Genomic DNA, 144,179 nt, shown 5'->3' with positions numbered 1-144,179 from the left:
ACCAACTAATAAAATCCTTCAAGACTGGACCATGGCTGGATTCGTTATTGTGTAACAAACTCACAATAACCGTATCGTCTGCAAATTTTAAAATGTGCCTATCCTCATAAACACTCTGGCACATGTTTGTGTAAAGTATAAAAAGCAATGGTGAAAGAACACATCCCTGGGGTGAGCCAGTACAGGAGCAAAGGGACTCGGATAAAATGCCATTCACTTTGACTCTCTGTGTTCTCTCTGTTAAAAAAGTTAGGGCTCAGCTGAAACTGCTCAATGAGCCTTGTAGCTAAAACATGAGGCTGGATGGAGTTAAAAGCTGATGAGAAATCAATAAAAGTCAGTCTAGCATGGGTTTTGTTCCCCTCCAGATGTTTAAATAAAAGGTTTAACAGAGTGAGTGTGGCATCTTCAACACCTCTGTGGGCCCTGTAAGCAAACTGCATGGGGTCGAGTGCATGTGCTATCCTCCCTAGGAGCTCTGACTTGACCATTTTTTCAAATGTTTTCATTAGAAGAGAGGTAAGGGCAACTGGTCTAAAGTCATTCAGGATTTTAGGTCTGTTGACCTTAGGAACAGGGATAATTTCAGCCTGTTTCCACAGCCTGGGCACCTTTTGCTGACTCAGTGACACAATAAAGATGTGATGAACGATAGAACTTACCGTATTGATCTGAATATAAGACGATATTTTTTCCATTGAAAATGCCCTGAAAAAACGCCCTCGTCTTATATTGGGGGTCTAAGCAAATACACATGTATTGTACTTGCATATGTTCCATGCTTGAATACAGTACACTTCCCCCGCTCTGGCACGGTTGGAAGGGGTGTGCTCCAGCACGGTACGGGCGTTCATGCACGAGCACATGAACGGTCACGCACGCAGCGCGCGAACGTGGATACAACGTAAATCATACAACTTTCCTCCTGCCTCCGCAAAATCGTTTAATGCGAAGCGCGATTACCCGGTTGAATGTAGCAGCCAGCTGACATGCCGCTCCGGCTGTCAGTTGGACGCTTTCTGAAGTTACCTCCGAAACTGTCAAGGTAAATAAACATCCCTTAACCCTGGCTCTGAGTGCAATGTGAGACGGTGGCGGTCTCAGAAAGAAGAGCTAAAAAAAAAAAAAAATGCCCACAGCCAGAGAAGGGCTTTTCGTGGTCCAAAAACTGGTTGATTCAACGAGACTGACAGGAGGGTGTGCGATTTTGTGAATGAGAAACGTAGTGAAGGACTGCCCGTTACGAGGGCTGTGATGCAGCAGAAAGCACTTGAAGCTGCCACAGAGCTCAACATACCCCGCACTGAGTTTAAAGCTAGCATGGGCTGGTGTTGCAGAATGCAATGGCGGATTTAAGAAATTTGGGGCCCAGGGCAAAGGCAGGCATGGGGCCCTCTGAGATGAGAGGACAACACACAAAACAGGGGCCCCGAGATACACATAATACGATAAGCATTCTTCTGGCATTTTAGCAAAAGTATTTTAATCAAAAACATAATTAATGTGCGCAAATAAGTAATAACTGTATTAACCATAAGTGTATGAGGAGTTTTATGGGGCCCTCAGGAACTTGGGGCCCTAGGCCACCGCCTAGTTTTGCCTAATGGTAAGTCCGCTCCTGGCAGAATGTCCATATAAAAAGCATTTTTCCAAAAAAGGGTCTTGAAAAAGAGGGGTCGTCTTATAATCAGGGTCGTCTTTTATTCGGGTCAATACGGTAATTGTTTTGCACATGACTTAAGCAAAATGCCACTGATTTTGTCAGGACCAGGGCTTTTGTTTGCTTTGAGAGAGAGGAGAAACTTTTCCACTTCTCTCTGTTCTAGTGCAAAGTGTCGATCATCTTTAAGATTATTTCTCAACCCCCTAACTTCCTCACTGAAATCAAACTGGTCAAATCGCATGTAGAATTTATTAAGAGCACTGGCTAATTCACAGTTTGACCTGTAGCCATCAATAGTGACATAAGTGCTCTTTGTCTGCTGTATGCCTGCCATTGTCTTAATACCAGACCAGGCAGCAGAAAGGTTCTTCTCTGCTAGTTTGCTCTCTACTTTGGATTTGTATTTTTGTTTAGCCCTTAGAATTTCAGTTCTTAACTCTGTTTTCGCAGTATTTAGTTCAGAATGTCCCCCCTGATTAAAGGACAGCTTCTTCCTCTGAAGATAAGCCCTGACCTCCTTGGACATCCAGGGTTTATTATTGGGGTACACCTTGATCGTTTTGGTGGGAATGATCAGTGCAGTCAAAGCACCCCTGGAGACAAGCAGTGGATTCCTCAGACCAGATTTTGACCTCTTTGGTCTGCATTTTCTCTCTTTTAAGTACAGTTTTATATGTAGGGAGAAGGAGCACACAGTTGTGATCGGCAGAACCTAATGGAGGCAGCCTAATTGATTTATAAGCTCCCTTAACTGTACCATAGCAGAGATCTAATGTCTTGTCCTTCCTGGTTGTGCAAGAAACATACTGATAAAAGTTCTTTAAAGTCTTTTTCAATGACACATGATTGAAGTCTCCCAATACAAAATGTGGTGCTTCAGGTGACAAGGACTGTAATTTCTGCACTACATCAAAGATAGTGCTAGTTGCAGTAGCTGGGTTTGCTTTGGGAGGAATATACACAGTTGTGATGAATATCTGAGGGAATTCACAGGGCAGGTAAAAAGGGGCGGAGCGACACTGACAGGAGTTCTACGTCAGGCGAACAGAGGCTTTCCCTCACTGTCACAGAGCTACAGTAGCGCTTGTTGACGTACATGCACACGCCCCCTCCCCGTGATTTCCCTGTCATCTCTGCATTCTGATCCTGACGGAATGGGGCTCCAAATCCATCAATAGAAAGGTCAGTATCCGAGTTCTGCTCCGTAAACCAGGACTCTGTGAAGGCCATAACACAGCAGTCCTTGTAGTTGCGTAGGAAATGAACATTTCCTTGAAGCTCGTCAAGTTTATTCCGCAGAGACTGTGCGTTCCCCAGGATCAGGGAGGGCAGGGGAAGGCGAGTGAGCTGCCGCTTCTTTAGGCGCAGCCTGACACCTCCCCTTTTCCCCCACTTCCTTATTTTAGTTCCCCTCGTATAATCGCTGCTAAAATTCACACTGACATCACGTCGAATCTCGTCTGGTAACTCGGGCAGATGAAAGTCTGATGTTAACCCAGCGATTCGATTCTGTGTGTTCCACTGCAGCAGAAAATCCCGGTCATATTGAATCCTCGGGCAAGGAAGTGCAACTCCGCTGAACCCCCATGGCAGGTTAATCAGAGTCCACAATGCGACGAGGAAAAACAGCTCCATCACAGCAGATCAGAGCAGATCAGATCAGCAGATCAATAGAAAACATCCAGAAGCACTTGTCCATGACGATCAAAGGCATACAATACTCTTAAAATCACTTAAAACACAAAACAAAGAATGCCGAGAAACTCTCTGCCGGTCGCAGCGTGCGCATGCGCCCAAGATTCAGCTTGGCGCAGTGACATTTTCATGCCAAAAGGCTTCGCCGAGGTGCGCCAAAAGCTCGCCATCTGAAACCACGTCTACTTTCGGTGCAAGGCGCAGCGGGGCCGGCGCAGTGGAATTTTGGCTGACAGGCGGGCAGTGCGCACACGTCACCACAACCTCAGACTGTCAGACACATTAACAATGCAATAAATAAACACAAAAAACACAATTCAATGCTATAATCTCAATCAGCACATAAATGTATCCCCATATCGACTGTCCCGTCACAACTGATGTCAGATCAAAGGAGATTGGCACCGTTTGGCAGCATCATGGAAACCCAACCTGATCACCTGTCAGTCAAACAATGTGTCCAGTAGAGTGATGTCTTTTTTCCAGTCATGGTGTCTGGCACTGCTCCTGTTAACTACACAGTTCTTCTTCCATATATATAAATATTCCACACTGGGTTTCCGTTATCCGGTAATCACCGGGCTATGACTGGTAGCCTAAAATCAGCCAAAGTCCGGTAATTTTTAAATGTCCGGTGAAAATATTCCCTCTAAGCACAATTTGAATTTTATTAAAACAGTCAATTTTCACGTAATTTTATTTATTTATTTGAAAAAAAAAAAATCCTGCGTGATCCCTGTCTCCAGTGTACCAGAGAGAGAGAGAGAGGTTTTTTTCTGCAGAACGGGATCAAAACAGCGCAGCGAAGTCACCTGGGGGAGAACAAGGTCACAAGACTGATGCGCATTGCAAGTTGCGGAGAGACACTTGAGACTTTCGATTTTAATTCAGCTGCTGAATTAAGTTTTTATTGCATCAATTTGATTTCAAGTTGGCAGCACGCAGCGTTATTAAAATGGTATGAGCCAGTTTTTTTGTTTGCAAATTGTAGTTGCAATTGTTTGCAATTGTATGCAATGTTCATGTTAAAAGAGCACAGGCTTGTGCAATATTTATTTATTTTAGACGTTACGCGCGTGAGTCAATTGACGGCACTCATTTTATTTGATACAGCCTACTTTTCAATAAAAAGATTACGCTATAAACTGACATGCCTTGATATCATTCTTATGTAGCCTGCATATAATTTTAAGCTCAATAAATTCAGATAATATTTGACCGGAATTTCAAACATTTGTCCGGTAAATTGAAAACCTGTCGGTCACGTTGTCCGGTGCCAATTTTTTTTTCTAGGGGAAACCCTGATTCCACACATATCGAAAATGTAAAATGCATCAATTCCTTGTCAGACACTGGGCGTTTAAAACAGCAAATGTAAAAGCTTTCATGAACCAGATTTTGTTTTAATCTCTAGTGTGTTGTTGCATCAGTAAGTGATGGAGTCGAAAGTTGCAAAACAAACATGTATTTATATGAATATGGCGAGGATTATCCTTTGAGGTAAAAACATTCATCAAAAATGGGGGCTTCACAGTTAAATTTATATTTGCTCGTAAAAATCAATAACTTTAACAGACGGTGACAGAGCTGGAAAAAGAGATGCGAGGCAGGTAGGTAATGGAAAGACAGGGGAATGAAGAAGACGAATGTAAGGATAGATGGATGGATGGATGGACAGATGGATGGCAGGTAGCTCCAGCAACATTCCAGCAGCCAAGACTGGCCTCTTTGTCCTGAGTGTGTGTTGCGGCTGATCTCTTTCTCCATGCCAATTGTGTGAACGTTCATTACGCCTTCGCGCAGTGCATTTTAAAGGCGAGGACAGGGGCTCATTTGATTGGTTCAAAGTGAATCGGCTGTGTCAAACCCACTCCACGCCTTCTCTCCTCCCTTGCGCCGGTTGGAGGAACGGCGCAGTAGTTGCGCCAAGGCGCACGGCGTGCCAAAATAGCAAAATCCACTTGGCCATACCCAGTTGGCGCAGCACAGCTGCGCTGCGCCTCCACCTCGCCTGGTCTGCGAAAATAGAGCCCTTAATGTTAAAAAATCCAATTTTATCATATTTACATCAAAAAACAAAAAATACTGTAAATTTAATTCTCGCATCTTTATTGGAAGAGACCCAATTATCCAGGTCTCAACCGCAAGTTTTCTTGGTGTGCATACTGATGAGACTTTAAGCTGAAAGAAACATATTAATGTTGTGTACAATAAAAGTTCAAAGTCCATTGGTATCACTGGCAAATTCAGAAGTTTGGTTCATCAGAAATGTTTACTAACTCTTTACCACAGCTTAATCTACCCACACCTCACATATTGCAATATCATTTGGGGAGCTACTTATCCTACTCATCTTAACAAGCTCTATACTTTGCAGAAAAGGTTTTGTAGAATTGCCACATCTAGCAACAGGACTGATCATTCAGCCCCTCTGTTCATTCAGCTCAACATCTTGTCAATTTTCAACATACATAAATACCTAACTTGTGTTTTCATTTATAAAATCCTCCATCACCCGGCTTCTCCTCCCCAGCCTTGTAGTTCATTTTTCCAGTTGAATACAAATGTACATAATTATAATACAAGACGTTCTAAATGTCTACACCTTCCAATGTTTCGCACTGGATTATGTCAGTTCTCTATTAGATATGAAGGAGCACAACTGTGGAACAGTTACATCCAAGTTGCACTCCAATCTACCGCTCTAAGAAACTATAAATGTCGACTAAGGACATGTCTGATGAACCAAACTTTAACTTAACTTTAACTTACTACTTTGGTAGTTGGGGTTTGGTCTTCTTGTTTCGTATTTTGCCTTAAGGCTGGATCAAGTCTGACAGTTCCTGAATTCCCAGTACCGGGCGTCAGGTTCTGTCGACGGTCTTGGTCTCATGGTTTCACACTAACTCTGAACCTCGGTCGGAGCGTGTGTTCCTCAGGTTAGGTTATTTTCCACTGCTGTTTAAACTGTTAATACTTCTGTTTAATTGTTCATATTTCTATCTTTTTATAATCCTTGTTTATAGTGTTTATATTGCTTATTGCTATTTATCATGTGTATACTGTATATTTCTTCTAAATTTGCACATTGACCTACCTCTATGCACATTTTATGCACCCATGCACACGTTTTTTTCTGTTTTCTTTGTTGCACATTGCTTTTTGCACACTGGGTTGTACTTAGGTTATTCTTAGGTTAGGTTATTCTGTTGTACTCAGATCTTATTCTGTTGTACTTAGATCTTATTCTTTATTTTTATTTTTTTATTTACTTAATCTGTAATCTGTGGATACTGCTGAAAAAATGTGAATTTCCTGCGGGATGAATAAAGTATCTATCTATCTATCTATCTATCTATCTATCTATCTATCTTCACACACTCGTATTCATATTCACATTCATACATAAACATGTACACTCACACATGTACACATACTCACATGGGTCTATTCACTCTTTCTTACACACCTTTACACACATTTACTGCATTGATTTAATGTATATTTGCATTGACTTAATGTATATTTGCTCTTTTTTGTTGGTTTGTTGACATTTTTTCTTTTTTTTATGTAATCAAATTTTGAGGTGGGATTCTCTTATAAGCCCCTAGGGGTTTTCTGTATCTCACCTGCACATTGTTATTGTTATTTCATTCTTGTACTGATGTTTTGCTTTTATTGTGCAAAAAAAAAAAAAAAAAATAATAATAATAATAATAAAATAAGCAGCTCTACACTGTTTGTATAATGTTGATTTCACATCAGGACTAACCGAGCCTTCCTGCAGTTCCTCACAGCTGGGATCAGTCTCCGTCGTCCCTCCTTTGATGTTCTGTACGCCTTCAGGTCCAACACATCCAGAACCTCCTCTGACATTTGCAGCATGTAGGCCAGAGCTGAGCACTGGATCTCAGAGAGCCACTCCTTTGATCTGTTCTCTGACTTCAGGAACTCTTGGATGTCCCGATGCACTGAGCGGTCGTTCATCTCCATCAAACAGTGGAAGATGTTGATGCTTCTGTCAGGAGAGAAACTGCTGGCGTTCATCCCCTTCAGGTTGTTGATGGCTGTCTGGATGTCTTCTGGCCTGCTCTCTGTCTGACCCAGCAGGCCTCCATAGAGCCACTGGTTGGATCCCAGCAGGCCTCCTAAGAGCCTCTGGTTGGACTCCAGTGAGAGGCCATGAAGGAAACGGACAAAGAGGTCCAGGTGACCATTTTTGCTCCGCAGGGCTTCAGACATGACTGTCTTCAGGAAGATATCCAACGATGGCTTTTTGTCATCACATTCACTCCTCATGACTCTGGCCAGTACCTCTGTGTTGCTGTTGGTGTAGCAGTGGAAGATGTAGACTGCAGCGAGAAACTCCTGAATGCTCAGATGAACAAAGCAGTAGACTTTTCTCTGGAAGAGCACACACTCGGTTCTGAAGATCTCTGTGCACACTCCTGAGTACACCGAGGCCTCTGTGACATCAAGACCACACTCCTCCAGGTCTTCTTGGTAGAACATCAGGTTGCCTTTCTCCAGATGTTCAAACGCCAGCCCACCCAGCTTCAGAAGAACTTCCCTGTCAGTCTCCATCAGCTCCTGCTGACTCCTGTCATGTCTCTCATCGTACTTGTGCTTCTTCCTCTGTGTCTGAACCAGCAGGAAGTGTGAGTACATCTCAGTCAGGCTCTTGGGCAGCTCTCCTCTCTGGTCTGTAGTCAACATGTGCTCCAGAACTGTAGCAGTGATCCAGCAGAAGACTGGGATGTGGCACATGATGTGGAGGCTCCTGGACGCCTTGATGTGTGAGATGATTCTGCTGCACAGCTTCTTATCCCTGGATCTCCTCCTGAAGTACTCCTCCTTCTGGAGATCAGTGAACCCTCGCACTTCTGTTACCCTGTCGACACATGTAGGAGGGATCTGATTGGCCGCTGCAGGTCTGGAAGTTATCCAGAGGAGAGCCGAGGGAAGCAGATTCCCCTTGATGAGGTTTGTCAACAGCACGTCTACTGATGATGTCTGTGTGACATCAGACACGACCTCATTGTTCTGGAAATCCAATGAAAACCTGCTTTCATCCAGGCCGTCAAAGATGAACACGACTTTACAGACGGCGAGCTGCTCTGCTGTGACCGTCTGTAATGTTGGATGGAAAACACGGAGCAGCTGGAGAAGACTGTAGCGCTCATCTTTGATCAAGTTCAGCTCCCGGAACGAAAGCAGAACCACAAGACTGACATGTTGGTTTTCCAAGCCCTCTGCCCAGTCCAGAGTGAACTTCTGCACTGAGAAGGTTTTTCCAATGCCAGCAACGCCCTGCGTCACAACTACTCTGATGTGTGTGTCTTGGCCAGGTAAGGGTTTAAAGATGTCCTGGCACTTGATTGGAGTGTCGCTGAGGGTCTCCATCTTGGATGTTGTCTCCAGCTGCCACACCTCATGTTGGGTATTAACCTCTTCCCTCCGTCCCTGTGTGATGTAGAGCTCAGTGTAGATCCTGTTGAGGGGGGTTCCAGTTCCTGCTGCAGCAGTTCCTTCTGTCACAAATTCACATCTCCTCCTCAGACTGATCTTATGCTCGTCTAAAACCTCCTGCAGACCGCCGTCCACTGGGCTGGTTTGACTGGGTGTCTGCAGTCCAGGTCTTGTTCTGGATCTTTCTCCACACTGGGGACAGGCAGGATCTCCTGATGGATCAGACTGGTCCCAGTATGAGGTGATGCACCTTCTGCAGAACCAGTGTCCACAGCTGGTGGAGACTGGATCCCTCAGGACCTCCTGACACAAAGCACAGCAGGACAGCTGCTCCTTCACATCACCTCGACTCCTCTTCCTGTCCCTGTGGAGATGAAAGCAGTTTGTCTATGTTTAGACAACATTATGTTTTAACTGAAATCTTAAAATCTAAAAAAACATGTAAAGTAAAAAACAAACAAACATGACGATGGGACACTTGACATTTAGCCATGGTTATTACAATTGTCATAAGCACACTGTTATGTCACTTTCTGTGACGACATTTACATGGACTACAATATTTTAATATTGATGCAATTAAGATAGTATTTAAAAGAAATGTCCATGTAAACAGCATGACATCCACTTTGACTTTTTGCAGCAGATTATGACAAATACAGCTCATGTTTTTTTTTTTGTGATTTTTATTGTGAATCCATAAAAGAAAAGTTGACCAACAACAAAAGCAAATCATCTGAACAGTTTCTGGGTGAGGAGGAAACTCGCTGCAACAAGCTTTCAACAAACAAAAGAGCACAACAGCCCCTTGACTTAATCCCCTCCACATCCAGGTGGGTCTTCATGCTGGGTTCCAGTGCTCCTGTCTGGTTCCAGGATCAGAAGTCAGGTATTACAACACTCAGGCTGGGACAATATGCTGATCTCCTGATCGATACTATCATGACACCTGGGAGCTGATCAATACATATTGTGATTCTTACGTATCTATATTCTCTTAACCTTGTTGTGGAAATGTGTCAGAAACTGGCCCTCACTGTCAGTCCAGCTGGAGAAGCAGAGCTCCTCTGAACGGCCTCGCTCTCTAGTTTGTGTGTGTAAAGTTTGATGAGGCTGTGATTCCCCTAGAGGTCACTAGAGGTCATTTTCTCCAGCGACGTCCAGTTGGACAAAAGTCTCTGCCTGCAGTGAAATGGCTGCTATGGGGGCCAACATCATCACACAGGAATCAAATGTGGCTCATTGAATCCACAAGAGTCTCAGCTTTCCAGTCAAAGCAACTGATGCAGCTCCAAGACTGTTTAGGCCCCAGTCTGCACACACACACCACAGGTTAAAATAAACAAATAAATAAATTTATTTAAATTAAAAAAATTTAGCCAAAGTTAGAAACAATATTTTTTCCAGAGTTCTCAGGTTCTCTAAATGCATTGGGCAAAGTGATACAGCAATGTGTTGAACCTTGAGTTTTTTTTTTTTTTTTTACCTTGAACCTTGATGTTGAAATGAAAATGTACTTTTGCATAAAACAGATAAACCATCAAACAGCATCATAGTTTGTGGAAAACAGCACAGAGCCAGATGTGTTTTGGTTGAACAGCTGGATTGCAGAGCAGGGAGCAGTCATTTCTCTCTTTGCACTCTCTTCTCTTGATCTCCTCACTTCTTGCTCTGCTATATAATCTCAGTAGGCCTGTCATGATATGTGATAAGTCGCTTAATTGCATGGTCAATTTGAATGAAGTCAGTAACTTTTCTGGCCGTGATGAATGGCCACATTCATGCGTGTTTGTTTTCCTCGTCTCTCTGCCAAAGAGAGCAGAGGACAAGAGCGTTCAGTGCCGAGCCTCGTCTTCAGCGAGGTGAGCTGCTTCATCAACCCTAACCCAGTGTCCTGGACGAGCCGCTGAGCCGCGTTTGTTTTCAAACTCTCCAAACTAAAAGAGGGACGAGCAACTAAAGCACAACCAGCCCACCCAGTGTTCCCAGTTAGGAAAAAAACAACAAGCCAAGACGCAAAGAGAAGTGTTGGAAGTGTTGACTGTTCAGGAATGTTAGTCTCTATGCCTCTCCACTTAAACATTTTTTTTTTTTTTTTTTTTTTTATAACAGTGAACTTTTTGTTATCAGGGCCAGTTGGTCAATTTTTTTGTATTCATAAGGTCTTCATTTATTTATTTTGGTATTTTTATGTGTTATTTATTTTGGATATTTAAATTTTCTTGTTTACAATTTAAATATTCTTGTTGAATACATGTTTATTTCTGCCTTCATTATCATAATGTAAGTTTAAAGAATGGTCTGAAAATGTCAAAATTACAACAATAATAAAAATGGTCTTAAAAGCACAATATTACACAATATTATCGCTTATCGCAATAATTTCCTACGCAATTCATCGCACAGCAAAACTTGTTATTGTGACGGGCCTAAACCTCATGTCATCATATTCCATCAGGCTCACAGTCTGACAGCTGTCTTACTTTGTGTCTGGAGCTCCAGGTTCAGCACTGAAGTTTGGAATTCGTCCTTTAGACCGGTCACTCTTCATGGACAGACGGCTGGACACTGCAGACTCTGCTCTGTGGCAGGAACCTCTGGAAACACAAATGTTTGAAACATGTTATTAGTTCTTGTAAATCAGGGCTCCAGACTAACTTTTCCACTGGCAGCACTGGTGCTCCCAGCTTTCCCAGTCGCTCCCAGCAGCTCATGGTTTGGTCGCACCATTTTTTTTTTTGTGAGGGGGGGTGATGTGGAAAACTTCGGTCCAAATCAGGCCAGATTGACTTCAAAAACTTCTTAGACTTGGTACCAAAAACACCAATAAAATAAGTGTTGGAGGCTTCAAAATGAAGACTGAAGCGAGGCAGAGTCTCAAGCAGGCAGGTTTATTTTCATTCGAGATCTCAAATGGAAACAAACAGCGAGTCGATCACAAAGGAAGACCACTGACGTTCTTAGTTTGTGCACTTGATCTTATATCCTCCCAACCACCGTGTCATCGATTCTGTTCATAACAAAGAGATCATACATGATCATAAGAGTAGCAGTGCCAGTGTTAGGCTTGCTGGTGAGATAACAGGATTTAATTGGGCCAGATGTACCTTAGGTTTGCAGATCTTGGACTCTGGCCGATGATTAGTGGTCTTTTTTTCTAAATGAGAAAAAGCTGACTGGATTCATTCAAACTAGGTCAGACCTTGATGTGCCTTTAGGCAAGGCAGTTGTGGTCAGTGCAGGTGGAGGTTTGTTCCCTTACAGAATGTTACTTGACCCATGTGAGCCTTGATGTCAACGCAGTGAAAAAGCATCACCTAAGCGTTTATGTTCCCGCTACAAAGCATTGCTTAAGCCCTAATGTTTCTAGACTAATGCTGATTCATGTCCTTCACTATGAGCTCTCTCTCCTCTTTAATAACCTCTACAGTGTTGATTTTTTTCAGGCTCAGAATGACCTCTACAGGGCTCCAGCTGAAAGAGCGGATGTGGCTCATGATCTGAAGCATCAGTTTTGGGGTCACGTCTACTTTCTCCATGCAACACAAACAGATTTCACAAGAAAACAGTGAACACACACTGCTCTCTGACAGCTGTCTTACTTTGTGTCTGGAGCTCCAGGTTCAGCACTGAAGTTTGGAATTCGTCCTTTAGACCGGTCACTCTTCATGGACAGACGGCTGGACACTGCAGACGCTGCTCTGCCCTCCTCTTCCTCCACACAGTCACTCATCTTCTGCTTTAAGTCAGTCTAAGAGATGCACACACACACACACACACACACACACACACCAAAGGGATGATATATGGGTTGATGTTCTAGTTTCCTAATGGACAACAGGCATTAACTGTATTAAATGGAGTCAGTCACATAAATAATGTGTGTTTCAACACATCACAGTTATTTTGTTGCTATTTTATATTTAGTGTATATTTATAATATTTTGCAAATGTATATTTTATTTTATTTTTAAATTAACGTCTTGCTAATTATTTGTTGTATTTTTTTTTCGCTGATTTGCACATTATTTTTTTCCCATGTCTCAGAAAGGAATAAAGTTAATTTACGCAGGTGATAGAGGGTTAATAATTCACACACTGAAACACACACACGCACACACACACACACACACACACAGTTACAGCTACAGTCACAGAAAAATAAAGATATCAAAAAAGAAAAAAGAAACAGTACAAAAACAATAGGCCCTCTCTCCGATGGAGGGCGAGGGCCTAATTATCTAAAATCTCAGTGTCTGAATATTTTCCCAGAGCAACAGCAGTAAAGTCATCCCTGCATTAACCATATTGATGGATTTGGTCAAAAAATATCTCAATATTTGATTTAGTCTCTATCACCCAGCCCCAACCTCACAGTGAAATTTTACATTTTAATTTGAATTTGTCATGGCGACCAGTTTCATGCATGCAGCGTTTGGTCTTTGTAAAGGAGCCGGGAGCCGCTGATGATCTGCACAAATAAATGCAGATTCACAAATAATTTGTGAAGCACAATTTCCCTTTAGGAATGCTCAAATGAAAGAGTGTGAATGCAGCAGAGCTCATGGACATGTTTCCCTGTTTCTGTCCAATCCAGAGGCTGCGTTCCAGACGCTGCGCTCACCAGCAAATCCTGGTGACGTCATGAAACCTGCAAATGTTTCTTTCAGTAGTTTTGGTGGCGCACCGTGTTCCCTTCATGTCTTTTTCTTGTTGTTGTTCTCAGAGAACAGAGCCTCAGCACAAAAACACAAACTCCTTTCCATCAAAGCTTCAAAGCAGATGATTCTTTCTTGTTAAGGAGCCACAGGTTTGGCCCTTATTCTCTTTTCTGTGTTGAGGGACCAGAGGCCTGTTCTCACCCTGACAAACAGGAAACACTTTGCTTCCTGTTCAGGCTGCAAAAAGAAAAAGCCTCAGGCCTGTTCAGGGCCCTGGGAACACAGGGGGCCCTGCCCAGTTTGCAAACTATTAAGACATTTGCATTTCTATTATTTAATTTATTAATTTTTCCATTTTCCAGTGTCGGGTTTCATGCATACAGATCAGTCTGTATTTCCTGTGGAATAAACGGAATTAAACGGCTTTAAAAACGTGCTGTCTGACGTATAGACCTGGGTAACATTTGTTTTTACCGCCTGATGAGATTTTTTTTCATCACCACAAAGAAAATGATCACTGCTTTACTTTTTATATTTATTTCTAACAGATGAACTCAACAGTGAAAAATGCAGCTCGAAAATGGCGTCGGACAAAAGTAGTGACTCACAGCAGAAACGGAAATTTCTCTCTTTCTTTCATTCATTCTTTCTTCTTAGACTTGAACTCAAAGCTCAAACAGAAATCCCCTCCTGCCGTCCGGACGTGTGCAGCTCTTCTACATCAGGACAGTGGGACAGTCCAACATTAATGATGATGATGAGCCTCCTGGTCGCGGCTCGTCCAAACCTTCAAACTTTCACTTTCACTTGTGCTGCGTTCACGTCCTCATCGGACTCATGGGACATTTCAGCAGCTCCAACCTGCATCCCTGCGCTTTGGGACTCTGGACAGGGCAGCCCTATGAAGGAAGATTTGTGTCTTTATTATTCAGTCCAAAAAAAAGATGCTTCAATCAAAAGTAAATAAATAAATAAATATTTTGAATAAAAAACTTCAAAAAACTTCACTTCAATCCAAAAAGAAAATTGCATGTATACCAGCATACCATATCATTTGTATGCTGCTCGTATGTATTTTTTATTATTATTATTTATTTATCTATTTATTATTAAATGTTATATGTTTGTGTTTTTTGAGCTGCTGGATACCTGAATTTCCCCGTGGGATGAATAAAGTGTCTTCTGTTATTCTATTCTATTCTAAAGTATAAATCCTCAAAAAACTTTTAAAAAAGTGTCTGGCATTTTTCATGTCACGTGGGGGGCGGCAGGAGCTCTAAAAAGAAAAAAAAAAATCATGAGCGCCGTGAAGCTGTTTTCTATTATCTATGCAGCTGCAGGCGCCCCTGCGTGCTGAAAAGGTGCCGTGCACAGCGTGGCCGGCTCTGGGAGGGGCGCCTCTAGCGGCCGGAGGGGCGCCGCGCCGGTAGCGGCCGTTACCGTCTGGGAATTGTCAAGATTCAAGATTCAAGATTCAACAGATTTATTGGCATGTCAACAAGTTGATAGGAATTTGTCTTGGTAGACTCTCCGACATAAATATCATAAACAAGGACAGAACAGCAGCACATCACGTACAAAAAGACGAGCAAAAACACAAACAGACAGTAAACAATAAGCAATACGCAATACCCAGCGGCACTGAAAGTGCATGCAGTTTTGTTAAAGTGCTACTTACAGTGTAACCTGTATATACATAACCATTAAAGTCAGTGCAGGTTCAGCTGTCTAACAGCTGTGACGACCCCTCCGCTCTACTAGTTGTCCCTGTTGCTGGTGGCTGTTGGGCTTCCCTTTGTTTCTTTGCAGGGCAGGGCGGAGGGCGTCGCCTGTTGATCGGAGCTGCTGATGAGCCACACCTGGGCCCGGTGTGGTCTCTCCTATAAAGCTCACCCTCCTCCCCCATGGAGCTCTCTCCACTCTTTTGCTCTCGCCGTCCAGAGCGGACGCGGCTGCTGTTTAGTTGTTTTCTGACACTTCCACACATCCACACATGCCTACACTACTGACCACTGACTTCCACATTTTTCCTCAGTTTTAGGGGTTATTTTGGGGTAAATAAATATTCTTTTACTTTTGCGAAACTCGTCTCGTCTCCCATTTTTGTTGCAGCCTACGAGCCGGGCTGTGACAAATGGGGGCTCGTCCGATTCTTGTTAACCCGGTGTCGGCGTGACGTCATGGATCAGCTGTAGCATAGTAAACGTGCGGCTCATTTTATGAATTAGTTGTGCTGTTTGGTTGTTTGGGGGACATTGACGAGTGTGGTAAGTCTGTGTTGCTGTTGTTTTTGGTTAGTTTAAGTCGCTGTAGTATTACCAAAACGCTGGTTTGTTGTTTTGGTCACCGAGCTGTATGCGCTGTTTTTGTGGCACTGAGTTTATGGTCCTGTTGCACGGTCGCAGTAAATTACCGTTGTTCTGTCCCTGGATAGGCCTAAGAGCGTGTTCCCTTTTGGAGCTCGCTGGGGGGTTGTTAGTGTGGTCGTGAAAGTGGCTAGAGCGAATTGTCTCGGGAGCACATCCAGAGCTGAAGGTGAGTCGCCATTTGTATGGTTGCTTTGCCGGGCTGCTGGGCTTTAGTGCGTAAGTACCCACCACGAGTAACACCTGAAGACCAGGGGGGAGCTTAGCCAGATTCTGGATAGGCAGTTAGAGGGACGGGGTTGCGGTGATGTTTTGGCTGTGTGGGGGCTATAGAGCTCAGAGTGCTGCAGGTAAATTGCAATTTGGTTGTTGCATCAGCGTGGTGTGGTTTGTGTGTTTTGGGCAATTGGTGTTAAATTGAGCTGTGTTTAAGTCATGGCGAATGTGGAGGATTTTTTGAGAGCTCTGTCACTGGAGTCTTTGGAGCGATGCTCTCGGGAGCAGTTGGTAAAAATCGCCGAGCATTTCGAGTTGGAGATCGGTGATAAGAGGCTGAAAGAGAACATTAATAACCCAGCCGCACATCTCCGTGGAAAATCTGACAGGTACTGTCCGTGGTGCTGAACCTGCCTCAGCAGGTACTGTCCGTGGTGCTGAACCTGCCTCAGCAGGTACTGTCCGTGGTGCTGAATCTGCCTCAGCAGGTACTGTCCGTGGTGCTGAATCAGCCTGTAAAGCTAACCTGATTGAGTTGGGGGTTGTCGGACCTGGTGAACTGGCTGCTGCGGGTCCTGTGCTGGAAGCCGCTGATGTGCCTGGCTCTGGGGAATCTGGGTTAACTTTTGAGCAGAGAAAGGAGTTGTTGCAGCTGCAGTTAGAAGTTAAAAAACTTGAACTGGAGGAGCGTAGGTTAAGTTTAAGTGGCTCTGGTGTGGGCCGGGCTTCTCTGGCTGCTCCGGGTAGACCTTGTGGTTCTTTTGATGTTGCCAGTAATCTCCGGTTGGTTCCGCAGTTTTGTGAACGGGACCCGGACACCTTTTTCTCACTTTTTGAGCGGGTTGCTGAGAGTAGAGAGTGGTCGGACTCAGACCGCACATTGCTTTTGCAATGCGTGCTAACAGGTAAAGCACAGGAAGCCTATTCTGCTCTCACTGTGGCTGAAAGTAAGGTGTATGCAACGGTTAAGGATGCTGTGTTACGGGCTTACGAGTTGGTGCCGGAGGCGTATCGACAGAGGTTCAGGACATGGGAGAAGTCGGGTAAGCAGACACATGTTGAGTTCGCCAGGGAGCTGGTGACTCATTTCAATCGGTGGTGTGCTGCGTTGGATGTTGACACTTATGACTCTCTGTGTGACCTGATCGTTTTGGAGCAGTTTAAGAACTCCGTTCCGAGCCACATTGCTGTTTATATTAGTGAAAAGAAGGTGAAAACTGCCGCAGAGGCCGCTAAACTGGCAGATGAATACACTATATTACCAAAAGTATTCGCTCACCTGCCTTTACTCATACTATGAACTGAAGTGCCATCCCATTCCTAACCCATAGAGTTCAATATGATGTCGGTCCACCTTTTGCAGCTATTACAGCTTCAACTCTTCTGGGAAGACTGTCCACAAGGTTGAGGAGAGTGTTTATAGGAATTTTTGACCATTCTTCCAAAAGCGCATTGGTGAGGTCACACACTGATGTTGGTCGAGAAGGCCTGGCTCTCAGTCTCCGCTCTAATTCATCCCAAAGGTGTTCTATCGGGTTCAGGTCAGGACTCTGTGCAGGCCAGTCAAGTTCATCCACACCAGACTCTGTCATCCATGTCTTTATGGACCTTGCTTTGTGCACTGGTGCACAGTCATGTTGGAAGAGGAAGGGGCCCGCTCCAAACTGTTCCCACAAGGTTGGGAGCATGGAATTGTCCAAAATGTTTTGGTATCCTGAAGCATTCAAAGTTCCTTTCACTGGAACTAAGGGGCCAAGCCCAGCTCCTGAAAAACAACCCCACACCATAATTCCTCCTCCACCAAATTTCACAGTCGGCACAATGCAGTCTGAAATGTACCGTTCTCCTGGCAACCTCCAAACCCAGACTCGTCCATCAGATTGCCAGATGGAAAAGCGTGATTCATCACTCCAGAGAACGCGTCTCCACTGCTCTAGAGGCCAGTGGCGGCGTGCTTTACACCATTGCATCCGACGCTTTGCATTGCACTTGGTGATGTGTGGCTTGGCTGCAGCTGCTCGGCCATGGAAACCCATTCCATGAAGCTCTCTGCGTACTGTACTTGGGCTAATCTGAAGGTCACATGAAGTTTGTAGCTCTGTAGCAATTGACTGTGCAGAAAGTCGGCGACCTCTTTGCACTATGCGCTTCAGCATCCGCTGACCCCTCTCCGTCACTTTACGTGGCCTACCACTTCGTGGCTGAGTTGCTGTTGTTCCCAAACGCTTCCATTTTGTTATAATAGAGCTGACAGTTGACTGTGGAATATTTAGGAGCGAGGAAATTTCACGACTGGATTTGTTGCACAGGTGGCATCCTATGACAGTTCCACGCTGGAATTCACTGAGCTCCTGAGAGCGGCCCATTCTTTCACAAATGTCTTGTTTCACAGTCTGCATGCCTGAGTGCTTGATTTTATACACCTGTGGCCAGGCCAAGTGATTAGGACACCTGATTCTGATCATTTGAATGGGTGAGCGAATACTTTTGGTAATATAGTGTATGTGCTTCTACACAGGGGTGGCCGGGAGCAGCGGGCTCGGGATGATTTTGGTTACAGAGGCGATGGCAGTAAGTTTCCTGCGGGCAGTCCTCGCCTGGGTAACGTTAAGCCAGAACGTGCTGCACGGGGTCAGACACAGTTTGACTCGACCAAAGTTTGTAACTATTGCAAAGGCAGGGGACATTGGAAGGCTGACTGTACTAGACGTGGGAATAATGGGGGGCAGGTAAAATCTGCTGCGTTTGCTGCTACTGTTACACAGGTAAGGCCTGTTATTTCTCCCTGTCAGCAGGTGGAAGCTGGAGCGAAGTGCAGCTTGGAGGAGGCAGACTTCTCCGCCTTCGTGTCTGACGGCTGTGTGTCGCTAGTGGGGAGCGATGTCACTGTGCCGGTAAAAAATTCTGAGAGACACTGGGGCTTTCAATTCCTACATTCGTAGCTCTGTGTTGCCTTTTTCACAGGAAACTAATACTGGAGACCATGTTCTGATGCGAGGGATGGGTTTGATGGTGTTACCTGTTCCGCTGCATAGACTGGTGTTGAGCTGTGGTTTGGTGCATGGTGAGGTTGCCATGGGCGTGCGTCCTGCACTGCCAATTGAAGGCGTGGACATCATTTTGGGTAATGATCTTGCTGGTAGCCGTGTGTGGGCTGACGGTCCACCACCTCCCATAGTAACGTCTTCACCTTCTGTTACAGGAAATCCAGATGAGAGTGCACAGTGTTTTCCTGATGTGTTTGCAGCTTGTGCGGTGACACGGGCTATGTGCCGTGCAGAGGCGGAGTCTGAGCCTGCACCTGAGCAGGATGGAGCAGAGGAGAGTGGAGCCTTCTCTGTGGCTATTCCTGATTCTCTTTTGTCTGTTTCTCGCAGTGACCTGGTGGCGGAGCAGAGAGCTGATCCCTCTCTGAGCCAGCTGTTCAACAGTGTTCGCACTGCTGAGGAGGCAGAGAGCACTGCAAATGGTTACCTCCTGCAGGATGAGCTGTTGGTGAGGAAGTGGATGCCACATGGGGAAAACTTTGTTGGTAACCCAGTTTTTCAGATTGTTGTTCCTTCTAAGTTTCGTGATGAAGTGTTGAGGACTTCTCATGATCAGTCGGGGCATTTGGGAGTCCGTAAGACTTAAGACTACATTCTGCGATACTTCTTCTGGCCGCGTGTAAAGAGGGATGTGTCCAGGTACATTAAAACGTGTCATACATGTCAGATGACAGGAAAGCCAAATCAGAGTATTAAGCCAGTGCCTCTGTGTCCGATTCCTGTAAGTGCACAGCCATTTGAACATCTGATCATTGACTGTGTTGGTCCTTTACCATGTTCAAAGTCTGGTAGCAACTACTTGCTTACAGTAATGTGTCAAAGCACAAGGTATCCGGCTGCATATCCGTTGCGCACCATTACTGCTAAGTCTGTGATAAAAGCGCTAACACAGTTCATTTCCATCTTTGGAATTCCAAAAATAATTCAGAGTGACCAAGGCTCAAATTTTTCATCCCATCTGTTTGCTCAAGTGCTGAAACAGCTACATGTTAAACATAGCCAGTCTTCCGCATACCATGCTCAGAGTCAAGGGGCTCTGGAAAGGTTTCATCAGACCCTGAAGTCTCTGTTGCGTGGATATTGTGTTGAATTGAATCGGGACTGGGAGGAAGGCCTGCCCTGGCTACTGTTAGCAGCCAGAGAGGTTGTGCAGGAGAGCACCGGGTTTAGCCCAAATGAGCTTGTTTTTGGACATACTGTGCGTGGGCCGCTCACTCTGTTGCATGATGCTGTGGGGCAGTCAGAACCTCCTAAGAACTTGGCTGATTATGTTAATGGGTTTCGACAGCGGTTGTATGCAGCTGGAGAGTTGGCTAAAGAGAAATTAACCTCTTCACAGGAGAAAATGAAGCGCCTTTACGACCGTAAAGCTGAGCAGCGGCGGTTTAGTCCTGGTGATCAGGTTCTGGCTTTGTTGCCGATTGTCAGCTCTCCTTTCCAGGCGAAGTTTACTGGTCCATTTACAGTGCTGCGTCAGATGTCAGAACAAAACTATCTGCTGTCAACGCCGAAGCGTAGGAAATCCACCCAGCTCTGCCATGTTAATCTTCTGAAGCCTTATTACTCACGTGTGTCAGGTTTCTGCCTGTAGTGGAGAGGTCCAGGAGGACGCTAAAGTGGTTTCAGTGGTTGCAGCAGTGGGGAGTCCTGTTAATTTTTTGTCTGCACATGAGGATGATGGGGTTACACCACCTGATGAGAGTTTGTTGCGGGGCAGGCTAAAGAACTCTGAAACCCTGGAACATCTGGAGTCCCTGTTTGGTCATCTGTCTGAGGAGAGGTGCGCTGAGCTGTCTGCTCTTATTCACAGTTATCTTTGTTTGTTTGGTGATGTACCAAGTCGAACACATTTGATAGAGCATGACATTGATGTAGGTGAGGCGCAGCCAATCCGTCAGCGTTTCTATTGTGTGTCAGAGAAGAAGCGGGAAGTGATGGACAGAGAAATAAATTATATGCTTGAGAATCGTATTGCAGAACCCTCATTATCTAGCTGGGCGTCACCTTGTTTATTGGTTGACAAGTCTGACAAGAGTCCTAGGTTTTGTACAGACTATCGGAAGGTGAATGGGGTCACCAAACCTGATGCTTATCCACTGCCACGAATTGAAGATTGCGTTGATCAGGTTGGCTCAGCTCAGTACGTCAGTAAATTTGATTTACTAAAGAGTTACTGGCAAGTACCACTGTCTAAAAGAGCAAGAGAAATCTCAGCATTTATAACACCTTCTGGTCTTTTCTCTTATACAGTGATGAGCTTTGGGTTGCGAAATGCGCCTGCAACATTCCAGCGCCTGATGAATACGGTTGTGTCTGGTCTGAAGGGTTGTGCTGTGTATCTGGACGATGTTGTCATCTACAGCGATACGTGGGAGGACTATCTGGTTCGTATCAGAAAGCTGTTTGATCGTCTAGCGGATGCACGCCTGACCATTAATTTGGCAAAGTGAGTTTGCTAAGGCCACTGTCACCTACTTGGGTAAAGTAGTCGGGCAGGGGGGGGGGGGGGGGGGGGGGGGGGGGGGGGGGTGACGACCCCTCCGCTCTACTAGTTGTCCCTGTTGCTGGTGGCTGTTGGGCTTCCCTTTGTTTCTTTGCAGGGCAGGGCGGAGGGCGTCGCCTGTTGATCGGAGCTGCTGATGAGCCACACCTGGGCCCGGTGTGGTCTCTCCTATAAAGCTCACCCTCCTCCCCATGGAGCTCTCTCCACTCTTTTGCTCTTGCCGTCCAGAGCGGACGCGGCTGCTGTTTTGTTGTTTTCTGACACTTCCACACATCCACACATGCCTACACTACTGACCACTGACTTCCACATTTTTCCTCAGTTTTATGGGTTATTTTGGGGTAAATAAATTCTTTTACTTTTGCGAAACTCGTCTCGTCTCCCATTTTTGTTGCAGCCTACGAGCCGGGCTGTGACACAGCCAGAGGGTATGTGCCATCTCTGAAGCGGGATGTTGAGCACCTAATGCTTCTACATCTCCTGCCTGATGGGAGGAGACTGAAGAGGGAGTGTGCTGGGTGAGAGTGGTCAGCTGTGACTTTTTTTAGCCTTCCTGTCGGGGGGTGGGAGGGGTGGGCGTGGGGGGATTGGAGATGGAAGGGAGCAAGGCAGTAATTTCAACTAGGGTGGCAGCATAGGCAGAACCGCCCCTGCACACACACACTCAGTGTCCACTCTATCAGGTCCACTTTTAGCGTAAAGTCCTGGGGAACACAGGGGCCCCATCACTCCCCATGCAGGTCGGCCGACTCCAAACTCCAAACGGGTCGCTGTCGGGGAACAAACACAGAGGCTGAAAACCTGGAGGCCGTCCGGACAAACCTGAGGCTCCGAGGTTCATTTTTCAAACTGCTATTAGTTTGCATGCATGTCTGCAAACAAAATGTTTCTATTTAGGCTATGCTTGTATATGATACAGTTATTAGAAATTTCCCCACATTCCCAAATAATTCCCATAAATTTATGTTAATTCCCATATATTCCTGTTAATTCTTATGGAAAGTTTCTGGAAATGTTGTTCTTTGCAGCCCTACAGGTGGGCAGACCACAGCACTGAGTGTCCGTCTCCTCACGTCCACTTTCTCTTTGATCAGTTCAGAAACCAAAGTGCTCCTTTTCGTCTTCAGCAGGAACAAAAAAGGTTCTTATCCTACTATTATATAATAAAAGTATCATTCTGATTGTAGGGTGTGCCTGCTCAGCGGGGCTGTCAGTCAGCTGCAGGCCTGCCTCCATGGTGTGAGAGCAGCTGCTTTACCTCACAATGACCACAAGGTGGAGCCACTGAATCGCTGTAATATCCTACAAAGAGCAGCGAGGCCTGCTGTCTGTCTGTCTGTCTGTCTCTCTTTGTTTGATCCTCTGCATTTTATATAGATTATTTTGGTATTTCTGCTTTATTTGTTAGTGACGAGAGAGAGAGAGAGAGAGAGAGAGAGAGAGACAGGAGAGGCAGGAGAGGCAGGAGAGAGAGAGACGGGAGAGAGAGAGGAGAGAGGCAGGAGAGAGAGACAGGAGAGAGAGAGAGACAGGAGAGGCAGGAGAGAGAGACAGGAGAGAGAGAGAGAGAGGAGAGAGGCAGGAGAGAGAGACAGGAGAGAGAGAGACAGGAGAGGCAGGAGAGTGAGACAGGAGAGGCAGGAGAGAGAGACAGGAGACAGGAGAGAGAGAGAGGAGAGAGGCAGGAGAGAGAGACAAGAGAGGCAGGAGACAGGAGAGAGTGAGACAGGAGAGGCAGGAGAGAGAGACAGGACTTGACCTGCAGCAAAGGGCCTGAGGTCGGATTCGAACCCGGGCTGCCGTGCTCAGGCCTCAGGGCACGCGGGTACGAGCTCCACCTGCAGTCGCTTCAGCAAAGCTTTGATCTTCACTTTTCCAAACTCATGTTGGGAGAAAATCTGCATCAGCAACGAGTTTCATGAACTGAAGCAGCAACAGAGACACATTTTTGTAATAAATGAGAGACAGTAGAAGAAATATGAGACAACAGTCCTGCAGAGCTTCCCATCTAAATATGCCTTTTCACATGTAAAAATGAGTATTTCACATGTGAATTCATAATTTTCACACGTGCCTGGCACATTGTTAGTTTTTGTGTCACAAAAACGTTCAGATTCATAACAGAGTGCGCACACATGTCCTACGCCTGCTTCCATTTATAAATCACAGTCAATCCTAAAGTTGTCTCAGGTGAGGAAGCGCTTTGCCCCGCCCACATGGTGCCCATATAAGGTCAGGGGAACGCCCTCGATGAATATGCAAATAAAGCACGGACACGATGGAGCGAGAGAGGAGAGCGAGGAAAAGAAAGTTCCCAGTGTGAAGAAGAGATTTTAGTGGGTGAGGTGGAAAAACACTAAACAGTGTTTGGTGGGCATCACTAACGCCAGGAAGGCCCGAGAGCGGCCCGCCGGGAGAAACCGCTGCCGAGCGGCGCCCCTCCAGCAGATGGCGCCCTTAGCGTCTGCCGATACCGCCTACGTCACGGGCCGGCCCTGCCTCAAGGCCGGGTTAGAGAGGGTCAGAGGTCAGAGGTCAAAAAGAAGTGGTCTGACATCAAAGTGGAGGCGGAAAAGCGCATGGTGCTCCACAGGAGAAGTGTGTGTGGGACAGGAGGAGGAGAGGGCCACCGGAGCCCCACAGATGGAGAGCTGGTGGGGATGACTGGAGAATCTCTCCTGAGTGGGAACATGGTGACTGTGTGCCTCAGTGTTTAGGCTGTGAATGGACTTCATACATGCACTTTAGTTTCACAATGCACGTGCACTCCCGGGATTATCTATATCAATTATGCCTCGTTCTTCCTTTTCTGGGTAATATTTGATTATTTCACTCAAATGTATCTATTCCACATATTTTCGGTGGTCATCCCTCTGCCTTGGCGTCGCAGTTTCCCGTTTCTCCAGATTTTGTGCGTACGGCAGGTCAGAGCGTGGAGCTGTGCACATTCTCCCGTCAAGTTTGTTTTGTAGAAATCCCAAACGTTGCTTCCAAAGTGGCGTACGCCCTCTTTTGTGCGTACGCAGCGTTTAGAAATGAGGCCCCTGGCCAAGGGGCTGCAGGTGAGAAAAGCCTCTGACACATTTCCAGTCATGTGTTTATTAATGTGCACCGTCCAACATGAAATACAAATGTGTTGACAGTAAAACATCAGGTACAGAGCGTTAAACATGTTAATGTGACTTGGAGGTCAACAGGTGAAGGGAGGGGCCCAAAAGGAGAGGGGCTCCAGTCACAGCTCTGCAGTGAGCAATGTGCTGTCATTCTCACGTCTGTGTTTATTAGAGAAATACAAAAAAAAAAAAAAAAAAATCAGTGGAGGAGGAGGTTTAAATGACACTTTTGTACAACATTAAGATTTGAATATACAAACATTATAATGACTCATTATTTTTACAAACCTGTCCAATCAATCAATTAACAATTATCCACCAAGATGCCTGATACAATAAAAAAAAAACCATCAACAATAAACCACAAATCATCCAAACATGTTCTAAACTCTTTCAGGTCAGAGTTTGTTTCTGACAAACTGGCAGCTCAACGTCAATAGAAGAACCAGGTGACCACAAATTAAACGCAGGGAGGAGCGGCTCAGTGAAGGTGGAGCTGAAGGTGTGCAGGAGTCTCAGTCTGTCAGAAGAGACTCTGTAGAAGGACAGAGTCCCAGCAGAGCAGTCCAGATACACTGCTACTCTGTGAGACCAACTGGGACGGACAGAGAGTCTGGTGTCCTCACGGTTGTGACTGGCAGTGTAGCTGTGATCACGGCACCACAGAATCCAGGACTGTTTATTGAATCCAAGCACAGATACAAGACCTCTTCTTGTGATTCCTCTGTAAGTCACTGCTATAGAAACGTCTCCTCTCCACTGGACCTCCCAGTAACATCGCCCAGTCAGACCTTCTCTACACAGAACCTGAGACCACTCGTCAAATCTGTCTGGGTGATCAGGATACGACTGCTGCTCTCTCCCCCACGTCACCTTCCTGTTGTCCTCAGACAGACGGAGGTCTCTGTTCACTGTGTTTGGATCCAGTGTGAGATCACAGGCATCTGATGGGGAGAAGACACACAACACACCTCAGAAAGCCTCATTCACTCACACTCTCTTGGCTCTTATGAGGTTATTATAGTTTGGCATTTTTCATTACAAATAAAAACTAATGTCATTTTACACTTTTAGTTTGGGTTTAATTCATTTTTAAAGAGCATTTGCTTGTTTAGTTTATTGTTTTTAATGGGTTTAATGGGATTTAAACCTCCTCCTCCACTGCTTTTGGAAACACACACACATTTAGTTTCAGCTCGCTCCCATTTGTGTGTGTGTGTGTGTGTGTGTGTGTGTGTGTGTGTGTGTGTGTGTGTGTGTGTGTGTGTACTCACATCCTCTCAGGCTGTCAGCTGGAATCCAGTCTTTTACATGTTCCAGCCTGTAGGGATGAACACAAAACCATCATCCTCTTCATCATCATCATCATCACCTGCAGGTCACATGACCCCAACACACTGTGGCTGCTCTGATTGGCTGATCTCTCTCTGTCTGACTCCACCCCTCTACTGACCTGAGAGGACTGACTCCACCCCTCTGCTGACCTCAGAGGACTGACTCCACCCCTCTACTGACCTCAGAAGACTGACTCCACCCCTCTACTGACCTCAGAAGACTGACTCCACCCCTCTAGGACTGACTCCACCCCTCTGCTGACCTCAGGGGACTGACTCCACCCCTCTACTGACCTCAGAGGTCTGACTCCACCCCTCTACTGACCTCAGGGGACTGACTCCACCCCTCTACTGACCTGAGAGTCTTCAGGCTGCAGTTTGGACTCTCCAGTCCAGCAGACAGCAGCTCCACTCCTGAATCCAGCAGGTGGTTCTCACTCAGTTCCAGCTCTGTCAGATGGGGGTTGGACTTCAGAGCCGAGGCCAGAGAAGCACAGCTGCTCTCTGACAACCTGCAGCTCCTCAATCTGAATGAAGAATAAAATATGGAGCTATAATTTCCAGTGTTTTGGATATTTATCAGACATTTATCAATGAAACAATTATTATAACAATTGCATTAATAATAATACTGAGAATACTAATTTATATTTATATTACACCTGTGAAGGTAAGTTCCAAAGTGCTTTACAAACCCATCAGAGTGAATGAAAGTGTCAGTCCTCAGTGAACTGGCTCCTTGAGCTCTGAGAGCTTTTTCTACTTCACTATCTAGTTATTATTATGGATCTGCCATGTTTTCCAGCAGCCTGCTCACACTGATACAGGTCTCTCTCTCTCTCTCTGTCTCTCTCTCTTTCTCTCTGTCTCTCTCTCTCTCTCTCTCTCTCTCTCTCTCTGCCCCTCTCTCTCTCTCTCTCTCTCTCCCTCTCCCTCTCCCTCTCCCTCTCCGTCTCTCTCTCTGTCTCTCTCTCTGTCTCTCTGTCTCTCTGTCTCTCTCTCTCTCTCTCTCTCTCTCTCTCTCTCTCTCTCTCTCTCTCTCTCTCTCTCTCTCTCTCTCTCTCTCTCTCTCTCTCTCTCTCTCTCTCTCTGTAAAAGGGAAGGCTGTTGTAGATTACATAATTACTCCCCACAGCAAAATTTCTGAGAGTAATTGTTGGGTGGGACATGAAAAAATTGCTGTCTGGCACATCTGTACCTCCCTCTTTCTCTCTTATGCTCCTTTGAATTTTGCAGTACAGTGTTGAGCGCTCAGCATGTTCATATGTTTTAAATAATGCTATTAAAAACAATAATCCTCTGACCAAATTTCTTTGCTCACTGTTCTATTTCCACTACAGTCCATCAAAGAAGCTTTACAAGAACTAGAAACTCAAAATAAGCTCTAAAACTAGAGGAAATACCTTGAACAATCCAACTACATCAAACTATTCTTCAAAAAACAGATTTATTGTAGTGTCAACAAAAAACAAAGCAAGATATGGCATCAAATAGTGACATACAGTAGGCCTATATGTTTGAGCTGCACACTGTCCCTTTTAGATCAAATAAGAAAATGAAATGAAACTATGCCACAAAATAATGCAGTTTAAAATGCAAAAAAGTAGATATCTATCTAGAGACAAACTCAAAATATCAGTCAAATATGAACTATTTCTGACATTAATATCCTGACAGACTTTTTGAAAGAATAAAAAGCTCAGTATTTGCTCCTCCTGTGGTCTGTCCTCTCTCTCCCTCACTGTCTCATTAGCTGTTAACTTAAACAGTGAGCTGAAAGAGGCAGGTTTTGGACCAAGCAGGGAAAATATCACTTTTCATATTACAGCCTTGTGCTTGGTGAACAGGTGGTGTGATAAATGACTCACTGGCTTTCACTTGAGGAGGTTTCTTGCTAGTTCTCATCAGGCTGCTGCCTCTCAGACTGACGGACTGAAAGTTACCGAGCTGCCGGCAGCAGGATGAGGACCAAACCACTGTGAGGCATGGGGGGAGGTCATAACATTTTAACACTAAAAAACACACTGTTTTACATTTATAATTAGCACCGCTTGCATTGTGCTTTCATTGAATATTACAATATTATTCAAAATTTATGGATGGAGGGGTCTTGTCCCCCCCGACCCCCCCGGGATTTCCGCCTATGTTTCCACCTACCCCCTGCAATGTGCTCCCGGTTGGGAAACGCTGAAGTAAAACATCAAAAAGAAATTGATAAATGGTTTGGTGAGTTCTGTAAATATTTCTGTAAGGTTGCTGAAGTCCATAGACATCCACATTCCATTAGGACAGGTGGATTCTCTAGAAAGCCTGAGTCTCAAAATAATGATCCTAGAGTTCCTCTGAGCTATAGGGGGAGAAGTCTTCTGAGGTGTGTCTACAGACTCTATTCTAGTAAACTTAATGAACGACTATATTGTTAATTGGAAACATCTGATCTGCTGGCAGACCAACAGAATGGTTTTGGTAAGAATAGAGCTTGTACTGACCACATATATTCACTAACTACTATAGTTCATGCTAGAATACAAGAAGGGAAGCATACTTTTTGTGAAACTAAATGTGATGCAGTTCAGAACAGAGCCATGTGTTGTTTTCTTGGTGGACATAAAATGGCCCCCAAACTTGCTGTATGTGGTGATTTGGGTTGGGAGCCATGCCAAGTGCAGCACCAGGGTGACATGGTGCCACTGTGGAACAGATTAATTAACATGCCTGATAATAGACTTACTAAACCAATTCTCTTTTGGGATCTTCCAATAACTGTTCTTGGACCAGAGTACTGTCCAAAATATTTGATGAGGCAGGTCTGCAATACATATACAGAAATAAATGATCCTGTAGAGTTAGTCAAGTTAAATCAATATTACTTGAAAATTAGAAACAGAAATGGTCCAATGAAATTCTGTATAAAGCTAAACTGAGAAGGTACAGTCTAATAAAGTGTATTTCCCAACCAGAGCACAGAGGTCTGTCTGTGCCCAGCTGAGATGTGGCTTCCTGCCTCTGGCAGATGAAACCGGACGTTTCCATTCAACACCAGAAGAAAATAGAAAATGTCATCTGTGTGATCTGAATGAGGTTGAAAATGAATTGCACTTTTTGTTTTTCTGTCCATTTGATCATAATCTCAGATAGAAGCTGTTCCTGAAAATGTCTGTATACCATCCTGATTTGTCTGATGAGTGCAGACTTAAATACTTGTTTAGTGCCAAAGTATTTCATGTAGCTCAGTTTGTGTTAAATGCTTATCAGCAGCGTATGAGGGCGCTTTATGTTTGATGTGTTTGCCTCTGACTTAAACTGAAGTTGTTGTTCTTGCTGTACTGCCCAAGTTAACTGACTGAGCCTATATTTGCTTGACAGTGAGTGACACATATGGAGGAGTTCTCTTCTTGCTCACTTTGTTTATTGCTCTTTATTGTATTTCTTGGTGTGTCTTGTAAGCCCATGTGGGCTGGGCACCTTTTCTGGTGTATGACACGTGAAATAAAAATGACCTTACCTTAACGTACCTTACCTTGCCTTACCTCTCTCTCTCCTGACACATGAGACGGTTGTTAGTTACTTGTCAAACGTCACAAAGCACGCATGCATCCATGATACAGAACCTGACCAACCATCCTCACAAAAACTAAAAGAACCAGCAGCCCCGACTTTAAAAAAGCACAACATATACTTCACAGCAATATCAGCCTCATAGACATTTAGTGCTGCTATATGATTCAAACAATATCCATATATTTATGTCATCATTAAAAAGTGCAGTCTGACCTGAGAGTCTTCAGTCTGCAGTTTGGACTCTCCAGTCCAGCAGACAGCAGCTTCACTCCTGAATCCTGCAGCTGGTTCTCACTCAGGTCCAGCTCTGTCAGATGGGGGTTGGACTTCAGAGCCGAGGCCAGAGAAGCACAGCTGCTCTCTGACAACCTGCAGCTCCTCAATCTGAATAAAGAATAAAATATGGAGCTATAATTTCCAGTGTTTTGGATATTTATCAGACATTTATCAATGAAATAATTATTATAACAATTGCATTAATAATAATACTGAGAATACTAATTTATATTTATATTACACCTGTGAAGGTAAGTTCCAAAGTGCTTTACAAACCCATCAGAGTGAATGAAAGTGTCAGTCCTCAGTGAACTGGCTCCTTGAGCTCACTTCACTATCTAGTTATTATTATGGATCTGCCATGTTTTCTAGCAGCCTGCTCACACTGATACAGGTATCTCTCTCTCTCTCTCTCTCTCTCTCTCTCTCTCTCTCTCTCTCTCTCTGAGTGGATGCTGAGAGTGGCTGGGAGCGCGTTTTGGAGAGCGACTGACAAAGTTTGTTGTTTTTTCAAACCTTTCTGCTCTTTTTCTTCCATGGGGTGGTGGTTAAGGTGTTTGTGCACAACTTCTCTTTCATCGATTTTAGTTTCTGTATCTATTTGGGGGTTTTCTATTGTTTGTTCGGCGGCTGTCATTGTGGCCATGCCGCCGAACACGGCGTGCGGCTTGGAGAAGCTGACTCGCCGGCACGCTGTCAAACTGTCTCCAGGGGTCGGTGTGTCGGTGGAGGAGTGTGGTCTGGCAGTGGGAGAGATTGTGGGCTATGAAAGTGTGAAATCTGCCTCCCGCATGAACAGTGCGGTGGTTATTTTCTTGGATGACATTGATAAGGCGAATCAGGTGATTGAGAGCGGAGTGGTAATTCAGGGGACGCTGACTCCGGTTTTTTCTCTTGTTAAGCCCGCTAAGAAAGTTATCATTTCAAATGTTCCCCCTTTCTTAAGAAATGAACTGTTAGCCAGAGAGCTGGCCCGTCACGGGCAGCTGATGTCCCCGATTAAACTGATCCCCCTCGGTTGCAAATCACCTTGTCTTAAGCATGTGATGTCCTTCAGAAGACAGGTGTTTATGGTGTTTAAAAATAATAATGAAGAGCTGAACCTAGCCTTGCGTTTCCGTATAGATGACTTTGATTACACTGTACACGTTTCCTCTGATACACTAAAATGTTTTGGATGTGGAGCAGAGGGACATTTGGTCCGTTCATGCCCAGAGCGGGAGGGGGATGGGCGGCCCGCTGCCGCTGCGGCCGGACCTCCCGTCAGAGCTGACGGGCAGTCTGCAGCGCACAGTGACACACACACTGATACGCATAGCGGCATACACATTGAAACAAGCACACAGAGCAACATAGTAAACACACTGAGCAGTGAGGACGGGGCAGGCAGTGCTCATGGTGATGCTGGTGATGTTCAGACCGCTGAAGCTGACTTCTGTCAGAGTCAGACGGTTGAACTGAAAGAGCCCACAGGACAGACTGCAACCAGAGTGGCTGAGTCTGTTCTGGATGAAAATGATGTAATGGATGATGATGATGTTCTGCTAAAGTCATCTGTTAAACGAAAAAATCCAGAAACAAAAATCCAGTTCATAATGCAAAAACTAAAAAAACCTCAAAGGAAGATTCACTGTGTGTTTCCTCTCAGTCTGAGGAAAACACTCAGTGCACACAGGAGAGTGGGGAAGGGGAGGATAGCATGCAGGTGGAAATACAGAGTGGCTACTCTTTTCAGAGAATAAGGTCTTTTCTTAATGTAGCCCGGTGTAAAATACACAGGCCTTAAAATATGTTATTTTCATAAAATAAATATGTTACCCTCTTAAAGTAATATGAGTAGAAATTTCAGCAAATAATTAAACTAAAAGTGATGCAGTCTAATAGAAGAAAACACAAATGGTTCACTGAAAGGTAAAATAACTCAGTCATAAATATGATTGGATGTTACAATGTGAATGTTGTTTTTCTCTGTAAGTAGCTGTATAATATGTTTAAGGTAAATTGTGAGTGTAATTTAGTGAAAAAACACAGGTTAAGTCCTTATTTTATGATATTGTGTTTGTGATTGGTTCCCGGAGTCAGTCAGTCAATTTCACCTGTGATGATTGGTTGTAGTACGGAAGAGAACAGAAGGGGCGGAGAGAGAAAAGTCGGGAAGGAGTTGCTGTGAAGAGAACGAGAGAACGAAAAAACGGGTACAGACGCAGTAAGAGAGAGAAATACAGAGAGGGGAGAAAAGTTAAGAAATCGCTGGGATGTTTTAGCCTAGCGCAGTGGTTCTCAACCTTTTTCGGGTCAGCGCCCCCCTGTACATCATCCAGGTTGCCTACCGCCCCCCTGTAAATATCATGTAGTTTGGTCATCTTTCCTTAATATTAATGTTGATTATTATCTTGTTTTGTAGCTATAATTAGTATTCTTTCTGATTTAAAAAAAAACCTGCTCTTTACAAATTGACAATTTTAACAAACAATCTTAATTGAGGTGTCGCTTAATTACCATCCACAGCCAATCAGAAACTGGATATAACAGCAGCCAATCAGAATTATGGGGGAAAAAGGGTTTATTTCAGAACGGAGAACAAGAACAGCATTACAACATTTACTAGACTAGAACAGCCTATGACAGCCCAATTTTCATTTATGGAAAAAGCAAAAGAAAAAACTGCCAAATTTTGTGAGCCCTAGTAGAGGGTTTTCTTGACGCCTCATCATGACGCGCCATGGCACCGTTAGTGAGAGCCCTGCGCTTGGTGGTTATATGCCAGCTTCTTCACATCGAGATGTAAGAGGGTGACCCAAAACCACAGTGCGCCAGAAGTACACAAGTACAAATGGATACAGTGTTCACTGCTTTGGCCACAAGGTTATGGCACTGAGTGACACAGTAATCCGTAAGGACCTGCGGAGCCCGCTCTTGTAGCAGAGAGGTGAATCCGCAGTACCGGCCCACCATGGCTGAGATAACATCAGAGGCGCAAGCGCGGCTGTTGGTGATGGGGACGGTCCTCCCTTACAAGTACGCATTCACTGCATTAAAAATTGACTGACCCCGGGTGTCGGTTACCAAATACCTGGCAAACATAAATTCTTCAGCCATCTCCTGAGTGTTGAGGTTTTTATAGCGGACATATGCCATAAGGAGAGCGCAGGAGCGCCAGATTCCCTTAAGAAGTTGGGGCCAAAAAGTGCCATGTTGTGTGTTCGGCTCATTCATAGTGCCTCTATTCTGTGCACCTCATCCATGCCCCTAGATTGCAACATGTACGGTATAAAAACTGTTAACTCAGACACACATGCCCAAATCCATCACCTCGATTGAGGTGTCTTTAAAATTAATGCTTTGGACTTATCGTTTCAATGTATGTCATGAATTAACACGCAGTGAGGTCCGTGGCTGGGTAGGCAGGATCAGCCAGAGCTTAAATTGCATACATACACATGCATACAAAAATATATTAAGTAGTCAAAACTAGGGATGTCCCGATCACGTTTTTTTGCCCCCGAGTCCGAGTCCGAGTCATTTGATTTTGAGTATCTGCCGATACCGAGTCCCGATCCGATACTTCTATAAAACCAGGAAATGATATGTTATTAATGATTGCCAAGAAACAACCGCGGTTCCAGATAGGTCAATATGGAAATGAAATGCACTCTTTGAGACAAATGAAGAAGCTAGTATAACAATTTAAGTGTTTAACAAACTGCATTTTGATAAAAGGCAGTTAATTGGCAAACGCAGATATTGATTAACCAATTTATTTGGACATTAGATTAACATTTTATAATTTAATTATTTTTAATTATTTTCTCAAATGTCTCCACACACAAACATAAATGGTAAGATCTAAGATACTGACAAAATATGTACAAACACAAACAGTAGCAGGAAATAAAATAAAGTACAGAAATTAATACAAAAACCAAGCGGTTGGAAACTAGTATACAGCTGATAGTTTACTGCGCGGGGGGGCTGGGTGCTTGTGTGTGAAAAGCGAAGCGAACAGCAAGTGGAACGAAGGAGAGATGGGAAGGCAGCCAGCGCACGGCATAGCAGCATAAAAACGAACACAATAATTACACAAATCCGTCTCTGATTAACGTTAGGGGGTTTAGTCACTTGGGGGAGTTTGGAAAGTCGCTAAGTTGTCATTGTATCAGCAAGTGGAACGAGGGAGAGATGGGCGGCCAGCGCACGGCATATCGGCACAAAAACAAACACAACAAACGTTACATAAATAAGTTTCTGACTAACGTTAGGTTATTAAGTCACTTGGGGGGAGTTTGGAAAGTCGCTATGTTGTCATTGTATCACTGGTATTTGCGATCGCTTGTGTTTTTCGCGCTAGGCGATTCATACATTCCCCCTCCGCCTAGCCTACAGCGGCTATGTCGCGGCTGAAAGCCATCCTCTCAGCGTGCACGCAGAAACTATTCACTGCAGTGATTGGTTAATTCCGTTGTCAGTATTTCATGACGTATGGCCCAGTGCCCGCCTAACCCCCCCCGGACAATCCAAGCTAGCATCATCAACAGATTCCTAAAGGAGCCGCAGATTGAATATGTCGATGTGCGTTTTTTCCCCTTTCCTCGTTCCTTTGATCTCGGCGGTCGGTGAAAACGTCTAGGCGGTGCGCCTAAGAAATTATAAGGCAGGGAAAACCCTGACAATAAATATACATATGTATATATATTATTTATCCGATACCTGATCGGGACATAACGTCCGAGTCCCGATCGAGTCTTCAGTCGTGTGATCGGCCCCGATTTCCGATCACACGATCGGATCGGGACAACCCTAGTCAAAACAAGGCCATAACACCCATATACACTGAGAGGTACAAGTCCCCCCCAATGTTCAGGCACTCCAAAAATGTCCCCCAAAAATATTGCTGGAATATATTGGCAATTCAATGTTCAGGCATATCTGTCTCCCCCAGTGCTGAAATGGTGGTTTCGGCCCTGACTCAAAATATTAAAACCACTGCAAAGTCAATCAAGCTGCCGCTGTCAAAAATGTAGTTATTGACATCGGCGAATTATAGTGCGCACGTAATTACTGCCACTTAATTTTCTGAGACAAACATTCACCTGCATTTCTGCAGGATTTACAGCCCAGGGGTCCGTTTCACAAAGCAGGTTTAGTGAAAACTCTGAGTCTGTTCACCCTGAAATGAGGGAAACTCTGAGTTTTCCGTTTCACAAAGGGAGGTAAGTCAAAGCAGAGACAGAGGGGTAACTCTAGCCTGTTTCACAAAGGGAGGTAAGTCAAAGCAGAGACAGAGGGGTAACTCTAGCCTGTTTCACAGAGGGAGGGAACATAAGCTCTCGGTCAGTTACTGCAATAACAGACTCCATGAAACTAACCTGGTCTGGACCAGGTTTTTCCCATGAAACCTCGAGTTTGTCTCTGTGTCCGCCCTCTTTCAGACACACACCGTATTTAACTTCCTCATTCATTCAGTCAGCAGGCCAGTTTTGGCGTGGCATATTAGTTCTGCCGTCTGTTATTTAAAATAATAATAATTAGGGATGGCTCGATACCACTTTTTCACATCCGATACCGATACCGATGCTGCAGCCTTGAGGATCGGCCGATACCGATACCGATCCGATTCTTTTTGTCACTTTAAAAGTTGTTAATAATACGTGGATGTAATTTGCTTGATACTGACATCTAAAAACACCACATTCACCTTACAACAACTATTCTGGTCCCCTAAAGAAAGAAGGAAAATATGTGACAACAACTAAAGTCATGTGTAACACTAAATAAAAGTGCAACTTGGTGCAAATTTTTCATTTGAGTTAGTTTTATCAACTCGGAGTAGTTTCACCTGGAGTTAAGCACGTGCACAACAGCTATAAGTTATAAGCTATAAGCTATAAGCTATAAGCTGTAAGAGTCACCAAGGCAACAGGGAAGCGTCGGGCGTTTTTCACCCCAATTGAATTGGAAATCTTAATGCATTCATACAGCAGTTTGAACATGTTATTTTTTATTTATTTATTTAGCAGCGGCAAAGGAGAGGGAGACGGCGTGGGACGGTCAATGCGTAAGTTTAAATGTAGTCCGTTGCAATCAATAATATTACAGGGGAAAACTGCTTGAATTACTGCTGGCCTATTAATTTATTTCATTTAGGTGACGTGGAACGGTAACGCTCAAAAAGATAATTGTCTGGAAATGCTAAAACATCTATGCGCGGTCTGATAACCATCTCCCGACGAATATTTAATTCTCTGCGCAGTAACACTGCACCTTCATCCACGGGATCGTTGTCGAAAGGACATGCCATGTTCGTGAAAAAAAAGACGCCATCTAACTACTAATGGACTTCTAATAAAGGTCTACTGACTGTTTTTAAAAATCATTTATTTATTTTTATTTTTTTTTTTTTTTAAAGTAACAGACGGCAGAACTAATACGCCACGCCAAAACACGCCTGCTGACTGAATGAATGAGGAAGTTAAATACGGTGTGTGGCTGAAAGAGGGCGGACACAGGGAGAAACTGGAGGTTTCATGAGAAAAACCTGGTCCCGACCAGGTTAGTTTCATGGAGTCTGTTACCGCGGTAACTGACCGAGAGCTTAAGTTACCTCCCCCTGTGAAACAGACTAGAGTTACCCCTCTTTCTCTGCTTTGTGTTACCTCCCTTTGTGAAACGGAAAACCTGCTTTGGGAAACGAACCCAAGATTGGCTGCACCAAAACAAAAACGGTTCGCTTTTCTTTGTACTCGCCTGTAAAAAGTCTCCGTACTCCTTTCCATGATGCTTCTTCAGATGCTTTATTAAGTCCGTTGTGTTAAAACGTCCGGTTTTGCTACCACCCCTTGAGACACTCATATAGTTAACGGAGGACATGACTACAGCTCTGCAGGCTTCTGCTCACGTGATGAAAACACAGGCACATGGCAACCATGGCAACAGCTCGTCTGTGTTACGGCATGTCGCGCAAAGTGAAGTTGAGGATATATGAGATAGCTTGGGCTTATGGATCGGATCGGACGGGTTCTAATAAAAAATCCGATACCCGATCCAGTCATTTTGGCCTGGATCGGACCCGATACCGATCCAGTGGATCGGATCGGACCATCCCTAATAATAATAATAATAATAATAATAATAAAACAGTCAGTAGGCCTTTATTAGAAGTCCATTAGTAGTTAGGTGGCGACTTTTTTCTCGAACATGGCATGTCCTTTCGACAACGATCCCGTGGATGAAGGTGCAGTGTTACTGCGCAGAGAATTAAATTTTCATCGGGAGATGGTGACCGCGCATAGATGTTTATGCCGAGGTCTTACCTGTTTGAACAATGTTTTTATATTTCATCTTAAGCTGCTGCCAAGTGCGCTTCTCCCCCGCGGGATTGCACCTAAATGAAATAAATTAATAGGCTACCATTCAAGCAGTTTTCCCCAGAAATACTAGGGAATTTAAGCATGGGCTGCTACGGCAGTCCACTACGGTAACCGGAAACGGATCGGCGCTCGACATATAAACCTGCCTGCCGTAGCAGAGCAGTCCATTCTACTACGGCACAAAGCACACTTCGACGTAGCCACACAACACCGCGAACAGCTGAGTGATTTTTTGCACTTTGGGCGCGTTGTTTGCATGAACAAGCAGACAATACTCTGAAATAAATACGAGGAATATAAATCCACTGGCTGCACAAATTAATGGTATAACATAAAGTAGATCTGTAACAAGTTTTGAAGCATTTTGTTGTTGAATCAACTTTTTTTTGTTTTTTCAACTTAGGCGGCAGGCCTATCCAAAGTAGGCTATGCCAAGTTCAAATGAAACACACTCACAGGCCAACAGTGGCTCAATTTTAAACCAATTCTGTCTGTGTTTATGTTTGACACGTGCTGCATAGACGCGTCACCATGGGAACCAAGAGTTCAGTGAAAGGGGTGGGTACCCGTTGCCGACGGCTGTTTGCTTAACGATTGCTACGGCGATTGCGTCATAGCAGCCGCACTTCCGCCTAGCGGAGCCGTCCTGGAAACCGTTCTGCTTAAATTCCCTATTATTGTGATTGCAACGGACTCCATTTAAACTTACGCACTGACCCAAGCAGCAATGTTCTTCCACGCCGTCTCCCTCTCCTTTGCCGCTGCAGCGGTGTTGCACTTTTTTTCAAACTCGCTGTATGAATGCATTCAGATTTCCAATTCAGCTGGGGTGAAAAACGCAGCCCGACGCTTCCCCATTGCCATGGTGACTCTTCAAATCGGGGCTCCATTGACGCTGTCTTTTTATAGCTGTGGTACACACGCTACAGGTGAAACTACTCTGAGTTGATCAAACTAACTCAAATCAGCTGTTCTGGCACCGAAAACTCAGTTTCCTGTCTCAGAGTAGATCAACTCAGAGTTCGGGGTAAGACTCGGAGTTTGTTGAACCTGCTTCGTGAAACGGACCCCAGGAGATCCCAAAGACAAGCTCACAACAAGAAATCAGCTGAATCTCAACACAGGACTTCCAGCTGCAGTGCAGTCTATAAGACCAACAACAATACATTGTTCGATCACACTCCGATCACACACCATTAAACCTCCAAGTACAACTAAGTCTGAAAAGCCTAAAAAGCTACTGAGTCACTCACATATGAGCACAACCAGGAGAGAAAGACTTTTAAATCCCTGTTAGCTTTTACCTTTTCGTTGTGTGCAGTGATGTTAGGGTTAGCCTGAGCTGCTAATCCAGCGCTGTGTCTGTCCGGCTCTTCCCAAAGCTGTTCAGGTTGATCAGAGAGCGGAGGGCTGTCCTCTGAAGGAGGCTCAATATAGCCAGGCTTTGTGTTCACTATCAGGCTCAACAAAACCTAAAGCTCCAGTCAAAGTTAAGTGGTATCATGACGGTGGTTATCATCAAGGTTTGTTCAGTCCGGCTGTCAGCTTTGTGCTCTGTGCGCCTTCACAGAAAAGGGGGCGTTTTGGCCTCACATGATTCTACTTCCGTGAAAAATGGACCGTTTACGGGCTGCAGATTTCACGCAAGAGGAGCAGCTTGTCTTCATGGAAAGCTATGAAAATTTCAAAAATAAAATTAATGCTAAGAGCAACACTGTGGCCGCAAATAAGGCGAGAGAGGAGAGCTGGCGATTAATTTCAAAGGAAGCACAAAGGGGGATTCTGTCACTGTTATAGCCATTTTAAATAATTGCTGCAATATTCATTCAGTATTATGAATTTTAGTTTAGAAATATGTAACTTCAGTAGCCTTATGGGAGTGTTGCCTAGGAATTGGAGGTAAAGCCTGAGGTTAAGTCAGGTGACTGAAGGTGTGTGTGGGTGAGTCTAGCAGTGTCGGACGGAGCAGGCGGTGGTTACCATGGTTACATGACAATTTTGACCACTATTGACGCTGCTTAGAGCCACTTGTCAGTAGTTTCAGATAATTGTTCGTTACATTTGAAGTTTAACTTGAATTATGGAGCCATTTCGGTTGATGTTTGTTGGCTCCTTTTTTGTTAAATCTTTTTTTCTAAATCGAAATAAGTGGCGTTTGGAGTGCGTTTGAATCACCACTGGCTGCTCCCGTCCAATCATCATGCCGTGACAGTCACCGTTATAAGGGGTTTCCTTTAAAAAAAAAAAAAAGTAGCCTACTATAACAAACGTGAAGTCTGTGCACCACTAATAGTATACCTGCATTGTGCATATGTGCCACCAAACACCGGACAAAAATTACTTTTCGTGATTTCACCTGGGTGAGATAGCGCCGCTTTTATATCCGGACGGGGTTAAACTTAACTCATAACCTGGTCAGGACCAGGTTATGAGTTCAGCATAAGTTACCATGGTGATTAAAAGAGAGCCACCTTCGTGATACAGGAAAGCCTGGCTTTAGACTCAACATACCTCGCTAACCCACTGAACCTGCTTCGTAGTACACCCCTCGGATGTGGGCTGTAGTGGTTTGGTGCTTCGGCAGAGCTTCGGCAAAGCCTCGGCAGGCTGTGCAGGTCGCAGTCAGCCTCTGTCAGCCAGACGCTGCCGCGACCCGCCGAGAAAAGGAGACTCGGAAAGCACAACAACCTGCTAGCTTGACTACATCCACACAACCCGCTCTTTCTTTTGTACCATTCCGTTTGAAAAGACCTCACTTCCTTTGGATTTGAGGCCTGGTGTTGATTTCCCAGTTAATAATACGTTTTTGTTCCTCAAATATCAAGTTAGAAAGTCTTTTCATAGGAAACCTCCACTTTCGCTGCTAGCCAAAAGCACTGCGCGCCGGTGACAACAGCATCGCGAGACCTTGTGGGGGATTCAGGGCCTGTCGGGAATCCAGAAAGGCCCCGAACCCCCCAATTCCGCTGCTATTGGAGAAGAGCCATACTGGTGGTGACATTTAATACAGGATGCTCCGATGTCCCATTCTTATAAATGCAGCATGAAGTATGAAACAGAAATCATCAACTGCTGGAAACTCAGAGGTAAAGAGACTCCTGTAAACTGGCAGGTTTTTGCAAGTACGCCTAATTCTGTATTTCAACCCATGTATGAATCTTGAGGTGTTATATAATAAAGGCTTTTATATTAAATATTTACATATATATTTTTATATTTTTTTCAAAGATCCCCAACGCCCCTCAACGCCCCCCTGTCAAAAGAATTGTTTCCAACGCCCCCCGACCTTCTTTGAACGCCCCCTGGGGGCGGTACCGCCCCCGTTGAGAAACCCTAGCGTATGTCCAGTTAATGTAGCTGTAGACAAGCACGTTTTCCAGCTTTTATCACGGTGGATTGAGCTGAAAGTTCGATGTGAACTGTGTTTGTGCTAACTGCTAATAAGTCGCTAGCTGAAGTGTAGCGGGCGCCATTACGGACTAGACAGACTGCTGTTTGCTTCGTGTGCAAGGACTGTGTTTGCTTCGTGTGAAGACTGCTGTTTGCTTCGTGTGAAGAGTGCTGTTTGCTTCGTGGGAAGACTGCTGTTTGCTTCGTGTGCAAGGACTGTGTTTGCTTCGTGTGAAGACTGCTGTTTGCTTCGTGTATAAAGAGCAAGTACGACTGTTTTCTGAAGAGGATTTCATCTCCGCTGCTGCTGGTTTCGTCTCTCGGCTGTGGACTGCTCATCCCTGTTTTCCCCGGACTGCGCGCTGTGGACTGTTATTCCCTGTTTTCCCCGGACTGCTACTGAAACGTGGTAGGACGTCAAACTGTAAATTCAGACTTTTCCTCATCTTTGTTCGGATTATTCTACTATTCTACCGGCCGCACCGAACCCGAGCAACTACAGGCCTGCAACGTTTGTTATTTTGTGTGAGGGTGTGTGTGTGTGTGGGCCCACTGCTGTAGTATTAAGCTATAACTATTTTGGTTAAGGTTTTGATCCGACTTTGATTATCTGCTATATAGGCATAGTGGTGCATATAAGAGAAGATTTGCATATTTTCTTGTATTTGGTTGTTTGTTGGCAAACGGGTTTTTGCATATTTTCAAGTAATTAGCCTAGACAAGGATTTTTTCTATTTGGCTCTTACTTAAGGTGAATTTTGTGTAAAAGGCAATTCAGCCAGGTAATTACAGTGTTTTACATTGCCATAGTCGATTCTTTTGAAATTTTAAAGAGGCAGTAAGTGTGTCCTTTGAGTTTTGTTTTCTTATTCATTTTCTTTTCTTACACCAAAACATAAATATTATTTGTACATTGCAAAGAAAAACCTCGGTAAAGTCATTTACTATCATTTACAGAAGTTGTCTGGGATCAGTTATTTAAAGTACATTTCATGTGTGTAAATATTGGTGGATACATAGAGTACTTAAAGTTCTACTCAAAACAGGTAAACCTGCGTGGTAGCTACCTTTACAAACCGAACCCAACACCCCATCATCTTAGTTTGCAAGTGTTTAAGGCTACTATAGAGTGCTGGGGTGCTACATTAAGGACACAAAAGGGATGAGAGCAGTCAAAGTGGAAGAGTTTTTTCCAGATCTAGAACTCTTTCAGGACTCAGTTAAGTTTTTTATGAAAAATGCTAGTAATCTAGGGCAGCCCTCTTTCACTGATCCAGAAATCTTTCGGTTGAAGAAGTTGCTGCTGAAGGTCCGAGCACAATTAATGAATAGGTGTATGCTTTTTCTTTTTTCTTTTTTTTGTCATGTGTAATGTAAAGTTGGGCTCTTTAAACATCAATGGTGCTCGAGATGATGCTAAAAGAGCTTCTTTGTTCACTTTGTTTAAAAATAAACAGCTGAATGTTGTTTTCCTCCAAGAGACTCACAGCACCTCAGACATTGAGTGTGACTGGATGAGGGAGTGGTCTGGGGAGGTTTTTCTCAGCCATAAGAGCAATGTTAGTGGGGGAGTTGGGATTCTCTTTTCTAGAGATTTCCTACCTTGTTCTGTTTTAGTTGAGGAAATAGTTCCAGGTCGGTTGCTAAAGCTGAGTGCTAAATTTGAGGAAATAAGAATGGTTTTTCTAAATGTTTATGTTCCTACTGTGAGTTCAGAGAGACTGTTGTTTTTTGACACATTGAAAACTGTTCTTGGTAATTGTAACACTGATGATTATCTGTTTCTGGGCGGTGATTTCAATTGCACAGAAGATCCTGCTCTAGATAGAAACCATCAGGAACCACACACTGCATCGAAGAGCTGCCTCATCAAACTTTTGGAAACTTTTGATCTTTGTGATGTTTGGAGACAGATGCACAGGAACCAGAGACAGTACACCTGGACTCACTCCAAAGATAATTTACTGTCCTTGGCAAGACTGGATCGGGTATACTGTTTCAGACATCACTTTAATGTTTTTATATTATTTATAATTTTTAATTTTTCAAAAAAAAAAAACAAAAAACAAAAAGGACAATGACAGCACCACATTTCACATAACACACACACACAAAAAAAGAGCAGAAATTATAAAGATGAACATCCTACCCAGATTATCCTTTGTCATATCAGCCATACCATTAAAGTTTCCACAGCAATGGTTCAAAGAAATTGACACACTCTTTTCAAACTTTCTCTGGGGTGGCAAGAAGCCCAGAATCAACCGTAAAAAATTGTCTATGCCTAGAAATAAGGGAAGGTTAGCCGTACCTGATGTATATCTTTATTATCTAGCGTACAATGTAAGGTTTCCACTGTCATGGGCATATAAAAACAAAAATCAATACATCGAGGGTAGCTGGGAGTGGTTGGAGGAGAAGACCATATCAGCATATAATAAATCAATTTCTAGATCATCTTTATGATGCCATCCCAATCCTAATGTCAAAATAAATAATTCACTTATCGATTTTTCATGCGAAATTGTAAAGGCAGTACACAAACAAATGTCAATACATGGATTGTCTTTACCATCTTGCCCTATCTGGAGTAACCCACTGTTAACAGCAGGTGGCAGAACATTGACCGAGAATACCTGGCAACAACACAATATTACACAGCTGGGGCAGGTTGTAAGAGATGGTGATATTATACCATTTAAGGAGATTAAAATGCAGTTTGGCCTGAATGATTTTGCATATCTTCAATATTTTCAGTTGAAATCTATTTTCAAAAGCTTTAAATCTAAAGGAATCATGTTGGGATCTAAAACTGTCCTTGATGGCAAACTAAGAGCTGCTGCTACTGGACGGGGAACAGTTTCAGTTATTTATAAATTATTAAGTTTATCCCAGCCTGACAGCACTACTTCCACCAAGTTACAATGGGAACGGGACATTGGTAAATCTCTCACTGTAGATCAGTGGGATTCAAACATTCAACTTCTGTTTCCAGTTGTGTGAGATATAAAATAATTCAAATTCAAATTATACACAGAGTTTATATCACACCACATAAGTTAAAAAAAAATGGACCCAAATGTCTCTGAACTGTGCTGGCATGGCTGTGGTGAGCTTGGTACTTTCATGCATTTATTATGGTTCTGCCCAGTGGTAAAACAATTTTGGTTTGAAGTAATTGACATTCTAAAAGTGATATTAAATATTCACATTCCCCAATGTCCTGTTGTATGTGTATTGGGAAGTAGAGTGGAAAATATACATGCAAGAAGGACTCAAAGTACCACTGCTCTAGCTTTTCTGTCTGTGAAGAGGACAATACTTATGAACTGGAAGATACGCAAGCCAGACTGCTACAATATACACAGTTGGCTGAAGGACTTTTTAGACCTGCTGTCAATGGAAAAGGCAACCTCAGTGCTTAAAGATAATGAAAATGAGCAAGGTGCTCCATGGACTGTCATTAGAGAACACTTAAACAATAGAACAATAACTTGATCTGAAGTGTCTGACACATGTTTCTGTTGAACTGAACTGATGTAAAAGAAAACATTGAAGGATCTGCCTAATGCGATGAAGCTCTGGCACCATCATTTCTTAAGCTTATCTGTACCAACTCCACCCCCCTCCCCCCCTTTTTTTTTTTTTTGTCTTGACTTTAATGTTTTTAAAAATTGCCTGATTAGTCCTGTAGGCATATCAGATCATTCTCTTGTGCAGGTTCTAGTCTCCATTAAAAATGTAAAATGTAAAAGTGCTTACTGGCATTTTAATGTTGCACTTTTAACAGATAATGTGTTCCAGAAAGTATTCAAATGCTTTTGGAACAATCATAAGCAAAGAAAGGCAGAGTTCAGCTCTCTACAGCAGTGGTGGGATGTAGGTAAAGTTGGAATTAAACAACTTTGCCTACAGTACACTCTCAATGTTACAAAGGACATGGCCAGGTCTATGAGAGATCTGGAGAGAGATGTGGAGGAGATGCAGAGCTTAGCAGACTCCACAGGAGATCGAGAACATATTAAAGTTCTCACAAGAAAAAAGTCAGCTCTGTCTGACCTGCTGGGTATTTCCGCTCAGGGTGCTCTGGTTAGATTGTGGTTTCAGTATGTTGTGAAAATGGATGCTCCCTCTCACTTTTTCTTTGATCTTGAACGAAAGCATGGTCAGAGAAGACTGATGCACTCTCTCCGGTCCGACACGGGGCAGCTACTTCAGGAGTCAGCAGACATCCGGATGTGTGCTGTTGAGTTCTATCGACAACTCTACACGTCAGAGCTCAAGGAAGAACCAGAGGTGGAGCAGTCGTTTTATGAAGGCCTTCCTCAGGTCTCTGAGGAGGCCAATGCAGAGCTGGAGGCTCAGCTCTCTGCTCAGGAGCTACAAGAGGCCCTGCAGAGCCTGCAGAGTGGTAAGGCTCCTGGAATAGATGGGCTCCCTGCTGACTTTTATAAGACTTTCTGGTCTGTTATTGGAGCTGATGTGTTGTGTGTTCTGAGAGACAGTTTGAACAAAGGACTATTACCTTTGAGCTGCAGGAGAGCTGTCCTCACTCTCCTCCCAAAGAAGGGGGATCTGCAAGTCATTAAGAACTGGCGTCCTGTGTCTCTTTTGTGCACTGACTATAAACTTTTGTCCAAAGTGTTGGCAACAAGGCTAAGGAAAGTGATGGAGCATGTCATTCATGTCGACCAAACGTACTGTGTACCCAGCAGGTTGATAACTGATAACATAGCTCTAATTCGGGACTTTTTGGACCTCTCTGGTTCATTGGGCTGCGAGCTTGGTCTGATTTCTCTGGACCAAGAAAAGGCTTTTGACCGGGTTGAACACCGGTACTTGTGGCGCACACTGAAAGCTTTTGGGTTCAGCTCTGGTCTCATAGCCATGACTCGGGTCTTGTACAGTAACATTGAGAGTGTGCTAAAGATTAATGGTGTTTTGAGTGCGCCGTTTAAGGTTCAGAGAGGAATTAGACAGGGCTGCTCTCTATCAGGCATGTTGTACTCCTTGGCTATAGAACCTTTACTTCACAAACTAAGGCAGAAGTTAGCTGGTTTCTCTCCTCCTGGGAGCAATGATTGTTTTAAACTGTCTGCTTATGCTGACGATGTTATTGTTGTTGTTAAAAGCCAACATGAAATCAATGTTTTAAATGAAACTGTTACAGACTTTGGTAAATTTTCCTCTGCTAAGGTAAACTGGGGAAAAAGTGAAGCCTTAGCTGTAGGAGATGGACTGCGCAGGAGGACAGTGTTACCTGGAGGCCTAATGTGGTCGACAGGTGGTTTTAAATACCTTGGAGTTTACCTCGGTGAGAATACCTTCTCTTCAAAGAACTGGGACAATGTTCTTGAGAGGGTTGAAGGACGTCTCAAAAGATGGAAATGGATTCTACCCAAATTGTCTTTTAAAGGCAGAACCTTAATCATCAATAACTTGGTGTCCTCCATGCTGTGGCATCGGCTAGCAGTTTCAGACCCTCCAGTGAATTTACTGTCTAGAATCCAGTCCCTCATGGTTGATTTTTTTTGGGATCGCTTGCATTGGATCCCTCAAAGCGTTCTTTTTCTGCCAAAGGAGGAAAGAGGACATGGGCTCATCCACCTGGCGAGCAGAGGGGCTGCCTTCAGGCTCCAGTTTATCCAACGCTTCCTGACTGGACCCCCTGATTTAGCCTGTAGGCCTGTAGGCCGCAGCTTACTGGAACGGTGTAGTGGGCTGGGTCTGGCTGAGTCTCTGTTTTTAATGGATTTGAATAGTTATAAGTTGGACCATCTGCCTTGTTACTATAAAGGATTGTTGAAAGTGTGGAGTTTATTCCGTAAAGAAAGACTAAAGAGTGAGGATTCCTTGTTCTGGCTTCTCAGGGAGCCGGTGGTGCATGGGACCCGTTTCTCCTGCGAGGTTGGGCCGTCTCTGCTTCAGAAACTCTGTGAGGCTCAAATCTACACAGTGGGCCGTGTGGTGGAGGTGTGCGGCCCTCACCTGGATAATGCTGCTGGTCTGGCCTCATGTTTGGGGGTCAGGTCGGTCAGAGTGAGCAGCCTCCTGCTGAGAGGCTGGAAACAACAGCTGTCCAGCTCTGAGCTGGCACTTATCGCTGCTCACTATGATGGACAGGTTAAAATGGACAGCACTGACTCTTTTCCTGGTTTAAAAATTGTTCCTGTGTTTAAGTGTGATGATGGTTGTTTGTTGAAACTAAATGTTATTAATCAAACACTGACCAATTTAAAAGGTAAAATCATGTACTATTTTTTGGTGAAAATGCTTAATCAGGTCAAACTACAGAGGCGCACAGATACCCCATGGAGGGCTCATCTGGGCCTAACAGAGGCTCAGAGGCCTGAGTGGAGAGGGTTGTACAAACCACCACTAACAAAGAGAGTAGGTGACCTCCAGTGGAGAGTCTTACATGGGGCGGTTGCAGTTAATGCGTTTGTTTGTGTGATAAATCCTGGTGTAAGTGATACCTGTCCCTTCTGTACACAACGGGAAACAATTTTTCATTGTTTTCTTGAGTGTGTTCGACTGTTTTCTCTGTTTCAAATGTTGGCAGACATGTTTTGTTGGTTTGAAGAAATTTTTTCGCACCAGGTATTTATTCTGGGTTACAGGTATTGTGGAAAGGAGAGATCAAAGTGCCAGTTTTTCAACTTCCTGTTAGGCCAGGCAAAAATGGCCATCTACCTTAGCAGGAAAAACGAAGTAGCAGGCTCCTCAGACACTGATGTAAAAATTATTTTTGTTCGTATGCTGAAGTCCAGGCTGAGAGCTGATTTTAGTTTTTATAGCCTAACCAATAACTTGGAGGAGTTCAAGAGCATTTGGTGCCTTAAGCAACTTTTGTGTTTTGTGAAAGACAATCACTTGTTTTTTGGTCGTATTCTAAATTAAGCATGGTCTGTATTTGTTCTCATTTATTTTTGTCTGTTTAGTCATTTGTTTATTATTTGAAACCGGTTTGAACAAATAAAAGAGGTTTGAAAAATCAATCTCTCTCTCTCTCTCTCTCTGTAAAAGGGAAGGCTGTTGTAGATTACATAATTACCCCCCACAGTTGTTGAAGAACTTGCACTGAGTTGAACATTCACAGCCTAATGAGTTCATTGAGAGGATCAGCTGTTTGAACCTGATAGGTGATCGCTGTAAAGAACCTGATCACTCAGTGTTAGTCCGAAGTCTTCAAGCAGGTGGGGGCTCTGCTGTTGATTATATGGGTTCAGATAATACTCAATCTAGACAGTACCCTCAGAAGAAGATTAAAATGGTCTCTCCTCATTTTCTTTCCTCCAGTGAGTGCCAAATTATGTTTACTGAATTCTCAGATAAGCTCTCTCAAGAACAACATCAAAAAGAAATTGATAAATGGTTTGGTGAGTTCTGTAAATATTTCTGTAAGGTTGCTGAAGTCCATAGACATCCACATTCCATTAGGACAGGTGGATTCTCTAGAAAACCTAAACCTGACTGGAATGGAGAGTTGAATGTACTGTGGAAGGAGATGAGGATGGCAGAGAAATCATTTTTAAAGTGTGATGGTAATGATATGAGGAGGCAACAGCTAAAGAATGAATTTAAGGTCAAACAACAGAATTTTGACAGAAAACTGAGAGCTTGTAAAAGAAAATATGAGAGCGGTCAGGCATTAAAAATGGAGCATCTGTAAACTAATAATCCTCAGTTGTTTTGGAATTTAAAAAATAATTTGGGCCCAGAAAGAGTTCAACCTATCCCTGTGGAAGTGGGACTGGAAAATGGATCTTGTGTTTTTGCTGTGGACAAGGTTTTGAAAAAATGGGAAACAGACTTTGGTTCTTTATTTTCTGGAGGTTCCTGCTCTGCTGAGTGGGAGAACTGTTTTCTTGCAGGGACAGTTGATCTTAAAAATGTTCTGGAGGCTAATATGCAGCAGGATTCTTATTTCTTTAATCAGTATGTGAATAACAGTAAATTGCTTCCTCTGTGTTCTGTCTGGACTCCCTTTTTCTTTTTTTTTTACTCAAGTGCTTATCAAACACCAGTAAATGATCTCTGACTTGTACTTTTTGACATTCATACCCAACTACACAAAGCCAAAGAACAACGGACCATCTCCTTCAGAAACATCAAACATCGAGAGGTCGAGAGGTCTGTGTCTGTCTGTATTATCTTTATATCGATTAGGTTGCTGCAGTCTGTTTAACTTTGTTTTATTGTTAGTAGAAGGCAGATGGTTCCCCAGACGGCACCTTCGGCATTATAGATGATTAGCTCCCTTGGTAAAGTGGAACGAGGTATGTGGACCTCAATTTCTGGCCTATTACCTTTTAATCCTCGGGATGTCTGGATTTATTTTATTTTGAAGGATGCCGCCCACACTATATTGATATGCTTTGATCGAGTTTTAATGATGACTGTGAACACTAATTAATGTATCTTTTTAAATTTCTATTGAATGGGGATAAGTGTATTGATGGTTTGGAATGTGTACTATGAAATTGTTGATGAAATGTTTCACTCATGTTTTAATCTAATCCCCTATTTTTCTTTTTTTTCTTTCTGTATTTCCTTTCCATAGTTTTCATGGTGCTGTGTCAGACAATAATAGTTAAGCATCCGTATGAATCTCTCCGCTTCATTCATTGAAACCAAGGGTCCGCCACACAGTACCTAAATGCTAGTATTACTGAAGGGGAAGTTAAAAAGGCAGTAGACACACTTAAACTAAGAAAGGCTACTGACATTGATAACCTGCCTAACGATCTACTGAAATTACCCTGCTTATCTCTAATTTTAGCTCATCTTTTTTCTATCTCTTTGGAGTATAGCTCGGTCCCCTCTGTTTGGTGTAAATCTATAGTGAAAACTATCCCTGAGTCTCAAAATAATGATCCTAGAGTTCCTCTGAGCTATAGGGGGATAAGTCTTCTGAGTTGTGTCTACAGACTCTATTCTAGTAAACTTAATGAACGACTATATTGTTAATTGGAAACATCTGATCTGCTGGCAGACCAACAGAATGGTTTTGGGAAGAATAGAGCTTGTACTGACCACATATATTCACTAACTACTATAGTTCATGCTAGAATACAAGAAGGGAAGCATACTTTTTGTTGTTTCAGTGATTTTCAGAACGCGTTTGACTGCAGAAATCATGACCTTCTCAGTTTCAAACTACTGAAAACTGGTATAGATGGAAAATTGTATAATGCTTTAAAAGTTCTTTACCAGGCCCCAGTTGCATGTGTGCAGGTCAGTGATGATAGAACAGGGTGGTTTCCTACCCCATTTGGTGTTAAACAGGGGGACGTGCTCTCTCCTACTCTGTTCACCATCTATAGAAATGATTTGGTTTTGGAGATGAAGCAGCAGCTTGTGGCGTTAGACTGGCTGATTGTACGGTTGGCACTTTTCTAGACGTGGATGATATAGTCCTCCTTGCAGAGACTGGAACTGATCTCTATAATCTGTTGGGTATTGTGTGCTGCTGGTGTAGTAAATGGAGACTAAAGATAAATAAAGATAAAACTCAGATTATGCATGTCAGGAAAAAGGGTGAGTTACACACTATGTTTAAGTTTCATTTGGGCCAACACTTTTGTCATTTACTGAGTATTATAAATATTTAGGACTTACTCTAGATGCCCATTTTACTTTTGAAAGAGGAATAAAAATCTGATCTGACTGTGCAGGTCGGGCTCTGGGTGCTATCCTGAATAAGGTCAAGTTATGTAGAGATCTTGCTTATAAAACCTTTACACAGCTGTTTAAATCTTGTGTCTGTCCTATTGTAGACTACAGTGCAGGGTTTGGGGTTACTGTGAGCAAACACAATGTGATGCAGTTCAGAACAGAGCCATGTGTTGTTTTCTTGGTGGACATAAAATGGCCCCCAAACTTGCTGTATGTGGTGATTTGGGTTGGGAGCCATGCCAAGTGCAGCACCAGGGTGACATGGTGCCACTGTGGAATAGATTAATTAACATGCCTGATAATAGACTTACTAAACCAATTCTCTTTTGGGATCTTCCAATAACTGTTCTTGGACCAGAGTACTGTCCAAAATATTTGATGAGGCAGGTCTGCAATACATATACAGAAATAAATGATCCTGTAGAGTTAGTCAAGTTAAATCAATATTACTTGAAAATTAGAAACAGAAATGGTCCAATGAAATTCTGTATAAAGCTAAACTGAGAAGGTACAGTCTAATAAAGTGTATTTCCCAACCAGAGCACAGAGGTCTGTCTGTGCCCAGCTGAGATGTGGCTTCCTGCCTCTGGCAGATGAAACCCGACGTTTCCATTCAACACCAGAAGAAAATAGAAAATGTCATCTGTGTGATCTGAATGAGGTTGAAAATGAAATGACTTTTTGTGATCATAATCTCAGATAGAAGCTTTTCCTGAAAATGTCTGTATACCATCCTGATTTGTCTGATGAGTGCAGACTTAAATACTTGTTTAGTGCCAAAGTATTTCATTTAGCTCAGTTTGTGTTAAATGCTTATCAGCAGCGTATGAGGGCGCTTTATGTTTGATGTGTTTGCCTGTGAGGGGCAAACACATGTGCGGAGTGAGTGTGGAGTGAACTGCGAGCATGAGTGTGGCCTCTTTGGCCTTTTTCAATTTTCCATCTTTTTATGTGTTTTTTATATATGTTTTGCATTTTGTTTTGTTGTCTTTGGTTGTTAATAAGTTTTTTTTCATTGTGGATTTTTTCAGTTGGAGTTATTTGTGTAGTTTCTTTCTCCCGCGAAGTCAGCACCAGCCCTGGCTGGTGGCGTGGCTGCTGCGGGAACAATGGATTTTGATTTTGAGGATCTTACAAGACGACATGGTGTTAAAGTTCAGTGCTCTTTAAGTGTTGAAGAGTGCAGTTTGGCGATTGGTGATGTAGTTGGTCAAGAACATATTAAATCAGCCTCACGCATGAATAATGCGATTGTGGTTTTCCTTGGTACAGTTGAGAAGGCTAGAGAGATAATTGCATCAGGTATCATTATCAATGATACGCTCACACCTGTTCTTCCACTTAGTACCCCTGCCACGAAAGTTATCATCTCTAATGCCCCCCCTTTCATTAGCGACGACATGATTGAGAGTAATCTACTGCGGTATGGCAGAGTGGTCTCCTCTATGAGGAAGATTAATCTGGGGTGTAAATCACCGTTACTGAAGCATGTTGCCTCCTTCAGGAGGCAGGTGTATATGGTGCTGGATAATAATGGTGAAGACCTTGATCTGACTATGAAACTTAAAGTTGGTGGTTTTGAGTATACGGTTTATGCAACATCTGATTCTGAACTGCGGTGCTTCTTTTGCCATATGTCAGGTCACGTTGTTCGTGACTGTGTACGGAAAAATCAAAGTGAGGCTCAGCCGCCCGAGCGCCTGGCTGAGCAGACGGAGGGCGGTACCTCCGCAGCCGGCTCCTCTGTAACTAACATCCCTCCTGCTTCCTCAACAGAGTCTGCCCCAGTGCCGTCACATGAACCCCCTACACCAGCCCCCTCAAATGGTTCGCCATCAGCAGCCCCTAATGATCCCCGCTCCCCGAATGAAGCTGGGAGCGATGCTGCCCGCTCCGAGGCTGAACTGGTTAAATCTCTCAGCGGAGGAAAGTACCGCTGAAGCCGCAGAGGGCAGCCCGCCTCTAGCGGAGCCTACAATGGATGATGCAGCAGTGAATAACATGGTCACGAAAGAGTTGGCTGCTCTAAGTGAGACTATAACACACAGTGGACATGATGATACTGATAACTTTGGTTCACAACCAGAAACAGGAGAGGTTGTTGAAATGGAAGCGGAAGGTGGTTTCAAGGCGCCTAAAAGGAAAGAGACTGATTCAGCTGACTGTACCCCTAGTAAAGCTAAAAAAGTTGGAGCCGCGAGTGCGCCAGGTGACAGTGATAATCAATCAATCATCAATCAGAATCAGTGTGTTCCAGTATGTCTGATGTCTCACTGGGGGATCTCGGTTTGTCTGGGGGAGAAAGAGCGGTGCTGTATAAAGTGGAAGATATAAGCCGCTTCTTAGATGAAACAAAGGGGCAACGCTGTGTGAAGTGGAGCATTATTTTCCTGACAGGCGGCAATTTATTAATGATGCTGCCCGCTTGATAAGAGAACAGGCTTTCACCACAAAGGAGACTGCGTGTCTCCGTAAACATTTGACTAAGTTGCGGAAAAAAGTGCGGGAGGAGGCGCCACTCTCCCACTAAGTATAATTTATGGCAAATACGCTTAGGGTTGCCACTCTAAACTTGAATGGTGCTCGGGATAAAAAGAAAAGACTTATGTTAATGGATTATGTTAATTTAAAACGTATCAATGTTTTGATGCTACAGGAAACGCATAGTGATAACACAAACGTAGTGGAGTGGCAAACTGAGTGGGATGGTCAGATTTTTTTCAGTCACGGCTCTTCTGTAAGCGGGGGTGTGGCAATTTTGTTTTCTAAAGATTCGCTCCCACTTTCTTGTCATGTACAAGATTTAGTGGAAGGAAGACTCCTTGTGGTAAAAGCCTATTTTGAAAATAATACCATTGTTTTTGTTAATGTGTATGCACCAACTAGTGGTTCTGAGAGAGTGACATTTTTTAGTAAAATTAATGAAGTACTTAAGGATTTTGATTCCGAGCCTCTGCTTTTTCTGGGAGGGGATTTTAATTGCACAGAGGACAAGATAGATAGGAATCATTTGGAGCCTCACATCCCCTCTCAGAAAGCTGTGATTCAACTAGTTAGAGCTCATGATTTGCTTGATATATGGAGGGTCATGCATCAAGGTGTCAGACAATACACATGGTCTCATAGCAGAGCTAATTATTTATCCTTTGCACGTTTGGATAGGATATATTTTTTTAAGCATCAACAGAACACGGTTAAATCTTGTGATATTTTGCCAACTGGTTTTTCTGATCATTGTGCTGTGATTTGTAATGTATCTGTCAAGGCCTTTAAACCTGGTAGTGCCTATTGGTGTCTTAATACATCACTCCTGGAGGATGAACACTTTAGGAATACTTTTGTTTTCTTTTGGAAGATTTTTAAGAGGCAAAAGGACTCTTTTTCCACTCTTCGAAGTTGGTGGGATTATGGCAAAGTTCAAATAAAGTTGCTTTGCCAACAGTACACTTCCTGTGTTACTAAAGAGATAATCTCCTCACTTAAAGCTTTAGAAAATGATATATTGGAGATTCAAAGGTCTGTTTCTCTAGATGATAAGGGGTATGGTGAACTCCTAGAGGGGAAACAGAATAGATTAACAGAATTATTAGGTGTTAGGGCACAGGGAGCGCTAGTGCGCTCCAGGTTTCAAAATGTTACTTTGATGGATGCACCTTCTAAGTTTTTTTTTTAACCTAGAAAAGAAAACTGGTCAAAGTAGGTTGATGCACACACTGAAGTCTGAGTCTGGTCAGGAGCTGGCTGACTCAGCACAAATACGCAACTATGCAAGAATGTTTTATTCTAAACTGTATGATAGTGATATGTTAATTAACAACTTAGAGTCTAACACTTTCTTTAATGGGTTGCCCAGAGTGCCAGATGAATGTCACTTTGAGACTGATAAACTTCTAACACTCCATGAAATCGAACAGGCACTAATGAGTATGGAAAATGGAAGGTCTCCTGGAATTGATGGGTTACCTGTGGAGTTTTATAAAGTGTTCTGGGGATGTATTGGGGCAGATCTCCTGGCAGTGCTCCGTGAAAGTTTGGTGGAGGGTTGTCTTCCTCTGAGCTGCCGCAGGGCAGTCATTACACTCCTGCCCAAGAAGGGTAATTTACAGGACATAGGTAACTGGCGACCTGTTTCACTGCTTTGCTCTGATATTAAGATATTAGCTAAGGCTCTGGCTACCCGACTGAAGGAAGTAATAGGTCAGGTGGTGCATTCTGATCAGTCATACTGTGTACCTGATCGGTCCATTTTTGATAACATAGCAGTGATTAGAGATTTGTGGACTGTGTCAAAAAAATTGGGTGTTAATGTGGGACTGGTCTCTCTAGACCAGCAGAAAGCATTTGACCGTGTCGAACATATGTATTTGTAGTCAACCTTGGAATCTTTTGGATTTAGCCCGTGTTTTATACAAATGGTCAAAGTTCTTTATTGTAACATTGAAAGTGTATTGAAAATCAATGGGGGCCTGAGTGCTCCGTTTAGGGTTAAAAGGGGAGTCAGACAGGGTTGCCCAATGTCTGGAATATTGCAACTGAACCCTTTTTGCAGAAGTTGCGCCCTGTTATGAGGGGCATTTCTTTACCTTTTGTGAATGAATCTTTTTATTTGTCTGCTTATGCTGATGATATCACCATTTTTGTTAGTGGGGAAGATGATGTTAATTTGTTAAAGAATGGTGTCAGTGATTTTCAGATGGTCTCCTCTGCCAAAGTAAACTGGGGCAAAAGTGAAGCTATCTGGGTGGGGGAATGGGAAAAGAGGTGCACTGGTTTACCAGGTGGATTGCTGTGGAAAAAAGAGGGTTTTAAATATCTTGGTGTGTATTTGGGAGATGATGCTTATGTTCAAAAGAATTGGGAAGGGGTGCTGGAAAAGGTTAAAGGTCGTTTGGGGAAATGGAAGTGGTTGCTCCCCCAGTTATCCTATAGGGGGCGTGCACTCAGTAGCGGTTTTAGGCACGGGCGAAGCGGGCAGCCGCCCGGGGCGGCATATTTTCATGTCACGTGGGGGGCGGCATGAGCGAAAAAAAAAAAAAAAAAAAAAAAAAAATCATCCTCGCTGCAAAGCAGTTTTCTATTACCGTATTCATCTGAATATAAGACAATATTTTTTCCATTGAAAATGCCCTGAAAAAACGCCCTCGTCTAATATTGGGGTCTACACATGTATTGTGCTTGCATATAAACCAGTAGGTAGGCTCGCCTGATGCCGCAATTACCGGCGAATGGCCGCATTGCGCAGTCAATAATCAACCATGTTGTCTGTGTCATTGTCCGTTGTGCTGCTGCAACCGCGTATGAACAAAAGTTGATTTATAATGAGAGGATGGCAGTATGTGTGTGCTGCTCACCTGTCAGATCCGGCAGACCTGACCGGGTGGGCGCGGCACCTGTAAGCATCAAGCCGGTGCCGCGGCCGGCCCGCCTAATGCTGACTGGTGGCTTTTTTTTTATGCAAACAAGATTTTGTCCATATAAAAAGTATTTTTCCAAAAAAGGTATTTGTGCAGGTGTTGGCGCTCCTGCTCTGGGAGGGGCGCGTGTAGCCGCCAGAGGGGCACCGGTAACGGCCGTTATCGCTTGGAAGTTCTCGCTGCGCGCGCGCACGGCTAGAACAGAAGGGCGCAAAGCAGTAATTTCGCCCAGGGCGGCAACATGGGCAGAACCGCCACTGCGTGCACTTATTATCAACAACTTGGTGGCTTCAGCACTGTGGCACAAGATTGCTTGCTTTGAACCTCCTGGTGAACTACTCAGGAGCATTCAGAAAGAGATGGTGGACTTTTTCTGGGACAAGCTTCATTGGGTGCCTCAAGCAGTGCTTTTTTTGTCAAAGGATGATGGAGGACAAGGACTCATAAACCTAGCCAGCAGAAGAGACACTTACAGACTACAATTTGTTCAGAGGCTGCTCACAGCTTCGAACACTCTGGCTTGGAGACCACTGGCTCACAGCATTTTGCGTGGAGCTAGTAAGCTGGGTCTGGACATTGCACTGTTTCAAATGGACTCTAAGAGATTGGACTTTGATGGACTGACGCCTTTTTACCAAAGTCTTTTCAAGGTTTGGGGACTTTTTAAGCGTCAGTGGGCGGGGGAATTGTCATCCATTCACTGGCTGCTTGAGGAGCCTATTGTGATGGGGTCACGTTTTGATATGTCATGTGATGATTTGCCTGGTCTTACAACACTGTTATGTGAAAAACATGTTTTACAATTACGTCATGTTGTTGAAAGAGCAGGGTGCAGCCTACAAAATGTTCGAGCTGTCACCTCTCTTTTGGGTATAAGGTCTGAAAGATATGTGAAAAAATTTCTTGAAAAACTCAGTGGGGTTCTTAGTTTTCAGGAGAAAAACCTGCTTGAAGAATATGGTAATGGAAATATTCATTGTAATAATAATGATTTGTTTCCTAATATGCTTCTCTCACCTGATTTGAAGGAATGCAGTTATGCTAGCCCTCTGTTAAATCTTGGTGTATGTGATCGAATGTACTTGCATTCTGTAACAGGGAAGGTGGTGTATAAAAACATGGTGAAGGTGCTAAATAAGGACACTCTGAAAGGTAGAATAGACACTGTTTGGAGAGCGAAGCTAGGTATTGCTGATAAGGTTAAGCCTGTATGGAGAGTTCTATATAAACCTCCTTTAACAAAGAGAAATGGCGATCTTCAATGGAGGATCTTGCATGGTGCTATTGCAGTGAATGCACTAATGTCTGTGATCAGTCCTGAACTGAATGATATTCGTCTTTTCTGTTCTGCTAAAGAGACCATTTATCACTGTTTTATGGAATGTAGTAGGCTTGCTCCTTTATTTTGTGTATTGAGTTTGCTGCTTTTTTCTTTTGGGATTATTTTCTCAAAGCAAGGTTTCATACTTGGGTTTTTTTTATAACCAAAAACAGAAAACAAAATGTGAATTGATTAACTTTATAGTTGGAGAGGCTAAGTTGGCAATCTATTTGAGTAGAAAACATAAGGTGCAGCAGAAAGCTGGGAGTGATGTTGTTGCAGTCTTTAAGAATTTAGTTAAGGCGAGGGTTACTACTGATTTTTATTTTTACAAATTGACAAAGGCACTTGATGACTTTAAGAAGAAATGGTGTTGTGTTGGATCTATTTGCTCTGTGACAAGAGATGAGATCTTATTTGCTCCCTTCTTGAATAATTGATTGTTTGTGATTTGTTTTGTATTTTGATGGTTTTTGCCAGTGATATCCTTTTTTGTTGTAAATAAAGTTTTTGTTAAAATTCACAAAAAAAAATTTCTCTCTCTCTCTCTGTCTCTCTCTCTCTCTCTCTCTCTCCTGACACATGAGATGGTTGTTAGTTACCTGTCAAACCTCACAAAGCACAAATGCATCCATGATACAGAACCTGACCAACCATCCTCACAAAAACTAAAAGAACCAGCAGCCCCGACTTTAAAAAGCACAACATATACTTCACAGTAATATCAGCCTTATAGACATTTAGTGCTACGATATGATTCAAACAATATCCATATATTTATGTCATCATTAAAAAGTGCAGTCTGACCTGAGAGTCTTCAGTCTGCAGTTTGGACTCTCCAGTCCAGCAGACAGCAGCTCCACTTCTGAATCCTGCAGCTGGTTCTCACTCAGGTCCAGCTCTGTCAGATGGGGGTTGGACTTCAGAGCCGAGGCCAGAGAAGCACAGCTGCTCTCTGACAACCCGCAGCTCCTCAATCTGAATGAAGAATAAAATATGGAGCTATAATTTCCAGTGTTTTGGATATTTATCAGACATTTATCAATGAAATAATTATTATAACAATTGCATTAATAATAATACTGAGAATACTAATTTATATTTATATTACACCTGTGAAGGTAAGTTCCAAAGTGCTTTACAAACCCATCAGAGTGAATGAAAGTGTCAGTCCTCAGTGAACTGGCTCCTTGAGCTCTGAGAGCTTTTTCTACTTCACTATCTAGTTATGATTATGGATTTCAAATCCCTAACCCGCAAAAACGGGGTAAAGATCACGGCCACTTTCCCCTGCAGCGTGGAGGAAATCAGCCTCACTGTGGGGGAGAAGGTCGGACACATCGGCATCAAATCGGCCGCTCGGATGAACAGTGCTGTGGTTATTTTCCTGGACCGGGTGGAGAAGGTGAACCGACTCGTCGAGACAGGAATCACCGTGAAGGACAGCTTCGTCCAGCTGCTGCCTTTGTCACAGCGACAACGGGAGTCCTGTCAAATGTCCCCCCCCTTCATTTCTGATGAGTTTCTCAGCAGAGAGCTGTCCAGACACGGGAAGGTAGTGTCCCCGATCCGCAAGATCCCGTCTGGATGTAAGTCTCCGTTGCTGAAGCACGTCGTGTCTCACAGGAGGCAGCTCTATATGATACTGAACAGACGGGATGAGGAGCTTAACCTCCGATTCCTTGTTAAAGTAGATGATTATGAGGACGTGATTTTTGCCACTTCATCAGTGATGAAGTGTTTCGGTTGTGGAGGGGAGGGACACACGGTGAAGTCTTGTCCGAGGAGCGGGGACCCGGCTCCGCCCGGTCCGGGGGAATCTGTGGCCGCTGTGGCCGCTGGAGCGCCCCACCGGTGCCGCCACTTGGCGGTCGGCCCTGGCAGCGGAGGAGCCCCCCGCGGGGCCGCCTGCTGCCGCGGGGCCGGTCGCCTCATCCGAGCGGCCGATTGCGGCTCCGCGGAGCCCAAAGAAGAAACGTGCCGATGTGTCCGACCTACAGCACGGGGTGAGCAGCACAGATGCACCGGGTGTCAGTGTGAATGATGTGTGTGAGAGGGATGGAAACGGTGTGAATGAGACCGTGCAGAAGGAGGGGGAAGGAGAAAAAATGGATGAAAGTGTGTGTGAACAGAATGGAAGTGGTGTGAGTGAGCAGGAGATGGAAAGTGGTGTGAGTGAGCAGGGGAAGGAGAGTGGTGTGTGTGGAGCTAAACAGATGAATGAAAGTGGTGTGAGTGAGAACAGTGAACAGGTGAAGGAGAAGGCAGGTGAGGAAGAAAGACAGGCAGGTTTAGAAAAGGAGGGTCAACCAGGGTTTTTCCTGGCTCAAATTGAGGCAGAGGTGGTGGTACCATCCAGATCATGCGCACACGCGCATGTATACCTCGTCTTCAACTGGCTCAAGCAAACACTTTTTACAAGCAACGTATTTTGTGTTTTAGGAGTCTAATATATAATTAAGAAAATGACAATTATCATGTTAAAGCATATTTTATTAAAAAATAAATACAAATAAGAAGGTGCCCTGTTCAACATTAAATTCACTGCAAAAAATTGAAATCTTACCAAGAATAGTTATTTCTAGTCCAAAAAAAACCCTCATTACACTTAAGATAAGACAGTAGCCTAAAAAGTAACTTGTTTTAGCCCACTTTCACTTGTTTTAAGATAATTTTTCCTTGTTCCATTGTTCCATTTTTTTTTTTTTTAACTTACTAGGCCTACAAGTTGTTTTTTGCTTGTTATAAGTTTTAAAAAAAAATCTGCCAATAGAACAAGTGAAAATTGTGGCTGTTCAAACAGGTAAATATTGTTTATTTTACAGCCACGTCCCGTTTCTTAAACGTTTCCAGTGTAGCGTTAATGTTTTAGCGTTGCAGATATGCGTGGTACAATCAGCCACTACTTTAAAAAGCGACCTCGCGACGAGGAGAGTCAACTGTGCAGGTGAAATAGTGCACACAGTTACCGTTACAGGCAGTTAAAAGGTAATCATTCATGTTACTGAAGAGATGTGATCATTTTGTCAGGTGTGACAGCAGTGCACAAGAGCAAGTAGAAGGGACCGGTAACGTTTGAACAGCCACGGAAAACCTGGGGTCCGTTTCACAAAACAGGTTTAGTGAAAACTCTAAGTCTGTTAACCCTGAAATGATGGAAACTCTGACTTTTCCGTCATTTCAGGGAGGTAACTCAAAGCAGAGAAAGAGGGGTAACTCCAGCCTGTTTCACAGAGGGAGGTAAGTCAAAGCAGAGAAAGAGGGGTAACTCCAGCCTGTTTCACAGAGGGAGGTAAGTCAAAGCAGAGAAAGAGGGGTAACTCCAGCCTGTTTCACAAAGGGAGGTAACTTCAGCTCTCGGTCAGTTACCGCAGTAACAGACTCCATGAAACTAACCTGGTCGGGACCATGTGTGGCTGAAAGAGTGTCCGCCCTCTTTCAGCCACACATGGTATTTAATTTCCTCATTCATTCAGTCAGCAGGTGGGTTTTGGCGTGGCATATTAGTTCTGCCGTCTGTTATTTAAAAAATAAAAAAATAAAACAGTCAGTAGGCCTTTATTAGAAGTCCATTAGTAGTTAGGTGGCGACATTTTTTCACGAACATGGCATGTCCTTTCGACAGCGATCCCGTGGATGAAGGTGCAGTGTTACTGCACAGAGAATTACATATTCGTTGGGAGATGGTTATAAGACCGCTCATAGATGTTTATGCCGAGGTCTTACCTGTTTGAACAATGTTTTTATATTTCATCTTAAGCTGCTGCCAAGTGCGCCCCTCCCCCGCGGGATTGTATCTAAATGAAATAAATTAATAGGCTGCCATTCAAGCAGTTTTCCCCTGTAATATTATTGTGATTGCAACAGACTACATTTAAACTTACGCATTGACCTGAGCAGCAGTGTTTTCCCACGCCGTCTCCCAGCGGCGGTGTTGCACTTTTTAAAAAAAAACATGTTCAAACTCGCTGTATGAATGCACTAAGATTTCCAATTCAGCTGGGGTGAAAAACGCAGCCCGACGCTTCCCCGTTGCCATGGTGACTCGTCAAATCGGGGCTCCATTGACGCTGTCTTTTTCCAGCTGTGGTGCACGCGCTTAACTCCAGGTGAAACTACTCCGAGGTGATCAAACTAACTCAGATCAGCTGTTCTGGAACCCAAAACTCAGAGTTTCCTGTCTCAGAGTAGATCAGCTCAGACTCGGAGTTTGTTGAAGCTGCTTCGTGAAACGGACCCCAGGATGCCGATTACCACACACACTAGCGAAGAAACCGAAACACAAAAGAAAATCCTCCAGGAAGGGAATTTCGCGGCCCTTTTCTTCCTCTTTGGCAGTTTTGGCAGCGACTTCCAGTGCACTCTTGTTGATACAGCGCCACCACATCGGCACAATGCTGCAACTGCAGTTAAAATGACATCCATCTACCACAACGCTTGTCAGAAAATAACAGTTTTCCCGACGTCAGAGTTTTGAGAGCCAGGGGCGGCACGAAATTAGGCAGAGGCGGCCGCCTCGTAATGTTATATGCAGGAAAAACCCTGTGAACAGTGTGCAGGAGGCAGTGGAGGACAAGGGTAAAAGCAGTGGGCTATGGAGTGAGCAGGTGGAGGAGGAAACAGAAATGTTTGTAAAACCAAAAGCAGCAAAAAGAAGAAAAAAGAGCAGAAACACAAATGATGCAAAAAACAGTAAAATGGTAGAGGAGAGACAAAGTAAAAAGATTTCAGATGACAGTGAGAGTGATGAGTGTGTCTGACAGCAGTGACATCCCAAATATGAGTAAGAGTCAAGAAACAAAATTGTACAGTCCTGAAAAAATTAAATGTTTTCTACAGCAAACAAAAAACCAACATGGTGTCAAGATAGAGGATTATTTTCCAGATACTGGATGTTTTTATTTATCAGCAAAAACAAGTATGAGCAAAAAGGAAGAAGCTGGGCTGCAAGAGATTTACAGACTAAAGAAACTGGTGTTTTTATCATGGATGTTTTTAAACTAGGGGTTTTAAATGTAAATGGTGCAAGAGATGCAAGGAAACGAGCTTTTATATTTGAAACGACCTTAACAAAAAAAAATAGATGTTCTTTTTTTACAAGAAACCCACAGTGATTTTAAAAATGAAGCTGAGTGGAGGAGGGAATGGGGAGGGGAGGTGATTTTAAGCCACCATACGTCCCTTAGTGGAGGAGTGGGGTTCCTGTTCTCCAAGGCTTTTAAACCCAACTCCCTGGAGGTCCAACATTTTATTGATGGCAGGTTGCTTTTGACCAGAGCTCAGTTCGACCATTTTAAAGCTGTTTTTATCAACATCTATGCCCCAACAGCCGGTGCAGAGAGGAAGCAGTTTTTATTGAAAGTAATTGATGTTTTAAATGGGTGTGCTGCGGAGGATTTTTTATTCTTGGGTGGGGATTTTAACTGTACAGAAGATGCGACATTAGATCGCATCTTCTGTACATTAGACCTTCTGTGAAGAAATTATTATTAGTAACTCTGATTCAATGTCATGTGGATTTTGCGTGTTCTTCATGGTTTTCTGGGCTGACTGTGAAACTTAAAAACAAATTCCAAGTGATGCAAAACAATGTTATTCGGTACCTGTTAAATGCACCCCCCCCGTACTCATATTGGCAGGGAGGAGTTTGCAAGAGCTGGTCTACTTCCTGTTCACCTAAGAGTGGAACAACAAAATCTAAACCATATGTTTAGCATTGTAAATGGGCAGGCTCCCAAATACTTATGCTCTGGTGTTACCATGGTCCACACACACCATGGTCATAACACGAGGGCCAGTATCCACTCCTGTGTTGTCCCCAGAGTGTGTAATAATGCAGTTAAAAATTCTTTTTTCTACACTGGGATCATGGCATGGAATTGTCTGCCCACTGCTATAAGACTGATTTTTAAAATTTTTAAAAGGCAGGTCAAGCAGCTTTTATGGAAGAAGGTGAATGTGCATTGATTCTAGATAGTTTTACTGCTTTTTAATTGTTATTTGTTTTATGGGATGTCTTCTGTTCCCACCTATTTTTGTATGACCTCTGTCTTGACTTTGTCTGTTTCTTGTCTATTTTGTTTCTTGTGTGTAACACCAAGGACCATGTTGGAAGTAAGTTTTGTACTTTTGCATGTCATCCTATGGATTGCTGTTTTATTCGTCTTAATCCATAAATAAATCTATCTATCTATCTATGAGGGACGAAAAATGACAGAACAATAAATAAATGAATAAATAAATAAATACGCATATAAATATATAAATGCATAAATAATTAAATTAATAAATATTTCTACATTTATTTATTTATTTATTTCTGTTTTTATTCATGCATTTATTTATTTATTTGTGTATTTATACATTTATGCATGTATTTATTTATTTATTTTTACATTTATTTATTTATTTATTTATTCATTTCTACATTTATTTATTCATTTATTTATTTATATATTTATTTTTACATTTATTTATTTATACTTTTATTTATTTCTACATTTATTCATTTATTTATTCCTTCTTTTATTTCTACATTTATTTATTTATTTCTACATTTATTTATTTATTCCTACATTTATTTCTGTATTTCTACATTTCCACATTTATTTATTTCTGTATTTCTGTGTCGTATGTTAATAAGGTGGGCGGTTCTTACATTAGTCTTAAGCACGATTGGTTTGTGGGTGTGATCCTATCCACTGCTACTGCCTGGACTGGCAGTAGCAGTGGAGGAGGCTGCAGTGGAGCGCCGACCGTGTGTGTAGTCGGACTACTGGAAGTAGTCGGTGGGTGCATGATTTACCACATCATTCGCCAGTGACCTTAAATCACTGACGATGGCTCTCAAAACGCTTTCCATTGCGTTTTACACAGTAGCTAGTAGGGCATTAATGTAAACATCGACCCGTCGAAAGTCGAAGAAACACCCACACACACACCCCCACACACACGGTCGGCGCTCCACTACAGCCTCCTCACCCCCCGGTCGCCCGGTCGGCGCTCCACTACAACCCCTCCCTCCCTCCGGTTAGAGCCCCGCTAGCCCCCCCAAAAATCTCCTGGTGTTGACGGGTCGACGTAACGTCGACGACGTGGAAAAGTCTGGCGTTGTTAATGCCCTAGCAGCTAGCTAGTCCACTGCTATCCACTGCCACTGCCAGTCCAGGTAGTAGCAGTGGATAGGATCACACCCACAAACCAATCGTGCTTAAGACTAATGTAAGAACCGCCCACCTTATTAACATACGACACAGAAATACAGAAATAAATAAATGTGGAAATGTAGAAATACAGACATAAATGTAGGAATAAATAAATAAATGTAGAAATAAATAAATAAATGTAGAAATAAAAGAAGGAATAAATAAATGAATAAATGTAGAAATAAATAAAAGTATAAATAAATAAATGTAAAAATAAATATATAAATAAATAAATGAATAAATAAATGTAGAAATGAATAAATAAATAAATAAATAAATAAATGTAAAAATAAATAAATAAATACATGCATAAATGTATAAATACACAAATAAATAAATGCATGAATAAAAACAGAAATAAATAAATAAATAAATGTAGAAATATTTATTAATTTAATTATTTATGCATTTATATATTTATATGCGTATTTATTTATTTATTCATTTATTTATTGTTTTGTCATTTTTCGTCCCTCATATCTATCTATCTACTTATAAATGGTTTTGTAATTACATTTATAATCGTCAACAGTTTGTTAAAATCAATGGATGGACATCTAATAGAGCTGTTATAACATGTGGGGTCCCGCAAGGATCAATTTTAGGACCACTTCTGTTCCTTATTTATATCAATGACCTGCCTGCTGCAGTATCCTCCTTGTTTCCAGTACTTTTTGTGGATGATACCAACTTATTTCTTGCACACGCTGATTTCTCTGTTCGAATGGATAGAGCTAATAAGGATCTGGAAAACATCTCCAAATGGTTTAAATTAAACAAATTATCTCTTAATGTTAAAAAATCCAATTTTATCATATTTATATCAAAAAGCAAAAAATACTGTAATTTTAATTCTCGCGTCTTTATTGGAAGAGACCCAATTATCCAGGTCTCAACCATAAGTTTTCTTGGTGTGCATATTGATGAGACTTTAAGCTGGAAGAAACATATTAATGTTGTGTAAATAAAAGATCAAAGTCCATTGGTATCATTGGCAAATTCAGAAGTTTGGTTCATCAGAAATGTTTACTAACTCTTTATCACAGCTTAATCTACCCATACCTCACATATTGCAATATCATTTGGGGAGCTACTTATCCTACTCATCTTAACAAGCTCTATACTTTGCAGAAACGGTTTTGTAGAATTGCCACATCTAGCAACAGGACTGATCATTCAGCCCCTCTGTTCATTCAGCTCAACATCTTGTCAATTTTCAACATACATAAATACCTAACTTGTGTTTTCATTTATAAAATCCTCCATCACCCGGCTTCTCCTCCCCAGCCTTGTAGTTCATTTTTCCAGTTGAATACAAATGTACATAATTATAATACAAGACGTTCTAAATGTCTACACCTTCCAATGTTTCGCACTGGATTATGTCAGTTCTCTATTAGATATGAAGGAGCACAACTGTGGAACAGTTACATCCAAGTTGCACTCCAATCTACCGCTCTAAGAAACTATAAATGTCGACTAGGGACATGTCTGATGAACCAAACTTTAACTTAACTTTAACTTACTACTTTGGTAGTTGGGGTTTGGTCTTCTTGTTTCGTATTTTGCCTTCACACACTCGTATTCATATTCACATTCATACATAAACATGTACACTCACACATGTACACATACTCACATAGGTCTATACACTCTTTCTTACACACCTTTACACACATTTACTGCATTCATTTAAGGTATATTTGCATTCACTTAATGTATATTTGCTCTTTTTTGTTGGTTTGTTGACATTTTTTCTTTTTTTTATGTAATCAAATTTTGAGGTGGGATTCTCTTATAAGCCCCTAGGGGTTTTCTGTAGCTCACCTGCACATTGTTATTGTTATTTCATTCTTGTTCTGATGTTTTGCTTTTATTGTGCAAAAATAAAAATAATAATAATAATAAAATAAGCAGCTCTACACTGTTTGTATAATGTTGATTTCACATCAGGACTAACCGAGCCTTCCTGCAGTTCCTCACAGCTGGGATCAGTCTCCGTCGTCCCTCATCTGATGTTCTGTACTCCTTCACGTCCAACACATCCAGAACCTCCTCTGACATCTGCAGCATGTAGGCCAGAGCTGAGCACTGGATCGCAGAGAGTTCCTTCTCTGATCTGTTCTCTGACTTCAGGAACTTTTGGATGTCCCGATGCACTGAGAGGTCGTTCATTTCCATCAAACAGTGGAAGATGTTGATGCTTCTGTCAGGAGAAAAAGGGCTGGTGTTCATCTCCTTCAGTTTGTTGATGGCTGTCTGGATGTCTTCTGGTCTGCTCTCTGTCTGACCCAGCAGGCCTCCTAAGAGCCTCTGGTTGGACTCCAGTGAGAGGCCATGAAGGAAACGGACAAAGAGGTCCAGGTGACCATTTTTGCTCCACAGAGCTCCAGTCATGACTGTCTCCAGGAAGATATCCAACGATGGCTTTTTGTCATCACATTGTCTCCTCATGACTCTGGCCAGTACCTCTGTGTTGCTGTTGGTGTAGCAGTGGAAGATGTAGACTGCAGCGAGAAACTCCTGAATGCTCAGATGAACAAAGCAGTAGACTTTTCTCTGGAAGAGCACACACTCGGTTTTGAAGATCTCTGTGCACACTCCTGAGTACACCGAGGCCTCTGTGACATCAAGACCACACTCCTCCAGGTCTTCTTGGTAGAACATCAGGTTGCCTTTCTCCAGATGTTCAAACGCCAGCCTGCCCAGCTTCAGAAGAACTTCCCTGTCAGTCTCCATCAGCTCCTGCTGACTCCTGTCATGTCTCTCATCATACTTGTGCTTCTTCCTCTGTGTCTGAACCAGCAGGAAGTGTGAGTACATGTCAGTCAGGCTCTTGGGCAGCTCTCCTCTCTGGTCTGTAGTCAACATGTGCTCCAGAACTGTAGCAGTGATCCAGCAGAAGAATGGGATGTGGCACATGATGTGGAGGCTCCTGGACGCCTTGATGTGTGAGATGATTCTGCTGCACAGCTTCTTATCACTGGATCTCCTCCTGAAGTACTCCTCCTTCTGGAGGTCAGTGAACCCTCGCACTTCTGTTACCCTGTCGACACATGTAGGAGGGATCTGATTGGCCGCCGCAGGTCTGGAAGTTATCCAGAGGAGAGCTGAGGGAAGCAGATTCCCATTGATGAGGTTTGTCAACAGCACATCTACTGATGATGTCTGTGTGACATCAGACACGACCTCATTGTTCTGGAAATCCAATAAAAACCTGCTTTCATCCAGGCCGTCAAAGATGAACACGACTTTACAGACGGCGAGCTTCTCTGCTGTGACCGTCTGTAATGTTGGATGGAAAACACGGAGCAGCTGGAGAAGACTGTAGCGCTCATCTTTGATCAAGTTCAGCTCCCGGAACGAAAGCAGAACCACAAGACTGACATGTTGGTTTTCCAAGCCCTCTGCCCAGTCCAGACTGAACTTCTGCACTGAGAAGGTTTTTCCAATGCCAGCAACGCCCTGCGTCACAACTACTCTGATGTGTGTGTCTTGGTCAGGTAAGGGTTTAAAGATGTCCTGGCACTTGATTGGAGTGTCACTGAGGGTCTCTGTCTTGGATGTTGTCTCCAGCTGCCACACCTCATGTTGGGTATTAACCCCTTCCCTCCGTCCCTGTGTGATGTAGAGCTCAGTGTAGATCCTGTTGAGGGGGGTTCCACTTCCTGCTGCAGCAGTTCCTTCTGTCACAAATTCACATCTCGTCCTCAGACTGATCTTATGCTCGTCTAAAACCTCCTGCAGACCGCCGTCCACTGGGCTGGTTTGACTGGGTGTCTGCAGTCCAGGTCTTGTTCTGGATCTTTCTCCACACTGGGGACAGGCAGGATCTCCTGATGGATCAGACTGGTCCCAGTCTGAGGTGATGCACTGTCTGCAGAACCAGTGTCCACAGCTGGTGGAGACTGGATCCCTCAGGAGCTCCTGACACAAAGCACAGCAGGACAGCTGCTCCTTCACATCACCTCGACTCCTCTTCCTGTCCCTGTGGAGATGAAAGCAGTTTGTTTACGTTTAGACAACATTACGTTTTAACTGAAATCTTAAAATCTAAGAAAAAAAAAAAAAGTAAAAAACAAACAACCATGACAATGGGACACTTGACATTTAGCCAAGGTTCTTACAATTGTCATAGGCAGACTCTGTCACTTTCTGTGACTACATTTACATGGACTACAATATTCTAATATTAATGCAATTAAGATATATTTAGAAGAAGAAATGTCCATGTTAACAGCATGACATCCACTTTGACTTTTTGCAGCCGATTACCACAAAGACAGCTCATGTTTTTTTTTTTTTTTTGTGATTTTTATTGTGAATCCATAAAAGAAAAGTTGACCAACAACAAAAGCAAATCATCTGAACAGTTTCTGGGTTAGGAAGAAACTCGCAGCAACAAGCTTTCAACAAACAAAAGAGCACAACAGCCCCTTGACTTAACCCTGAGATTAGTCACCATGGTTACGACTCCAGTGAAGACCCCATAACAAATGTCTGGATCCCCTCCACATCCAGGTGGGTCTTCATGCTGGGTTCCAGTGCTCCTGTCTGGTTCCAGGACCAGAAGTCAGGTATACAACTTCCTGCTTTGACTGAGTGCAGACGCTCCGCTCTTTGCTCTCCGCTTTGCTTTCTTTTTTTTTTCCATTTTAACTCTTTTCTTTTACTTCACATTTCTTAGAAAAAAGGTCCTGGACACCTATACATCCCTCGGAGCTAAATCCATTATTGAAACTCAAGGTTATCACTACTTTTAGAGCTGTTTTATTTCGCCGGTGAAACTTATCAGCGGCGCAAGCCTGCACTACAGTGACTGAGTGTGAGGAGCTCGGCTAACTGAGGCTAATCAGCAGCAAGATGCCTCCCTTTTCCACAGACGACTATCTCAAGCTTCTCCAGAAGATTGCGGTGCTGGAAACTAAAATTCAACGGCTTGAAATGAATGTGGAGATAAATGGACAATATGGGAATGAAACAACTCTACCAATGACCCAAAACAGCACACAGGAGCAGGCTAACGGACAGCTAATTAGCAGCACCACCAAGAAGGAGAGCTATGTAAGCGGCAGTAAATCTACCAGTAGTCCTCCCTGGAACCTGCTTGGAGCAAAGCCAAAGCATAATTCAGGTAAAGACACATCTGATATGCGAAGACGGCTAACAGGCAGAACCCAGCACCAGGAGATTAGTGATGAAACTGGTTGGCCTGCATTGCCCTCACGCAGGAGTATCTCTTCAACCCCTGTACCGGTGAGAAAACAGCCATGGACGGTGGCTACAAAAAGAAATAAGACCAAACCACACCGGGACTCTGAGATCCGCTTGGAAAATAGATTTGCACCTCTTGTTCAAGACCATGACTGCCCAAAAGAAAGCTCTTCCCCAGACACTGGAAAAAGGTATGTGACTAAATCAATCAGTAAAAGGCTGCAAAGAGAGCGAATCACTGGGCCCCAAACACTGATAGTGGGTGACGGAGCTGTGAAAGACCTAAAACGCTTTTGCAGCATGAAATACACCAAAGTACTGTGCTTTCCTGACGACATGGTGTCTGATATCTCAGAGAAAGTCCTTAAGATCACTGATGAGCATCCAACGGTCAAGTCTCTCATCATACACACAGGAGCTCTTGATATTGTGAAACAACAATCAGAGGTACTGAAACAGGACTTTATGGACCTTCTGAATAAGGTTCAAAGTCTAGACATGGATGTGTATTTGAGTGGACCTCTACCAACAGTACGACGAGGGGATGAGAGATTCAGCAGGCTGATGATGCTCAGCAGATGGCTCAAAGCTACATGTGCTGCTCTACCTGTGAACTACATTGACAATTTCCATATTTTTTGGGAACGCAGGCACCTCTTTAAGCCGGATGGATTTTACCTGAATAAGTCAGGAGTGCGACTGTTGTGTTCCAACATTTTCTACTCTGTGCGTCAGACACCAGCAGCCCCTGCCAAGGACAAGCAGCGAGACAACCCAAAACAACCGATAAGTCGGCGCTGTGGGGATGAACTGCTTGTGTCTGAGATAAGAACGGACCATGGAGGACAGCTGACCCAGAAAGATGTGTCAGCTCCAAAATCACCACCCTCACCCCAACTAGAGGAGTCTGCCCCAGCCCCAACTGGAGAGTCCCAGTCTTCACCACCCCAGTCCCCACCAAGCCCCCCACTTGCTCCTTCCAGTCCTGACTCCCCACTTCTGGATTTCACTGACAGGATGAAGGACCTTGTTAGTATTGGAATCCAACTTACACCACGTCAAATCCCCATATTTTCTCCCCGAAACCCCCCTCATGCCCCTCCCATTCCGCCACGCCTGAAACACCCATCAACCAAAAGTCATCGGGCCCCTCCACCCCCCATAAACCTTCACGACTGTGATTCAGACTGATATGTGCCGGGTCCAGGCTGTGATACTGATATCAATAATGTTCTCCAGGAAAAGTCAGGGCCCTATGGAGGTCAAATAGCCTTTTCAATCCCTGTGATAATAGGTACACATCGTAGTATTCACAGACCATATGGCACTTGTCTTAACAATCTGAAGTCTGTCAATGTTCAACAGCAGTCATCCTCCTTTCCTGTCACATCATCCCTACAGCTGAAACTAGCTCTTTTTAATGTCAGATCATTGGCCAATAAATCTTTCTTGATTAGGGATCTGATAACTGAAAGGAACTTAGATTGCATACTTTTAGTTGAGACGTGGCTAAACAGTGTTACTGGTACAGCAACACTGCTAGAGGCCTGTCCACCAAATTTCCAGTTCTATCAGTCAGTCAGACAAAACAGGAGAGGAGGAGGGATTGCAGCCATTTTTTCTACACAGTTAGTATGCAATGACATTGACCTTGGTGATTTTGCATCATTTGAATATCTTGCTTTTGAGCTCAAGTCAGAACAAGCAGTACTTATGGTTACACTATATCGGCCACCAGGATACTCATCAGCATTCCTACAGGAGTTTACAGAGATGGTCTCATTTGCCATCACTAGATATGACAGGTTAATAATGAATGGAGACCTGAATATTCACATCAACAAAAAGAACGACTCCAGTGCCATTGAGTTTATGAACATACTGGACAGCTTTGCACTCATTCAACATGTAACTGAAGCCACTCACCAGCATGGCAACACCCTAGACCTGGTAATAACAACAGGGTTAAACATTGGGAATGTTTCAGTACTTGAACTGCCCATTTCTGATCATCACTGTGTGCTCTTCAATGCCACCCTAACCTTAACAAAAACTAAGAGGGAGTACCTGGTTACAAAGAGATTTCTTGGTGATGAGGCCGAAGCTAATTTTGCTAATCTCATGAGATCATTTGCGCCACATAGTGGTGACTGCACTCTAAATGACATGATTAAGCAATTCAACAACGCCCTGTCAGCTGCTTTAAATACTGTTGCCCCACTAAAGGTGAAAAAGAAGTTTACAGACAGAATATCCCCATGGTTGAACAATAACAGTGTTAAAAAGGCAAAGAGAGCATGTCGGGCAGCTGAAAGAAAATGGAGGAAAACCAAGCTCACAGTTCACTGTAACATATACAAAGAAGCCTTGAACACCTATAACAAGGAAGTACGTCTGGCAAGAATGAACTATTTTTCCAAGATTATCACAGAGAATTCAGGAAACTCTAGAATATTGTTCTCCACTATTGATCAGCTACTCAACACTGCTCCCACTACACCACAGATCTCTGCATCCAGATGTGAAGAACTTGCACTGTTCTTCAATAACAAAATAACATCAATTAGAGCTACTATTCCTGTTAATCCATACACAAATGCAAACGCAGGTGATCTCAGAAAATTCTGCAAAAACAATGCAACCATGGGGAAATTCAACAGCATAACATTATCTGAGCTCTGTAAGACTGTTAATGAATGCAACTCCACTACCTCATGTGTTGACCCAGTACCTACAGCATTTTTTAAATGGGTGTTCAACAGTGTATCAGGTCATGTCCTGGCAATTATAAACATGTCACTTCAAACTGGCATCTTCCCAGATGAGTTCAAAACTGCTGTTGTAAAACCTTTACTAAAGAAACCTAACCTAGATAGTAATGCACTAAGCAGCTATAGGCCAATATCAAACATACCATTCATTAGTAAGATACTTGAAAAAATAGTTGCAGTGCAAATAAATGCCTTTCTTAAAGAAAATAGCATCCTGGAGGAATTTCAATCAGGCTTTAGAAAACATCATAGCACTGAAACGGCGCTTGCTAAAATCGTCAGCGACCTCAGACTGAACTATGATGAAAATAAGGTCTCAATTCTTATCCTCTTAGACCTTAGCGCTGCGTTTGATACGATTGACCATGACATCTTAATCAATCGCCTTGAAAAATTGGTTGGTCTCTCTGACTGTGTGTTACACTGGTTTAAAACTTACATCAAAGGGAGAAAGTTTTACGTCAGACTGGGAGATCATGTGTCTGGGGAACAGGACAACTGCTATGGAGTTCCACAAGGGAGCTGCCTTGGTCCATTACTTTTCTCACTATACATGCTGCCACTCGGTGACATCATCAGAAGGCACAATGTATGTTTTCACAGTTATGCAGACGACACACAACTGTATATTTCTGCTGAACCAAATGATGCTACAGCGATAAATCCCATCACTACCTGTCTCATGGCGGTGAACAAATGGATGAGTGATAACTTTTTAAAGCTAAATGAAGACAAAACAGAGATCCTGTTAGTGGGCCCCAAAACAAAAAGAGAGATGCTGTCCACTAACCTGGGGAAACTGGCTTCCAGGATCAAATCTGAGGTTACAAGTCTTGGCATTGTATTGGATCCAGATCTTAGTTTCAAGTCCCACATTAACAAGGTGACGAAGACATCATTCTTCCACCTTAGAAACATCGCTAAAGTGCGACCATTTATAAATCAAAAAGATGCTGAAAAACGAATACATGCTTTTATCACAAGCAGACTTGACTACTGTAACGTACTTTTTACTGGCCTTCCAAAGAAAACTACTGACAGACTTCAGCTCATCCAAAACTCTGCTGCTCGCTTATTAACCAGAACCAGGAAGAGAGAGCATATTAGTCCGGTCCTAGCTGCCCTACACCGGCTCCCTGTAACATTTAGAGTTGACTTTAAGGTTCTCCTACTTGTATACAAAGCACTTCATGGGCTAGGACCAAGCTACATTGCCAACTCCCTTATTGGCTATGCACCCCAAAGAGCACTGCGATCGTCTGCTGCTGGCTTATTGGTTCCCCACAAAAGTCGAAAGAAAATTGGGGATGCCGCCTTTGTTACGTATGCCCCCAAGCTTTGGAACACACTACCTTTAAATATCAGGGAAGCCAGCTCACTAGATATCTTTAAAAGAAGATTAAAGACCTACCTTTTCACTCTGGCCTTTAACTAGCTCCTGTTTTATTTGTCTTTTATCGTTTTATTTGCATCTTTTGTTTTATTTCAAAGTTCTCGCTTTTAGCCTTTTCCTTTTAATTTGTGTTTTATTCTTTTTAATGTTTTATTTAATGTTTTCAAATGTTCTTCTTTTTATTGTGAAGCACTTTGAGCTGCAATTCTTGTATGAAAGGTGCTATACAAATAAAGTTTTATTATTATTATTATTATTATTACAACACTCAGGCTGGGACAATATGCTGATCTCCTGATCGATACTATCATGACACCTGGGAGCTGATCAATACATATTGAGATTCTTAGGTATCTATATTCTCTTAACCTTGTTGTGGAAATGTGTCAGAACTGGCCCTCACTGTCAGTCCAGCTGGAGAAGCAGAGCTCCTCTGAACGGCCTAGCTCTCTAGTTTGTGTGTGTAAAGTCTGATGAGGCTGTGATTCTCCTAGAGGTCACTAGAGGTCATTTTCTCCAGCGACGTCCAGTTTGACAAAAGGCTCTGCCTGCAGTGAAATGGCTGCTATGGGGGCCAACATCATCACACAGGAATCAAATGTGGCTCATTGAATCCACAAGAGACTCAGCTTTCCAGTCAAAGCAACTGATGCAGCTCCAAGACTGTTTAGGCCCCAGTCTGCACACACACACCAGAGGTTAAAATAAACAAATAAAATAAAAAATTTAGCCAAAGTTAGAAACTATATTTTTTCCAGAGTTCTCAGGTTCTCTAAATGCATTGTGAAAATAATACAGCAATGTGTTGAACCTTGTGTTATTCATTCATTCAACCTTTATTTGGATTCGGGGAATCATTGAGAGCAAGCCCTCATTTGCAATGATGCCGAATGTACAACAACCATAAAAACAATACGGAATTACAATAAAAATAGCAAAAAATAGAATAAAACAGGGATTAAAACAGAATAAAACAGGGAATAAAACACAATAAAACAGGGATTAAAACAGAATAAAACAAGGATTTAAAAGAGAATAAAACAGGGAAATAAAACAATAAAACAGGGACAAAATTAAAAGCAGTTACAACTATGAGTAAAATAATCAGCAATCAAGGATTTGAACTGGTCGAGGTGTACAAATGTTTTAAGTTGCAGGTCACGTTGCAAAATGTTCCAGCTGTGAGCTGCACAGAAGCTAAAGGCAGTTTTCCCAAGTTCAGTGCGTGGACGCGGTACTTGGAGCAACAAAAAATTGGAAGAGCGTGTGGAGTAATTCCTACTGGACCACCTCAATAAAGAGCTCAGATAATGAGGAAGCCTTCCAATAAGGGCTTTATAAATGAAAACAAGCCAGTGCCTATTCCGTCTGACAGACAGGGAAGTCCAGCCAAGTTTATCATACAAAACACAATGATGGACAAAATAACTGTCACCAGTAATAAATCTTAAGGCTGAGTGATAAACAGCATCTAATGATTTTAGGGTGGAAGCAGATGCATGGCGATAAATAACATCACCGTAATCCAGGACTGACAGGAAGACTGCCTCAATTACCCGCTTCCTGCAGGACATAGGAAAGCTGTCTCTATTTCTATAAAAATACCCTATTTTCTGACGCAGCTTGGTAACAAGCATGGCAATATGAAACTTAAAATTAAGTTTTTGGTCCAGCCAAATACCAAGATATTTATACTCTGAGACCCTCTCAATGTTATGACCGTCCAGGGTTGTAATACACAGTGGTATGTTGATATCAACATCACTACGAGAGAACAGCATAAATTTAGTCTTGTTTGGATTCAGTAGTAATTTCAAGCTGAAGAGAGCATCTTGAAGTGCGTTAAAAGCCATTTGAAGGGTTTCAACAGCAGACTGAGCAGTATCGGCAGAACAGTATAGTACTGTATCATCTGCATAGAGATGAGCATTACAGCCTGTTATAGAGGTTGTAACATTATTAATAAAAATTGAAAACAAAATTGGACCCAGAATGGAAACTTGAGGAACCCCTTTTGCCAGTGGCAGGAATTTAGAGCGATTTTTACCTAGGATTACAGATTGTTGTCTATGAGACAAATAATCACAAAACCAATTACAGGCATTCAAATCAAAACCAATATCATATAATTTCTGAAGCAGCAGAGCATGATCAACAGTGTCAAACGCTTTTGTAAGATCAACAAAAAGTGCCGCACAGTATTTCTTGTTATCAACATCAGAAATAATATCATTTAAAACCATGGTAGTAGCAGTGATGGTACTATGCTGGGCTCTAAAGCCAGATTGATTTGGGCTCAACACAGAATTTTCTGAGAGGAATGATTTGAGCTGCTCATTTACAAAAGATTCCAGTAATTTAGCAAGGCAGGGCAGTTTGGAAATCGGTCTATAGTTATTTAAATCATTTTTATCACCACCTTTATGCAGTGGGATTATGTGAGCAGATTTCCAAACTAGAGGGACAATACCACTAGACATAGAAAGATTGAAAAGATAAGTTACCTGCTCTGTAATAAAAGGGGCAGCAAGCTTTAAAAAGAAAGGTTCTAGGTTGTCCTCACCAATTGCTGACCTACAATCAATGGCCTGCAGTGCCTTACTCACAGCAGAGGGAGTGACAGCCTGTAGGGTGAACTGAGGACAGGCAGGTGAAGTAGAAACAGGAGTTGATAAATGGGCTAAAAGTTTAGAACAAGAGGCTGCTCCTGAGTGTTCGATCTCAGCCGTTTTTCCAACGGAAGCAAACTGAGTATTAAAAGCCTGGCAAATATCAGATGCCTCATTTACCAGACAACCATTAAACAAAATATGAGGTGGGATTGACAAAGATTTATCTTTTGTGTTTACCGCTCTCCAGAATTTTGAAGGATCTGAGGCAGATTTGAAAATCAGTTCAGTGTAATAGTTTGCTTTTGTTTTCCGTAAGGAGGATGTGCATTTATTCCTTAGTTGTCTTATGTTTTTTTTTTTACCTTGAACTTTGATGTTGAAATGAAAATGTACTTTTGCATAAATTATTTTAAAGTTATATAAAAATTATATAGAAAGATTATAAAAGAGATTACTTTAAGTCAAGTAATACACTGACTGAGCAACTTCCACTGGCAGTGCAGTAATATTTAACCAGGAGGATCTACACTTTAACTCAAGTCATGGGCTTGTGGACTTTGGCCAGTGTGTGTGTGTGTGTGTGTGTGTGTGTGTGATGTGAGCCATATCACACACACCATAAAACAGATAAACCATCAAACAGCATCATAGTTTGTGGAAAACAGCACAGAGCCAGATGTGTTTTGGTTGAACAGCTGGATTGCAGAGCAGGGAGCAGTCATTTCTCTCTTTGCACTCTCTTTTCTTGATCTCCTCACTTCTTGCTCTGCTATATAATCTCAGTAGGCCTGTCATGATATGTGATAAGTCGCTTAATTGCACGGTCAATTTGAACGAAGTCAGTAACTTTTCTGGCCGTGATGAATGGCCACATTCATGCGTGTTTGTTTTCCTCGTCTCTCTGCCAAAGAGAGCAGAGGACAAGAGCGTTCAGTGCCGAGCCTCGTCTTCAGCGAGGTGAGCTGCTTCATCAACCCTAACCCAGTGTCCTGGACGAGCCGCTGAGCCGCGTTTGTTTTCAAACTCTCCAAACTAAAAGAGGGACGAGCAGCTAAAGCACAACCAGCCCACCCAGTGTTCCCAGTTAGGAAAAAAATAACAAGCCAAGACGCAAAGAGAAGTGTTGACTGTTCAGGAATGTTAGTCTCTATGCCTCTCCACTTAAACATTTTTTTTTTTTTTTTTATTACAGTGAACTTTTTGTTATCAGGGTCAATTGGTCAATTTTTTTGTATTCATAAGGTCTTTATTTATTTATTTTGGTATTTTTATGTGTCATTTATTTTGGATATTTAAATTTTCTTGTTTACAATTTAAATATTCTTGTTGAATACATGTTTATTTCTGCCTTCATTATCATAATATAAGTTTAAAGAATGGTCTGAAAATGTCAAAATTACAACAATAATAAAAATGGTCTTAAAAGCACAATATTACACAAAATTATCGCTTATCGCAATAATTTCTTACGCAATTCATCGCACAGCAAAACTTGTTATTGTGACGGGCCTAAACCTCATGTCATCATATTCCATCAGGCTCACAGTCTGACAGCTGTCTTACTTTGTGTCTGGAGCTCCAGGTTCAGCACTGAAGACTGGAGGAAAATCTTTAGACCAGTCACTCTTCATGGACAGACAGCTGGACACTGCAGACTCTGCTCTGTGGCAGGAACCTCTGGAAACACAAATGTTTGAAACATGTTATTAGTTCTTGTAAATCAGGGCTCCAGACTAACTTTTCCACTGGCAGCACTGGTGCTCCCAGCTTTCCCAGTCGCTCCCAGCAGCTCATGGTTTGGTCGCACCATTTTTTTTTTTTTTTTTTTGTGAGGGGGGGTGATGTGGAAAACTTCGGTCCAAATCAGGCCAGATTGACTTCAAAAACTTCTTAGACTTGGTACCAAAAACACCAATAAAATAAGTGTTGGAGGCTTCAAAATGAAGACTGAAGCGAGGCAGAGTCTCAAGCAGGCAGGTTTATTTTCATTCGAGATCTCAAATGGAAACAAACAGCGAGTCGATCACAAAGGAAGACCACTGACGTTCTTAGTTTGTGCACTTGATCTTATATCCTCCCAACCACCGTGTCATCGATTCTGTTCATAACAAAGAGATCATACATGATCATAAGAGTAGCAGTGCCAGTGTTAGGCTTGCTGGTGAGATAACAGGATTTAATTGGGCCAGAATTACCTCTACAGGGCTCCAGCTGAAAGAGCGGATGTGGCTCATGATCTGAAGCATCAGTTTTGGGGTCACGTCTACTTTCTCCATGAGCCACAAACAGATTTCACAAGAAAACAGTGAACACACACTGCACTCTAACAGCTGTCTTACTTTCATTCATCGCACAGCAAAACTTGTTATTGTGACGGGCCTAAACCTCATGTCATCATATTCCATCAGGCTCACAGTCTGACAGCTGTCTTACTTTGTGTCTGAAGGTCCAGGTTCAGCACTGAAGACTGGAGGAAAATCTTTAGACCGGTCACTCTTCATGGACAGACAGCTGGACACTGCAGACTCTGCTCTGCCCTCCTCTTCCTCCACACAGTCACTCATCTTCTGATTTAAGAGGTGCAAACACACACACACACACACACACACACACAAAAACACACCCACACACACACACACACACACCCACACACACACACACACACCAAAGGGATGATATATGGGTTAATGTTGTAGTTTCCTAATGAACAAAAGGCATTAACTGTATTAAATGGAGTCAGTCACATAAATAATGTGTGTTTCAACAAATTTTTGTGGAAACGTCACAGTTATATTGTTGCTATTTTATATTGTTTTTTCTACTTCAACTCCAAAAGGGTTATTTTGGAAATGTATATTTTATTTTATTTTTAAATTAACGTCTTGCTAATTATTTGTTGTATTTTTTTTTTTTTTTTGCTGATTTTAGCCTTTTCCTTTTAATTTGTGTTTTATTCTTTTTAATGTTTTATTTAATGTTTTCAAATGTTCTTCTTTTTATTGTGAAGCACTTTGAGCTGCAATTCTTGTATGAAAGGTGCTATACAAATAAAGTTTTATTATTATTATTACTATTATTTTCGCATTATTTTTTCCCCATGTCTCAGAAAGGAATAAAGTGAACTGTCGTCTTTTGTACTGAATATATTTTACACTCACAGAAAAATAAAGACATAAAAAAGAATTATCCAAAATCTCAGTGTCTGAATATTTTCCCAGAGCAACAGCAGTCATCCCTGCATTAACCATATTGAGGGATTTGGTCAAAAAATATCTCGATATTTGATTTAGTCTCTATCACCCAGCCCCAACCTCACAGTGAAATTCTACATTTTCATTTGAATTTGTCATGGCGACCAGTTTCATGCCTGCAGCGTTTGGTCTTTGTAAAGGAGCCGGGAGCCGCTGATGATCTGCACAAATAAATGCAGATTCACAAATAATTTGTGAAGCCCAAATTCCCTTTAGGAATGCCCAAATGAAAGAGTGTGAATGCAGCAAAGCTCATGGACATGTTTCCCTGTTTCTGTCCAATCCAGAGGCTGCGTTCCAGACGCTGCGCTCACCAGCAAATCCTGGTGACATCATGAAACCTGCAAATCTTTCTTTCAGTAGTTTTGGTGGCGCACCGTGTTCCCTTCATGTCTTTTTCTTGTTGTTGTTCTCAGAGAACAGAGCCTCAGCACAAAAACACAAACTCCTTTCCATCAAAGCTTCAAAGCAGATGATGCTTTCTTGTTAAGGAGCCACAGGTTTGGCCCTTATTCTCTTTTCTGTGTTGAGGGACCAGAGGCCTGTTCTCCCCCTGACAAACAGGAAACTCTTTGCTTCCTGTTCAGGCTGCAAAAAGAAAAAGCCACAGGCCTGTTCAGGGCCCTGGGAACACAGGGGGCCCTGCCCAGTTTGAAAACTATTAATAGATTTGCATTTCTATTATTTAATTTATTCATTTGTCCATTTTCCAGTGTCGGGTTTCACACATAGGCCTACAGATCCGTCTGTATTTCCTGTGGAATAAACGGAATTAAACGGCTTTAAAAACGTGCTGTCTGACGGATAGAACTGGCTCACATTTGTGTTTACCGCCTGACGGGATTTTTTTTTTTCATCACCACAAAGAAAATGATCACTGCTTTACTTTTTACATTTATTTCTAACAGACGAACTCTACAGGGAAAAATGCGGCTTGAAAATGGCGACAGACAAAGGGAGCGACTCACAGCAGAAGCGGAACTTTCTCTCTTTCTTTGTTCCATTCTTTCTTCTTGGACTTGAAGTCAAAGATAAACAGAAATCCTCTCCTGCCGTCCGGACGTGTGCAGCTCTTCTACATCAGGACAGTGGGACAGTCCAACATTAATGATGATGATGAGCCTCCTGGTCGCGGCTCGTCCAAACCTTCAAACTTTCACTTTCACTTGTGCTGCGTTCAAGTCCTCATCGGACTCATGGGACATTTCAGCAGCTCCAACCTGCATCCCTGCGCTTTGGGACTCCGGACAGGGCAGCCCTATGAAGGTAGATTTGTGTCTTTATTATTCAGTCCAAAAAAAAAGTTGCTTCAATAAAAAAAAAAATAAATAAATAAATAAATATTTTGAATAAAAAAACTTCACTTCAATCCAAAAAGAAAATTGCACGTATACCAGCATGCCATATCATTTGTATGCTGCTCGCATGTATTTTTATTATTATTATTTATTTATCTATTTATTATTAAATGTTATATGTTTGTGTTTTTTGAGCTGCTGGATACCTGAATTTCCCCGTGGGATGAATAAAGTGTCTTCTATTATTCTATTCTATTCTAAAGTATAAATCCTCAAAAAACTTTTAAAAAAGTGTCTGGCATTTTTCATGTCACGTGGGGGCGGCAGGAGCACCAAAAATAAAAAAAAAATCATGAGCGCCGCGCAGCTGTTTTCTATTATCTATGCAGCTGCAGGCGCCCCTGCGTGCTGAAAAGGTGCCGTGCACAGCGTGGCCGGCTCTGGGAGGGGCGCCTCTAGCGGCCGGAGGGGCGCCGCGCCGGTAGCGGCCGTTACCGTCTGGGAATTGTCAAGATTCAAGATTCAAGATTCAACAGATTTATTGGCATGTCAACAAGTTGATAGGAATTTGTCCTGGTAGACTCTCCGACATAAATATCATAAACAAGGACAGAACAGCAGCACATCACGTACAAAAAGACGAGCAAAAACACAAACAGACAGTAAACAATAAGCAATACGCAATACCCAGCGGCACTGAAAGTGCATGCAGTTTTGTTAAAGTGCTACTTACAGTGTAACCTGTATATACATAACCATTAAAGTCAGTGCAGGTTCAGCTGTCTAACAGCCAAAGGGTATGTGCCATCTCTGAAGCGGGATGTTGAGCACCTAATGCTTCTATATCTCCTGCCTGATGGGAGGAGACTGAAGAGGGAGTGTGCTGGGTGAGAGTGGTCAGCTGTGACTTTTTTTAGCCTTCCTGTCGGGGGGTGGGAGGGGTGGGCGTGGGGGGATTGGAGATGGAAGGGAGCAAGGCAGTAATTTCAACTAGGGTGGCAGCATAGGCAGAACCGCCCCTGCACACACACTCAGTGTCCACTCTATCAGGTCCACTTTTAGCGTAAAGTCCTGGGGAACACAGGGGCCCCATCACTCCCCATGCAGGTCGGCCGACTCCAAACTCCAAACGGGTCGCTGTCGGGGAACAAACACAGAGGCTGAAAACCTGGAGGCCGTCCGGACAAACCTGAGGCTCCGAGGTTCATTTTTCAAACTGCTATTAGTTTGCATGCATGTCTGCAAACAAAATGTTTCTATTTAGGCTATGCTTGTATATGATACAGTTATTAGAAATTTCCCCACACTTCCAACTAATTCCCATAAATTTATGTTAATTCCCATATATTCCTGTTAATTCTTATGGAAAGTTTCTGGAAATGTTCTTCTTTGCAGCCCTACAGGTGGGCAGACCACAGCACTGAGTGTCCGTCTCCTCACGTCCACTTTCTCTTTGATCAGTTCAGAAACCAAAGTGCTCCTTTTCGTCTTCAGCAGGAACAAAAAAGGTTCTTATCCTACTATTATATAATAAAAGTATCATTCTGATTGTAGGGTGTGCCTGCTCAGCGGGGCTGTCAGTCAGCTGCAGGCCTGCCTCCATGGTGTGAGAGCAGCTGCTTTACCTCACAATGACCACAAGGTGGAGCCACTGAATCGCTGTAATATCCTACAAAGAGCAGCGAGGCCTGCTGTCTGTCTGTCTGTCTGTCTGTCTGTCTGTCTGTCTCTCTTTGTTTGATCCTCTGCATTTTATATAGATTTTTTTGGTATTTCTGCTTTATTTGTTAGTGACGAGAGAGAGAGACAGGAGAGAGAGAGAGAGAGAGACAGGGGAGGCAGGAGAGAGAGACAGGAGACAGGAGAGAAGAGAGAGAGGCAGGAGAGAGAGAGAGAGAGAGAGAGAGAGAGAGACAGGAGAGGCACGAGAGAGAGACAGGAGAGGCAGGAGAGAGAGACAGGAGAGAGAGAGAGGCAGGAGAGAGAGAGACAGGAGAGTGAGACAGGAGAGGCAGGAGAGAGAGACAGGACTTGACCTGCAGCAAAGGGCCTGAGGTCGGATTCGAACCCGGGCTGCCGTGCTCAGGCCTCAGGGCACGCGGGTACGAGCTCCACCTGCAGTCGCTTCAGCAAAGCTTTGATCTTCACTTTTCCAAACTCATGTTGTTAGAAAATCTGCATCAGCAACGAGTTTCATGAACTGAAGCAGCAACAGAGACACATTTTTGTAATAAATGAGAGACAGTAGAAGAAATATGAGACAACAGTCCTGCAGAGCTTCCCATCTAAATATGCCTTTTCACATGTAAAAATGAGTATTTCACATGTGAATTTATAATTTTCACACGTGCCTGGCACATTGTTAGTTTTTGTGTCACAAAAACGTTCAGATTCATAACAGAGTGCGCACACATGTCCTACGCCTGCTTCCATTTATAAATCACAGTCAATCCTAAAGTTGTCTCAGGTGAGGAAGCGCTTTGCCCCGCCCACATGGTGCCCATATAAGGTCAGGGGAACGCCCTCGATGAATATGCAAATAAACCACGGACACGATGGAGCGAGAGAGGAGAGCGAGGAAAAGAAAGTTCCCAGTGTGAAGAAGAGATTTTAGTGGGTGAGGTGGAAAAACACTAAACAGTGTTTGGTGGGCATCACTAACGCCAGGAAGGCCCGAGAGCGGCCCGCCGGGAGAAACCGCTGCCGAGCGGCGCCCCTCCAGCAGATGGCGCCCTTAGCGTCTGCCGATACTGCCTACGTCACGGGCCGGCCCTGCCTCAAGGCCGGGTTAGAGAGGGTCAGAGGTCAGAGGTCAAAAAGAAGTGGTCTGACATCAAAGTGGAGGCGGAAAAGCGCATGGTGCTCCACAGGAGAAGTGTGTGTGGGACAGGAGGAGGAGAGGGCCACCGGAGCCCCACAGATGGAGAGCTGGTGGGGATGACTGGAGAATCTCTCCTGAGTGGGAACATGGTGACTGTGTGCCTTAGTGTTTAGGCTGTGAATGGACTTCATACATACACTTTAGCTTCAATCAATCAATCAATCAATCAATATCCTTTATTTAACCAGGTAAAAAGTCTCATTGAGATTAAAATCTCTTTTTCAAGAGCGACCTGGCCACGAAGGCAGCATAAACAGTGTTACAACAATACATACAACAACAACAAAACAACAGCAGTCACACACTGTAGCCAGCAACACAAAATGCTTACAACATAAGCACAAGAACACATGACAGGTCAAAGTAATGTAAAACATTTCAGCACTAAATCAATTTGAAAAACAGGTGCATTGCCCAAGAGAACTGGTTTCCCGATCCTTTAAGATGGCCTGAAATTCCCCCAAAGTGATCAGTTCAGGTAGCCTCAGATCCTTCTGTATGTCACTCCATGACCAGGGAGCAGCATATCTGAAGGCTTTTTTACCAAGATCTGTTTTGGCTCTAGGAACCAGCATACGGAGGACATCCTGTGTAGGCTGTAGTGACTGGAGTCTCTACACATATAAGAACACAAATAGGTGGGAGCCAAGCCAAGAAGAGATTTATATACAAAAACCATCCATCGAGAACGTCTTCGGGCAGATAAAGATGGACAGTTTGCCGTTGCATACAAAGTGCAGTGGTGGACAAGATTGCCACAAGCCGTAATAAAACGTAAGGCACAGTGATATACAGTGTCCAGTTTTTTCAAATAAGTGTCAGGTGTGTTCATAAAAAGCAAGTCACCATAATCAAGTAAAGGAATGAAAGTGGTCAAAATCAGTTGTTTCCTAACTTGTAGGGAAAAACAAGACTTATTTCTAAAAAAGAAACCCAATTTCAATTTCAGCTTAGACACAAGTTTTTCTATGTGTGATTTAAAAGACAAGTTCTCATCAATAACAATTCCTAAGTACTTATATGTCGGGACCATTTCAAGGTCCACCCCATGAGCAGTTGATATTTTTTGGAATGTTCAGTGGCAACCGTTTGCCATTTGAGAATAACATTACCTTAGATTTATCTGCATTTAGCACTAGTCTAAGCTGAGTCAGCTGGGACTGAGCAACATCAAAAGCAGACTGCAAGACTTCAAGGGTTTGCACTACAGAGGGGGATGAACAATATATGACCGCATCATCTGCATAGCTTCACAATGCACGTGCACTCCCGGGATTATCTATATCAATTATGCCTCGTTCTTCGTTTTCTGGGTAATATTTGATTATTCACTCAAATGTATCTATTCCACATATTTTCGGTGATGTCATCCCTCTGCCTTGGCGTCGCAGTTTCCCGTTTCTCCAGATTTTGTGCGTACGGCAGGTCAGAGCGTGGAGCTGTGCACATTCTCCCGTCAAGTTTGTTTTGTAGAAATCCCAAACGTTGCTTCCAAAGCGGCGTACGCCCTCTTTTGTGCGTACGCAGCGTTTAGAAATGAGGCCCCTGGCCAAGGGGCTGCAGGTGAGAAAAGCCTCTGACACATTTCCAGTCATGTGTTTATTAATGTGCACCGTCCAACATGAAATACAAATGTGTTGACAGTAAAACATCAGGTATAGAGCGTTAAACATGTTAATGTGACTTGGAGGTCAACAGGTGAAGGGAGGGGCCCAAAAGGAGAGGGGCTCCAGTCACAGCTCTGCAGTGAGCAATGTGCTGTCATTCTCACGTCTGTGTTTATTAGAGAAATACAAAAAAAAAAAAAAAATCAATCAGTGGAGGAGGAGGTTTAAATGACACTTTTGTACAACATTAAGATTTGAATATACAAACATTATAATGACTCATTATATTTACAAGCCTGTCCAATCAGTCACTTAACAATTATCCACCAAGACGCCTGATACAAAAAAAAAACATCAACAATAAACGACAAATCAGCCAAACCTGTTCTGAACACTTTCAGGTCAGAGTTTGTTTCTGAGAAACTGGCAGCTCAACCTCAATAGAAGAATCATATGACCACACACCAAACGCAGGGAGGAGCGGCTCAGTGAAGGTGGAGCTGAAGGTGTGCAGGAGTCTCAGTCTGTCAGAAGAGACTCTGTAGAAGGACAGAGTCCCAGCAGAGCAGTCCAGATACACTGCTACTCTGTGAGACCAACTGGGACGGACAGAGAGTCTGGTGGACTCACTGTTGTGTCTGACAGTGAAGCTGTGATCATGGCACATCAGACTCCAGGACTGTTTATTGTTTCCAAGCCCAGAGTCATAACCTCTTCTTGTGATTCCTCTGTAAGTCACTGCTATAGAAACCTCTCCACTCCACTGGACCTCCCAGTAACATCTCCCAGTCAGACCTTCTCTACACAGAACCTGAGACCACCGGTCAAATCTCTCTGGATGATCAGGATATGACTGCTCCTCGCTCTCCCTCGTCACCTTCCTGTTGTCCTCAGACAGACGGAGCTTTCTGTTCACTGTGTTTGGATCCAGTGTGAGATCACAGGCATCTGATGGGGAGAAGACACACAACACACCTCAGAAAGCCTCATTCACTCACACTCTCTTGGCTCTTATGAGGTTATTATAGTTTGGCATTTTTCATTACAAATAAAAACTAATGTCATTTTACACTTTTAGTTTGGGTTTAATTCATTTTTAAAGAGCATTTGCTTGTTTAGTTTATTGTTTTTAATGCTCATTTTTTGTTGAGTTTGTGAGGCAGATTTCATATCCACCCAAAATACCAGAGAAAAACAAATACATATCAACAATTTAACAAATTTAAACCAAAACCTTTTTTTCTCATTTTTCTCCTTAAGGTTTTTTCTCTTCTATCTCCCTCTCTTTGTCTCTACCTCTCTCTGTCCTTACCTGCCCCCTCACACACACACACACACACACACACACACACACACACACACACACACACACCCCCCCACACACACACACACACACACATACACACACACACCATGACCCTTGAGGGGCTCCACAGTGAAGTGAGGAGTTACTCTTTGAGTTTTTTCGGGGAGAGAGAGGGGCCGCCCTGCAGCAAAGGGCCTGAGGTGGGATTCAAACCCACGACTCAGCCTGGACAAGCTGGAGCTCTGCAGCACGTGAGCTCCCAGGGCGCCCAGCTTTCTCTGTCCTGTCAGCTGATTTGAGCTGCTTTTGGAAACACACACACATTTAGTTTCAGCTCGCTCCCATTTGTGTGTGTGTGTGTGTGTGTGTGTGTGTGTGTGTGTGTGTGTGTGTGTGTACTCACATCCTCTCAGGCTGTCAGCTGGAATCCAGTCTTTTACATGTTCCAGCCTGTAGGGATGAACACAAAACCATCATCCTCTTCATCATCATCATCATCATCACCTGCAGGTCACATGACCCCAACACACTGTGGCTGCTCTGATTGGCTGATCTCTCTCTGTCTGACTCCACCCCTCTGCTGACCTCAGAGGACTGACTCCACCCCTCTGCTGACCTCAGAGGACTGACTCCACCCCTCTGCTGACCTCAGAGGACTGACTCCACCCCTCTACTGACCTCAGAGGACTGACTCCACCCCTCCTGCTGACCTGAGAGTCTTCAGGCTGCAGTTTGGACTCTCCAGTCCAGCAGACAGCAGCTTCACTCCTGAATCCTGCAGGTGGTTCTCACTCAGGTCCAGCTCTGTCAGATGGGGGTTGGACTTCAGAGTCGAGGCCAGAGAAGCACAGCTGCTCTCTGTCAAGCTGCAGTCTCTCAGTCTGAATAAAGAATAAAATATATAGATATCATTTCCAGTGTTTTGGATATTTATCAGACATTTATCAATGAAATAATTATTATAACAATTGCATTAATAATAATACTGAGAATACTAATTTATATTTCTATTACACCTGTGAAGGTAAGTTCCAAAGTGCTTTACAAACCCATCAGAGAGAATGAAAGTGTCAGTCCTCAGTGAACTGGCTCCTTGAGCTCTGAGAGCTTTTTCTACTTCACTATCTAGTTATTATTATGGATCTGCCATGTTTTCTAGCAGCCTGCTCACACTGATACAGCTCTCTCTCTCTCTCTCTCTGTCTCTCTCTCTCTCTCTCTCTCTCTCTCTCTCTCTCTCTGTCTCTCTCTCTCTCTCTCTCTCCCCACAGTTGTTGAAGAACTTGCACTGAGTTGAACATTCACAGCCTAATGAGTTCATTGAGAGGATCAGCTGTTTGAACCTGATAGGTGATCGCTGTAAAGAACCTGATCACTCAGTGTTAGTCCGAAGTCTTCAAGCAGGTGGGGGCTCTGCTGTTGATTATATGGGTTCAGATAATACTCAATCTAGACAGTACCCTCAGAAGAAGATTAAAATGGTCTCTCCTCATTTTCTTTCCTCCATTGAGTGCCAAATTATGTTTACTGAATTCTCAGATAAGCTCTCTCAAGTACACCATCAAAAAGAAATTGATAAATGGTTTGGTGAGTTCTGTAAATATTTCTGTAAGGTTGCTGAAGTCCATAGACATCCACATTCCATTAGGACAGGTGGATTCTCTAGAAAGCCTGAGTCTCAAAATAATGATCCTAGAGTTCCTCTGAGCTATAGGGGGATAAGTCTTCTGAGGTGTGTCTACAGACTCTATTCTAGTAAACTTAATGAACGACTATATTGTTAATTGGAAACATCTGATCTGCTGGCAGACCAACAGAATGGTTTTGGTAAGAATAGAGCTTGTACTGACCACATCTATTCACTAACTACTATAGTTCATGCTAGAATACAAGAAGGGAAGCATACTTTTTGTGACACTAAATGTGATGCAGTTCAGAACAGAGCCATGTGTTGTTTTCTTGGTGGACATAAAATGGCCCCCAAACTTGCTGTATGTGGTGATTTGGGTTGGGAGCCATGCCAAGTGCAGCACCAGGGTGACATGGTGCCACTGTGGAACAGATTAATTAACATGCCTGATAACAGACTTACTAAACCAATTCTCTTTTGGGATCTTCCAATAACTGTTCTTGGACCAGAGTACTGTCCAAAATATTTGATGAGGCAGGTCTGCAATACATATACAGAAATAAATGATCCTGTAGAGTTAGTCATATTAAATCAATATTACTTGAAAATTATAAATGTATGTATGAAGCTAAACTGAGAAGGTTCAGTCTAATAAAGTGTATTTACCAACCAGAGCACAGAGGTCTGTCTGTGCCCAGCTGAGATGTGGCTTCCTGCCTCTGGCAGATGAAACCGGACGTTTCCATTCAAAACCAGAAGAAAATAGAAAATGTCATCTGTGTGATCTGAATGAGGCTGAAAATGAAATGCACTTTTTGTTTTACTGTCCATTTTATCATAATCTCAGATAGAAGCTCTTCCTGAAAATGTCTGCAGAACGTCCTGATGTGTTTAATATGTCGGATGAGTGCAGACTTAAATACTTGTTTAGTGACAAAGCATTTCATTTAGCTCAGTTTGTGTTAAATGCTTATCAACAGCGTATGAGGGCGCTTTATGTTTGATGTGTTTGCCTCTGACTTAAACTGAAGTTGTTGTTCTTGCTGTACTGCCCAAGTTAACTGACTGGGCCTATATTTGCTTGACAGTGAGTGACACATATGGAGGAGTTCTCTTTTTGCTCACTGTGTTTATTGCTCTTTATTGTATTTCTTGATGTGTCTTGTAACCCCATGTGGGCTGGGCACCTTTTCTGGTGTATGACACGTGAAATAAAAATGACCTTATCTTACCTTACCTTACCTGTCTCTCTCCTGACACATGAGACGGTTGTTAGTTACTTGTCAAACCTCACAAAACACGCATGCATCCATGATACAGAACCTGACCAACCATCCTCACAAAAACTAAAAGAACCAGCAGCCCCGACTTTAAAAAAGCACAACATATACTTCACAGCAATATCAGCCTTATAGACATTTAGTGCTACGATATGATTCAAACAATATCCATATATTTATGTCATCATTAAAAAGTGCAGTCTGACCTGAGAGTCTCCAGTCTGCAGTTTGGACTCTCCAGTCCAGCAGACAGCAGCTCCACTCCTGAATCCAGCAGCTGGTTCTCACTCAGGTCCAGCTCTGTCAGATGGGGGTTGGACTTCAGAGCCGAGGCCAGAGAAGCACAGCTGCTCTCTGACAACCTGCAGTCACTCAATCTGAATAAAGAATAAAATATGGAGCTATAATTTCCAGTGTTTTGGATATTTATCAGACATTTATCAATGAAATAATTATTATAACAATTGCATTAATAATAATACTGAGAATACTAATTTATATTTCTATTACACCTGTGAAGGTAAGTTCCAAAGTGCTTTACAAACCCATCAGAGTGAATGAAAGTGTCAGTCCTCAGTGAACTGGCTCCTTGAGCTCTGAGAGCTTTTTCTACTTCACTATCTAGTTATTGTTATGGATCTGCCATGTTTTCTAGCAGCCTGCTCACACTGATACAGGTATCTCTCTCTCTCTCTCTCTCTCTCTCTCTCTCTCTCTGTCTCTCTCTCTCTCCCTCTCTCTCTCTCTCTCTCTCTCTCTGTAAAAGGGAAGGCTGTTGTAGATTACATAATTACTCCCCACAGTTGTTGAAGAACTTGCACTGAGTTGAACATTCACAGCCTAATGAGTTCATTGAGAGGATCAGCTGTTTGAACCTGACAGGTGATCGCTGTAAAGAACCTGATCACTCAGTGTTAGTCCGAAGTCTTCAAGCAGGTGGGGGCTCTGCTGTTGATTATATGGGTTCAGATAATACTCAATCTAGACAGTACCCTCAGAAGAAGATTAAAATGGTCTCTCTTCATTTTCTTTCCTCCATTGAGTGCCAAATTATGTTTACTGAATTCTCAGATAAGCTCTCTCAAGTACACCATCAAAAAGAAATTGATAAATGGTTTGGTGAGTTCTGTAAATATTTCTGTAAGGTTGCTGAAGTCCATAGACATCCACATTCCATTAGGACAGGTGGATTCTCTAGAAAACCTAAACCTGACTGGAATGGAGAGTTGAATGTACTGTGGAAGGAGATGAGGATGGCAGAGAAATCATTTTTAAAGTGTGATGGTAATGATATGAGGAGGCAACGGCTAAAGAATGAATTTAAGGTCAAACAACAGAATTCTGACAGAAAACTGAGAGCTTGTAAAAGAAAATATGAGAGGCGGTCAGGCATTAAAAATGGAGCATCTGCAAACTAATAATCCTCAGTTGTTTTGGAATTTAATAAATAATTTGGGCCCAGAAAGAGTTCAACCTATCCCTGTGGAAGTGGTATTGGAAAATGGATCTTGTGTTTTTGCTGTGGACAAGGTTTTGAAAAAATGGGAAACAGACTTTGGTTCTTTATTTTCTGGAGGTTCCTGCTCTGCTGAGTGGGAGAACTGTTTTCTTGCAGGGACAGTTGATCTTAAAAATGTTCTGGAGGCTAATATGCAGCAGGATTCTTATTTCTTTCATCAGTATGTGAATAACAGTAAATTGCTTCCTCTGTGTTCTGTCTGGACTCCCTTTTTCTTTTTTTTTACTCAAGTGCTTATCAAACACCAGTAAATGATCTCTGACTTGTACTTTTTGACATTCATACCCAACTACACAAAGCCAAAGAACAACGGACCATCTCCTTCAGAAACATCAAACATTGAGAGGTCGAGAGGTCTGTGTCTGTCTGTATTATCTTTATATCGATTAGGTTGCTGCAGTCTGTTTAACTTTGTTTTATTGTTAGTAGAAGGCAGATGGTTCCCCAGACGGCACCTTCGGCATTATAGATGATTAGCTCCCTTGGTAAAGTGGAACGAGGTATGTGGACCTCAATTTCTGGCCTATTACCTTTTAATCCTCGGGATGTCTGGATTTATTTTATTTTGAAGGATGCCGCCCACACTATATTGATATGCTTTGATCGAGTTTTAATGATGACTGTGAACACTAATTAATGTATCTTTTTAAATTTCTATTGAATGGGGATAAGTGTATTGATGGTTTGGAATGTGTACTATGAAATTGTTGATGAAATGTTTCACTCATGTTTTAATCTAATCCCCTTTTTTTCTTTTTTTTTCTTTCTGTATTTCCTTTCCATAGTTTTCACGGTGCTACGTCAGACAATAAAAGTTAAGCACCCGTATGAATCTCTCCGCTTCATTCATTGAAACCAAGGGTCCGCTACACAGTACCTAAATGCTAGTATTACTGAAGGGGAAGTTAAAAAGGCAGTAGACACACTTAAACTAAGAAAGGCTACTGACATTGATAACCTGCCTAACGATCTACTGAAATTACCCTGCTTATCTCTAATTTTAGCTCATCTTTTTTCTATCTCTTTGGAGTATAGCTCGGTCCCTTCTGTTTGGTGTAAATCTATAGTGAAACCTATCCCTGAGTCTCAAAATAATGATCCTAGAGTTCCTCTGAGCTATAGGGGGATAAGTCTTCTGAGTTGTGTCTACAGACTCTATTCTAGTAAACTTCATGAACGACTATATTGTTAATTGGAAACATCTGATCTGCTGGCAGACCAACAGAATGGTTTTGGTAAGAATAGAGCTTGTACTGACCACATCTATTCACTAACTACTATAGTTCATGCTAGAATACAAGAAGGGAAGCATACTTTTTGTTGTTTCAGTGATTTTCAGAAAGCATTTGACTGCAGAAATCATGACCTTCTCAGTTTCAAACTACTGAAAACTGGTATAGATGGAAAATTGTATAATGCTTTAAAAGTTCTTTACCAGGCCCCAGTTGCATGTGTGCAGGTCAGTGATGATAGAACAGGGTGGTTTCCTACCCCATTTGGTGTTAAACAGGGGGACGTGCTCTCTCCTACTCTGTTCACCATCTATAGAAATGATTTGGTTTTGGAGATGAAGCAGCAGCTTGTGGCGTTAGACTGGCTGATTGTACGGTTGGCACTTTTCTAGACGTGGATGATATAGTCCTCCTTGCAGAGACTGGAACTGATCTCTATAATCTGTTGGGTATTGTGTGCTGCTGGTGTAGTAAATGGAGACTAAAGATAAATAAAGATAAAACTCAGATTATGCATGTCAGGAAAAAGGGTGAGTTACACACTATGTTTAAGTTTCATTTGGGCCAACACTTTGGTCATTTACTGAATATTATAAATATTTAGGACTTACTCTAGACGCCCATCTTACTTTTGAAAGAGGAATAAAAATCTGATCTGACTGTGCAGGTCGGGCTCTGGGTGCTATCCTGAATAAGGTCAAGTTATGTAGAGATCTTGCTTATAAAACCTTTACACAGCTGTTTAAATCTTGTGTCTGTCCTATTGTAGACTACAGTGCAGGGTTTGGGGTTACTGTGAGCAAACACAATGTGATGCAGTTCAGAACAGAGCCATGTGTTGTTTTCTTGGTGGACATAAAATGGCCCCCAAACTTGCTGTATGTGGTGATTTGGGTTGGGAGCCATGCCAAGTGCAGCACCAGGGTGACATGGTGCCACTGTGGAATAGATTAATTAACATGCCTGATAACAGACTTACTAAACCAATTCTCTTTTGGGATCTTCCAATAACTGTTCTTGGACCAGAGTACTGTCCAAAATATTTGATGAGGCAGGTCTGCAATACATATACAGAAATAAATGATCCTGTAGAGTTAGTCAAGTTAAATCAATATTACTTGAAAATTAGAAACAGAAATGGTCCAATGAAATTCTGTATAAAGCTAAACTGAGAAGGTTCAGTCTAATAAAGTGTATTTCCCAACCAGAGCACAGAGGTCTGTCTGTGCCCAGCTGAGATGTGGCTTCCTGCCTCTGGCAGATGAAACCGGACGTTTCCATTCAACACCAGAAGAAAATAGAAAATGTCATCTGTGTGATCTGAATGAGGCTGAAAATGAATTGCACTTTTTGTGATCATAATCTCAGATAGAAGCTTTTCCTGAAAATGTCTGTATACCATCCTGATTTGTCTGATGAGTGCAGACTTAAATACTTGTTTAGTGCCAAAGTATTTCATTTAGCTCAGTTTGTGTTAAATGCTTATCAGCAGCGTATGAGGGCGCTTTATGGTTGATGTGTTTGCCTGTGAGGGGCAAACACATGTGCGGAGTGAGTGTGGAGTGAACTGCGAGCATGAGTGTGGCCTCTTTGGCCTTTTTCAATTTTCTATCTTTTTATGTGTTTTTTATATATGTTTTGCATTTTGTTTTGTTGTCTTTGGTTGTTAATAAGTTTTTTTTCATTGTGGATTTTTTCAGTTGGAGTTATTTGTGTAGTTTCTTTCTCCCGCGAAGTCAGCACCAGCCCTGGCTGGCGGCGTGGCTGCTGCGGGAACAATGGATTTTGATTTTGAGGATCTTACAAGACGACATGGTGTTAAAGTTCAGTGCTCTTTAAGTGTTGAAGAGTGCAGTTTGGCGATTGGTGATGTAGTTGGTCAAGAACATATTAAATCAGCCTCACGCATGAATAATGCGATTGTGGTTTTCCTTGGTACAGTTGAGAAGGCTAGAGAGATAATTGCATCAGGTATCATTATCAATGATACGCTCACACCTGTTCTTCCACTTAGTACCCCTGCCACGAAAGTTATCATCTCTAATGCCCCCCCTTTCATTAGCGACGACATGATTGAGAGTAATCTACTGCGGTATGGCAGAGTGGTCTCCTCTATGAGGAAGATTAATCTGGGGTGTAAATCACCGTTACTGAAGCATGTTGTCTCCTTCAGGAGGCAGGTGTATATGGTGCTGGATAATAATGGTGAAGACCTTGATCTGACTATGAAACTTAAAGTTGGTGGTTTTGAGTATACGGTTTATGCAACATCTGATTCTGTACTGTGGTGCTTCTTTTGCCATATGTCAGGTCACGTTGTTCGTGACTGTGTACGGAAAAATCAAAGTGAGGCTCAGCCGCCCGAGCGCCTGGCTGAGCAGACGGAGGGCGGTACCTCCGCAGCCGGCTCCTCTGTAACTAACATCCCTCCTGCTTCCTCAACAGAGTCTGCCCCAGTGCCATCACATGAGCCCCCTACACCAGCCCCCTCAAATGGTTCGCCATCAGCAGCCCCTAATGATCCCCGCTCCCCGAATGAAGCTGGGAGCGATGCTGCCCGCTCCGAGGCTGAACTGGTTAATCTCTCAGCGGAGGAAAGTACCGCTGAAGCCGCAGAGGGCAGCCCGCCTCTAGCGGAGCCTACAATGGATGATGCAGCAGTGAATAACATGGTCACGAAAGAGTTGGCTGTTCTAAGTGAGACTATAACACACAGTGGACATGATGATACTGATAACTTTGGTTCACAACCAGAAATGGGAGAGGTTGTTGAAATGGAAGCGGAAGGTGGTTTCAAGGCGCCTAAAAGGAAAGAGACTGATTCAGCTGACTGTACCCCTAGTAAAGCTAAAAAAGTTGGAGCCGCGAGTGCGCCAGGTGACAGTGATAATCAATCAATCATCAATCAGAATCAGTGTGTTCCAGTATGTCTGATGTCTCACTGGGGGATCTCCGTTTGTCTGGGGGAGAAAGAGCGGTGTTGTATAAAGTGGAAGATATAAGTCGCTTCTTAGATGAAACAAAGGGGCAACGCTGTGTTGAAGTGGAGCATTATTTTCCTGACAGGTGGCAATTTATTAATGATGCTGCCCGCTTGATAAGAGAACAGGCTTTCACCACAAAGGAGACTGCGCGTCTCCGTAAACATTTGACTAAGTTGCATAAAAAAGTGCGAGAGGAGGCGCCACTCTCCCACTAAGTATAATTTATGGCAAATACGCTTAGGGTTGCCACTCTAAACTTGAATGGTGCTCGGGATAAAAAGAAAAGACTTATGTTAATGGATTATGTTAATTTAAAACGTATCAATGTTTTGATGCTACAGGAAACGCATAGTGATAACACAAACGTAGTGGAGTGGCAAACTGAGTGGGATGGTCAGATTTTTTTTAGTCACGGCTCTTCTGTAAGCGGGGGTGTGGCAATTTTGTTTTCTAAAGATTCGCTCCCACTTTCTTGTCATGTACAAGATTTAGTGGAAGGAAGACTCCTTGTGGTAAAAGCCTATTTTGAAAATAATACCATTGTTTTTTTTAATGTGTATGCACCAACTAGTGGTTCTCAGAGAGTGACATTTTTTAGTAAAATTAATGAAGTACTTAAGGATTTTGATTCCGAGCCTCTGCTTTTTCTGGGAGGGGATTTTAATTGCACAGAGGACAAGATAGATAGGAATCATTTGGAGCCTCACATCCCCTCTCAGAAAGCTGTGATTCAACTAGTTAGAGCTCATGATTTGCTTGATATATGGAGGGTCATGCATCAAGGTGTCAGACAATACACATGGTCTCATAGCAGAGCTAATTATATATCCTTTGCATGTTTGGATAGGATATATTTTTTTAAGCATCAACAGAACACGGTTAAATCCTGTGATATTTTGCCAACTGGTTTTTCTGATCATTGTGCTGTGATTTGTAATGTATCTGTCAAGGCCTTTAAACCTGGTAGTGCCTATTGGTGTCTTAATACATCACTCCTGGAGGATGAACACTTTAGGAATACTTTTGTTTTCTTTTGGGAGATTTTTAAGAGGCAAAAGGACTCTTTTTCCTCTCTTCGAAGTTGGTGGGATTATGGCAAAGTTCAAATAAAGTTGCTTTGCCAACAGTACACTTCCTGTGTTACTAAAGAGATAATCTCCTCACTTAAAGCTTTAGAAAATGATATATTGGAGATTCAAAGGTCTGTTTCTCTAGATGATAAAGGGTATGGTGAACTCCTAGAGGGGAAACAGAATAGATTAACAGAATTATTAGGCGTTAGGGCACAGGGAGCGCTAGTGCGCTCCAGGTTTCAAAATGTTACTTTGATGGATGCACCTTCTAAGTTTTTTTTTAACCTTGAAAAGAAAACTGGTCAAAGTAGGTTGATGCACACACTGAAGTCTGAGTCTGGTCAGGAGCTGGCTGACTCAGCACAAATACGCAACTATGCAAGAATGTTTTATTCTAAACTGTATGATAGTGATATGTTAATTAACAACTTAGAGTCTAACACTTTCCTTAATGGGTTGCCCAGAGTGCCAGATGAATGTCACTTTGAGACTGATAAACTTCTAACACTCCATGAAATCGAACAGGCACTAATGAGTATGGAAAATGGCAGGTCTCCTGGAATTGATGGGTTACCTGTGGAGTTTTATAAAGTGTTCTGGGGATGTATTGGGACAGATCTCCTGGCAGTGCTCCGTGAAAGTTTGGTGGAGGGTTGTCTTCCTCTGAGCTGCCGCAGGGCAGTCATTACACTCCTGCCCAAGAAGGGTAATTTACAGGACATAGGTAACTGGCGACCTGTTTCACTGCTTTGCTCTGATATTAAGATATTAGCTAAGGCTCTGGCTACCCGACTGAAGGAAGTAATAGGTCAGGTGGTGCATTCTGATCAGTCATACTGTGTACCTGATCGGTCCATTTTTGATAACATAGCAGTGATTAGAGATTTGTGGACTGTGTCAAAAAAATTGGGTGTTAATGTGGGACTGGTCTCTCTCGACCAGCAGAAAGCATTTGACCGTGTCGAACATATGTATTTGTAGTCAACCTTGGAATCTTTTGGATTTAGCCCGTGTTTTATACAAATGGTCAAAGTTCTTTATTGTAACATTGAAAGTGTATTGAAAATCAATGGGGGCCTGAGTGCTCTGTTTAGGGTTAAAAGGGGAGTCAGACAGGGTTGCCCAATGTCTGGAATGCTCTATTCTATTGCAACTGAACCCTTTTTGCAGAAGTTGCGCCCTGTTATGAGGGGCATTTCTTTACCCTTTGTGAATGAATCTTTTTATTTGTCTGCTTATGCTGATGATATCACCATTTTTGTTAGTGGGGAAGATGATGTTAATTTGTTAAAGAATGGTGTCAGTGATTTTCAGATGGTCTCCTCTGCCAAAGTAAACTGGGGCAAAAGTGAAGCTATCTGGGTGGGGGAATGGGAAAAGAGGTGCACTGGTTTACCAGGTGGATTGCTGTGGAAAAAAGAGGGTTTTAAATATCTTGGTGTGTATTTGGGAGATGATGCTTATGTTCAAAAGAATTGGGAAGGGGTGCTGGAAAAGGTTAAAGGTCGTTTGGGGAAATGGAAGTGGTTGCTCCCCCAGTTATCCCTATAGGGGGCGTGCACTTATTATCAACAACTTGGTGGCTTCAGCACTGTGGCACAAGATTGCTTGCTTTGAACCTCCTGGTGAACTACTCAGGAGCATTCAGAAAGAGATGGTGGACTTTTTCTGGGACAAGCTTCATTGGGTGCCTCAAGCAGTGCTTTTTTTGTCAAAAGATGATGGAGGACAAGGACTCATAAACCTAGCCAGCAGAAGAGATACTTACAGACTACAATTTGTTCAGAGGCTGCTCACATCTTCGAACACTCTGGCTTGGAGACCACTGGCTCACAGCGTTTTGCGTGGAGCTAGTAAGCTGGGTCTGGACATTGCACTGTTTCAAATGGACTCTAAGAGATTGGACTTTGATGGACTGACGCCTTTTTACCAAAGTCTTTTCAAGGTTTGGGGACTTTTTAAGCGTCAGTGGGCTGGGGAATTGTCATCCATTCACTGGCTGCTTGAGGAGCCTATTGTGATGGGGTCACGTTTTGATATGTCATGTGATGATTTGCCTGGTCTTACAACACTGTTATGTGAAAAACATGTTTTACAATTACGTCATGTTGTTGAAAGAGCAGGGTGCAGCCTACAAAATGTTCGGGCTGTCACCTCTCTTTTGGGTATAAGGTCTGAAAGGTATGTGAAAAAATTTCTTGAAAAGCTCAGTGGGGTTCTTAGTTTTCAGGAGAAAAACCTGCTTGAAGAATATGGTAATGGAAATATTCATTGTAATAATAATGATTTGTTTCCTAATATGCTTCTCTCACCTGATTTGAAGGAATGCAGTTATGCTAGCCCTCTGTTAAATCTTGGTGTATGTGATCGAATGTACTTGCATTCTGTAACAGGGAAGGTGGTGTATAAAAACATGGTGAAGGTGCTGAATAAGGACACTCTGAAAGGCAGAATGGACACTGTTTGGAGAGCGAAGCTAGGTATTGCTGATAAGGTTAAGCCTGTATGGAGAGTTCTATATAAACCTCCTTTAACAAAGAGAAATGGCGATCTTCAATCTAGGATCTTGCATGGTGCTATTGCAGTGAATGCACTAATGTCTGTGATCAGTCCTGAACTGAATGATATTTGTCCTTTCTGTTCTGCTAAAGAGACCATTTATCACTGTTTTATGGAATGTAGTAGACTTGCTCCTTTATTTTGTGTATTGAGTTTGCTGCTTTTTTCTTTTGGGATTATTTTCTCAAAGCAAGGTTTCATACTTGGGTTTTTTTTATAACCAAAAACAGAAAGCAAATTGTGAATTGATAAACTTTATAGTTGGAGAGGCTAAGTTGGCAATCTATTTGAGTAGAAAACATAAGGTGCAGCAGAAAGCTGGGAGTGATGTTGTTGCAGTCTTTAAGAATTTAGTTAAGGCGAGGGTTACTACTGATTTTTATTTTTACAAATTGACAAAGGCACTTGATGATTTTAAGAAGAAATGGTGTTGTGTTGGATCTATTTGCTCTGTGACAAGAGATGAGATCTTATTTGCTCCCTTCTTGAATAATTGATTGTTTGTGATTTGTTTTGTATTTTGATGGTTTTTGCCAGTGATATCCTCAGTTTATTGTTGTAAATAAAGTTTTTGTTAAAATTGACAAAAAAAAATCTCTCTCTCTCTCTCTCTCTCTCTGTCTCTCTCTGTCTCTCTCTCTCTCCTGACACATGAGATGGTTGTTAGTTACCTGTCAAACCTCACAAAGCACGCATGCATCCATGATCCAGAACCTGGCCAACCATCCTCACAAAAACTAAAAGAACCAGCAGCCCCGACTTTAAATAAGCACAACATGAACTTCACAGCAATATCAGCCTCATAGACATTTAGTGCTGCTATATGATTCAAACAATATACATATATTCATGTCATCATTAAAAAGTGCAGTCTGACCTGAGAGTCTCCAGTCTGCAGTTTGGACTCTCCAGTCCAGCAGACAGCAGCTCCACTCCTGAATCCTGCAGGTGGTTCTCACTCAGGTCCAGCTCTGTCAGATGGAGGTTGGACTTCAGAGCCGAGGCCACAGAAGCACAGCTGCTCTCTGACAACCTGCAGCTCCTCAATCTGAATGAAGAATAAAATATGGAGCTATAATTTCCAGTGTTTTGGATATTTATCAGACATTTATCAATGAAATAATTATTATAACAATTGCATTAATAATAATACTGAGAATACTAATTTATATTTCTATTACACCTGTGAAGGTAAGTTCCAAAGTGCTTTACAAACCCATCAGAGTGAATGAAAGTGTCAGTCCTCAGTGAACTGGCTCCTTGAGCTCTGAGAGCTTTTTCTACTTCACTATCTAGTTATTATTATGGATTTCAAATCCCTAACCCGCAAAAATGGGGTAAAGATCACGGCCACTTTCCCCTGCAGCGTGGAGGAGATCAGCCTCGCTGTGGGGGAGAAGGTCGGGCACATCGGCATTAAATCGGCTGCTCGGATGAACAGTGCTGTGGTTATTTTCCTGGACCGGGTGGAGAAGGTGAACCAACTCGTCGAGACAGGAATCACCGTGAAGGACAGCTTCGTCTAGGTGCTGCCTTTGTCACAGCCAGCGACAAAGGTAGTCCTGTCAAATGTCCCCCCCTTCATTTCCGATGAGTTTCTCAGCAGAGAGCTGTCCAGACACAGGAAGGTAGTGTCCCCGATCCGCAAGATCCCGTCTGGATGTAAGTCTCCGTTGCTGAAGCACGTTGTGTCTCACAGGAGACAGCTCTATATGATACTGAACAAACGGGATGAGGAGCTTAACCTCCGATTCCTAGTCAAAGTAGATGATTATGAGGACGTGATTTTTGCCACTTCATCAGTGATGAAGTGTTTCGGTTGTGGAGGGGAGGGACACATGGTGAAGTCCTGTCCGGGGAGCGGGGACCCGGCTCCGCCCGGTCCGGGGGAATCCGTGGCCGCTGGAGCGGCGGCTCCCGCGGCTCTGCCACCTGCTGCCGCGGGGCCGGTCGCCTCATCCGAGCGGCCGATAGCGGCTCCGCGGAGCCCAAAGAAGAAACGTGCCGATGTGTCCGACCTACAGCACGGGGTGAGTAACACAGATGCACCGGGTGTCAGTGTGAATGATGTGTGTGAGAGAGATGGAAACGGTGTGAATGAGACCGTGCAGAAGGAGGGGGAAGGAGGAAAAATGGATGAAAGTGTGTGTGAACAGAATGGAAGTGGTGTGGGTGAGCAGGAGATGGAAAGTGGTGTGTGTGAGCAGGGGAATGAGAGTGGTGTGTGTGGAGATAAACAGATGAATGAAAGTGGTGTGAGTGAGAACAGTGAACAGGTGAAGGAAAAGGCAGGTGAGGAAGAAAGACAGGCAGGTTTAGAAAAGGAGGGTCAACCAGGGTTTTTCCTGGCTCAAATTGAGGCAGAGGTGGTGGTACCATCCTGATCATGCGCACACGCGCATGTATACCTCGTCTTCAACTGGCTCAAGCAAACACTTTTTACAAGCAACGTATTTTGTGTTTTAGGAGTCTAATATATAATTAAGAAAATGACAATTATCATGTTAAAGCATATTTTATTAAAAAATAAATACAAATAAGAAGGTGCCCTGTTCAACATTAAATTCACTGCAAAAATTTGAAATCTTACCAAGAATATTTATTTCTAGTCCAAAAAAAACCCTCATTACACTTAAGATAAGACAGTGGCCTAAAAAGTAACATGTTTTTAGCCCACTTTCACTTGTTTTAAGATAATTTTTCCTTGTTCCATTGTTCCATTTTTTTTTTTTTAACTTACTACAAGTTGTTTTTTACTTGTTATAAGTTTTAAAAAAAAATCTGCCAATAGAACAAGTGAAAATTGTGGCTGTTCAAACAGGTAAATATTGTTTATTTTACATCCACGTCCCGTTTCTTAAACGTTTCCAGTGTAACGTTAATGTTTTAGCGTTGCAGATATGCGTGGTACAATCAGCCACTACTTTAAAAAGCGACCTCGCGACGAGGAGAGTCAACTGTGCAGGTGAAATAGTGCACACAATTACCGTTACAGGCAGTTAAAATGTAATCATTCATGTTACTGAAGAGATGTGATCATTTTGTCAGGTGTGACAGCAGTGCACAAGCGCAAGTAGAAGGGACCGGTAACGTTTGAACAGCCACGGAAAACCTGGGGTCCGTTTCACAAAGCAGGTTTAGTGAAAACTCTAAGTCTGTTAACCCTGAAATGACGGAAACTCTGACTTTTCCGTCATTTCAGGGAGGTAGGGTTAACCTAACCCTAACCCTAACCTCCTCCCCAAACCAACATAGCAGCCAGTACCCAAAACTAGAATCCCCTCAAAAAACAATGATTCAGAAAAATAAAGGACACACAACACTATAAAGAAAAAGAATTGATAGCAAACAAGATTTTATCACAAAGACTAGCACACAAAGAACAACCCAGACCAGAAAACCCGACCCCAACCCCCAGGAACCACAGGACAGTAGGGGAAACCAACCAAGCAGGAACAAAGTACACCCCCAAAAAACAGGAGAAAAATTAAAACCTTATTTCTATGGCAAAAGAATATCAAAAACCAAAAAAAAAAAAAACTCTACCCAGGAGGAAACCAGGAGTGAGGTACCTCATCCCCCAACGACAGAGCCGTTCACAGCCACGCCCACAAGGGACACCTAGCAGGATCACAAAGAAACCCTGACCCAGGTACCTGAAGCAAACAACCACCCTCCACCTGAAAATCCAACCCAAAACACTCTTCATCTGAAGATCTGAAGAACACAAGACCCGAAGAAATGGCAGTAGAAGAGCACAAGAAGAACAAGAAGAATAAGAAGAATAAGAAGCAGCCCAGAGAACAACTCCTAGACCACCGACCTCCACCCCAAAACAACAGCAATTTTAATAGCTATAATAAAGAGCGAAATCCTTGTTATTTTCTCCTTGCCTCTCCACACCTCCAGGGCGACCGCCGCACACCGGAGGGGAACATTACATCAACGGAGAACCCACAGGATAGCTCCGGGTAGACTCGGGAATACCTTACGGTGACAACAAGAGTCTTACCTGCACTATTACCAGTAAGTATACAACCCCCCTGGGTCTCACTTGGAGACAGCACGCAGGACGGGTGGCCTCAGGGTGTCAAAGGCCTTAATCGTGACCCAGTCTTCTACAGGAGACTAGCTCCAACACACACCACAATCCATATCACACCACACACGTTTTATCAGACCTACCCCTTAACTAATTGGGCTTCTTCAACCGACCACCTCCTCCAAATTAACAACCTCTAGTCCAAACTTAGAGGACTAGCGAGGTTGCATCGGGACCACAGGCGCTCCATCCTACAACTACTTTAAAATCAAAACCTAAACAACTTAAACTTAAAACATAGGAATTAGAAATTAATTTAATTTAAGAATTTAAACTACTTAGCAAAAATTTGAAAAAATATATTAAATACCTACACCACCAGGGTGAAGCGCAACAGGCACAATATAGAGACCTTCTCCGTACCCACCCCAAACAAGTGCCATTTTTACTGCAACCTTTTGGCCTCCAGCTGCCAGACCCAGCAACCCAGAATTGGCTTCAAACCTCTCTCCAGTCGATTTCCAACCACTTCCTCCAATTGGCCCAAGAAACAGAATGGGAAATCACCCAGACCAACACAATTAGATGGAGAGAGGCCTGGACGGTAGCAGTCCGCTGGACACACAAGGAAATGAAGAAACTGGACAGCTCGACACTAAACAGGGCACAGATGAGACTTACCAATTTATTGGAGACCAACACAGTGCCAACCACAATTACATCCCCAAAAAACCTCCTTACGAGGCACGAACACTTTGGCAACAAATTACAGAATTGGCGACTCCAGCCGAGCTGTCCTTTCTTAATTATAGGAGATTCCAACATCTCCAGACTCCCACACAATTTGGGCCCCCAAATCCAAATGGACTCCTATCCAGGAGCCAAGATTTTCCACGCAATTCACATCCTTAAAAGGAAAACTCCCACCACGGAGAGGGTCCAAAAAGTTATATTATCATTCGGCATTAATGACAAAAACTCAGCGGTCCCACGGCAAACCCGCTTGTTATTTGGATAACATCTTATCTCTTTGGTGGGAACAGAGATGTCAACACAGAAATTGATGTACTCAGATACACAGTCTGTGATGCTGTCTATATCCTCCCCATGTGACTGATAAAAGACATTCCAGTCTGTTGTCTCAAAGGCCCCACGCAGGGACTCCATGGCCTCTGGGGACCATTTCCTCACTGTTCTTGTTGTGATCGGTAGCTGCTTAACAACCGGTCTATACTTTGGGGTGAGCAGAACTAAATTATGATCTGACCTGCCGAGTGGGGGGAGAGCAGTGGAGCTGTATGCGTCTTTAACATTTGCATATAACAAGTCCAATGTTTTATTTTCTCTAGTTGTGCATTTAACAAACTGATGGAATGTGGGGAGTGTGGAGCAGAGTGAAACATGATTAAAATCCCCTGTGATGGTGATGAAGGCGTCGGGATACTTTGTTTGTAGGCGGGCCGTTACGCCGTGAATGACGTCACACGTCGCCTCAGCATTCCCGGAAGGAGGAATGTAAACAGTCACAGCGATTACAGCAGTAAATTCCCTAGGGAGGTAATAAGGACGAAGTCCAATGGCAATCAGCTCGATGTTAGGGCTGCAGACACGCTCCTTGACAGCGATGTGCCCCGGGTTACACCACCTGGAGTTTATAAACACGGCAAGTCCCCCTCCCTTCTTTTTGCCGCTCGCGGTGGTGTCTCTGTCCGCGCGGACTGTATGGAAACCGGGTATAGTCATGTTTGAGTCTGGTATCAGTTCATGTAGCCATGACTCCGTGAAACACATTATACTGCATTCTTTGTATTCCCGCTGTGTCTTGACAAGTGATTCCAGTTCATCAATTTTGTTTACCAGTGACCTTACGTTCCCCGTGATTATAATGGGGATGCAGGGTTTAAATCTCCTTTTCTTCATCCTCCGTTTTGCGCCCGCTCTGCAGCCTCTCCTCGTTCTCCTCCTCAGCTCCTCCGGGATTTGGGGCTTTAGTCCAAACACCGTAGTCGGCCTCAGAGCGATCAGCTGATCTCGTGTGTAGGAGACGCCGGCCGGGTTCCATGCATGGCCTCCCAGCACCAGGAGTAACCCGATTACGATTAATAATACGCATCCAGGCCCCCGGAGACGCATCTTGGCGAAAGAATGACCCCGATGCTTAACACTTAAGGTACAGGTAGCTTAAGACGCGATAGACACGTTAACACAACACGTTAACACAACAAAAAGTAGACACGGGAGAGAGAGCTGCTGTGACAGGCTGCCGCTCGCCACGGCGCCATCATGAACATTGAAGCTTAAACAAAGATTAATATTCTGAGAGCAATATTCTGCCAAACCTATAACAAAAATAGGACAAATACCTATCACCTAAACTGAGACCCAGTACAGGGAATCAGATGCAGACCACTCAGCAATTCTATTACCGTATTTCACCAATTAATCGCCCGGGCGTTTAATATGCAAAATCGACTTGGACCCCAGGCGTTTAAAAGAACCAGGCGGCTATTCGCTGCAGGCCTTTATTTATTTTTGCACCAGGCCATTATCGTGATGACAGTTACTGTCCAACATATTTTCAGTCTGTCGGTTTAATAGTACGGTACACCCTTTTGTTCTAACGTTAGCTAGCGCTCTTATTTTGACAGAAAACGGAGGTGCCGCACTGTTATTGTGCGGTTAACTGTTTACTTCTGCAAAAATAAGGTGAATAGCCTTACTTTGGGTTACCTCAATATAATTCAAATAATCGCCCCGGCGGTTATTCGGGTGGGCGTTTAATACGCAAAATGCGTGCAGACCCCAGGCGTTTATATGAACCAGGCGGCTATTTGCGGCCGGGCGATTAATTGGTGAAATACGGTATTTTCACAAAAAAAAAAAAAAAAAAAAAAAAACGCGACGACAGGACCCAGGTGAGCAGTTTCTGAGACCCAGTCCCGGGAGTCAGTTACGCCCACTTAACCGCATATCAGACCACCCACCAACAAACGAGACCCTCTTCAGGGGGGCCAATCGGACCATGGTTGGCGGAGCCTGTATCCCAGTCCCGGGCAACAAGCTCAGCCACGTGGCCCAAAAAGCCCCCCCCCCCCGCGACTACCACCACCCGTATCCTTTCTCCCTACCCCTGCTCTACCTTACCTAGCCCAGATCATCCCTAATCCTACCCTAACCCCTACCCTTACTAAACTCTACCTCTCCAACTATACCTAAACCTAACCTCTTCCTAAACCTAACCAACTCCTACCTATACCTAAACCTAACCTCTTCCTAACCCTAACCTTCCTACTATACCTAAACCTAACCTCTTCCTAAACCTAACCTTCTTTTCCCCTTACCTAACCCTAACCTTAACCTTCCTACTATACCTAAACCTAACCTCTTCCTAACCTTTCTTTCCCACTTACCTGACCCTTTACCTTCCTACTATACCTAAACCTAACCTCTTCCTAAACCTAACCTTCCTATTATACCTAAACCTAACCTCTTCCTAACCCTAACCTTCCTACTATACCTAAACCTAACCTCTTCCTAAACCTAACCTTTCTTTCCCCTTACCTAATCCTAACCTTAACCTCCCTACTATACCTAAACCTAACCTCTTCCTAACCCTAACCTTTCTTTCCCACTTACCTAACCCTTAACCTTCCTACTATACCTAAACCTTACCTCTTCCTAACCCTAACCCTCCTACTAATAATAAACCTACCTCTTCCTAAACCTAACCCTTTTTTTCCCCTTACCTAATCCTAACCTTAACCTTCCCACTATACCTAAACCTAACCTCTTCCTAACCCTAACTTTTACCTTCCTACTATACCTAAACCTAACCTCTTCCTTACCCTAACTTTTTTCCCCTTACCTACTCTAACTTTTACCTTCCTACTATACCTGAACCTAACCTTTTCCTAATCCTAACCTCTTCTCCCCCTTACCTAAACCTAACCTCCTGGACCCCTTCACTCTACCCCACCCCTATTTACACACCCGGCAGCCATTTTGTGTTCTTTACAGGACAGTCATCTTGTTGTTGCAAAACAGCCCCCCCCCCTTGCGCGGATAGCATGGAGGTCACTAGACCTCCCGTCTATAAAACTACAACAAACCAGGTTATCGGACCTTTGCGATAGCTGGGGAATTTGGAGGGACAGGGACCGAAGTACACGGAACCCCATCCCCCCACTGACCCCAGAAAGCGATCCCAAGCCGCAGACTTATGATTAGAACCAGGCCCCCAATTTGTTACAACACGTTATGACCTGAGGGTAGGGGGTGACTCTATAAGGCTGGACCAAGTCTGACAGTTCCTGAATCCCAGTCCCGGGCATCAGGTTCTGCCACATGGTATCACACCAACCCCGAACCTTGGTTAGACGTGGTGTTCTTCAGGGTTTTGGCAGTCCAGTAACGTGCGAGGGCCAGTGCCTTTTAACCCGAAAACTCACAACTATGCTGCTTGTACTACCGAAATTGGAGATGAAGTTGGCGTGAGATATCGAGTTCCATCTAACCCTAACCTAACCCTAACTCAAAGCAGAGACAGAGGGGTAACTCTAGCCTGTTTCACAGAGGGAGGTAACTCAAAGCAGAGAAAGAGGGGTAACTCTAGCCTGTTTCACAGAGGGAGGGAACTTCAGCTCTCGGTCAGTTACCGCAGTAACAGACTGAAAGAGTGTCCGCCCTCTTTCAGCCACACACGGTATTTAACTTCCTCATTCATTCAGTCAGCAGCCGAGTTTTGGCGTGGTGTATTAGTTCTGCCGTCTGTTATTTAAAAAATAAAAAAATAAAACAGTCAGTGGGCCTTTATTAGAAGTCCATTAGTAGTTAGGTGGTGACATTTTTCCACGAACATGGCATGTCCTTTCGACAACGATCCCGTGGATGAAGGTGCAGTGTTACTGCGCAGAGAATTAAATATTCGTCGGGAGATGGTTATAAGACCGCGCATAGATGTTTATGCCGAGGTCTTACCTGTTTGAACAATGCTTTTATATTTCATCTTAAGCTGCTGCCAAGTGCGCTTCTCCCCCGCGGGATTGTATCTAAATGAAATAAATTAATAGGCTGCCATTCAAGCAGATTTCCCCTGTAATATTATTGTGATTGCAACAGACTACATTTAAACTTACGCACTGACCCGAGCAGCAGTGTTCTCCCACGCCGTCTCCCTCTCCTTTGCCGCTGCAGCGGTGTTGCACTTTAAAAAAAAAAAAACATGTTCAAACTCTCTGTATGAATGCATTAAGATTTCCAATTCAGCTGGGGTGAAAAACGCAGCCCGACGCATCCCCGTTGCCATGGTGACTTGTCTAATCGGGGCTCCATTGACGCTGTCTTTTTACAGCTGTGGTGCACGCGCTTAACTCCAGGTGAAACTACTCCGAGGTGATCAAACTAACTCTAATCGGGGCTCCATTGACGCTGTCTTTTTACAGCTGTGGTGCACGCGCTTAACTCCAGGTGAAACTACTCCGAGGTGATCAAACTAACTCAGATCAGCTGTTGTGGAACCAAAAACTGTCTCAGAGTAGATCAGAGTAGATCAGCTCAGACTCGGAGTTTGTTGAAGCTGCTTCGTGAAACGGACCCCAGGATGCCGATTAACACACACACTAGCAAAGAAACCGTAACACAAAAGAAAATCCTCCAGGAAGGGAATTTTGCGGCCCTTTTCTTCCTCTTTGGCAGTTTTGGCAGCGACTTCCAGTGCACTCTTGTTGATACAGCGCCACCACATCGTCACAATGCTGCAACTGCAGTTAAAATGACATCCATCTACCACGGCGCTTGTCAGAAAATAACAGTTTTCCCGACGTCAGAGTTTTGAGAGCCAGGGGCGGCACGAAATTAGGCTGAGGCGGCCGCCTCGTAATTTTATATGCAGGAAAAACCCTGTGAACAGTGTGCAGGAGGCAGTGGAGGACAAGGGTAAAAGCAGTGGGCTATGGAGTGAGCAGGTGGAGGAGGAAACAGAAATGTTTGTAAAACCAAAAGCAGCAAAAAGAAGAAAAAAGAGCAGAAACACAAATGATGCAAAAAACAGTAAAATGGTAGAGGAGAGACAAAGTAAAAAGATTTCAGATGACAGTGAGAGTGATGAGTGTGTCTGACAGCAGTGACATCCCAAATATGAGTAAGAGTCAAGAAACAAAATTGTACAGTCCTGAAAAAATTAAATGTTTTCTACAGCAAACAAAAAACCAACATGGTGTCAAGATAGAGGATTATTTTCCAGATATTGGATGTTTTTATTTATCAGCAAAAACAAGTATGAGCAAAAAGGAAGAAGCTGGGCTAACTGAACAAGAGATTTACAGACTAAAGAAACTGGTGTTTTTATCATGGATGTTTTTAAACTAGGGGTTTTAAATGTAAATGGTGCAAGAGATGCAAGGAAACGAGCTTTTATCTTTGAAACGGCCTTAACAAAAAAAATAGATGTTCTTTTTTTTACAAGAAACCCACAGTGATTTTAAAAATGAAGCTGAGTGGAGGAGGGAATGGGGAGGGGAGGTGATTTTAAGCCACCACACGTCCCTTAGTGGAGGAGTGGGGTTCCTGTTCTCCAAAGCTTTTAAGCCCAACTCCCTGGAGGTCCAACATTTTATTGATGGCAGGTTGCTTTTGACCAGAGCTCAGTTCGACCATTTTAAAGCTGGTTTTATCGACATCTATGCCCCAACAGCCGGTGCAGAGAGGAAGCAGTTTTTATTGAAAGTAATTGATGTTTTAAATGGCTGCAGAGGATTTTTTGTTCTTGGGTGGGGATTTTAACTGTACAGAAGATGCGACATTAGATCGCATCTTCTGTACATTAGACCTTCTGTGAAGAAATTATTATTAGTAACTCTGATTCAATGTCATGTGGATTTTGCGTGTTCTTCATGGTTTTCTGGGCTGACTGTGAAACTTAAAAACGAATTCCAAGTGATGCAAAACAATGTTATTCGGTACCTGTTAAATGCACCCCCCGTACTCATATTGGCAGGGAGGAGTTTGCAAGAGCTGGTCTACTTCCTGTTCACCTAAGAGTGGAATAACAAAATCTAAACCATATGTTTAGCATTGTAAATGGGCAGGCTCCCAAATACTTATGCTCTGGTGTTACCATGGTCCACACACACCATGGTCATAACACGAGGGCCAGTATCCGCTCCTGTGTTGTCCAGAGTGTGTAATAATGCAGTTAAAAATTCTTTTTTCTACACTGGGATCACGGCATGGAATTGTCTGCCCACTGCTATAAGACTCCTAACATCTAGAGAAATTTTTAAAAGGCAGGTCAAGCAGCTTTTATGGAAGAAGGTGAATGTGCATTGATTCTAGATAGTTTTACTGCTTTTTAATTGTTATTAGTTTTATGGGATGTCTTCTGTTCCCACCTATTTTTGTATGACCTCTGTCTTGACTTTCTCTGTTTCTTGTCTATTTTGTTTCTTGTGTGTAACACCAAGGACCATGCTGGAAGTAAGTTTTGTACTTGCATGTCATCCTATGGATTGCTGTTTTATTCGTCTTAATCCATAAATAAATCTATCTATCTATCTATCTACTTATAAATGGTTTTGTAATTACATTTATAATCGTCAACAGTTTGTTAAAATCAATGGATGGACATCTAATAGAGCTGTTATAACATGTGGGGTCCCGCAAGGATCAATTTTAGGACCACTTCTGTTCCTTATTTATATCAATGACCTGCCTGGTGCAGTATCCTCCTTGTTTCCAGTACTTTTTGTGGATGATACCAACTTATTTCTTGCACATGCTGATTTCTCTGTTCGAATGGATAGAGCTAATAAGGATCTGGAAAACATCTCCAAATGGTTTAAATTAAACAAATTATCTCTTAATGTTAAAAAATCCAATTTTATCATATTTATATCAAAAAGCAAAAAATACTGTAATTTTAATTCTCGCGTCTTTATTGGAAGAGACCCAATTATCCAGGTCTCAACCACAAGTTTTCTTGGTGTGCATATTGATGAGACTTTAAGCTGGAAGAAACATATTAATGTTGTGTGCAATAAAAGATCAAAGTCAATTGGTATCATTGGCAAATTCAGAAGTTTGGTTCATCAGAAATGTTTACTAACTCTTTATCACAGCTTAATCTACCCATACCTCACATATTGCTAATATCATTTGGGGAGCTACTTATCCTACTCATCTTAACAAGCTCTATACTTTGCAGAAACGGTTTTGTAGAATTGCCACATCTAGCAGCAGGACTGATCATTCAGCCCCTCTGTTCATTCAGCTCAACATCTTGTCAATTTTCAACATACATAAATACCTAACTTGTGTTTTCATTTATAAAATCCTCCATCACCTGGCTTCTCCCCCCCAGCCTTGTAGTTCATTTTTCCAGTTGAATACAAATGTACATAATTATAATACAAGACGTTCTAAATGTCTACACCTTCCAATGTTTCGCACTGGATTATGTCAGTTCTCTATTAGATATGAAGGAGCACAACTGTGGAACAGTTACATCCAAGTTGCACTCCAATCTACCTCGCTAAGAAACTATAAATGTCAACTAAGGACATGTCTGATGAACCAAACTTTAACTTAACTTTAACTTACTACTTTGGTAGTTGGGGTTTGGTCTTCTTGTTTCGTATTTTGCCTTCACACACTCGTATTCATATTCACATTCATACATAAACATGTACACTCACACATGTACACATACTCACATAGGTCTATACACTCTTTCTTACACACCTTTACACACATTTACTGCATTCATTTAATGTATATTTGCATTGACTTAATGTATATTTGCTCTTTTTTTGTTGGTTTGTTGACATTTTTTCTTTTTTTTAATGTAATCAAATTTTGAGGTGGGATTTTCTTATAAGCCCCTAGGGGTTTTCTGTAGCTCACCTGCACATTGTTATTGTTATTTCCTTCTTGTTCTGATGTTTTGCTTTTATTGTGCAAAAATAAAAATAATAATAATAATAAAATAAGCAGCTCTACACTGTTTGTATAATGTTGATTTCACATCAGGACTAACCGAGCCTTCCTGCAGTTCCTCACAGCTGGGATCAGTCTCTGTCGTCCCTCATCTGATGTTCTGTACTCCTTCACGTCCAACACATCCAGAACCTCCTCTGACATCTGCAGCATGTAGGCCAGAGCTGAGCAGTGGATCTCAGAGAGTTCCTTCTCTGATCTGTTCTCTGACTTAAGGAACTCTTGGATGTCCTGATGCACTGAGAGGTCGTTCATCTCCATCAAACAGTGGAAGACGTTGATGCTTCTGTCAGGAGAAAAATGGCTGGTGTTCATCTTCTTCAGGTTGTTGATGGCTGTCTGTATGTCTTCTGGGCTGCTCTCTGTCTGACCCAGCAGGCCTCCTAAGAGCCTCTGGTTGGACCCCAGCAGGCCTCCTAAGAGCCTCTGGTTGGACCCCAGCAGGGCTCCTAAGAGCCTCTGGTTGGACCCCAGCAGGCCTCCTAAGAGCTTCTGGTTGGACTTCAGTGAGAGGCCATGAAGGAAACGGACAAAGAGGTCCAGGTGACCATTTTTGCTCTGCAGAGCTTCAGACATGACTGTCTCCAGGAAGATATCCAACGATGGCTTTCTGTCATAACATTGTCTCCTCATGACTCTGGCCAGTACCTCTGTGTTGCTGTTGGTGTAGCAGTGGAAGATGTAGACTGCAGCGAGAAACTCCTGAATGCTCAGATGAACAAAGCAGTAGACTTTTCTCTGGAAGAGCACACACTCTGATTTGAAGATCTCTGTGCACACTCCTGAGTACACCGAGGCCTCTGTGACATCAAGACCACACTCCTCCAGGTCTTCTTGGTAGAACATCAGGTTGCCTTTCTCCAGATGTTCATACGCCAGCCTGCCCAGCTTCAGAAGAACTTCCCTGTCAGTCTCCATCAGCTCCTGCTGGCTCCTGTCATGTCTCTCATGGTACTTGTGCTTCTTCCTCTGTGTCTGAACCAGCAGGAAGTGTGAGTACATCTCAGTCAGGCTCTTGGGCAGCTCTCCTCTCTGGTCTGTAGTCAACATGTGCTCCAGAACTGTAGCAGTGATCCAGCAGAACACTGGGATGTGGCACATGATGTGGAGGCTCCTGGACGCCTTGATGTGTGAGATGATTCTGCTGCACAGCTCCTCATCACTGGATCTCCTCCTGAAGTACTCCTCCTTCTGGAGGTCAGTGAACCCTCGGACTTCTGTTACCCTGTCCACACATGTAGGAGGGATCTGATTGGCCGCCGCAGGTCTGGAAGTTATCCAGAGGAGAGCCGAGGGAAGCAGATTCCCCTTGATGAGGTTTGTCAACAGCACGTCTACTGATGATGTCTGTGTGATATCAGACACGACCTCATTGTTCTGGAAATCCAATAAAAACCTGCTTTCATCCAGGCCATCAAAGATGAACACGACTTCACAGACGGCGAGCTTCTCTGCTGTGACCGTCTGTAATGTTGGATGGAAAACACGGAGCAGCTGGAGAAGACTGTAGCGCTCATCTTTGATCAAGTTCAGCTCCCGGAACGAGAGCAGAACCACGAGACTGACATGTTGGTTTTCCAAGCCCTCTGCCCAGTCCAGAGTGAACTTCTGCACTGAGAAGGTTTTTCCAATGCCAGCAACGCCCTGCGTCACAACTACTCTGATGTGTGTGTCTTGGTCAGGTAAGGGTTTAAAGATGTCCTGGCACTTGATTGGAGTGTCACTGAGGGTCTCCATCTTGGATGTTGTCTCCAGCTGCCACACCTCATGTTGGGTATTAACCTCTTCCCTCCGTCCCTGTGTGATGTAGAGCTCAGTGTAGATCCTGTTGAGGGGGGTTCCACTTCCTGCTGCAGCAGTTCCTTCTGTCACAAATTCACATCTCCTCCTCAGACTGATCTTATGCTCGTCTAAAACCTCCTGCAGACCGCCGTCCACTGGGCTGGTTTGACTGGGTGTCTGCAGTCCAGGTCTTGTTCTGGATCTTACTCCACACTGGGGACATGCAGGATCTCCTGATGGATCAGACTGGTCCCAGTATGAGGTGATGCACCGTCTGCAGAACCAGTGTCCACAGCTGGTGGAGACTGGATCCCTCAGGACCTCCTGACACAAAGCACAGCAGGACGGCTGCTCCTTCACATCACCTCGACTCCTCTTCCTGTCCCTGTGGAGGTGAAAGCAGTTTGTTTATGTTTAGACGACATTATGTTTTAACTGAAATCTTAAAATCTAAAAAAACAAGTAAAGTAAAAAACAAACAAACATGATGATGGGACACTTGACATTTAGCCATGGTTATTACAATTGTCATAAGCAGACTGTTATGTCACTTTCAGTGACTACATTTACATGGACTACAATATTTTAATATTGATGCAATTAAGATAGTATTTAGAAGAAATGTCCATGTTAACAGCATGACATCCACTTTGACTTTTTGCAGCAGATTATGACAAATACAGCTCATGTTTTTTTTTTTTGTTGTTGTTTTTTTTTGTGATTTTTATCGTGAATCCATAAAATAAAAGTTGACCAATAACAAAAGCAAATCATCTGAACAGTTTCTGGATGAGGAGGAAACTCGCTGCAACAAGCTTTCAACAAACAAAAGAGCACAACACCCCCTTGACTTAACCCTGAGATTAGTCACCATGGTTACGACTCCAGTGAAGACCCCATAACAAATGTCTGAATCCCCTACACATCCAGGTGGGTCTTCATGCTGGGTTCCAGTGCTCCTGTCTGGTTCCAGGACCAGAAGTCAGGTATTACAACACTCAGGCTGGGACAATATGCTGATCTCCTGATCCGATACTATCATGACACCTGGGAGCTGATCAATACATATTGTGATTCTTAGGTATCTATATTCTCTTAACCTTGTTGTGGAAACGTGTCAGAAACTGGCCCTCACTGTCAGTCTGTCTGGAGAAGCAGAGCTCCTCTGAACGGCCTCGCTCTCTAGTTTGTGTCTGTAAAGTTTGATGAGGCTGTGATTCTCCTAGAGGTCACTAGAGGTCATTTTCTCCAGCGACGTCCAGTTAGACAAAAGTCTCTGCCTGCAGTGAAATGGCTGCTATGGGGGCCAACATCATCACACAGGAATCACATGTGGCTCATTGAATCCACAAGAGTCTCAGCTTTCCAGTCAAAGCCAACTGATGCAGCTCCAAGACTGTTTAGGCCCCATTCTGCACACACACACCAGAGGTTAAAATAAACAAATAAATAAAAAAAATAAAAAAATTTAGCCAAAGTTAGAAACTATATTTTTTCCAGAGTTCTCAGGTTCTCTAAATGCATTGTGAAAATAATACAGCAATGTCTTGGACCTTGTGTTTTTTTTTTTTTACCTTGAACTTTGATGTTGAAATGAAAATGTACTTTGCATAAAATATTTTAAAGTTATATAACAAATATATAGAAAGATTATGAAAGAGATTACTTTAACTCATGTAATACACTGACTGAGCAACTTCCACTGGCAGTGCAGTAATATTTAACCAGGAGGATCTACACTTTAACTCAAGTCATGGGCTTGTGGACTTTGGCCAGTGTGTGTGTGTGTGTGTGTGTGTGTGTGTGTGTGATGTGAGCCATATCACACACACCATAAAACAGATAAACCATCAAACAGCATCATAGTTTGTGGAAAACAGCACAGAGCCAGATGTGTTTTGGTTGAACAGCTGGATTGCAGAGCAGGGAGCAGTCATTTCTCTCTTTGCACTCTCTTTTCTTGATCTCCTCACTTCTTGCTCTGCTATATAATCTCAGTAGGCCTGTCATGATATGTGATAAGTCGCTTAATTGCACGGTCAATTTGAATGAAGTCAGTAACTTTTCTGGCCGTGATGAATGGCCACATTCATGCGTGTTTGTTTTCCTCGTCTCTCTGCCAAAGAGAGCAGAGGACAAGAGCGTTCAGTGCCGAGCCTCGTCTTCAGCAAGGTGAGCTGCTTCATCAACCCTAACCCAGTGTCCTGGACGAGCCGCTGAGCCGCGTTTGTTTTCAAACTCCCCAAACTAAAAGAGGGACGAGCAGCTAAAGCACAACCAGCCCGCCCAGTGTTCCCAGTTAGGAAAAAAACAACAAGCCAAGATGCCAAGAGAAGTGTTGACTGTTCAGGAATGTTAGTCTCTATGCCTCTCCACTCAAACATTTTTTTTTTTTTTTATTACAGTGCACTTTTTGTTATCAGGGCCAGTTGGTCAATTTTTTTGTATTCATAAGGTCTTTATTTATTTATTTTGGTATTTTTATGTGTTATTTATTTTGGATATTTAAATTTTCTTGTTTACAATTTAAATATTCTTGTTGAATACATGTTTATTTCTGCCTTTATTATCATAATATAAGTTTAAAGAATGGTCTGAAAATGTCAAAATTACAACAATAATAAAAATGGTCTTAAAAGCACAATATTACACAATATTATCGCTTATCGCAATAATTTCCTACGCAATTCATCGCACAGCAAAACTTGTTATTGCGACGGGCCTAAACCTCATGTCATCATATTCCATCAGGCTCACAGTCTGACAGCTGTCTTACTTTGTGTCTGAAGGTCCAGGTTCAGCACTGAAGTCTGGAGGATAATCTTTAGACCAGTCACTCTTCATGGACAGACGGCTGGACACTGCAGACTCTGCTCTGTGGCAGGAACCTCTGGAAACACAAATGTTTGAAACATGTTATTAGTTCTTGTGAATCAGGGCTCCAGACTAACTTTTCCACTGGCAGCACTGGTGCTCCCAGCTTTCCCAGTCGCTCCCAGCAGCTCATGGTTTGGTCGCACCATTTTTAAAATTTTTTTTTTTTGTGAGGGGGGGTGATGTGGAAAACTTCGGTCCAAATCAGGCCAGATTGACTTCAAAAACTTCTTAGACTTGGTACCAAAAACACCAATAAAATAAGTGTTGGAGGCTTCAAAATGAAGACTGAAGCGAGGCAGAGTCTCAAGCAGGCAGGTTTATTTTCATTCGAGATCTCAAATGGAAACAAACAGCAAGTCGATCACAAAGGAAGACCACTGACGTTCTTAGTTTGTGCACTTGATCTTATATCCTCCCAACCACCGTGTCATCGATTTTGTTCATAACAAAGAGATCATACATGATCATAAGAGTAGCAGTGCCAGTGTTAGGCTTGCTGGTGAGATAACAGGATTTAATTGGGCCAGATGTACCTTAGGTTTGCAGATCTTGGACTCTGGCCGATGATTAGTGGTCTTTTTTTCTAAATGAGAAAAAGCTGACTGGATTCATTCTAACTAGGTCAGACCTTGATGTGCCTTTAGGCAAGGCAGTTGTGGTCAGTGCAGGTGGAGGTTTGTTCCCTTACAGAATGTTACTTGACCCGTGTGAGCCTTGATGTCAACGCAGTGAAAAAGCATCACCTAAGCGTTTATGCTCCTGCTACAAAGCATTGCTTAAGCCCTAATGTTTCTAGACTAATGCTGATTCATGTCCTTCACTATGAGCTCTCTCTCCTCTTTAATACCCTCTACACTGTTGATTTTTTTCAGGCTCAGAATGACCTCTACAGGGCTCCAGCTGAAAGAGCGGATGTGGCTCATGATCTGAAGCATCAGTTTTGGGGTCACGTCTACTTTCTCCATGCAACACAAACAGATTTCACAAGAAAACAGTGAACACACACTGCTCTCTGACAGCTGTCTTACTTTGTGTCTGAAGGTCCAGGTTCAGCACTGAAGTCTGTAAGATGTCCTTTAGACCGGTCGCTCTTCATGGACAGACAGCTGGACACTGCAGACTCTGCTCTGCCCTCCTCTTCCTCCACACAGTCACTCATCTTCTGCTTTAAGTCAGTCTAAGAGGTGCACACACACACACACACACACACACACACACACACCAAAGGGATGATATATGGGTTGATGTTCTAGTTTCCTAATGGACAACAGACATTAACTGTATTAAATGGAGTCAGTCGCATAAATAATGTGTGTTTCAACACATCACAGTTATTTTGTTGCTATTTTATATTTAGTGTATATTTATAATATTTAGCAAATGTATATTTTATTTTATTTTTAAATTAACGTCTTGCTAATTATTTGTTGTATTTTTTTTCGCTGATTTGCACATTATTTTTTCCCATGTCTCAGAAAGGAATAAAGTTAATTTACGCAGGTGATAGAGGGTTAATAATTCACACACTGAAACACACACACACACACACACACACACACACACACACAGTTACAGCTACAGTCACAGAAAAATAAAGATATCAAAAAAGAAAAAAGAAACAGTACAAAAACAATAGGCCCTCTCTCCGATGGAGGGCGAGGGCCTAATTATCTAAAATCTCAGAGTCTGAATATTTTCCCAGAGCAACAGCAGTAAAGTCATCCCTGCATTAACCATATTGAGGGATTTGGTCAAAAAATATCTCGATATTTGATTTAGTCTCTATCACCCAGCCCCAACCTCACAGTGAAATTTGACATTTTAATTTATCATGGCGACCAGTTTCATGCCTGCAGCGTTTGGTCTTTGTAAAGGAGCCGGGAGCCGCTGATGATCTGCACAAATAAATGCAGATTCACAAATAATTTGTGAAGCACAAATTCCCTTTAGGAATGCACAAATGAAAGAGTGTGAATGCAGCAGAGCTCATGGACATGTTTCCCTGTTTCTGTCCAATCCAGAGGCTGCGTTCCAGACGCTGCGCTCACCAGCAAATCCTGGTGTCGTCATGAAACCTGCAAATCTTTCTTTCAGTAGTTTTGGTGGCGCACCGTGTTCCCTTCATGTCTTTTTCTTGTTGTTGTTCTCAGAGAACAGAGCCTCAGCACAAAAACACAAACTCCTTTCCATCAAAGCTTCAAAGCAGATGATGCTTTCTTGTTAAGGGGCCACAGGTTTGGCCCTTATTCTCTTTTCTGTGTTGAGGGCCCAGAGGCCTGTTCTCCCCCTGACAAACAGGAAACACTTTGCTTCCTGTTCAGGCTGGAAAAAGAAAAAGCCACAGGCCTGTTCAGGGCCCTGGGAACACAGGGGGCCCTGCCCAGTTTGAAAACTATTAATAGATTTGCATTTCTATTATTTAATTTATTGATTTTTCCATTTTCCAGTGGCGGGTTTCACACAGTACAGATCAGTCTGTATTTCCTGTGGAATAAACGGAATTAAACGGCTTTAAAAACGTGCTGTCTGACGGATAGACCTGGCTCACATTTGTTTTTACCGCCTGATGAGATTTTTTTTCATCACCACAAAGAAAATGATCACTGCTTTACTTTTTAATTTTATTTCTAACAGACGAACTCAACAGTGAAAAATGCAGCTCGAAAATGGCGACAGACAAAGGGAGCGACTCACAGCAGAAGCGGAAGTTTCTCTCTTTCTTCCTTTCTTTCCTCCTCTCTTTCTTCCTTTCTTTCTTTGTTTCATTCTTTCTTCTTGGACTTGAAGTCAAAGATAAACAGAAATCCTCTCCTGCCGTCCGGACGTGTGCAGCTCTTCTACATCAGGACAGTGGGACAGTCCAACATTAATGATGATGATGAGCCTCCTGGTCGCGGCTCGTCCAAACCTTCAAACTTTCACTTTCACTTGTGCTGCGTTCAAGTCCTCATCGGACTCATGGGACATTTCAGCAGCTCCAACCTGCATCCCTGCGCTTTGGGACTCCGGACAGGGCAGCTCTATGAAGGTAGATTTGTGTCTTTACTATTCAGTCCAAAAAAAAAAAAAGTTGCTTCAATCAAAAATAAATAAATAAATAAATATTTTGAATAAAAAAACTTCACTTCAATCCAAAAAGAAAATTGCATGTATACCAGCATACCATATCATTTGTATGCTGCTCGTATGTATTTTTTATTATTATTATTTATTTATCTATTTATTATTAAATGTTATATGTTTGTGTTTTTTGAGCTGCTGGATACCTGAATTTCCCCGTGGGATGAATAAAGTGTCTTCTGTTATTCTATTCTATTCTAAAGTATAAATCCTCAAAAAACTTTTTTTTAAAAAAGTGTCTGGCATTTTTCATGTCACGTGGGGGGCGGCAGGAGCACTAAAAAGAAAAAAAAATCATGAGCGCCGCGAAGCTGTTTTCTATTATCTATGCAGCTGCAGGCGCCCCTGCGTGCTGAAAAGGTGCCGTGCACAGCGTGGCCGGCTCTGGGAGCGGCGCCTCTAGCGGCCGGAGGGGCGCCGCGCCGGTAGCGGCCGTTACCGTCTGGGAATTGTCAAGATTCAAGATTCAAGATTCAACAGATTTATTGGCATGTCAGCAAGTTGATAGGAATTTGTCCTGGTAGACTCTCCGACATAAATATCATAAACAAGGACAGAACAGCAGCACATCATGTACAAAAAGACGAGCAAAAACACAAACAGACAGTAAACAATAAGCAATACGCAATACCCAGCGGCACTGAAAGTGCATGCAGTTTTGTTAAAGTGCTACTTACAGTGTAACCTGTATATACATAACCATTAAAGTCAGTGCAGGTTCAGCTGTCTAACAGCCAGAGGGCAGTGTTGGGCAAGCTACTTGGAAAATGTGGTGAGCTAAGCTACCAGTTACTCTGCATTAAATGAAGCTTCACTACACTGAAGCTACCCTCCAGATAATGTAGCAAGCTGAGCTACAATACAGTGACAACATGTAGCTTAACTACATCAAAGCTACTTTTTTTTTTTTTTTTTTTTTTTTAACATGAACCAACTTCATTCCAAGTCACTGCTATCTTAGTGATCAATAAAACTGTCAGTCAAACAGAAAGTCAGGCAAAAAAATGTTCAGTTCAATAGTTGATGAAACTGTGCTCTCTCTGCTTTTACTGCTACAAACCATGGCAACAAAAATACACAACATGCTTCACATAATAACAAAAAGCAGGTAGTGCATTTATACTAATGTGGGGGAAGTGTGTATATATGTTAGTGTGTGTGTATGTGCACACCTGTGTTTGCATGTAGTTTCTGCCTCTGTGTTCCAAAGTTTTTTCCTTATTAGTGGATACGGAGGCCAGGCATCCTGATCTTTCTTACCAGCTTTCTTACCAGCTGCTTGTTCACGCGACACACGTGCTCGTGTCCCGCTGCAGCAGACAGATAGGACAGGTACGCCACGTCAAACAGAAAAGCGGCTGTCGGCTACACGTACAGGTCCGTGAGCAGCAGTGACGTCACCCACTGCTCCCGATCTATGTCAGATATCAAACCGCAGCAAAAGCTCCGTTGCATTTACGTTTGAGAAATGGCTGGGAAAATGTAGCTTCTGTGGACGCTACCGCGCTATTTGATCAGTAAAATAGTTTCACTACTTAAAAGCTATTTGATTTGGAAAACAGCGACGCTACGACCGCGCTACTGAGAAATGTAGTTAAAGTTAGAGTGGTCAGCTGTAACTTTTTTTTAGCCTAACCCTAACCCTAATTCCCATAAATTTATGTTAATTCCCATATATTCCTGTTAATTCTTATGGAAAGTTTCTGGAAATGTTCTTCTTTGCAGCCCTACAGGTGGGCAGACCACAGCACTGAGTGTCCGTCTCCTCACGTCCACTTTCTCTTTGATCAGTTCAGAAACCAAAGTGCTCCTTTTCGTCTTCAGCAGGAACAAAAGAGGTTCTTATCCTACTATTATATAATAAAAGTATCATTCTGATTGTAGGGTGTGCCTGCTCAGCGGGGCTGTCAGTCAGCTGCAGGCCTGCCTCCATGGTGTGAGAGCAGCTGCTTTACCTCACAATGACCACAAGGTGGAGCCACTGAATCGCTGTAATATCCTACAAAGAGCAGCGAGGCCTGCTGTCTGTCTGTCTGTCTGTCTGTCTGTCTGTCTGTCTCTCTTTGTTTGATCCTCTGCATTTTATATAGATTATTTTGGTATTTCTGATTTATTTGTGAGTGACGAGAGAGAGAGAGAGAGAGAGAGAGAGAGAGACAGGAGAGGCAGGAGAGAGAGAGACAGGAGAGAGAGAGAGAGACAGGAGAGGCAGGAGAGAGAGACAGGAGACAGGAGAGAGAGACAGGAGAGAGAGAGAGACAGGAGAGGCAGGAGAGTGAGACAGGAGAGGCAGGAGAGAGAGACAGGACTTGACCTGCAGCAAAGGGCCTGAGGTCGGATTCGAACCCGGGCTGCCGTGCTCAGGCCTCAGGGCACGCGGGTACGAGCTCCACCTGCAGTCGCTTCAGCAAAGCTTTGATCTTCACTTTTCCAAACTCATGTTGTTAGAAAATCTGCATCAGCAACGAGTTTCATGAACTGAAGCAGCAACAGAGACACATTTTTGTAATAAATGAGAGACAGTAGAAGAAATATGAGACAACAGTCCTGCAGAGCTTCCCATCTAAATATGCCTTTTCACATGTAAAAATGAGTATTTCACATGTGAACTTATAATTTTCACATTGTTAGTTCACACATGAATATTCATGTGTGAACAAACAATTCCACCGGTGAAAACATAATCAGTCACACAAATTCATGCAGAATTAGCATTTCCACCTGTGAATGGCTTCTGAAGTGGAATCTCCACATGTGAAAACAACATGGAATCACATGAGATTTGCATCTTCACATTAATGACACACATTCACATGTGACCTGATTCCTCTCATGTGGACTACAATTTTCACATGTGCAATAATCACACGCGGTGTGAGTAAAATATAAACAACCATGACATATATATATCATGGTTGTTTATATTTTTTTGCGATATATATATACACATATGGTATATGCATATATTGCAGTATATTTGAACATATAAAGACAAACTATTACATGTAAAAATATAGTGCCATTTTTGGTCTTGGTTGCAATATATTTTTTTATATGTATCATTATATAGACATGTATGATCTAAATTTCAATATATTTCTAAATATAAAGACTAGTTCCCATATATGGAAATGTATTATCTAATAGATCACATGATATTTTCCAATATACTGCAGTATATTTTTGTTTGCTAAGGCCAGGCTCCATGTCACATGAGCATGGCGCTGGCTTTGCCTCCCTGGCAGAAGGAGGCCGGCTCGGCACTGCAGTCAGACTCTGTGGCTCTAACTGTGCACAGTGAGGAAGCTTTATGATTTAAATATACCCGGAGCTGCAGGACCCAGAATACAAAAAACATTATGATAGACAGAGAACTGCACAGAAGATCAGAGGGAATAATACCTGAAAAATTTAAAATTGAAACCAGCCTCACTCCCAATTTGAGATAGACTTCCCCTCGCTCCCACCATAAAGAAAAAAAAACCCTCTTGCATTAGGTAGCGCTGGAGGGCGAGCAGAGCGAGGCTTGGCAGAACAAACGGAATGAGGAGCAAAGTGAAGGGCTTGTAGAAGGGGAGGAGGGGGGTTGGATTTTCTCCCAGCCTGCACCCCTCTTTCATCTTCCTCATTAGAGGCGCAGCAGTGGGGGAGTCAGAATGAGCCCAAGGACACGGGGATGGAGGCGACCGAGCCGCCACCTCGCACCAGGAGGCTGACGAGCTGGGAGGGCTGACGTCCAGACGGGTCGCCACGCCGGAGTTTCAGCCCAAACTGCCTCTCGCTTCTCTCAGTTCTCCACTCTTACACCCACACACCCACACACACACACACACACACACACACACACACACACACACACACACACACACACACATGCGTGCAGCTCCACCCCATCCCTCATTAACCCACCTCACTCTGGATCCAGATAAAGAAGCCTTATCTGAGCTGCCCTCTCCAGCCTGGTTCTGTGAGCAGCAGCAGCAGCAGGCGAGGGAAGCCTCTGCCTCGGCCTGGAAATCGTCTTTCTCTCAGACACCGAGCAGCACAATGAGCCTCCATCTGCAGCTGACTGATTACAGCCAGGGGGAGACGGACAGATGCCACTCGCTCACAATAAAAAAGCTTGAAGAGGGTGTGGGAGGTGTAGAGTGTGACCAATGGGCCATGTTCCACATATCTGGAAAATATATACATTTATATATATCTATATGTATATCTCCATCTATGTCTGTCTACACACACACGTATACACACTCAGTGTCACTTCCTCAGCTCCACCTGTCCAGTCTGATGCAGTTCAGTGCAACAGCTCTGCCATAAATTCTCCCTTTTAACAGCTGTCAGTAAAGTGCAGCACTAACTGAGCTCAGTGCCAAACACAGAAGTGAATGAACACCTCTGTGACTGTGGCTCTGTCCCAATTCAAAGGCTGTACTCTACCTAGGTCGTATTTGTAGGCTGCTTACATCACGGCGGCCGACAGATCCAGCCTATTTCTGACTAATTTGCAGGAAACACCTCCACGATGCTTCACGGCCGACATCACAGCCTACTTCCCAGGGTGCCTTTCGGTCCAGTTGAATTTCTGGATCAGCCACCATTGCTGGAATTATGAAGCCTGTTTTAGACCGTCTTAATGTTTATATCATGACGTTTTGATAAGTTTTCATGCCTATAATTACCACCATAGATTCGCTTTAGCTGTTAATTGTATCCGAACAAGTTTAGTTAGATGAGTTAGATAGGCATTTTGCATGATGTTTCCATAGCAACCATCAGCGCATCAGGTACGTTACAATGTAGCCATGTGTACAATTACTTTAATTGGGATGGTCTGAATGTTGTCCATCTTGAGAGCGTTGAAGCTGCTTATCGTTTTGTTTCATGCACAGGTGTTCACCGACACACCTCCCAAACCTACTTCGGCATTTTACGCTGCATCACTCGAATGCGCCTCGGGAAGCCTCGATAATAATGACGTAGGAATCCTCCGCAGGCTACACCGTCCCAGTTCACTAAACTTTTAGTTCCGGTAAGCCTGATATCAGCACCTACGTCGGACGCCTCCTACGTGGGCACCGTGGGCTGAGACCTAGTAGTCATCTAGCCGTTCGATTGAGACAGACCATGTGACAACATGACAAGCTGAGCATTATAGGCAGCAGGAGAGGAAACAGCTGAACTGGATTAGATTAGATTATATAGGTGGAGCTGATGAAGTGGCACTGAGTGTAGATAGATAGAGAGATAGATGTGTGTGTGTGTAAACGCACATTCACACAAACAGAATGAATAAAAACACAGTTCAAATCAAACATATAATTCGATGGTGGAGGTGATGGTGGAGGTAATGATGGAGGTGATGGTGGAGGTGATGGTGGAGGTGATGGAGGAGGTGATGGTGGAGGTGATGGTGGAGGTGATGTTGGAGGTGATGATGGAGGTGATGTTGGAGGTAATGATGGAGGTGATGGTGGAGGTGATGATGGAGGTGATGTTGGAGGTAATGATGGAGGTGATGGTGGAGGTGATGATGGAGGTGATGATGGAGGTGATGTTGGAGGTAATGATGGAGGTGATGGTGGAGGTGATGATGGAGGTGATGGTGGAGGTGATGATGGAGGTGATGTTGGAGGTAATGATGGAGGTGATGGTGGAGGTGATGATGGAGGTGATGGTGGAGGTGATGGTGGAGGTGATGGTGGAGGTGATGATGGAGGTGATGGTGGAGGTGATGTTAGAGGTAATAATGGAGGTGATGGTGGAGGTGATGTTGGAGGTGATGTTGGAGGTAATGATGGAGGTGATGGTGGAGGTGATGATGGAGGTGATGGTGGAGGTGATGGAGGAGGTGATGGAGGAGGTGACGATGGAGGTGACGTTGGAGGTGATGTTGGAGGTAATGATGGAGGTGATGGTGGAGGTGATGGTGGAGGTGATGGTGGAGGTGATGGAGGAGTTGACGATGGAGGTGATGGAGGAGGTGATGGTGGAGGTGATGATGGAGGTGATGGTGGAGGTGATGATGGAGGTGATGTTGGAGGTGATGATGGAGGTGATGGAGGAGGTGATGTTGGAGGTGATGGTGGAGGTGATGGTGGAGGTGATGATGGAGGTGATGGTGGAGGTGATGATGGAGGTGATGGAGGAGGTGATGGTGGAGGTGATGGTGGAGGTGATGTTGGAGGTGATGATGGAGGTGATGGTGGAGGTGATGGAGGAGGTGATGGTGGAGGTGATGATGGAGGTGATGGAGGAGGTGATGATGGAGGTGATGATGGAGGTGATGATCCCTGCAGCTCTCACCGACAGGCTGATCATGTTCCTGTCTTCATCAGTTGGACAGTATTTACCAGCTGATCTCTGGTTTTGAGTGAGAAGCTGGTTTTGGCTCAGTGCGTCACCGTGTGTGCGGTGTGCACAAAAGGAGAAAAAAAACTTTCCCAACAGCATTTCTTACCTGGAGCCACACCTGAGACGGCCTGTAGTCTGACAGGTGGACAGGTGAATCTACTTACTCTGATAACCAGGGTTCACTTCTCAAATCACTAGGAAGACATGCTAACACTGCTGATCAAACGGAGTGTGTGATTCCTCTCATCGTCACCTTACCCAAACCAGGGGTGGAGTTACGGCTCTGTGACGGTTCAGAAGACCTGCCATCTCTTCCCCGGTGGTTTGGGACCGCCAGCAGAACTTCAGCAGAATCCATCCATCAATGTGCTTTTTCACACAGATTCTTCCATTTTTAGCTGTTTATTTAGTTAATTTATTTATTTAGTGGGTTGGAGATGAGACCCGAAATGTGTTTAACTTTTTGCTTTTCACAACAATTTAATTTCCTCAACCCATTTCTTAATGCAGAGGTCGCTCAAAATAAAGTAAGTATTTTTAACCCAAGTGATGCTGATTATCCAGTATTTGGGTTCTATTTTATATATGAAACCCAACAGTTTGTAGAGTGCAATCTTCACATTACCACAGCTGTCCACCGTTTTGCATCTGTATTTCAGAGCTTGTGATCATCTCACAAAGTTTCATGCTCTTTTAGAAAAACAGGCACTGTGATATTTCCAACTCCTTGCTGTTAAATGAAAGAGGTGAAGGAAATGTCGCCGTGCTGTCCGGCGCTGGTGGACGGTCTCAGGATGTGGACAGCCTTAAGGGTTTTTGGAAAGCAGCGGATCAACAACATTAATGCATGTAGCTGCAGATGAAACCAAACGGGCGGATGAATGTACACAGTTTAGTGACACGGTGACATCCATCACACCTTACAGGCTCAAACCTCCGAGCTTATGATCTTCCCTCCCCTTCCTCATTAGTAAATTAAGTCCCACGACGGCACCCACTTTACAACGTGAATTATGAGCCGAGATGCGAATTAAATATGCATGCTTAATCAGGGGGAACATGATTACATCCACTTCTTAAATGAATGCATGAGGAAATCTGAGGGTACGGGATCCTTCAGTGCGTCGAGCTCCATGGCCTGTAGAAAGTGGAAGAAAAAAGAGAATTCATCTTTATTTAACACGGCACTTTGGGAGTAACCCTGGTAGGACTTCCCCCGCTCTGAAGAGCTGATCACATGGATTCTGGCTTTCTGAGATTTCAGCTGCGGGTTCCTATAGCAACCAGGCAGGCGGGACGGGGCTTGCTCTCCATCCGCTTTTACATTTTGCACCTTCTTAAACAATCAAACAGCATTTTGGAGTAGAAGACTATCAGGGTCTCCTCTTTTGGAAGAAATGTTGCCCTATCAGACTGGAAAGGGACCGAGCAAAATGCACAGGCTCAACCTCCGACAAGACATGAGGTGAAACGGTACGACCTGCAGAGCGCTCTACATGAATGCATGTAAACTGTAGCCGTCCACCTGCAGAGACAAACAACACCCTCTGAACAATATTAAAAATGACAAACCCGGCATTACGGTGCACAATAAAGACATGAAACACAGAGCGTTGCAGCAGCCATCTGTCAGGCCCTGCATCCTGACAGTGTCCTTGACCCAAATAAACACGTTTCACCCCGAGGGACAAAGACTGAGCACCCAGCGCCGAACCAGGTGAAGGGGCCACTCCCACACACCTTGCTGCTCCGTCTAAGCCAGATGGCTAATTTGGTCTGAGTCGAGGCAAAATTTAGCAGGACACATTTTGTCCACCTTATGATTGAATACAGTCACTTCCATGCACACACACACACACACACACCCCGCAGTGTGCAGGCTGTGTATCAGGTGCAGCTCAGGTCAAATGAAATAACATGAAAAAAAAATCTGCTGTGAAAAGACACATGAAGGCACAGATCAGACCCTGTGCAGTGTCAATGTACTGAGCAGATTAAAAAAAATCTGCATCTGTATTTTATGACCATTTCCACAGTAGGGAGAAAAAAATATAGAAAGAAATATAGAATATAGAAAAGCATACAAAAAAATAGTATTCAAGAAAAAAATGGTATTCCCTAACCTTAAAGTGATAAACTCACAAATTCATGAGAAAAAAAACAAACATGAAAATTCTCAGATTATAAAGTTGCAAATTTACGAAGAAAAAAATGGAAAAACTAATTTTTCTTCCTCTCTGGGATTTAGTAAGAAGGAAATGCTGGTGGTTTTAGCCCAGAATCACAATATTATCATCAGCATCCAGACTCAGAATATCTGAGATTAAAGATGCAAATTTATGAGGAAAAAAACTTGGATATTCTCTGAGATGAAAGTGGTAAAATTTCAGAAAAAAAAAAAAAACTCACAAATTTATGAGAAAAAAAAACTTGAAAATTTGGAGATAATAAAGTCGCAAATTTACGTGAAAAAAAAAAAAAAACAGTGAAAACCAGCTGCTCTCCTCCTGCGGGATCCAGTCCGGTCTTAGCTGCCCTACACTGGCTCCCTGTAACATTCAGAGTTGACTTTAAGGTTCTCCTACTTGTATATAAAGCACTTCATGGGCTGGGACCGAGCTACATTGCCAACTCCTTTATTGGCTATGCACCCCAAAGAACACTGCGATCGTCTGCTGCTTATTGGTTCCCTACAACAGTCGAAAGAAAATCGGGGATGCCGCCTTTGTTACTTACGCCCCTAAGCTTTGGAACACACGACCTTTAGACATCAGGGAAGCCAGCTCACTAGACATCTTTAAAAGAAGATTAAAGACCCACCTTTTCACTTTAGCCTTTAACGAGCTCCTATTTTATTCCACACTGTTGTCTTTTATTGTTTTATTTGCATCTTTTGTTTTATTTCAAATTTTATTTCAATTTTTAGCCTTTTCTTTTTAATTCCACCCTGTGCTGTGTTTTATTCTTTTTAATGTTTTATTTAATGTGTTTTCAAATGTTCTTCTTTTTATTGTGAAGCACTTTGAGCTGCAGCTCTTGTATGAAAGGTGCTATACAAATAAAGTTTATTATTATTATTATTATTAAGGAAATCCTGCTGGTCTGAGTCCAGAACCCCAACCTCCTCCTCAGCATCTGGACTCTGAAGAGACGTTGCTGTGACTTGGGCCGATTCAGAAGAAAACAATCTGCTGATTCTGGGCTCAGATCAGCAGGATCTCCTTGTTCCTGAATCCCATGTCAGAGTAGAATCTGCTGAGGGGATCAGCTGCAGGCCTGAGACACGGCCAGCAGGGGGCAGCACAGGTGGAGCCTCTATAAACGTAAGACTATAAGAAAGAGAAGTATAAGTATTTTTCCGATTTTTTTTCTTACAAATTGCGCCATGGTAATATCTCACATGGTCTTAAGGCTAGATTTCCCTCTGCCCTGCCAGTGTGAGGATGTTCTCGAGCGTTGGAGAGCGTCGTTTTGGCATATTTCTCACTGTGGATCTGTATCAGATGGCATACACAAGAATATCAAAACATTTGCAAACCTCATGAGCTCGTCTCTCTTCTAACCGCTCAGCGTCGCCTTTGCTCTCATGAAGAAGCACACGGCGGCCGAGGTGACCAATCACAGATCTCGTGCTCGTGCATTCCCCTGAGTACACTGACAGTTATGGAGAGGTATGATGGAAAACCTGAGGGAGCACAGGGGGGCTGCAGGGGGAAATAAAAGGTCGGCGGTAGAAACCAAATATTATTTATAGTGTTTAAGGGTTAGAACATTATGATAGGAGGTTATGATGGCACTGGAGAAGGAAATACGCGGCGCTACCTCCGTATTTCAGCTATTACTGGTCCGCTAAAGTAAATCAAATTATTTGCCATCAGTGCAAAAGCCTGAAACACCCTCCCACTTCATCTAAAACAGGCTTCATGCACATCTCAGGCCGAATTTCAAGTCGGTCTTGTCTTGCCTTTTATTTAAAATCACTGCAACAAACCAACATTTAAAAAGATTTGATAGCCTTACCTTAGCCACAGTAAGCTGTCATGTATTTTGGACTGTTTCATCGCTGTTATTCAGTACCATTACTGCTGATCTTAACTCATTGGTCAAACACATTTATGTGGAAATTTTGGATGTCCCACTTTCACCTCTCACTTTCACTGAGCTCAAAGAAGACATACAGATGATTAATACTCTTCTACAATAGCATTCTGCCCATGTTGACCATGGTGCACATGTCAGGATGCAGTAAACAATAGATGGCTGTAATACATACATATCCCAGACATGTAGAAGCACTGCAGTATAACTAATCAACAGACAAGGATATAACAGTCATAAATCACAGGCTTTATGGTCACCTTGGCAAACAGCTGCAGGACAAAACGTTCCCTGTAGCGGAGGGGGGCACCCAGCTGTCCAACCCCTGTCCGTCCCCCCGGCCTACAGCTGTGGGGACGGGACAGGCTCCTGGGGAAATTATAATAATCTGTCATTCAACACAGTGGTTCAGAGGCAGGATTAGCAGAAGTTACAGTGTCGTGTGATGCAGATCTCTCAGCGCAGAGTCACTCCGCTCTTCTCTCTGTGAGCGTTCACTGATTCCTGCTCACTGTCCCACAAAATAAAGTTTTACTAACCGGTCCAACACACACTGAGTTCTGTCTTTCTATGTGCTTTATAAGTGTTCTGACCCTCCTCCTGACTTTAACTGACACCAAATTTCTGACTACACAAAAGCTAAAGAGAGCAAAATCCAGTAAAGCCTTGAGAAAACCTCCCATACAGCAAATAACACTTTAACCAACCTTATCCACATTTACCACCTGGGTCCTGGTCTTTGAAGGGGATCTTAGTCAGAGCGGGGTCGCCGAGCGCCGAGGCTCATAGTGCGTAAAAGAGTCCAACACTCAGTACGCCGCCTCAGGACCTGCAGAGCTCCAAACCTCCTCAGGCATAGATAGAGATAGATAGATAGATACTTTATTCATCCCACAGGAAATTCACAGTTTTTCAGCAGTATCCACAGATTACAGATTAAGTAAATAAAAAATAAAAAATAAAGAATAAGATCTAAGTACAACAGAATAAGATCTAAGTACAACAGAATAAAATCTAAGTACAACCCAGTGTGCAAAAAGCAATGTGCAAAAAAAAAAAAAAAAATGTGTGCATGGGTGTATAAAATGTGCATAGAGGTAGGTCAATGTCAATGTATATTTAGAAGAAATATACAGTATACACATGATTAATAGCAGTAAGCAATATAAACACTATGAACAAGGATTTAAAAAAAAAATAGAAATATGAACAATTTAAACAGCAGAGGAAAATAACCTAACCTGAGGAACACACGCTCACACAGGCATCAGCATCAGCACAGAAACTGAGCCGGGAGCTTCACGTCTTCTATGGAGCGACCAATCAGGCGTCTCCATGTGGCGGTCTGATGGACGAGTCTGGGTTTGGGGAACGCCAGGAGAACGTTCCCTGTCTGGGTTTGGGGAACGCCAGGAGAACGTTCCCTGTCTGGGTTTGGGGAACACCAGGAGAACGTTCCCTGCCTCCAGGAGAACGTTCCCTGTCTGGGTTTGGGGAACACCAGGAGAACGTTCCCTGCCTCCAGGAGAACGTTCCCTGCCTCCAGGAGAACGTTCCCTGCCTCCAGGAGAACGTACGTACACTGACCACCTGACTTCCATTTAGATGCCTTGAGTAAACCTGGAGCACCACAGCTGCTCATGTGGCAAACCAAAGTCCTGAGGGTTCCCTCCTCAGCATGTCAGCTGGTGATTCTTCTCCGTGTGGATGTTCCTCAGTGTTGGCAGACTCACGACACAGATCAGGCTGTTTTCCTGTGATAGATAGATAGATAGGTATACTTTATTGATCCCAAACGGGGAAATTCCCAAAGCTAGATGCATGCCCCTGTCGGCCATGCACCTAGCTCTCAACGATAGGTGTGTCCACTTCTTCTCATATGACTTCAACCGCACGTCAGGTCCTTTGGGTTCTGGGTGACATCATGGTATTTTGTGGAGTGGCCTGAAGGGACAGGTAACCCAAGAGTCAGCATCTGTAATGACACCGGGCCGCTCACACACACGGGGCTAATTCATTTCTTTTTGGGCGCCGTTGTATCTACAGACAAGCTACAACTCCAAGTGCATTCATTCAGAAAGTTCAAAACTCTCAAACTCTTTAACAAGGCTTTATGATTTCCACAAGCTCGGCCGGATAGCCTGCTTTCTCCCCTTTTTTCTCCCCCTCCTCGTTTCTTTTTGCCGCCCTTCTTATTCCAGCTGCTGCATTCCTTCAAACCAACTGTGGGAAAAAAGGGGCATATAATGTTCACGACAGCCAGCCGCTCCTTCAGACAGATCGCACCTTTGTTCACATTTTGCACCTGACAAAACACATCGTGGTCCGTACGGCTCACAGCGTCACTGCGTTCGACCTGAGATCAGCTCCGCACCGTCAGCAGGACCATTCAACTTATTCATTTTGCAGCATGCAGTCATCTTTTACTTAAGTCATTAAGAATATTCAATACTAATCACTGCCTCTAGGTCAATGTGAAGGTGCTAGAACACAGCCTTATATTTTGGAGGGTTTATTCAGCGTGTGGAATGCTTTATATACACGTGGAGAGGGAAAAATGTTACCTGAACTTGAGCAATATTTCTAGAAATTTAAAAGCACGACCGACAATACGATTAAAAAAAAAGCTCACAACTTTGGGAGTTTCCTGTAGTCCTGACTTTTTCACTCTCATGTCAGCAGAGAACGCTTCAAGGTTAATGGGCTTGACAGTCGCACTTGGAGCCGTCAATCAAGTTCTTAGGGGGGGCAAGTGGCACCTTGGCCCCTTGAAATGCGGCTTTCATGCACAACCAAGAAATACTATCTCACATCAGCGTGTGTGTGAAGAGGGAAACGGCAGAGCTTGTTGTCAGTGAATTACTGATGTGACATTATGTTTTATTGCTGCTAAACTGTGTACAAATGAAACCCAGTGAGGTTTATGGCCGGTCAGAAGCCCCCCCCCCCCTCCCGTCAAGCTGCTCTGGGGGCTGAAAACAAGCGCACAGGCTCCTGTCATGCGACTGAAGATATGGAGCTTTAAAGTGGCTGATCAGAGCGGCCTGCAGGCGAGAGGCGCTCACTTTACACCCCCGCTGTCGGGATGATATATCACACACACACACACACACACACACACACACACATGCAAACATCCAAGAGCTAATCAGGGGTTCAGTGAAGCTGCTCTGTGTAAAAAGGTGAATTTACTGTAAGGTGGTGGTGTCACTGTGACTGTCTAAGAGACTAAGATGTTTATTTTATTTATTTATTATAAATTCATAGTTATTCAAATTCACTGAGCCATTAAATTGATTAAAAATGTAATAAATAAGAGGTTATAAGGGTAACATTGATGAAGGTGGAAAAATAAAGTGCTTCTTATGCGAGGTTATCTTATTTTGAAGTGTAACAGGTCACATGAGCACAGCTCAGTTAAGAGGCTCGCTGTTGCATTGTGGGTCAGAGCCAACATGCATGCAGAGCCCAGAGGAAGCGTCGCCTGCACACAGCATTTATCTGTCTTTTGGTCATGTTTGGGTATAATTGTTGTTAGTGTGTCTTTTTATGGGCAGTGCTTAAAGTAATTGTGTTTGATTTCATCACATAGTTCTGCTGTGCTAAGACTACAGATGTATATTTAGACTATAGATGTATATTTAGACTATAGATGTATATTTAAAAATGTGGTATTTTATTTTCTCGTAGTTTTCGTGGTGAGGGGAGAGAGAGAGAGATAAAAAATAACTTCAAAAGACATCTGTCTGATGCAAAATCCTCAAGGGAAAGCAAACGTCCTTCTTTAACAATCTAGAAATATTATGAGCAAAATGTGGGCATGTATGAAATGCAACAGTAGAGCCGTTCCTCTCAGACGGTTAAATTATTGATCAGAGACGCTGTGAGTTTGAAATCGAGGCGGCACACTTGGGCACCGTCTTTGAGTCGCCCCGGGGCAGCAGGACTGGTCCCACTAAGATGAAGTGAATTTTCACTTTTTCCACTGGCAAATTTTGCCAATGAAACAAGCAAATTTTCACTTGAAACAAGAGACAATTGTCTAAAAACAAGTTACTTCTGAGGTGATCATGTCTGATTTTAAGTGTAATGAGATATTTTGACTAGAAATAAGACATTTTTGACTTGAAATAAGACAAATAATCTTGGTAAGATTTTGACTTTTTGCAGTGTATCAGTATATTGCTGAGACATAAATACAGTTCAGCAAAAAAGATGAAAATAATCAGCTTATATTATTGAAAAACTCATTGAATCACAGGTCATTTCTGATTGGCTCATGGCAGAGTGCAGTCCAGAGTCCAGTCACCTGTGCATCGTATGCCCCTTTTCCACTAGTACCTACTCAGCTCGACTCGGCTCGACTCTACTCGGTTTGAGAGCTTTTCCATCAGGTCGTAGTACCTGCTAGCAGGTCCCATTTTAGGACCCACTCAGCCGGGGTTCCAAGCAAGCTGAGTCGAGCTGAGTCAAGCTGAGTCGAGCTGAAAATGTGACGTTAACGCCGTGCAGGCAACTGATTGGACAGGGAGTGACGAGAGCGACTCCCGCACGAAAACAAAACCCGACATTTAAAAAAAAAAAAAAAAAAACGGCAACAGCGGCCGTGCGCATTGATCATCAGTGAAGTTGTCAAAGTCGGAAAATGGCAAGCAAACCGCTGCGGCGGTCAAATAAAGACGTGGAGACTTTTCTGAGCTTGGTGGCGGCCCAAATAATCCAGAGGGAGCTGGACGGTGCGCCGGCGACTCCACCCACGGCGAGGTGCTACTCAACTGTAATGGAAAACCACCTAAACCGTGTCGAGGCGAGTAGAGTCGAGCCGAGTCGAGCCGAGTCGAGCCGAGTAGATACTAATGGAAAAGGGCCATAAAGGTTAAAGCAGCAAAACTAGAAACTGTACAGGACAGAAGAAACTCTCCAGGGGAAACAGATTCAACCTTTTTTTTGCTTGTGAAATCATTTTTTCAAGCAGCTCTGATGGAGCTCAGGATTCATCAGGAGGACGGCTGACACAGAACGTTAATGAACACCAGATCCTGACCGTTTCTGTCCGCGCGTCTGGAGATTTAAATAATCAACGTTCAAAACTACACGGTGTAACTGTGAGCTGCAATCTGCACATCACAAGCCTCCGCATGACTGACCTGTAACAAGGCAGTAATACACAAAAGTTGAGTTTATTTCTTGTGATTATTGGCAGAGGTGCTGAGTGTCTTGCAATTATAAGATTAATCCACAATTAACCAAACCGATTAAAGAAAAGAGACCAAACTGATCAAAAATATTTTAGGATACCTGGAGCTTTGCTTCACAGATAATGAAACATTTGGTGGGGGACAGTCAGTGATTTTTTTCCAGTCACTTGGAGAGCGTCAAGGAAAAACATGTTTGGGTCAGATGGAGGGTCTCAGCTTTTTATTTCAGAGCGTCTAAAATCCTGCAGTGCCCCTTCATTCTAAATAACACACAGTCTCTAAGTATTTACAATCACTCCTTCTTAACAAAACTGTAGTGCCAGTTTATTCACTTTTCAGGGGTATTTTTAGTACAGCGATGAATAATTCATGTGAACTATTCAGGGCAAAATGTCCTCACACCGTGCGGCCCGAGCGCCTCCTCACAGTGTGACCACAGAGCCGATCACCAGCCCGAGGATGTGCGCTAATGTGATCAGAGAGGAGCGACTGTGAAGTGTAGAGCTGTCGGCTGGTGATTAAGAGGTGCCCTGACCCAATTTTGATGCAGTACATTCGAGAACAATTGGCCACCTGGGTCCCCTGTACCGCTCCTGCCCTCCGTCTTCAAACCAAACTCAGCACTGTGTCTGCGATGGAGTCCTGGCCCCGCCCCCTTTTTTCCTCCCTTCCCTCAGACCAGACGTTGACGTGTCTGAGGCGAGTTGTGATTCATTACTTCATTAGGGCGTTTTGTGGCCATGGCAACAGCCTTTCCTCGGGGTCAGCGGCGACGTGACGCTCCCCTCCAGGGCGGGCCTTGTCACGGGGACGGAGCACTGGAGGGAGGTACACTCAGTTACCCTTCCCCCAAAACTAAAGCTGAAGGCCCCCCTACCTACACATTCACCCCACATGCACATGAATGCACACACAAAAACACATCCTCGCACGCACACACACACACACACACACAATGACCCGGGGATTCAGAGCGCCCGAGCAAGAATCCACACCAGTAAAACTGAAGTTCAGCAAGAAGATCGACTTTTCTGTCATTCAGCCTCTCTCACACAGCTTCCCCTGGACCTGCAGCCCACTTTACATGATTGCATTTTCAGCTGATGGTCCTTTAAACATCCTTTCCAGCGTCCAAGCCAAGCAGGTTTACCTTAAGCAAGCAAATCTATACATGAGTAATTCATTGTCTTGCACATACCTTCCCGCTGTGCGGTCTACTTACCGTGATTAAACCGTCCGCCGTGTCTGTTTATTTGATTTTCACTCCAGATTCCTTTTTCTTTGCTCTGTCTTTTTGTTGTTGCTGCAAACCGGGAATCATGTTTGAACATTTTGTTGTTGGGAAGTTGCCTCCGATCAGTCAACGAGCACCATGAGCAGTACGGGCGCTAAAACTGGGATTAGAAATCCTTGAACAAGAGTTTAGAGTCGGGCTGCACGGTGGCTTTAACAGCTTTGATTTATGGCTTCACTTCTCCACCCTGGTTCTTGTGTGTGTGTGGTGTGTGTGTGTGTGTGTGTGTGTGTGTTTTCATGGGTTCCCGGTGGTTTCCACAGTCCAGAAGGCGGCTCAGGTGAACTTGCCTGTATGAGTTGGCCTGTATGTTTTAGTCTCCTCATTCAGAGACCTTCCCTGCCTTCCTTCCAGTCCTTGCTCATTTGCATATCAATACATTTATAGCCCCCGAGTTTTAGTGGTGGTGCTGTGTGTGGTGTGTGTGTGTGTGTGTGTGTGTGTGTGGTGTGTGTGTTCATGGGAGGAGCTGTGCTCATCGCATGTCTTCAGACTGGACAGCCACACAGATCTGTGGTGAGATGCTTTGGGAGTAAACAGATTAAATTGTGACTCACAACATGGCGTTTCTGTGTGCATGTAAACGGAGGGAGCGGCGTGAAGGCCCCGCAGTCCGCCTGCACACCTCACACCTCCATGTGACGTGACGTGCTTGTTGTCAATAAACAATAAAGTTAATCTTATCTTCTCTGGTTTGAGCCGATCAGCTTTAACACTTTGACTTTGGGCTGCCAAACCATCAGCACCACTCATCACTGAGAGAGACACACACTTTACTACACCATGTTAGACAGCTGGTGTGTTTTTCTGGTACTGTTTTGGTTTTATTCCTAAATCCATAACAGGAACCACGATGCTGTGACTGGTAAGTGCACAGGCCACATTCATCAGTGTGAAGGGCCACGTCAGAGCATGGTTAGAGACTTTAGATAATACTGGTGGGATCTCCTCTGCAGAACATTTATAAAACTCTCCATCTGTAACAGGAGATTTGATATGCACTAGCACTTTTTAAGGGCATTGTGCAATATAGATGGACAATATATGTATTCTGTCTGTGCAGCAGCACTTTTTTGCACTAGCACTTTGTAATAATCATTCTTTTTTTTTTTGCACACTGGCTCTGATGGTATGTGCATGTTGTGTATGTCTTGTTTGATTCTGTGTACCCGTTTTGTGTATGACTTGTTTACCTTCTTTTTCTTCCCTTATTCTATATTGTTTTTTTTTTGTTTGTTTTTTTTTTTTTTTTGAACATCAACCTGCCAAGGGACTACGGATGGAAATTACCCTACAGCTATAATCTGACATATTTACATTTAATGTTCATTAATATGTACTGTCCCTTTTAAGTAAATAAAATAAATAAAAAAATAAAAATATATTTAAGCGTCCCGACAGCATCAGATGTTTCCTGTGATGGAGTTGGCTGTATTGTTTCGGTTGCCTTTTCTGCCGATAATGATGGTAAATGTACTCTTTTAAGATATGCCTGTGTTTTCCTCTCTATAAAATTAGATTTGTCACCGTTTTATAGATTTTTATAATATTCTGCAAAAGTCTCTGCTACCTCTAGCATAATTTGTTTGGAATTAGGATGTCTTGTTTTCACAATTATCACATTAGTTTGGGACTTTCGAAGATGAAATGCTATTCTTTAATATCATTCTTTAATACTCTGGATTTTTTTTTTTTTTTTTTTTGTGACACTCCATGTTCTGGTGTCAACCTGGCTAGCTTTTCTTTCTGCGTTGGATTGAAATGCCCTCCCACTGATATCATCCCCTTTCCTTTACTGCTAATTACATTAATTATGTTTGTAAAGAATGTCTCTTTCTGCTCATTTGGGGCAGAGATACACTATATGGAGAAACATACGGGGCCACAGCTCTTAATCAGTGAATGCAGGTGCTTCATTCAGTCCCTTTGCCACAGGTGTGTAAAACTGTGCAGTTTGCTGGAGGAGGGGTCACGCTGTGGGCTGGTGTTTCTGGGCTCGGCCTCGGCCCCTCAGCTCCACTGAAGGGAAATCTGAACGCTTCAGCTCACCGACACATTTTGGACAATTCTCTGCTTCCAGCTCTGTGGGACCAGTTTGGGGAAGGAAGGCCCTTTCCTGTTGTGTTTCTGTGCACAAAGCAAGGTTCTCTGGGATAAACTGGAACAGAGATTGCTTATCCAAAGAAATTGAATAAAAACAAACAAAAATTGCTTATACACATATACAAAAGACATTTGTTGTCATCATTTGGCATTAACATTACTTGTTACAGGCCAACTGATAAACATTTTTAGCTATCCTCACTTATCCTGAAATAAGCAATATATGGCATGCCTAGCTGAGCTGGCTGAGACCTGTGATGATTATGCAATAAACCCTCAGATACATGGGCTTAAAAATATAGATGTGCATTTTTTCAACTGATCTGAAAAATGATCTGTGACTCAAACACTGGAACACAATCCAAATCGTGAGTTTTGTTGCACCCATAAGTCAAACAGTATGTGAAATGTGACATAATCATGGCATTCTTATATACTGTAACTTGGCCGAGTCAGTGGTCTTTGCAATTCAGGTGAAACTGAAGTTGGCCAAATTAAACAACCCTGTGTTACACTTTCTTTAAGATTTGAGAGACGGATTTGAGTCGGTCAGGATGCCGAGATATTTAAACTCTGAAACAACTTGCAGCTTTTCCCCTGACGTCATTATCTCTGGCTTTGGAATATTACATGGCCTTTTTCAAGAAAAACACTAAGAGTTTTTGTGACATTTAACTGAGGGCAGGATCATTTTAACCAGACAGTCATGTGACCCAGTGCCTTGGCGAGTCTGGCTGCAGCTTGTTGTTTGGTGCTGCCACGTGCACAAAAATCACTGTGTCATCGGCATACAGCTGAATATTGACATCACAACAGAGAGAAGACGAATTGTTTAAATAAAGACTAAATAAAACAGGTCCAAGAATAGACCCTTGTGGAACTCCAGTCTAGGAATTAACAGCAGATGGCCGTGACCTTTAACAAACTGTGTTCCAAACTTTAATTATTACTGTATCCTCTTGAGGGCATCTAGAGAAATTAAAAGTGGACAGTTTGCTAATGAGTACCTTGAGTACCTTCCTGAGGTCAAGGAATACACAGCTACTTTTCCTGGGAAAAAGCAGTTAGCAGTCTCTCGAGAGTGAGAAACTCTGAAGCCAAATGGCAGAGGATGCAAGGGCTGTCGTTTAACTAGGAAATGCTTTTCTACTTTTCTAACCAAAGATAACCTTTGCTTTCAAGAGATTTCATAAGAGGTTGATCCTGGTCATTATTAATATCAGTTTATCTGTAACATAAGACTTAAAAATATGCCAATCCTGTGATTTAGTTTCTAACCCTCTTGCTTACATTTGTGAGTTTTTCTCTAAGATGTTATAACAATCCAGGTTAACGTCATAATTTTGCCACTGGCCTGCAGACATGGTCCTCGTTGCATTGTTAGATGAATGGTGTCCGTCTTACACCCCCCCCCCCCCCCACCCCTCCACCAACAGAGCCTATTCAAACTCTCGGTCCTTGACTTTGTCTGACACCCCTGTGGTGAGGCGCTCTGCCCCCAATCTGCCAGCGTGTCAGCTCATTTCAGGCAACATGAGCATGGACCCTGAACTCAATCAGCTGACTCAATAATACCAGCAAGTCTACATGTTGGCCAGAGCCATTAATGATGGCAGGTGCTCCCTACCAACGAGGAAGAATGCTTCTGACGAGGAACAATGTGTGTGTGTGTGTGTGTGTGTGTGTGTGTGTGTGTGTGTGTGTGTGGAGACATTATCCCTTGTTTTATAATTACACAGAATTTACGGACACAAAGTAATCCTCCTCCCTTCCTGCAGCCCCTGTTTGTACCTTACTTACTTGCATTAGAGCCAAGTGTGCCATAAATGGTTGAAATACCAATTAGCACCCAGATGGTAAAACCAGGAAGTGATCCTGTGGAGGGGCCTTATGTTGCTCATCCAACACAGGATTGTAACAATGAAACAACATTTGATACATAAAAGTAAAACCAATGAGCTTTCACACCGGACCAACATTTAAAAAAAATTTTACGTTTTGGGTTAGTTCGGTGGTTCTTCTGCTTACGATTCTGCATTTCTTAATCGTGGTGGCCTCAAGTCATGTGTGTCAGCTCATGGATTTCTAAACCCTTAAAGCAGAGCTGAACTTTGGAAAGTTGGACTGCGTATGTCGAAAGGTGGGCACTAGGACCCAGTTTCAAAATGCATCCAGTCAAGGTGAGAGCACCTGAATCCTCAAGAGGCTCAAGCAGTCACCCAAACTGAAATGAAAACAGCAGCAGGTGCAGAGAAGCCGCCTTGCTGAGCCGTCGGTGGGCGAGAGACCTGCGGCTGCAGGGCGTCTTCAGGTCGGGGCTGTGACAGGCGACGAGGCGTCCCAGGTGAGGCCAACAGGTAACGGCTGATCTCAGGAAACAAAGCTGTGGATGCATTCCAGATGTGTGAAGCTGATATGTGGATCCAGAGCAAACAGCAGTTGTTGGTGGGCTCAAGCACAGATAAGCCTCTGAGGCAAACAGAGAGACTCCTGCTTTATCTTTGGGACGTGATGTTGACATTTGGTGTATCCAGGTAAATAAAGCGGTCTCCGGCTCATCCCGTCAGGTTGCCACCCAAGAGGAGCTGATGCTGAGGGAGAAACGCAGCCACATGCTGTCTGGGCTCAGCAGAAAAGAACGTCATTATTATTTCAATGTAGAATACAAAGCCTCTGTCTTTCTCTTGAAGATACAAACGCTCCAGCAAAAGTATAATTTGTTATCCAGTGTAATAACTATTGACTTGATAAAGCTCTAATAATCCTCACCTGTCGATGAAAAGCTGTATATTCATAACTGTGAAAGCAGCATGTGTGGTAACATGGCACACTGGTGCATTGTGGGGAAGGTGCCCCCAGACGCCTCCTTCTCTGAGGACATCATGGTTCTCCTGATGTTTCCTCTCGTCCGACCTGCCTGTTTTTCAACTCTCCGTCTATGTGTTGGGTTTCAATTCTTCCTCCAACTAGAACAATGTTGACTTGCCCAAACAAGACCGCATCACCATTCTGCTTCCTGGCCTTGAAAAAGGATTTTCTGGAATCTGGAGTCCTGGAGCGGGACACGCGACCGGCCGGCGTCTTCCTCGCTTTACTGTGAGCTTCAAATCCCAGGAGTCAGCTCACTGTCACTCTCCTTCACTTTTGATTACAATGTGAAGTGAACAAGGAAATCCCAAACGAACCCGTTTTACACCCTGATGAAAAGAAGAGAAAATGAGTGGAGCTGATCAAAGAGCAGAGCAGCAAAGAGCTGCAGAGATCAAAGTGGAGGTTGAGTCTTCAGCTCCAGCTCAAAGCTACAAGCTCTCATCTGATAATGGCGGTCCGCTCGGTGTCTTGTTAAATCTTTCCCAGGGAAGGGAAATCTCCATCTCTTGCACCGCCTCTCCCCCTCAGGTGGTCACCTTCCACCTCACCTGTGTGAGCTCTGTCCACGCTGAGACACCGAGACACCAACAACCTGCTCACAACCAGGGAGGGACTCAAAAAAGTTTTACTCATTATTCCTTTCAAAAAACATAATTATGTTTATATGTCTGCTGTCTAAAACTTTACACTTTACAAAACTTTTCTCTCTAAACTGTCTGAAAACTTTCCTCAGCCTTTGCAGAGGCTGGAGCTACAGGAGTGACCGGCTGAGTGCTGAGAAACTGTTGAGCCTAATTCATCATTTCACCGCCGGGCGCCTCCCTCCCTCCCTCCTGCAGCTGCCAGCCGAGGCGCCTGAGGACACTTCAGAGCTTTGTTCAGTCCTCAGGCTCACAGCTAGGAGACCTCTGCTGCGGTGGAGGTCCTCAGTCGACTTAGTCACGTTACATTGCAGTCCCATAGTGTTCTGGAGGATAATATCACTGTGATAGTCTATTATTGATCATTTTCTCATGTGTTTTTGTGTGCTATTTTCCTCTGACATCACGTCCAGGATGGGGGGGTATCACTGCGCTCCATGTTGTGTCTTTTGTAAACAAAGGGAATCTGGCGAGACGTCGTCGTTTCACTGCTTCCTGATCGATGAACAACTGAAAGACAATGGCGAGTGAAAATCCAGATCCAATATTCAGGGTGAAACAACTTATTTGATCACCCTTTAGCTACCATTAGACCAGAGCTAACGGTGATGCGATGATATGATAGAGAAGGCGGGGCCTGAGCACGAGGTCAGAGGAAAATGGGAACATGGTCTACAGGGGAGGTGGAGCAAACGTCACCCTCCAAACCACAAAATAACACATTTATTCATTTTTGGTTTTCTTCCATCAGAGACCATCAACCATCACGACTTCCTCTACTCCTCACTGCTTCCTTACTTGAAATTTCCCCACTGTGGGACTAATAAAGGAATATCTTGTCTTATCTTATCTTCTCATGTATAAAAAAGGTTTAAATATGATGTTTGCGTGCTGAAGGTGTTGGTTGATTTCTCTCTCAGAGGCAGCAGAGGTGCTCTGGGCTTTGCAGTGGACAGAGGAGGTCGGTGTGGCAGTCTGGGTGTGTTACTGTGAACCTTCAGGAGGAGCTGCTGCTCTCTGACACTCAGCCTCTTTATAAATGGATGTCAGTGCTCGCCATATCTTTGATCATCATATGATCAAATCATCTGATCATTATAAAGCAAAGAAGCACAGATGGAGAGAAAAAGTGCCTGATATGTTTCAGGAGGCCATATCTTGAAGCCACATGAGGAGAGCTCCCTGAGGCAGTGTCATATCTGCTATTACCATAATAATACATTAGCATATTTTATATATTATTTTATTAATTAAAGTATAACCTGCCTAATATTTAATACATAATTCAAAGAGTGCATTAAATTTTAATTGGAGTGGCCTAAGAACAGAATTACACCAGCAGCAGCCTGCACTGCACCTTCCTGTCAGGCAGGATGGGAGATGCTGGTTTAGGCAAAATCCAGCAGACGCACATTAGAGGAGTCGACTGTTCAGCACGGCAAACACTCACATGCAAAACACAGCTGCATTCAACCGACATGCAAAACAGCTACGATCATTTGCTGCCGCTCAGGGAGGAGGTGCTATTCTGAGGAAAAAACTCAGAATTTACTAGATTAAAATTGTACATTTCTGAGAAAAAAAAAAAACTCACAGAGTTATGAGGAAAAAAATCTTGAAAATTCTGACACTAACAAGAAAAAAACTTCTTTTCACTTTCTGTCCAGCAGGATTTCCTTCTGACTGAATCCCACAGGAGAGCAGCTGGTTTTCTGAACGCCGAAAACAATTTGTGACTTTACAATCTCAGTATTTTCAATTTTTTTTTCTCAGAAATTTGTGATTTTATAACCGTAGAATTTTCAAGTTTTTTTTTTTAATTTAATCTCGAAATTTTGTAATTTTTTCTCCCCACAGTGACCCAAGTACGCTGTCGTACTAAATCTGATCGTAACAGTTTTTCCAAGTTTTTTTCTCGC

The 144,179-nt window shown here is 43.2% G+C and overlaps 2 protein-coding genes across 2 annotated transcripts in view; both read right to left on the bottom strand.

Annotated features, from left to right (window-relative positions):
* LOC115371062 (NLR family CARD domain-containing protein 3-like) overlaps window positions 1–9,320 on the bottom strand; it is an 18,811-nt gene extending 9,491 nt beyond the window's left edge. The window contains exons 1-3 of the mRNA XM_030068177.1: window positions 9,291–9,320; window positions 7,504–9,157; window positions 7,131–7,470 (exon numbers count right to left, since the gene is read on the bottom strand). Coding sequence (XP_029924037.1) covers window positions 7,131–7,470; window positions 7,504–9,157; window positions 9,291–9,320 — 2,024 coding nt within the window. The remainder of the gene's footprint in view (window positions 1–7,130; window positions 7,471–7,503; window positions 9,158–9,290) is intronic.
* A 48,569-nt stretch (window positions 9,321–57,889) lies between these two features.
* Window positions 57,890–117,740, bottom strand: LOC115371332 (NACHT, LRR and PYD domains-containing protein 12-like; the record flags this gene model as incomplete). Its single annotated transcript, XM_030068636.1, has 7 exons — window positions 117,610–117,740; window positions 112,392–114,089; window positions 111,963–112,313; window positions 99,767–99,937; window positions 89,729–89,899; window positions 87,323–87,493; window positions 57,890–58,052 (listed from the first exon to the last, which is right to left on the bottom strand). Coding segments are annotated over exons 1-7 (2,856 nt in total), but the record flags the coding sequence as incomplete, so codon positions are not given.
* Window positions 117,741–144,179: the final 26,439 nt, after the last annotated feature.

Source organism: Myripristis murdjan, chromosome 14, assembly GCF_902150065.1.
Source record: "Myripristis murdjan chromosome 14, fMyrMur1.1, whole genome shotgun sequence".
Classification (NCBI taxonomy): domain Eukaryota; kingdom Metazoa; phylum Chordata; class Actinopteri; order Holocentriformes; family Holocentridae; genus Myripristis; species Myripristis murdjan.
This window is presented reverse-complemented; position numbering and strand designations above follow the sequence as displayed.